The sequence below is a fragment of the Haliotis rubra genome, unplaced genomic scaffold (assembly GCF_003918875.1).
Source record: "Haliotis rubra isolate DU_JTF1 unplaced genomic scaffold, ASM391887v1 Scf441, whole genome shotgun sequence".
NCBI lineage: Eukaryota > Metazoa > Mollusca > Gastropoda > Lepetellida > Haliotidae > Haliotis > Haliotis rubra.
The window spans coordinates 112,068-231,790 of record NW_025767126.1 but is presented as its reverse complement, the minus strand read 5'-3'; the positions used below and the strand labels follow the sequence as shown (position 1 = coordinate 231,790).

At 39.8% G+C, this 119,723-nt stretch overlaps 4 protein-coding genes and 1 long non-coding RNA gene across 6 annotated transcripts; 3 read left to right on the top strand and 2 right to left on the bottom strand.

Annotated features, from left to right (window-relative positions):
- Positions 1-886: 886 nt before the first annotated feature.
- Positions 887-19,516, bottom strand: LOC124289459 (mannan endo-1,4-beta-mannosidase-like). Its single transcript, XM_046726074.1, has 11 exons — positions 19,423-19,516; positions 19,009-19,060; positions 17,154-17,288; positions 15,698-15,793; positions 14,344-14,598; positions 6,923-7,108; positions 5,496-5,701; positions 4,501-4,721; positions 2,546-2,699; positions 2,090-2,161; positions 887-1,358 (listed from the first exon to the last, which is right to left on the bottom strand). Exons 1-11 carry the CDS (start codon positions 19,423-19,425, stop codon positions 1,107-1,109), a joined length of 1,632 nt encoding a protein of 543 aa, XP_046582030.1. The 5' UTR covers positions 19,426-19,516; the 3' UTR covers positions 887-1,106.
- A 3,854-nt stretch (positions 19,517-23,370) lies between these two features.
- Positions 23,371-35,819, top strand: LOC124289460 (mannan endo-1,4-beta-mannosidase-like). Its single transcript, XM_046726075.1, has 11 exons — positions 23,371-23,462; positions 23,729-23,780; positions 24,762-24,896; positions 25,863-25,958; positions 26,503-26,772; positions 31,186-31,371; positions 31,766-31,971; positions 32,541-32,761; positions 33,730-33,883; positions 34,663-34,734; positions 35,443-35,819. Exons 1-11 carry the CDS (start codon positions 23,460-23,462, stop codon positions 35,692-35,694), a joined length of 1,647 nt encoding a protein of 548 aa, XP_046582031.1. The 5' UTR covers positions 23,371-23,459; the 3' UTR covers positions 35,695-35,819.
- A 7,423-nt stretch (positions 35,820-43,242) lies between these two features.
- LOC124289433 lies at positions 43,243-44,319 on the top strand. The gene has a single exon (XM_046726050.1). It carries the CDS (start codon positions 43,243-43,245, stop codon positions 44,317-44,319), a length of 1,077 nt encoding a protein of 358 aa, XP_046582006.1.
- A 4,356-nt stretch (positions 44,320-48,675) lies between these two features.
- LOC124289461 (mannan endo-1,4-beta-mannosidase-like) lies at positions 48,676-63,791 on the top strand. Of its 2 annotated transcripts, none has more exons than XM_046726076.1 (11): positions 48,676-48,774; positions 49,152-49,203; positions 49,852-49,986; positions 50,505-50,600; positions 51,022-51,276; positions 51,930-52,115; positions 52,307-52,510; positions 52,725-52,944; positions 54,372-54,519; positions 54,779-54,850; positions 55,809-56,065. In XM_046726076.1, the coding sequence occupies exons 1-11, from the start codon at positions 48,763-48,765 to the stop codon at positions 56,058-56,060; spliced, it is 1,632 nt and encodes a 543-aa protein (XP_046582032.1). In that variant the 5' UTR covers positions 48,676-48,762; the 3' UTR covers positions 56,061-56,065. The 2 variants fall into 2 exon arrangements, with proteins under 2 accessions (XP_046582032.1, XP_046582033.1); XM_046726077.1 differs by lacking the exons at positions 51,930-52,115; positions 52,307-52,510; positions 52,725-52,944; ... (1 more) ...; positions 54,779-54,850; positions 55,809-56,065 and adding exons at positions 60,151-60,336; positions 60,547-60,750; positions 61,036-61,255; ... (1 more) ...; positions 62,654-62,725; positions 63,535-63,791 and having other exon boundaries at positions 48,677-48,774.
- Positions 63,792-92,642: 28,851 nt separating this feature from the next.
- LOC124289445 lies at positions 92,643-95,336 on the bottom strand. Its single transcript, XR_006901692.1, has 2 exons — positions 95,226-95,336; positions 92,643-93,005 (listed from the first exon to the last, which is right to left on the bottom strand). It is a non-coding gene; the product is annotated as an uncharacterized LOC124289445 (long non-coding RNA).
- Positions 95,337-119,723: the final 24,387 nt, after the last annotated feature.

Here is a 119,723-nt window from a genome sequence, read left to right as displayed (position 1 = left end):
CTTTACATTGTGCCCATGTGGGGATTCGAACCTGGGTCTTCGGCGTGACGAGCCAACGCTTTAACCATTAGGCTAAAAAAAAAAAAACCACCCCTAGAAAGAACTTAAGTTGTGAGGTGAGGTGAAATGGGGGTTTAACATCGTACTTAAGAATATTTCGCTCATATGACGACGTGCATGCATGTGTATGTGTGGCAGTTGTACCAGCCCAGACTTAATCTGATTTTATAGTGCTAGCTCACTGAGATACCATGCCGCAGTTAAGCATGAAACCCCACTCAGACACATTATACTGACTCCGAGCCGATCAGTCCTTGTACCAATTTATGCCGAGCGCCAGGCAGGGACCAACAAGCACCATATTTAAATGTCTATTGGTATGACGTGGGCGGGGATCGAACCCGTGACCTTCCGCTCTCCGGGTGGATGTTCTAACCGCTACACCACGGGGGCGTTCGACTTAAGTTGTGAACAGTAATTACAGCGTACAGAGGTCAACTTTATATAGAAAGTAACACATCCATGATGCGTTCTTCATGTGGAAGCGACTTCCTTCATTTACAGCCTGCTAGAGAAAAAGTTGGGGGAAGTTTGGTAGCCTACAGTAGTGGTAACAGCGTTCGCTCGTCGCCCCAGGTTCGATTTCCCACATGGCTACAATGTGTTGAGCCCATTTCTGGTGTTCCCTACCATGATATTGCTTGAAAGTTGCTAAAAGCGGTGTAAATCCACACTCACTCAATCAATATCGGCTGTTGATCACTGGATTGTCTGGTCCAGACTCAATTATTTACAGACCGCCGCCATATAGCTGGAATATTGCTGAGTGCGACGTAAAACTAAACTCGCTCGCTCAATCAATACCGATTAAAAATGTAATCACAGATGTAAATTCATATTTATTAATATGTTTGACAGAATTTATAATGTTCAAACAGAATTAGTAAACTTTAAAAACACCCAAATCATCATTATCTATATTGTATGATGATTTAGTAATTCTCATTGAGAAAGACATTATCCATAACAATATTCCAAAGTCTATTTTTGAAAAGCCTGTGACCTATTGCATATAATCGTGCAAATTAAGTTGGATTCGATGCTGATCACAACGTGAGTGGAATCTGGCCTCCCTTCGTCTGGTCGTCCTTGCCCTTCAGTGACAGGAGTCCTCGCATCTGTGTGGCTGGTGAGTCTGAGTTCGATCCTTCAGCACGTATATGCCAGGTCCATCCTCCAGCGTAGCCAGTGGTATACAGGTGTTTGAACTGGTCAACGATGTCCATCCCTGCCCCGGACACCTGGTTAAACTCGGCGACCACCAACGGCTTCTTAAGTCCGTAGTCAGCGAAGACGTGCTGAAAGATACGTTGCTATTATAATTTGACCTTCTGCCAACAAGGTGTTCATATCTGTGTATACAACTGCCGACCCAATTGCATTTATCGATGACACCTGGTTAAACTAGGCGACTGACGATAATCGTAGATTTAAGATATCTTTGTGGAAAAGGCCCGTGTGTGTCATGATACCATAATGCAATATGCCCGCCGAATATATATTTCAGGATTTGTCTTAATATATGTCCAACATCCAGGGCCCACCTGCACAAAGCGACCATAGCGCAACAACTATCTTAAGTTCATGTTAGAGTATGGCAGTAGCGATAAGATCGCCTTGTGCAGGTGGACCCTGGGCCCCGTTCCTCAAAGCAATCGTAGCGCTAAGGTGATCGCAACTCCCATACTTTAACACAGACTTGCGACAACAAGTCCACTTTTACCGATGGCGTCACAAGTGGGTTTTTCAATGACTTCACACCCAACTTTGCGTGTTAAAAGCAGTCAATTTGGCATCACATGAAATGAAAGTTCGAGCAACTTAGGATTATCTAATTGATGCCCAGGGCCCCGTTCCTCAAAGCGATCGTAGCGCTACGACTGTCGTAAGTCTGTGTTAAAGTATGGGAGTTACGATCATCTTAGCGCTACGATCGCTTTGAGGAACAGGGCCCAGCAGTATAGTCATGTACATAATGTCTGTGGATAAGACAAGATGAAATGTCAGTTTCAACGTCAAGGGGACTCACCTTGAAGGGGGAAAACACACTATATTTCCCCTGCCAGGCGTAGGTATGGCTCGAATAAAACGTCAGCGTGCCCTGAAACCATAACACAGTTGTAAACATGCACAAAAATATAAAAACCAAAAACATTTTTACATTTTCTTCAAAGTTACAAAATATATACCATTGTTTCTTTTACCAGCCAACATTATGGAAACCTCGAATGATGACATGTGAACACTAGAGCAATGTGGTCGCTTTGAACCCGTTAAAGTGTGCATCTACGCACTAGATCTCTTTGTGTGAATATTACAAGCATATACTATACATGTGTTGAGACGCATTCAAGAACACTCCCTAAACATCTGTCAAGGATTCTTTGTTATAGACTACGTGGCCGTAAGTCAATAAAAACACATCCATCAAAAAGTATTTTTGCAACTTCAGAGGGCGATATGAGCGTAATATTTCTGAAAGTACCATCTTTTTGCCGCCAGCCTTTACAAGGCACTCGTCTTTGTACATATTGAAGCCTCCCCATTTATCAACGTTGGACCTCGCCTCCCACGACCCAGCCGTGACGAGCGCCTGGGGGTCAACCTGTCTGATAGCGTCCGCCTGCCAGTTTATGAATCTGAAGAACAAAAACGTAAGTTGAGATTTGACTAGGAACTGATTTCAGTCTTAATTGCGTTTATGGATCTATAAACGTAAAGACCGATACTGGTTCACACAAATTGTGTACATCTTACATATGTTATATTTGGGATTACACTTTCTTAGCAAAGTACAGATTCTATTACTTGTGTAGTCATTGTGTACATCTGTTTTACGTTTATAATTCTGCACTGAAAGTGAATGATTGAGTTTGGTTTTACGCCGCTTTTAGCAATATTCCAGCAATATCACTGCGGGGGACACCAGAAATGGGCTTCACACATTGTACCCATGTGGGGAATGGAACCCGGGTCTTCGGCGTGACAAGCAAACGCTTTAACAACTAGGCTACCCCACCGCCCCCTGTACGGAAAGAAAAATTAAAAATTAATATAAATTCTTGACCAAGTAAGTTCGTGTAAGTTGTACGCCAATGAAATATAACCCTGGGGCCAGAGGTCATATGTCAATCTCATACAGTGACTGTTGCACTACGACGACCACGACAACGTTATCAGCATTTAAAAATAGTAGTTCATGCTCCCCGACGACCACGACAACATTATCAGTATTTAACAATAGACAGACAGACAGACAGACAGACAGGTTTATTGGGTAATGTTGGCCCACGGCCCATAATACATACATTTGGCAAAAGTAAATACATACCGAGTAGAGCAGTATTGATACATTTTACATTTATTCGTTCATTCTACGGCGAACTTGTGAAAGAAATTTACTCAATGACTTTAAAATATGTATATTGTCCGATGACATCAATCGGATGAAGGTTTCAATTGCCGGTGGTTGAGTCAGATGTATTGAAAAACAATCAGATCTTTGTTTGCAATATTTTGGACATATTAATAAAATATGGAGTTCATCTTCAATGTAATCAAGGCCCGCAGCATGACAAGAGACAGAGACGTTCATTATACGGGGTGTTTGTATGACGGCCACATTCCACTGCGAGTCTGAAGTTACAGCACCGAAACTGAGTAATGATTTTACGTTGATTTGGTAGCAATTCACTGGTTAAATATGGTATTGAGTGAAGCAGTCATAAAATCTCTGTTTAAACATTTCCATGAATGTGGATGTACAGCTAGTCAGTCTCACAGTCCCTGAACCACATTTTTTTCCCTACTGCTAAGCCCTCTCTGCAGTGCTAAAGCGCTAAATAAAGCAAGTCTAGATTCCTCAGGTTCTGAATCTCTGGTCTACCCGGGGCTCCTTTTCAATTTAAATGGGCTTGTTTGTTACTATCAAACTTATATATATTCAGAGACTAAGCATTTGTCTAATGTACAGCCTATGTCTTGAGATATCAATAAGAAACCAAATCCATATTGAAATAATATCAACCTAGTATGAGAAGCCCATGTTTTTTTACCATTATCATCCAGAGTTTTCATCATTTGATATGCCTGATAAGGAAGTCTGTTTCGTGGAAGCTGCATTAACACTAGAAGCTTCATGTCTGTCACTGTGTGCAAGTCCTGGGTGCGGGTGTACAAAGCAAACACGTACCCGTGAAGATCTGGGTTACAATTGATCTTCAGTTGCCCATGCTTGTAAGAGCCGACTAACGGGATCGGGTGGTCAGGCTCGCTGACTTGGTTGCCACATGTCATCGTATCCCAATTGCGTAAATCGATGTTCATACTGCTGACCACTGGAATATCTGGTGCAGACTCGATTATTTACAGACCGCTGCTATATAGCTGGGATATTGCTGAGTGCGGCGTAAAACTAACTCACTCACTTAGTATACGTACTTCAGAAACTGCTGCGCCGTGTACAGCTTGCCCGCCCAACCTGCCCCGGAGTTCAGCAGGAAGTTTGTATCAAAACAGGGTTCCGCGTTGGCCAGGTTTGGTTTGACTTCTCCCTCAAACTCGTTGATGATGTCCCAGCCTCCCATTGAGGGCTCGTCCTTCACCGCCTTCACCCACGGGATCAGGGCATTGTCTATGTACGACTGCAGCTTAGCTTCGTCCTGAAAACGTGAATGATAGGGTCTAACTATTTGTGCAGTATCACAGTTCTATGAACTTGGCAAAGTATTGTGGGAGAAGTGACGCATTTATCTGGACTAGGCAGCAGCCATTCGAAGTGTATGCTTTGGACACGTGTCTGAAAGAAAAGGGCACATGATGTGTTTTTAAAAAAACAGCCCTAGGCATGTGTGACTCTGTTGCAGTAGAATAGGGACAATATCAAATAACTATTCCATCATCAACTTTGGAGGCTCCTACAAAGACGACAGTGAGGCTGACAGACCAATGATTACTCACGGGCTAAACATGGATATTTTGAACCTATACCCTTGACGGAATTTTCATAAAAGGAGGGTGGGGTGGTGGGGTGGGGAGGGATCCACGGAAGCCCTTACACCCAGGATCCAGGTAAACCATTGTATACAGTATATCTCTTGTTGAACCCCTTTCCTACCATTCCTGCCTCTCGGAATAACTGAATGAGAGTTTTATCCTTTAGCAATATCCCAGCAATATCACGGCTGGGGACACCAGAAATGGGCTTCACACATCGTACTCATGTGGGGAATCGAACCCGGGTCTTCGGCGTGACGAGCGGAGCAAGTCAAAACTATTGCCAATATTAGGTGTCTTCCTGTGGTTTTCTTTACGGGTGATTGTATTCATTGTATCACAAATCCTTTTTTTTGTCAAGTACATTATCTGTTTGTTCATCAAAAGAGATGATAAATGGAGTGAAAGACAAAATAATGACGTATATAGGTCCAAATTACTTTGATTAACCCGTCAATGTGGATGTGGTCATTCTGCGCCTGGGCCCCGTTCCACAGACAGAAGAAGACAAGGATGTTGTACTCCAGGGCCTTCCGCAGGTACTTCTTGATGTCGCTGATGAAGGTGCCCTTCTGATCCAGGCTCACGACCATGCCAGATGAGTCGAAATGGGGAGAGACTGCTCCCTCATCGTGCACCCACACACCTAGATGAACATGTATGTATGAACATGTGATATTAAAGGAAGCCTTCATTCCTTTCTTTCTTCAACTGTTAATATTCTCTGAAACGACTGTGGGAGCAAATGCGCGAAACTATGATTAGTAAAGAACATCCTGATATGAAGTTTTTTTAATCCCTTCTGGAAACGCCAGCATGTGGACATATTTGCTTGTTTGTTGTTTAACGCCACACTCAGCAATATTCCAGCTATATGGTGGCGGTCTGAAAATAATCGAGTCTTGACCAGACAATCCAGTAATTGACACCACGAGCATCTATCTACGCAGCTGAGATACGATGACATGCATAAACCAAGTCGGCCACCCGGTCGCCTCTTACGACAAGCATGGGTTGCTGAAGACCAGTCCTAACCGGATCTTCACAGTTGTAATGAAAGAAAAATAAAATGACCCTTTTACATCCTAAGAACAGAAATTGGTCCTATATGGACCTAAAAGTAGACTAGATGTCTGCGGAGATTTCAAAGCCGGGATTGGGAACTTGTGTGATAAATCATTTTTTACCATCAACTCAGAAAGCACTCCTTGCGAACAACTCTGATCTATTTAAATTGAAATCGTCCTATCTCGTCAATGTAGAATAATGGCTGATAACTATATGTTGTCATCAACAGATACACCACGGTATGATGTCCACTGTGCTACTGACCATGCACCTTCTACTGACTGCATACCCGTGAAGATCCGGGATAGAATTGATCTTCAGTAACCCATGCTGGTCGTAAGAGACGACTAACAGGATCGGGTGGTCAGGCTTGCTGACTTGGTTGACATATGTCGTCGTATCCCAATTGCGTAGATCGAAGCTCATGTTGTTGATCACTGGATATTTTGGTCCAAATAAACTCACTCACTCACTCACCTGGCTGCTTCACATTTCACCTTGTGCAAGTGAAATGAAGAAGAAGAAATGATACAATTCAAACTGTAAAGACCTGAAGACCACGTAATAAATCATCTCGAATTATACAAACAGGTATCAACAATGCCGAAGAACAAGAAAAAACTATCCACTGGTTTCGAGTCTCAGATGGGTGCAATGTGTCCAGCTTCGATATTGCTGCAGTAACGGTAAGTCCTGACACCAGAAAACCTGAACGCAGTCATATCTACCCAATTCTTGTTGTTCAAGACCAAAAAAATAATGTTACAAATTCCTTATGTGTAGATTGTGTGATACATACGAATAGAATTGCCGCCATTGTCGGCAACCATCTTCAGGTACTTTTCAAAATCTAGGTGTCTGTATTCGTAGTTGTTGTCTCCGAAGTCGTGCCCGTTGGATACCCAAGCCTGGTTGACGCCGGATAGAAAAACCTTCTTGCCGTTTTGTTCAAAGTGAGTGCCCTTCACGATCAACCGTGTCCCCTCTGGAAAACAAGGTAAAGAGTTATCTACCAGTATGAGGTCACAGAAAACAACGTGAAGAGTTATCTAACAGTATGAGGTCACGGAAAACAAAGTGAAGAGTTATCTAACAGTATGGGGTCATGGAAAACAAAGTGAAGAGTTATCTAACAGTATGGAGTCACGGAAAACAACGCGAAGAATTATCTAACAGTATGGGGCCATGGAAAAGAACGTGAAGAGTTATCTAACAGTATGGAGTCACGGAAAACAACGTGAAGAGTTATCTAACAGTATGGGGTCACAGAAAACAACGTGAAGAGTTATCTAACAGTATTGGGTCACAGAAAACAACGTGAAGAATTATCTAACAGTATGGGGTCACGGAAAACAACGTGAAGAGTCATCTAACAGTATGAAGTCACGGAAAACAACGTGAAGAGTTATCTAACAGTATGGGGTCACGGAAAACAACGGGAAGAAGTATTTAATAGTGTAGGGTCACAGAAAACAACGTGAAGAGTTTTCTACCAGTATGGGATCACGGAAAACAACGGGAAGAGTTATCTACCAGTATGAGGTCACGGAAAACAACGTGAAGAATTATCTAACAGTATGGGGTCACGGAAAACAACGTGAAGAGTTATCTAACAGTATGGGGTCACGGAAAACAACGTGAAGAATTATCTAACAGTATGGGGTCACGGAAAACAACGTGAAGAGTTATCTAACTGTATGGAGTCACGGAAAACAACGTGAAGAGTTATCTAACTGTATGGGATCACGGAAAACAACGTGAAGAGTTTTCTACCAGTATGGGATCACGGAAAACAACGTGAAGAGTTATCTAACAGTATGGGGTCACGGAAAACAACGTGAAGAGTTATCTAACAGTATGAGGTCACGGAAAACAACGTGAAGAGTTATCTAACAGTATGGGGTCACGGAAAACAACGTGAAGAGTTATCTAACAGTATGGGGTCACGGAAAACAACGTGAAGAGTTATCTAACAGTATGGGGTCACGGAAAACAACGTGAAGAGTTATCTAACAGTATGGGGTCACGGAAAACAACGTGAAGAGTTATCTAACAGTATGGGGTCATGGAAAACAACGTGAAGAGTTATCTAACAGTATGGGGTCACGGAAAACAACGGAAGAAGAGTTATCTAACAACGTATGGGGTCTACAGTATGGGGTCATGGAAACAACGTGAAGAGTTATCTAACAGTATAGGGTCACGCTAAAAGAACGTGAAGAGTTATCTAACAGTATGGAGTCACGGAAAACAACGGAAGAGTTATCTAACAGTATGAGGTCACGAAAAGTTATCTAACAGTATCGGGTCACGGAAAACAATAAGTTATCTACCAGCATGAGGTCACGGAAAACAACGTGAAGAAGTCATCTAACAGTATGAAGTCACGGAAAACAACGTGAAGAGTTATCTATCAGTAATAGGTCACGGAAAACAACGAAGAGTTATTTAACAGTGTACCCAGGGTCACGGAAAACAACGGGAAGAGTTTATCTACCAGTATGGATCATCACGAGAAAACAACGGGAAGAATTTATTAACAGTATGAGGTCACGGAAAACAACGTGAAGAGTTATCTAACAGTATCGGGTCACGGAAAAACAACGTGAAGAGTCACCAACAGTATCGGGTCACGGAAAAACAACGTGAAGAGTTATCTAACAGTATGGGGTCACTGAAAACAACGGAAGAAATATCTAACAGTATGGGTCACTAACGTGAAGAGTTATCCAACTGTATGGGGTCACGGAAAACAACGTGAAGAGTTATCTAACTGTATGGGATCACGGAAAACAACGTGAAGAGTATGGGATCACGGAAAACAACGTGAAGAGTTATCTAACAGTATGGGGTCACGGAAAACAACGTGAAGAGTTATCTAACAGTATGGGGTCACGGAAAACAACGTGAAGAGTTATCTAACAGTATGGGGTCACGGAAAACAACGTGAAGAGTTATCTAACTGTATGGGATCACGGAAAACAACGTGAAGAGTTTTCTACCAGTATGGGATCACGGAAAACAACGTGAAGAGTTATCTAACAGTATGGGGTCACGGAAAACAACGTGAAGAGTTATCTAACAGTATGGAGTCACGGAAAACAACGTGAAGAGTTATCTAACAGTATGGGGTCACGGAAAACAACGTGAAGAGTTATCTAACAGTATGGGGTCACGGACAACAACGTGAAGAGTTATCTAACAGTATGGGGTCACGGAAAACAACGTGAAGAGTTATCTAACAGTATGGGGTCACGGAAAACAACGTGAAGAGTTATCTAACAGTATGGGGTCACGGAAAACAACGTGAAGAGTTATCTAACAGTATGGGGTCACGGAAAACAACGTGAAGAGTTATCTACCAGTATGGGGTCACGGAAAACAACGTGAAGAGTTATCTAACAGTATGGGGTCACGGAAAACAACGTGAAGAGTTATCTAACAGTATGGAGTCACGGAAAACAACTTTGTAGAGTTATCTAACAGTATGGGGTCACGGAAAACAACGTGAAGAGTTATCTAACAGTATGGGGTCACGGACAACAACGTGAAGAGTTATCTAACAGTATGGGGTCACGGAAAACAACGTGAAGAGTTATCTAACAGTATGGGGTCACGGAAAACAACGTGAAGAGTTATCTAACAGTATGTGGTCACGGAAAACAACGTGAAGAGTTATCTAACAGTATGGGGTCACGGACAACAACGTGAAGAGTTATCTAACAGTATGGGGTCACGGAAAACAACGTGAAGAGTTATCTAACAGTATGGGGTCACGGAAAACAACGTGAAGAGTTATCTAACAGTATGTGGTCACGGACAACAACGTGAAGAGTTATCTAACAGTATGGGGTCACGGAAAACAACGTGAAGAGTTATCTAACAGTATGGGGTCACGGAAAACAACGTGAAGAGTTATCTAACAGTATGGGGTCACGGACAACAACGTGAAGAGTTATCTAACAGTATGGGGTCACGGACAACAACGTGAAGAGTTATCTAACAGTATGGGGTCACGGAAAACAACGTGAAGAGTTATCTAACAGTATGGGGTCACGGAAAACAACGTGGTTATCTAACAGTATGTGGTCACGGAAAACAACGGGATAGGTTATCTAACAGTATGGGGTCACGGACAACAACGTGAAGAGTTATCTTACAGTATGGGGTCATGGAAAACAACGTGAAGAGTTATCTAACAGTATGGGGTCACGGAAAACAACGGGAAGAGTTATCTAACAGTATGGGGTCACGGAAAACAACGTGAAGAGTTATCTAACAGTATGGGGTCACGGAAAACAACGTGAAGAGTTATCTTACAGTATGGGGTCACGGAAAACAACGTGAAGAATTATCTAACAGTATGGGGTCACGGAAAACAACGTGAAGAGTTATCTAACAGTATGGGGTCACGGAAAACAACGTGAAGAGTTATCTAACAGTATGGGGTCACGGAAAACAACGTGAAGAGTTATCTAACAGTATGGGGTCATGGAAAACAACATGAAGAGTTATCTAACAGTATGGGGTCACGGAAAACAACGGGAAGAGTTATGTAACAGTATGGGGTCACGGAAAACAACGTGAAGAGTTATCTAACAGTATGGGGTCACGGAAAACAACGTGAAGAGTTATCTAACAGTATGGGGTCACGGAAAACAACGTGAAGAATTATCTAACAGTATGGGGTCACGGAAAACAACGTGAAGAGTTATCTAACAGTATGGGGTCATGGAAAACAACGTGAAGAGTTATCTAACAGTATGAGGTCACGGAAAACAACGTGAAGAGTTATCTAACAGTATCGGTTCATGGAAAACAACTTGAAGAGTTATCTAATAGTATGGGGTCACGGAAAACAACGTGAAGAGTTATCTAACAGTATGAGGTCACGGAAAACAACGGGAAGAAGTATTTAATAGTGTAGGGTCACAGAAAACAACGTGAAGAGTTTTCTACCAGTATGGGATCACGGAAAACAACGTGAAAAGTTATCTAACAGTATGGGGTCACGGAAAACAACGTGAAGTGTTATCTAACAGTATGTGGTCACGGGACACAACGTGAAGAGTTATCTAACAGTATGGGGTCACGGAAAACAACGTGAAGTGTTATCTAACAGTATGTGGTCACGGGACACAACGTGAAGAGGTATTTAATAGTATGGGGTCACGGAAAATAACGTGAAGAGTTATCTAAGAGTATGGAGTCATGGAAAACAACGGGAAGAAGTATTTAATAGTGTAGGTTCGTGAAAAACAAACTCACTCCTTTGAAAACAACTATCATACACATGTACCAGATACTCGCGTGAGTGCTGAACCTTTATCACTTTTCGTGCTTTCCATTCACATCAAGCCAACGCTTCGTGACCGAATTTTGTTCGAGGCAGCGTTTAACCAAACTCACTCCTTGAACACAAATTCCATTTACATGTACTAAATATTAGATAAGAACTATTTATCTATTTATTTTTTTCAATCAATTTTTTTTTATTTTCATGAAAAAGTAAAGTCTTCCATCATAAGTTGGATGTAATGTCATATCTGATATATCATAAGTATATAGTATTACATCCCATATGTCATGTTGTAAATAGCATCATATATGAACATATCATATTGTTTATAGCACCACATCTGATATATCAAGCTGTATATTGTGTCACATCCAACATATCATGTTGTATATTGCATACACATTCAACATATTTTGTTGTATACGGCGCCACATCTGACATACCATGTTGTATATAGCGCCACATCTGACATATCATACTGTATATAGTGCAACACCCGACATAGCATATTGTATATAGCGTCACGGCCAATCTATCGTGTTGTACATAGTGTATTATCTGATATACATTGTAAATATGTCTTATCTAACATATGTTGTATATAGTGCCACAATTATTCTGACATGTCATGCTGTGTCTTGTGTCACATCCAATGTGTTGTGTTATATATTGCGCAACATCCGGCTTATTGTGTTGTATATTGTGTCTTATATCCAACCTATAATATGTGTTCCCCAAAGTTACACCAGTGCCATTAACTAACTAGTCAATATATAACTAAAACAAAGATAATTTTTCAAAAGGGGAAACAGATCAAGATTTTACAAAAGAAGCGGTTGCTTCATACACAGGTCAGGTTTGAATACTGGGAATAATGGATGCCATTTATTAGCAAATTTCTTCATTTTATTCTTCCTTTTGGCAATGAAGCTTTCAACAGAAAAAAATATCTTTTAAAGTCTTTATAAAGTTATCGCATTTTTGAATGTTGTTTTTCAAAGAAGAGACATAGATCTGTCTTTTTGCTGAAATGATTATATGATTAAGTAATGGGTTTTTACTTAAGGAGCCAAAATACACCACATATTTTGTCAAATTGACTTTTTGTATCAAATAAGTGTTAATCCAAATTTGAAGATCCTTCCAAAACTTCTTAGTTTCACTACATTCCCAGTAAACATGGCACAAGTTTTCACCTTCATCTTAACAAAAGCTGCATGAGGCGCTCTGGATAAGGTTCATTTTTAAAAGTTCCTTTTTGGTATAGATAATACCGTGTAAAAATTTATATTGGAACTCTAAGAGTTTTACATCATTAATGTCTTGTCTGTAAGACTTAAAAATCATTGGCCAATCAAAGTCAGTATCTTCAAACACATTCTCCCATTTATGACTCATATGACGGTTATTATTGTTAAATAACAATATATCATAAAATAATCTTGATCCTTGTAATGATTTCATAAAATTCTTTTGATAGGAGTTAAGATTCATGTCATAGTTATTTATACACCTGTGATTTGTTATTGTATTCTTCCATGATTCAGGTATATTATTTAGAACATATCTATGATCTAATTCTGTCCCTTTTATTGCATATTTACTTTTTAAAGATTCAAAAAGACATCAAACCTCTTCATCACACATGTCTTTGATGGTTAATAGTCCTTTATTTGCCCAATGACTGATATAATGATTTTGGTATTTAAAATTATGATTAAACCACAATGGCTGTGCTAAAATTTCATCAATGTTGTTTTCCTCTATGGTAATGTTAGTACAATACATGTTCCATGCTCTTAAAACATCTTTCCAATATGGATTATTAATATCAGCAATATTATAGAAATTAGCACCAAATTTCATGATATCATGTAACGGAAAATTGCATGGATTACATATTGATGATTTTCTTAAATAAAGTCTCAAAGTGGATAGTTTCAAGGCATTGATAAAAGGTTTTATGTCGATAATTCTTAAACCCCCATGTATATAATCTTTTTCAAGGTACTTCTCTTAATTTTGTCAGTTTTGTCAGTCCAGATGAATTTGAAAAATATTTTATCAAGGGAGGTAACAAAATCTTGGGGTGGGTTTGGTAAAGTATTGAAAATATGAACTAATTTTGACATAGCTAGTGTCTTGATAACAGTGATTTTGCCGATTAATGTTAAATGTCTTTTTCTCCACACTGCCAATAATCTGTTAATTTCCTCTAGTTTTTTCTTTGTATTGATGATCCATAGATCCTTCAGTTCAGCATTAAGTATAATTCCCAGAACAACAAATTCATTTTTTCGCCATTCAATATTCAAATCCTGACATAGTTTATCACTACAACCTGCTTTAGATCCAATCCAGATAGCTTTAGTCTTATCAATATTTATTTTTAGTCCTGACATCATATAGAAAGTATTAATTGCATCAACAGCAGAATATAGACATTTTTCTGTACCATCTAAAATCAACTCAGTATCATCTGCATATTGTCCTAATTTATACTCTGTATCATCAATTACTATACCTTTGATATTTTCATTTTAAATAAAATTAATAAACCTGGGATGTCTCTTCTTTTTGTCTCAAACATAATGTCATAGAGTAATCTTGTGTTTTCGCTTATATTTCTACCAGGTATAAAACCAGTCTGATTTTCATGTATAAGAGAGTACAGGGCTGTTTTAAAACGATTAGAAATACAAGTACTTACTATTTTATACAGTGAATTCAATAAAGTTATTGGTCTCCAGTTTTTTAAAAGGGTTCTGTTTTTATCTGGCTTGGGTATACATGTAATAACATCTCTTTTCATTGTGAAAGACATTTGATTCTTACTAATAAATATTAGATAAGAACTATTGGTTACGTGTATATTAATATAATAATTAAAGAGATTCCATTCACATGACGTCTTCACGTACTTCGAGCTGGAGCCTTCCCTAAATTAGGTACTGCCATAAGAACGGGTTGTGACGTCACTGGTTGGTTGGTGTGTCCTGTGTTCGGGTTTGGTGTGTTCTGATTTCCTGTGTTGGGGTTCTGGCTTCCACCGATGGAACACAGCGCCACTGCTTTCGTCTCGGGGGCATCACATTTCTCCGCCATCCACTCGCCAACGTTGGAGTACTGACTGACGATGGCGGCACACACAGCCCCGGCCTCAGTGGAGGGGCTTCCTGAAATTGATGAAAAATGGAGAAATGAGTTACAGGTGTTTTTCTTTCTAAATAAGGGTCTAATGATTTGTCCAGGGGACTTAGATACCCCGTTCGTGTATAGACATCTGCGTGGATCCGATAATCATTATTCCGATATGATTCTTTGCTGTTTAGGTTTCTTACCATTCCGTGATCGACATTTTCTCCAAATTGGATACCTATGATCGTCATCACTTAGATTTTCCTTTCCTATTTAGATGACACGCCATATTATAGGTACTTTACGAATAAATGTTAACACCAACACCTCGGTTTTTACTAAGTTTACATGAAAAATCAATGTTAAAAAACTCGTTACACCCCTGTGCTAGATTCCACGGACTATGGTAGTTAATCGCCAAGGCGACTTTAACTGACAGTAATTAACAATGACGTTCAACCAGTCACAAGGATACGATTCCATTGCAGAGGGGGACGTCGTTCAACGAACGTTTCTTTTTTTCCAAAAGGCAGAACATACGCCGAAAGTGCACGTGATAGTTTTTGCGTTTTTTGCAATACTACTCACACAAAACGATACACAGATACACAGGAATAAAAAAAGCCCACAAAGACCAACGTCCTACAGTGATCCTTGACATATGACGGAGAGTGAGTGAGTTTAGTTTTACGCCGCTTTAGCAATATTCCAGTAATGGTGGAGACACCAGAAATGGGCTTCACACATTGTACCCATGTAGGGAATCGAACCCGGCTCTTCAACGTGACGAGCGAACGCTTTAACCACTAGGCTACCCCAACGCCCCGACTTACCAGAGAACGATAGCTGAAAAGTGTCAAGTATGCCAAGGAGTATGCATGGACGTTTAAGGAATACGTACAAAATGAAGACAGTTGACTTCAAATTTTAATTTTATATTCTTTCAATACGACCCTAACATTTCGGTGTAGATGGCAGTAAAACTTTGAAAGGTCGCATTTGGAGACAACGGAAGTTAAAATCGATTAGTGAACTCTGTATTAATGAACACTGCAGCTTGTGACGTCAGTCAAACATATATCGTGGAGACAAAGGTATGATGTAAGCAAAAGAATGTATGAAGGGTGAATTTGTTACCGCCATGCCACATTGTGTAGTCCACTGTGGTGCCATCGGTCCACTTCCAGCCTTGTCCATCATGCTTCAGACCAATCCAGCAGTTGTGTGGGGAACCTGGCATATTATAATAGCAGATCATGGATTTGTTTGTTTGTTTTTTGACGTTGCAATATTCTTACCATTTGACGCCGGTTTGCAAATAATCGAGTCTGGAACAGACAATCCGATGATTGACATCGTGAGCGTCAATATAGGCAACTTGGCTGCAATAACGTACTTGAACCACGTTAGTGAGTCTGACCACCTAATCCCGTTTGTCACCATTGACCACAAGATTGGGCTGCTGAAGAAGAATTCTAGCCCAGGTTTTCAAGGGGGTAGTGAAGTACGGAGGTAAAGTACCCATTACGTGGGGTAGTAAACAGGGCTGATGTACATTGATAACAATGTGTTCTTATATTTCTCCACCAATACTTATGAGCCCGCCAGTATTCCAGGCCAGAAGAAGTCTATTACCTGAGAACCAGACAGTTACAATGTGTGACCTGGTTGATTGTGTGTCCTCGTAACCCGAGGGTCTGTAAAGGTGCTCATGTATCAACCTTTGACTTCATGACCAAGGTTCGATTATACTCAAACCCGAGTAATATAGCGAGGATACTGCTGACATTGCTTTTATACAAATTGTTTCACATTTTCGGTTCGTGATGTCAGGTAGGGCAGGGCTGACGCTTTTGCAGACACTTGTCAGCGTTGATTCTCAGTGACCCATTGAGACAATATTCACCGTTATTGTATGCCTACTGGAATTTGATTTCCCGGATAATAGAGACTGATTGATCTTATTTAATGTTAATACTTTCCAGCCTCCATTACACCACAGAGTAAAGTCGGCGTGATACAACCAACTAGATGTGAGGTGAGGTGAAATTTGGTTTAACGTTGTGCTTGAGAATATTTCGCTCATATGACGACGTGCATGCGTGTGTATGTGTGTGCAGCTGCTTGTACTAGCCCAGACTTAAGCTGGTTTTATAATGCTAGCCCACTGAGTTACCATGCCGCATCGAAGCATGAATACCCCACTCAGACACATTATACTGACTCCGAGCCGACCAGTCCTTGTTGTACCCATTAATCCCGAGCGCCAGGCAGGGACCAACAAGTACCATATTTTAACGTCTTTTGGTATGACGCGGTCGGGGATCGAAACCGCGACCTTCCGCTCTCCCGGCGGACGCTCTAACCACTACACCACGGAGGCGGTCACAACCAACTAGAACAGAACAGAACTCACTGACCAAAGGCGGATCCGGAAAGTGGTGGGGGAGGGAAAAGAAGATGTCCCTGAGGATCATTTTCCCCTTACCTTTGGACTTCATGATATATGTGCACCCCCCCACTTCTCAAAAATCCTGCATCCGCCCCTGCTGTCTACTATATCTACAACCATGCAACAAGATCTTGAACTTACCAGAACCTCTGCATATGTCCTTCAACCTGTCGTTATGGTTTCGGTCATGAATGGACGCAAGATGGCCACCTTTTGCAACACATTCCTTCTCGGCTTCTGAGAAGCTCACCGGCTTATCAACCATTTCAAGCTGCTCTGAAATACAGTGATATGGGATTGGGGTGGAGTGAGCGAGTATTGCTTGACGCCGCATCAGATATTGGGTTTTATAGTGGAGAACCTTTAAGAGTCTTCTTCAACCAGAAAAATACTTGTCTGTGATAACATCAAAATAACTTGGACGTCTATTTATTCAATTTAGACTTGGATTCTTAGATCTCATGATAAATGAAGGAAGAAAAATGTCCATTGAAAGATCGAAGAGGTTGTGCCCATTATGTCATTTTGCTATTGTAAATGAAATTCATTTTACTTTTGTATGTCCATTTTACTGTGATCTAAGAAACAAGTATACATCTGAAGGATATCCGTCAAATTATCCTGTATCTGCTTTTATTTCTCTTCTCTCTTCAAAGGACGAAGGTGTTATATTAAAACTAGCTCTATACATGTATGTTAAAAATGCAATTTCTCTAAGAAACAAGCTGTTAAAGATCAGTGTATATCCGAACATGTAAAACCTACTTATATGTAATTCTTTTGTATATGGACCGGAGGCCTTACATGCAATAACTATTTGATTGAATGATAGACTAACAATGAAATGCACGCAGTGCCAGAACGAGGCTCATGGCTACCCTTCCCACAGTCTATGTGGTGATGAGGACAACCATATTGATATCACAACAGTGAGGCACTGTTTAAGTTGGACATGAGTCAGCCAAATGTCAAGTTGCAGACACTTTCTTCAATACTATCTCGATCTCTATAAGTAATATCTGTTTCACGAAATATCTTTACGACTGAAAGGATCTTATCTACATCTTATTGTGTTACGATCACAAACAGATATTTACTCGGCTTGATGTCGCCGGACTAATGTCATTCTTCTCTCATTTCATTTTACGTACGCATCTTCTCTCCCCCTAACTCATGGTTGTCTTACATAACATAACACAGTATACATAACACAACAAAGCATTGTCCTACCTGTTACCAAATAACACAACAATGCATTGATCGAATTATTGCCACATAACACAACAAAGCATTGTCCTACCTGTTACCAAATAACACAACAATGCATTGATCGAAATATTGCCACATAACACAACAAAACATTGTCCTACCTGTTGCCACATAACACAATAAAGCATTGTCCTACCTGTTACCAAATAACACAACAATGCATTGATCGAATTGTTGCCACATAACACAACAAAGAATTGTCCTACCTGTTGCCACATAACACAACAAAACATTGTCCTAGCTGTTGCCACATAGTACAACAATGCATTGTCCTACCTGTTACCAAATAACACAACAAAACATTGACATAACTGTTGCCACATGACCAAGCATTTCTTTACTTATAGCCGCATAGCACAACAAAGCCTTGTCATAAGTGTTGCCACATAACACAGAAAAGCATTGTTCTACTTATTATCAAATAACACAAAAATGCATCGTCCTACCTGTTGCCACATAGTACTACAAAACATTGCTCTACATGTTGCCACATAACACAACACGGCATTGTCACAAGTGTTGCCACATAACACAACAAAATACTGTCCTACGTGTTGTCACATAACACCACAAATCAACTGTCGTACCTGTTGCCACATAACACAACAAATCATTGTCCTACCTGTTGTCACATAACACCACAAATCATTGTCCTACCTCTTGCCACATAACACAACAAAATACTGTCCTACCTGTTGCCACATAACACAACAAATCAATGTCCTACCTGTTGCCACATAACACAACAAAGCAGCACACAGCGTGATGATTGACCACATCTGAAAACAACCCATCCGAACTATTGAACAATACGCACAACATTATTTTCGATGCAGTCAAATGTATAACATCCTATTATAAAACACTATTATCATCCGTATAAGGCAGGCTTTGTTTACAAGGCATACAGGACATGTTTACACTTGACATGTCATCATTGATGTTCAGTGAAACATTCAGATAATTTTCACCTCTATATTGTCTTTCTCTACTGACAAAATCAGTTCCGGCAGATTATCCAGCCTGAGTATTTTCAAAGGTTATATTTACCGATCTCTATATGTGGACAGTTTGCCAGTATTGTATAAGAAGAAACATATCTCAAGTACAACGGTTTGAAACGGTCTAACACAATCCTCACCATTGTTTTCACCTGGAATGTCTGCGATGTTGGTGCCCAAGCTACAGATATAGGTGGGAGTGACCTCAATCTGTTATCTTCCACATATTTGTACTGTCCATTCGGTACTGGTATGCAGAGATATGTTGTCAGGTTACATAGCTTCTTCAGGCAGCTGATAATTACCCATAGGCTCTTTTACATGCATACATTTACTCCTGTAAGTATATTTACTTGTGGAGTAAATTAACTCACAGGAGTAAAAGTATATTTACTTTCTGTTCACTTGGATATTTAACCAATAGGAGTTAATCTTATTTGTTTTGAAGAGCATGAAACACAATAATGATGAAATAATAGTCCCTTTGAAGATATGATGCAAAAAGTATATTTACAGGAGCAAATCAAAGTGTCATTTACAAGAACAATTTGCTCCTGGATTAAAATACTCCAGGAGTAAATATACTTTTACTCTGGAGCAGGTGTAAATTTACTTCAGGAATACAAATACCTACTTGAGTAAATTCGTTTTGTGACGCTTACATGGTCAATTTACTTACTATAAGTAAATTTACTTACATAAGCAAATATACTCCTGTAAGTAAATATGTGCATGTAAAAGCAGCTTTAAAACCCTTTTCATGGCAAATAATTGATAATTGGGGCCTTAAATTAATTTAGGGCCTTTTTAAGGTAACATTTTAAATTTCAGGTTTTGTCAACCAGGTGCGAACTCTGTTATGCTGAACCCAGATTCCATTCCCGTAATTCTTACGATCGCAAACCGCCCTTGACTTTCATATTTGTTAAAAGTGTCATTATCAACGAGATATCTGGGAAAACCAACATCGGTTGGCTATATCAAATGCCGTGGACGTTTTTATAGATAAGGATCTAAAATAGCAGGGTTTGGCCTTGGCATTACGATAAGTGTGAAGACGGCTCATGGTTAGTTTAAGGTTGTCAAGGCTTGTAGTCCAAAGGACTCCCAACAAAGAAGTTTGGTAATTTCGCAATAATGTTTCTTAACACGGCAACATTGTACGAAACAAATATTTTACACACACGTAAAGTTTCTAGACTGAATTGTTGATCACAAATGCAGATAGTACTTCAACTGGTGTGTGCAAACTCGTGTTTCAAATGGCAGTGGATCTGTAATCACCAGGTCTTTGAAAACGACGATAAACGCTAGAACAGAGGTCTGTCCCATATGTCTGTCCTCCTCCTTCTAATTTGTATCTATATTAATTTGATAACATCATTCTCTGGAAAGGCTTATGTGTGTTCAGTACCCGGCACATACCTCCCTTCCAAAGGGGAAGTGGTTGTCATGGAAACTCAGCTTTATTAAACATTGAAATTATATGTCCACATTTGAAATGTATAATGTAGATGAACAAAGAATCATGAACTGGCTCTGTGGTTTCGGAGAAGGAAAATCAAAATTACCAAATTGTATGGGAGCGACAACTCTAGTTTTGAAGGTGACTTAAGTCACTTCTTATATGAAACGAATCTCAGGCCCTTTCTTAAATATTCCAGACTCACACCAGTTCAATGTTGGTTTGTTATCTATTTAAAAGAGGCGCATGGGCCAGCTATTCATCAATATTTCCAGGCAATACTTTAGCCACTTTCCATAAAAGATTTCCGCTGAAAGGAGACTCGACTGTACAGTTTTGACTTCATAATTAGCATGTATTCCCGTATCAGTAAACATATGTAAAGGCTTGTCAATTGTTTGTTAATTGGGCATATGATACTTGAATAGGAAATTGCTTCGGACATCATTGTTGTGACAGATTCGAAAATATCATCCACAAGCCCATCATAAAATCTTTTGAAAAAATTTACAAAGTCATGACCCCATAGATCCATGCTCATGATGTTGACCATTGGATTGTCTTGTCAGGACTCGATTACATACAGATCGCTGTCATATAGCGTAGTGCGGAGTTAAACAATAAACAAAAGTGGCGAAACTGAAGGCTGGAATTGCTAGACTCATCGGGAAGGTTGAAGTCATAACTATAATATCCCCCAACCATGAACAGCTCCAGGCAGTCAGATCCAGCCCCTCGCCTTCATTTCTCACCTGGAAGGGGGAGCTATAAGCACCCATTTGGCGCCTTGAAACAAGGTTCTCATAAGCTCATCCACTGCTCTTTGAGGGCTGCTCTTTGAGATGAAGGAAAATTCATGGGAAAGGCTAAGGGAACAACTTCACAAAAAATACGTTTCCTTGAGCAATCTGGTGTTGTCTTCAACACCTTTCTGGCACCTCTTGCACCACTACTGAAACCAAGCTGTACTGGCTTTCGCAGCTAGTCTGCCACATCAAGCTGAACACTCCATATGAAGAGGACACTCCAGCATCAACCTCACCTTGCACCGACGGCTTTTATGTAAGCAGTAGTCTAATGGTGATAACACCAGCTTGACTCACGTAGATCATGGTGATTCTAACGAGGTTGCTTCTAACGATAAGAAGGATCGTCGTATCTCACTGGACAGCTGCTGCCCACCTCAGACTGAGCTGCCCAACAGGTAAGTAAGGAATTTCCCCACCATAATCCGCCTGCTATTCTTTACGCATGGGGCTTATTTTACGTCTCTGAACAGTGCTATCTTAGGGCTGTGAGCTATGCAGTGGACAAAACAACAAAGGATGAAGTAAGAAGCACAAGAACGCAGCTTTCAGGTTTGGCTTGCAGACGACAAACCGTAAGAGGATCTCTACGAGATTAGCGAGGTGCACGGTTCTGCAGTTGTCCACAAAGAAAAGGTTGAACCGCTGCACTAAACATGTGACTTTGGTACTTTGGATGACAGAATGGTTTCAATTCTTTCAGTTTATTCAACTAATGACAACGCGGACTGGATCCAGTCTGAAAGACACTATACCCAATCTTATTTGTTTTAACCGAATTCGTATGTGCTGTCTTCGATATATTGAGCCATATTTGAATACCTGATGAATGGGACTATTGGCCATCAGAGAATTATTATTCGTTCTGGAACAAGTTCGATATGCTACGCCTTGGGAAAATAAGACAGATGGAGAGCTATTGGTATGCTTCTGTCTGGTACCTCGCTGCGTGACGTTCTCGTCGATTCAACTCCATAGAACGCCATTTGGCACTTATGATGACGTTTTCAGCATAACAGTCAAGTCATAGACCGCCCTCGCAGTGGCAGCTTACCAGTAAAGACCCCATGTCAAGACCGATAGATTCGAGCCACTCGCCTCCGACGCAGGTTCCAGACGCCAACCTTTACAGTCCATACCAGTGTGAGTGAGTTAAGTTTTATTCCAGCAATAACACTGCGGGGGCACCAGAAATGGGCTTCACACATTGTACCCATGTGGGGAATCGAACCCGGGTCTTCGGCGTGACGAGCAAACGCTTTAACCACTATGCTACCCAACCGCCCCTCAGCCCATACCACACTTGGCAACAGGGTTGTATCTGCGACAACAGTTGATGATGTCTACGCCTCTACGGCACCCGTGCAAGACGACGCGACAACACCGACATCAACGTCGAGGTCATCAAAGTAGTGGACAGGTGGAGTAGATTAAACCTGCAATGGAGAGCACCTGAATGGAGACGAGTTCACCTATAAACCACGTTTCCTTCTTCACTGACGCGACTGCAGGGCACGTGTCTACAGGTGCATAAGTGAACGTTACACCAAACCATGTGAACTGGAAAGGGATCATTAATGTTATTTATAACCGTGGATCGGTTTTGAACATGGGAAACATCCCACAATGCACTATTGACTATAATTAAAGTACAATCTGACTTATTTTTTAAGAACCTGGTTAAACTTCAGGACAGTCTAGTTCTGCTATGTCCACGCCGTATGGGCAGATTAAAGTGTGAAAGATAACAGATTGAGGTCATACCTACGTATATAGATTAGGCACAACCACCACAGACATTCCAGGTGGAACCAATGGTGAGGATACTTTAAACTGCTTCTTAAACGCTTTGCAACTTTTATGCATTTCTTCTGACATTATACTGGCGAACAGTCCAAACTGGCAGATGGTAATATATCAGATTTCAACCTCTGAGACTAGCCAGCTTCAATCAGCCTCGATTACCTGCTGATTGCTTTGGGCGCAAAAGGCAAAATGGCGGTGAAGTTAATATGAATTGTGATGAAACAGAGTGCTCACGAAGCGGGTGAGCATGACCTGCTTAGCTTTCTTGGGTACGAGGAGAGCACAAAGTATTCTTATTCTGCTTTATGTTAGATAGCAGCCGGAAACAATGATCTGCGTATCATTAAATTCCTAATTGTTTTGTTACAGATGTGGTCCGTCATCACACTGTGCGCTGCGCTGCTCTATTTTGTGGCAGCAGGTAAGTTGTTTCAATAGTTTAATGAAGATGTTCAAGTAAAGTTCAACGGGCGATAAGTGACCCTTTTCATCACACTGGATATTCATAAGTTTAGGAAAACATTCAAAATCAAAATGACCTGCATCAACACTAAACGAACTGGTAAAGGTCAATGTGTGACAAGAGGCTCCATTTAGTATTGACTTAGACCCAGTTCCATAGAGTACTGACTTAGACCCAGTTCCAAAAAGTATTGACTTAGACCCAGTTCAATAGAGTATTGACTTAGACCCAGTTCAGTATAGAGTATTGACTTAGACCCAGTTCCATAGAGTATTGACTTAGACCCAGTTCCATAGAGTATTGACTTAGACCCAGTTCCATAGAGTATTGACTTAGACCCAGTTCCATAGAATATTGACTTAGACCCAGTTCCATAGAGTATTGACTTAGACCCAGTTCCATAGAGTATTGACTTAGACCCAGTTCCATAGAGTATTGACTTAGACCCAGTTCCATAGAGTATTGACTTAGACCCAGTTCCATAGATTGACTTAGACCCAGTTGAGAGTAGACCCATACTTAGACCCAGTTCCATAGAGTACTTAGACCCAGTTCCATAGACTACTTAGACCCAGCTCCATAGAGTATTGACTTAGACCCAGTTCTATAGAGTATTGACTTAGACCCAGTTCCATACAGTTACTTAGACATACTTAGACCCAATTCCATAGAGTATTGACTTAGACCCAGTTCCATACAGTATACTTAGACCCAGCTCCATAGAGTATTGACTTAGACCCAGTTCAGAGAATTAGTATTGAAAAGCACTTACGTCTCAGTTTGACCCTTGGCTTAGACAGATCCTGTTAGGATACTACTTAACTAGTTTTGAATCAATATGGTTGTTCCCATCATTAAGAGTAGCGGTTAGCCTCGCTGATTTTAATGTTTGTTTATCACTCTCCACCACAATCCCATACTATAATCACTATATTTCAGAGCAGCTTGAAATTATCGATAAGCCGGTGAGCTTCCCAGAAGCCGAGAAGGCATGTGTTGCGAAAGGTGGCCATCTTGCTTCCATTCATGACCGAAACCATAACGACAGGTTGAAGGACATATGCAGAGGTTCTGGTAAGTTCAAGATCTTGTTGCATGGTTGTAGATATTTGAGTGAGTGAGTGAGTTTTGTTCTATTCCAGCTATGGCCCTACCTTTCCATGAGTAATTGAACCTGGTAAATATGAATGAAGATCTTAAACACTCAAATACAAGGAATATTATTTCATTGGATCAGTGAAAATCAAGGATATCAATACATTTTCGCGAAAATGTTGTGGTGTACTAGGACATCACCAAAGGCTGATATCACCAACCAGCAATATGAAACATTTGTTTGGCATTCATTTGTGCAAAAATTATGTCAACAATATTCTCGCTGTATTACACGGGGATGCTTGCAATGGCGTCTCAGTTATGAAGTCAAGGTAGATTCACAAGCATCTTCCAGACTAACGCTTGGGTGACAACGACACACAATCAACCATGTCACACATTGAAACTGCCTGTGCTCAGACGACTACCAGGGGCCACTTGAACCTTGTATGTCCTGGAATACTAGAGTATCTCCCCACACTCAGGCCACGTCACAAACATAAGTGGTACCTCGCACCATTACTTTGCTCACCCCGCGAAGACTTTGGCTAGCACATACTTTAAAACTGACTGAGTTTGGTTTTACGCCGCTGTTAGCAATATTCCAGCAACATCACGGCGGGGGTAACCAGAAATGGGCTTCACACATTGTACCCATGTGGGGATTCGAACCCGGGTCTTCGGCGTGACGAGGCAACGCTTTAACCACTAGGGATACCCTACCGCCCACATACTTTAACAGCCCAGACTAGGGACGTCAGAAGAGGCGCCAATCGGAATCATTTAGTCAGGCTCACTCATGATGAATATCATAGTATCCCATTTGGGTAGACTGATCCTCTTGATGGCAACACTGGATTGGATAAAATTCTACAGTTATAATATTGCTGAATGTTTAAATTATACCTACAAACAAATCCATACTTTGCTAATATAATATCCCAGGTTCCCCGCACAACTGTTGGATTGGTCTGAAGAATGATGGACAAGACTGGAAGTGGACCGATGGCACCTCTCTGGACTACACAATGTGGCATGCCGGTAACCAATTTACCCTTCGTAAATTCTTCGTATAGATATTTTTGATTGACGTTTTAAAAGCTGCAGTATTAATGAAATGGATGGATTTTAAATTCTTTAATGTTTTCAAAGCACGTACATGTACCGACAACCACACCTAAAGTTTAAATATTTATTGCATGGATAAAGGTTTCGAAATGCTGAAATCAAATTGTCTTCGTTCTGGTGTTCCTAAATGATATGTACTCATTGAACGTTTTAGCTAATTTCCGAATCTCGCAGTTCTAGACAATATTGCATTTATATAAATATGGAAGGATGGCCTTAAGTAATGTAGATCTTAGATATTTAACAGCTTCAGAGCACGGCATGTCAACAGACACAAGGAACCAAGAATTCTTTTCAGAACATATATGGGATTCGAACCACGATCATGAGCTTCTGGTACAATGAGAGGCGCATGTCTGTACACACGGCCGCGCCATCCGTTTCCCCTGGAAGAATCATCGGGGTTTCGGTGTTAGAGGCAAAAACATCCTCTGATTATTTTTTCTCTCGATTTCAGGAAATCCCACGACTGTGACCGGGTCGTTATGTGCAGCCATTGTCCGTCAATACTCCGACGTTGGCGAGTGGATATCAGAAAGTTGTGACGCCCCCGACACAAAAGCGGTGGCACTGTGTTCCATTGGTGGAAGCCAGAACCCCAACACAGGAAATCAGAACACACCAAACCCGAACACAGGACACACCAACCAACCAGTCACAGCACAACCAGTGACGTCAAAACCCGTTACCATGGCAGTACCTGATTTAGGGAAAGCTCCAGCTCGAAGTACGTGAGGACGTCATATGTCATTTAATTATTATATTAATATACACGTAACCAATAGTTATTACCCAATATATAGTACATGTAAATGGTATTTATCTTCCAAGGAGTGGGTTTGGTTTAATGCTGCCTTGAACAAATTTCGGTCAGGAAACGCCGGCTTGATGAGGGAGGAAAGCCGAAAGCGATGAAGGTTCATCATTCACGTGGGGTAGTGGGGTAGTCTATTGGTTAAAGCGTCCGCTCGTCACGCTGAAGACCTGTGTTCGACTCCCCACATGGGTACAATGTGTGAAGTCCATTTCTGATGTCCCACGCCGTGATATTGCTGAAATATTGCTAAAAGCAGCGTAAAACCATACTCACTCATAAAACACTGCGTCTCGTCCATTCAACTCCATAGGACACCATTTGGCACTTATGGTCACGTTTTGAGCATAACAGTCAAGTCATATACTGTCCCCGTGATGGCCGCCCACTAGAAATGACCCCACGTCATGCATTTAAAGCCAGTCACCTCAGATACAGGTTCCAGCCGCCAACCTTTGCAGCCCATGCCAGTGTGAGTTTAGTTTTACGCCGCTTATAGCTATATTCCAGCAATATCACGGCTTTGGGGACACCAGAAATGGGCTTCACACATTGTACACATTAAGACTGGCGACTTTGACAAACGTGTCCCCACCCCTATATTTCAGGTAAAGAGTGTTTTTCTTATGTGTTCTCACATTCAGTTGTTGATTTCAAAGAGGAAATACTCAAAAGATCAGTCAACATTTCAGACACCTCTTGTTTCATGAAGTTAGAGTCACGTGACATCAAAACATGTGATGAGCCCAGGAAACGGAAACAGGAATGATGTGTGAACAGATGCCAGCAAGTCAACTGCATGTTATGATAATACAGTGAAACTTGGATAAAAATGGATTTGGCTTATAATATCGAGGTGGCTTTGTCACATTTATTATGCGTTATCCCACACATTCCCCATTATCTGTGTATGATAACTCTTCCCGTTGTTTTCTGTGACCCCATACTGTTAGATAACTCGCCACGTTGTTTTCCGTGACCTCATACTGGTAGATAATAAGTCGTCACCTTGTTTTCCATGACCTCATACTGGTAGATAACTCTTCACGTTGTTTTCCGTGACCACATACTGTTAGATAACTCTTCACCTTGTTTTCCGTGACTCCATACTGTTAGATAATAACTCGTCACGTTGTTTTCCGTGACCTCATACTGGTAGATAATAGGTCGTCACGTTGTTTTCCATGACCTCATACTGGTAGATAACTCTTCACCTTGTTTTCCGTGACTCCATACTGTTAGATAATAACTCGTCACGTTGTTTCCCGTGACCTCATACTGTTAGATAACTCTTCACGTTGTTTTCCGTGACCACATACTGTTAGATAACTCTTCACCTTGTTTTCCGTGACTCCATACTGTTAGATAATAACTCGTCACGTTGTTTTCCGTGACCTCATACTGGTAGATAACTCTTCACGTTGTTTTCCGTGACCACATACTGTTAGATAACTCTTCACGTTGTTTTCCGTGACCACATACTGTTAGATAACTCTTCACCTTGTTTTCCGTGACTCCATACTGTTAGATAATAACTCGTCACGTTGTTTTCTGTGACCTCATACTGGTAGATAACTCTTCACGTTGTTTTCCGTGACCACATACTGTTAGATAACTCTTCACGTTGTTTTCCGTGACCTCATACTGGTAGATAACTCTTCCCGTTGTTTTCCGTGACCCCATACTGTTAGATAATTCTTCACGTTGTTTTCTGTGACCCCATACTGTTAGATAACTCTTCACGTTGTTTCCCATGACCTCATACGGTTAGATAACTCTTCACCTTGTTTCCCATGACCCTATACTGTTAGATAACTCTTCACGTTGTTTCCCATGACCCCATACTGTTAGATAACTCTTCACGTTGTTTCCCATGACCTCATACTGTTAGATAACTCTTCCCGTTGTTTTCCGTGACCCCATACTGTTAGATAACTCTTCCCGTTGTTTTCCGTGACCCCATACTGTTAGATAACTCTTCACGTTGTTTTCCATGACCCCATGCTGTTAGATAACTCTTCCCGTTGTTTTCCGTGACCCCATACTGTTAGATAACTCTTCACGTTGTTTTCCATGACCCCATGCTGTTAGATAACTCTTCCCGTTGTTTTCCGTGACCCCATACTGTTAGATAACTCTTCCCGTTGTTTTCCGTGACCCCATACTGTTAGATAACTCTTCACCTTGTTTTCCGTGACTCCATACTGTTAGATAATAACTCGTCACGTTGTTTTCCGTGACCCCATACTGTTAGATAACTCTTCCCGTTGTTTTCCGTGACCCCATACTGTTAGATAACTCTTCACCTTGTTTTCCGTGACTCCATACTGTTAGATAATAACTCGTCACGTTGTTTCCCGTGACCTCATACTGGTAGATAACTCTTCACGTTGTTTTCCGTGACCACATACTGTTAGATAACTCTTCACGTTGTTTTCCGTGACTCCATACTGTTAGATAATAACTCGTCACGTTGTTTTCCGTGACCTCATACTGGTAGATAACTCTTCACGTTGTTTTCCGTGACCACATACTGTTAGATAACTCTTCACGTTGTTTTCCGTGACCCTATACTGTTAGATAACTCTTCACGTTGTTTCCCATGACCTCATACGGTTAGATAACTCTTCACCTTGTTTCCCATGACCCTATACTGTTAGATAACTCTTCACGTTGTTTCCCATGACCCCATACTGTTAGATAACTCTTCACGTTGTTTCCCATGACCTCATACGGTTAGATAACTCTTCACCTTGTTTCCCATGACCCTATACTGTTAGATAACTCTTCACGTTGTTTCCCATGACCCCATACTGTTAGATAACTCTTCACGTTGTTTCCCATGACCCTATACTGTTAGATAACTCTTCACGTTGTTTTCCATGACCCCATGCTGTTACATAACTCTTCACGTTGTTTTCCGTGACCCCATACTGTTAGATAACTCTTCACCTTGTTTTCCGTGACCCCATACTGTTAGATAACTCTTCACGTTGTTTTCCATGACCCCATACTGTTAGATAACTCTTCACGTTGTTTTCCATGACCCCATACTGTTAAATAACTTCACGTTGTTTTCCGTGACCCCATACTGTTAGATAACTCTTCACCTTGTTTTCCGTGACCCCATACTGTTAGATAACTCTTCACGTTGTTTTCCGTGACTCCATACTGTTAGATAACTCTTCACGTTGTTTTCTGTGACCCCATACTGTTAGATAACTCTTCACGTTGTTTCCCATGACCCCATACTGTTAGATAACTCTTCACCTTGTTTTCCGTGACTCCATACTGTTAGATAACCCTTCCCGTTGTTTTCCGTGACCCCATACTGTTAGATAACTCTTCCCGTTGTTTTCCGTGACCTCATACTGTTAGATAACTCTTCACGTTGTTTTCCGTGACCTCATACTGTTAGATAACTCTTCACCTTGTTTCCCATGACCCTATACTGGTAGATAACTCTTCCCGTTGTTTTCCGTGACCCCATACTGTTAGATAACTCTTCACGTTGTTTCCCATGACCTCATACGGTTAGATAACTCTTCACCTTGTTTTCCGTGACTCCATACTGTTAGATAATAACTCGTCACGTTGTTTTCCGTGACCTCATACTGGTAGATAACTCTTCCCGTTGTTTTCCGTGACCCCATACTGTTAGATAACTCTTCACGTTGTTTCCCATGACCTCATACGGTTAGATAACTCTTCACCTTGTTTTCCGTGACTTCATACTGTTAGATAACTCTTCACGTTGTTTTCCATGACCTCATACTGGTAGATAACTCTTCCCGTTGTTTCCCATGACCCCATACTGTTAGATAACACTTCACGTTGTTTTCCGTGACCTCATACTGTTAGATAACCCTTCCCGTTGTTTTCCGTGACCTCATACGGTTAGATAACTCTTCACGTTGTTTTCTGTGACCTCATACTGTTAGATAATAACTCGTCACGTTGTTTTCCGTGACCTTATACTGTTAAATAATTCTTCACGTTGTTTTCCGTGACATCATACTGTTAGATATTTCTTCACGTTGTTTTCCGTGACCTCATACTGTTATATAATAACTCGTCACGTTGTTTTCCATGACTCCATACTGTTAAATAATTCTTCACGTTGTTTTCCGTGACCTCATACTGTTAGATAATAACTCGTCACGTTGTTTTCCGTGACTTCATACTGTTAGATAATAACTCGTTACGTTGTTTTCCGTGACGTCATACTGTTAAATAATTCTTCACCTTGTTTTCCGTGACCTCATAAGGTTAGATAACTCTTCACGTTGTTTTCCGTGACCCCATATTCTTCACGTTGTTTTCCAGAGGGAACACGGTTGACCGTGAAGGGGACTGACTTTGAACAAAACGGCAAGAAGGTTTTTCTGTCCGGCGTCAACCAGGCCTGGATAGCCTACGGCTATGACTTCGGAGACAACAACTACGAATACAGGCACCTAGAGTTTGAAAAGTACCTGAAGTTGGTAGCTGACAATGGCGGCAATTCTATTCGTATGTATCACACAACGTACAATACAGGGATATTTAACATTTTGGGATATTTTCTTTGTTTGGGTCTGTGGAAATTGGGTAGACATGACTGAGTTATTTTGAACAGTACGTATCGTATCAATACTCGGCAATCGGCAATATCAATACTCGGCAATCGGCAATATGGTGGACATACATGTATGTTTTCATAAATAGGCAAGCCCGATGTTAAAGGATATAAAATGATTATAGTTCTACCGGTGTGGTGAGTTCTATAAGTATAACAAACTGACCAATTTAGCAGGCATGTTTGTCGACCCCCCCTCTTGCAGCATCTATTATCATTAACTATGGTTAAACCAACTAAACATAGTAGGCCTTTAGAGTTACCGTAGTTCACTGTATGTTCCACCAGGTGTGTGGGTGCACATCGAGGGAGCTGTCACTCCCCATTTTGACGCATCTGGCATGGTCGTGAGCCTGGATCAGAAGGGCACCTTCATCAGCGACATCAAGAAGTACCTGCGGAAGGCCCTGGAGTACAACATCCTCATCTTCTTCTGTCTGTGGAACGGGGCTCTCGCACAGAACGACCACTTCAAGCTGGACGGGCTGATCAAAGTAACACATTTATCTTGAGCCAGTTAACAGTTAACACATGCACCCCAGTTAACAGTTAACACGTGCACAGTCCAGTTATCAGATATGCACAGTCCAGTTATCAGATCTTACCGTGACGATCCGGTTTAGAATTCTTCTGCTTGTCGCAACAGCTGACTAAGCAAAGGTACAAACTGACGGAAAGAGAATATAATCTCGTGTATAGCAAAATGCTAAACATTCATTATTTTCAGGTGTTATTTCATCAAACGTTTGCTTTATGGTCCACAAGATGCATTATGTATTCTACATTATCTTGCCAACTGGGCGGTGGGGTACCCTAGTGGTTAAAGCGTTCGCTCGTCACGCTGAAGGTTGGTTGAGTTGTGCTTTACGTCACATGTCGTCACACTGAAGACCCGGGCTCGATTCCCCACGTGGGTACATTGTGTGGAGCCCATTTCTGGTGTCCACCGCCGTGATATTGCTGGAATATTGCTAAAAAGCGGCGTAAAACTAAACTCACTCACACTTGCCAATTATTAATTTGACAGTGATAATTACCAAAACCCCATAATTAACACTTCCAGGACGAAGCTAAGCTGCAGTCGTACATAGACAATGCCCTGATCCCGTGGGTGAAGGCGGTGAAGGACGAGCCCTCAATGGGAGGCTGGGACATCATCAACGAGATGGAGGGAGAAATCAAGCCAAACCTGGCCAACGCGGAACCCTGTTTTGATACAAAGTTCCTGCTGAATTCCGGGGCAGGTTGGGCGGGCCAGAAGTACACGGCCGAGGAGTTTCTGAAGTACGTACACCCGGACAAGCTTGCCCCAAAGTGACAGGAGTAGAGCTAAGTCTACAATGAAGAAGTCGTAGGGCAACGATATGCAGGATGAGACAGGATATAATTTCACAAAGCAGTCTCAGTAACTTCTTTGAGAGGCATTTAGAAGTTGGGGCAGTAAGGAAGGATAGCAATATATGGATGAACAACTTCTATATTGCTGTGAGAGCGAGGTTTCGGTGTAGGTTGTAACACCGTTATCAAGCAAGTGAGTAAAACTGCGTAATTTCGGTAGGGCAACCGTCGCTTTGTGAAACGGGTCTCTGGTTTCGAACAATTGACTCGCCTTTGCAGGTGTTTGTGACGGGTGTCGCCTTTTCGCGTACACTGGATTCATTACTATCTGATAGTGATACATAGACACGTGTTTCTAATATAGTCGGAATTTAATGGACCCTGCTTTAATGGAGGTTTCGGATAATTATAGAATGATTTGTGTCGCTTTTGTTGTCAAAACAGAAGACTGTTCCACTCACTGTAACAACCGAGGATTTTCAGTTCGTTCGAAAAGGTTAACTGACTTACAACGGACCGGGTGCTCACTCTTCCACTTCTGTTTTGCTTGATGTTGAACACATTCAGTAATATTTCAGCTATACGCAGGGCCTGCATACAAGCTAGTCAAGTTCCGTCAGTCAGTAGGATGTGTGGGGGCGGTGGGGTAGCGTAGTGGTTAAAGCGTTGGCTCGTCACGCCGAAGGCCCGGGTTCGATTCCCCACATGGGTACAATGTGTGAAGCCCATTTCCAGTGTTCCCCGCCGTGATATTGCTGGAATATTGCTAAAAGCGGCGTAAAACTATACTCAGTCAGTCAGTAGCGGATGTATGCAAAGTGTATTATGACTTTTTATTACTCCATACGTGCAATAAAATGTAAGTCAGAAATGAGTCAGTTCTTAAAAATCACAATTCACGTTTTGTTCTTCAGATTCATAAACTGGCAGGTGGATGCTATCAGACAGGTTGACCCCCAGGCGCTCGTCACCGCAGGGTCGTGGGAGGCCAGGGACAACGTCGACAAATGGGGAGGCTTCAATTTGTACAAAGACGAGTGCCTTGTAAAGGCTGGCGGCAAAAAGATGGTAATTTCAGAAATATTGCACTGGTATTACGCTTTGTACCTGACAATATCCGTTTGTGCAGATGTGCTCGGCTTGGTGACAAATAACCTCTAACAACGAATCCACTGGCAAACACTGTTTTGGGAGTGTTATAGACAGTGTCTCACACGACAGTGTCGTTTAAGTTACGTGTCTGTTAGATAAAGATCCACGCGTGTCTTTGGGTTGTGTATGCAAGGGCAGGCTATCATTAAGTACAAATGACTTGACTCAAGTTTCGGTCAGGTTAATGTCAAGAAAATTATTTTGGGCATCAACACTCGCATCAGTTTAACCCCTATGTATTACACTACGGAAGCCTAGGAGGGACATTGTCGAGTTGTCGTCTTTACCAAAAGCAAGCAAAAAGTGTGACAATTAACCAAAGCGCGATAATGCTACATCTTTCTCATTTGTCGCTTGTCATAATATTTTTTATTCTATAAAAGGGCGACATTGCGACAACGTGACGATGTCCTTTCTTGGAGATTCCATAGCTATTATATCCTGGCAGCATGTAAACAAACAGAAATATACTCAAGGCATTGGTTGATAGCATGAGGAACGACCTTGAACTCACAGACGCCATATTCTGGTTTTAAGAGCCGCACAGGGTTACACGCAACATCGTTTGTCCTGGAATCCCAGGTTCAACAGTGCGAGAAGGCTGATAAAAAATATTTGTTAGGGGTAACTTAAATGAAGAATACGTAAAACATCCATTCCTTAGTTACATGTTTACATCAGTGTTATGGTTTCAGGGCACGCTGACGTTTTACTCGAGCCATACCTACTCATGGCAAGGGAAATACAGCGAGTTCTCTCCCTTTAAGGTGAGTCCTGTTGACCGGAAACTCTTCATTAGTTACATACATTCACTCTTCCTCGGAATTACAGGATATTGCTAAGATATTTGTACCGGTGTTCGAATTTACATCTAGAACCTCTTGGAAACCATATGCTGTGAATGCAGTCGAGTCCAAAGTCACACAAAGAGAAGTATGCTTTTTGGGTATGATGGTATGGTGGAACTTGGTCGTTACAGGATCCGATGATTGAGGGTTCGAATCACTGATAATGATCCTTTCTCGTACAGGGGCGTATCTACCATTATAAAAAGGCCCGGGCTTACACATGATTGTTGCAAAAAAGGTTGGACAAGCTCTCAATACTATCTAAATATAAAGCTTTGCAAACTACCGGGCTTACACGAAAGAAGGCATCCTACGCGCCTGTCGTAGGTTTCACCAATGGCCTAAACCTTTACGATATGCACTTTAGAATTCTTCCACATTAAACTGAAGCGTCTAGTGTGACTACTTGACTACTACACTAGCCTGTTCCAAAGAGTAATATTAACACAACGATAATCCTATTTAAGACCTACAGTCGTATATAATTTAACCAAGACTTACGACAGTGCAGGTAGCGTTAAGATCACCTGTGGGTCATTACACTGATACATGCAATTACGGCATTGGTGTACGGAGATAGGAACATGTGGTCGTCAGAAGGTCAAATCATAAAGTACTCGATTTCAGCACGTCTTCGCCGACTACGGACTTAAGAAGCCGTTGGTGGTAGCCGAGTTTAACCAGGTGTCCGGGGCAGGGATGGACATCGTTGACCAGTTCAAACACCTGTACACCAGTGGCTACGCTGGAGGATGGACCTGGCACGCGAAGGCTGATGGCGCCAACAGTGACTCAACAGCCAATCAGATGCGAGGACTTCTGTCACTGAAGGGCAAGGTCGACCAGACGGAGGGAGGCCAGATTCCACTCACGTTGTGATCAATCAGTGCCTAGTCCAGCCCTAATGTGTAAACAGTTATAGGCAGTTCAAAAATAATCGTTTGCATATTTGCGTAGACAATGCATATTTCAATGAGATCAACTGAAATAAATATTGAGAGTTTTGTAAGTTTGTTGACCTATAAATTCTGTCACATCTGATATATTTAATGCGACAACAGTTTAAGCCGCGTTTGTACACCATTGAAAGCACGGCTTCTGTCGTCTTAGTCTGCAATATTAAAGCCATAAAACAGCAGGGGAAGTTGATCACGCAAAACTGTGATTGATAGTGAGAGTCTGTTAGTATCAAGATTACGGGTCGCATGGGTGGCTTAGGCATCTGAGGCTACGCGATGCGCCATGGAGAGTAGCGTCCCTTAATCGTGACAGAAGCGTATGATTGTGGGGTCGATTCCCGGTTCGCCCTGATTCTAGGACCACACCTACACCACTTCGGGCTATTTAACTGGTATACTGTTCAAAACGGTGTTAAACGAAATTCTCTCATGCCACGAATAGTACTATTATTCTTCCACAGAAGATTGGCAAAGATTTCAACTCAATATTTTATGTAGTCTAAAAAGCGAAAAAAGAAGCAAAAAACCCAACCAAAACAAAAGAACCCCAAACAAACAAACAAACAAAAACAAACAAAAATTCCCCAACAAAAACAAAACAACTAAAACAAACACAAGTTGGGGACCCTCCATACCCGCACACTCACGTCATCGTTTATCCAAAGGTTCAGTATGTGCACTTTCAGTTAAATGACGTTCACCTGTATGAATCAGCTCTATTACATGCTCATTCTTATACTGCTCTTCTCTGTAACTTGACAAAAACAACAACAAACTATCCCCACAAACTAGTCACGGTGACTCCGAGACCACCAAAGCCAGACAGACAAAGCTGAAAGAGGTGAAGCAAAGGGACACGGCCGTGGTCAGTAAGCTTTGTGAGTTGCTGAGTCACACGCCCTTGGCCATGCAAGGTCCGCGTTAATGAACTGTGTTACTTGACTCACACAGAATATGTCGAAAATATTGTTTTTAAAAACTCAATGAAGCAACGACAACCAGCTGGTCTAAATGGTGAGTCACGTTCGTCATAGATTTAGCACCTTACGCGCAGGTTCTAACCAGGTGCCAAAATAACACAGAACAAGTCATAATGACTCTTCAGGAATTACTGGAACGCTATCATCCCGACAAGTTAAAGATAAGCATGTTTTCTAAAGTACGAAGCAATAGGATTAAATTCAACGCTTTGGGTCAATGTAAACTTTGCACATTTTAGTCACCAAGTTTCCTGTTTGGCGTAGTTTCTGATGCAGACAAAATATTAAGAAATTAGAAGACAGTCGGGTCCGATTAGCTCATATAGTACAGGAAATTATATCGATTCTGAACACACGCAGAGTATAAATTTCAGTAAACAGATATGCCATTAATGAAGTCATTGACAACCTCGGTATATTTGAGGCAAATATTTCTAATGTCATAAAAGAAGTAGTTAAGGAATGTCGATATTAGAATGGGCAAAAGAACAGAACATATACTATCCCAAAAGTAGGGGATATTCCATTTCACATGCATTATCAAGGAAAGTATTATTTATCCTTTGAGAGTAATCATTTTATGTAAAAATATCGCCCAAACACAGCACTGGCATGCCCACAATATGCACGTGATAACTGTGATGATCATGGGGGTTGAACCTGACATTTGCACGATGTTGGATGTGACGTTTCTCGTCATTAACAGAGGAAATTGGAATGTGCAAACATCAATTTGGTTGTTTTAGAACTCTGTTAACAACTTTAAGATATGCGCAGACTTTCTCGAGATGAAAGATTACGTGCCCTTGGCATGCTACAGGTTGGCACAACACAGACCCTTGTGGTACGCAGTTTGAACGACAACGACAGACAACGCTCAGGTACACCAAGGGCGACAACTAGGGCTCAGGATAGATTTATCCGTACTGCAGCCTTAAGAAATCGTGTCATAACAGCCAATCAGATTAGAGATCGACTGCAAACAGGTGCTGGTGTTAGAGTGGGTGACCAGACCATCAGAAATCGACTGCACAGTGGTCAGTTACACGCACGGCGTCCTCGTGTCATCCCCTGCTTGAGAGATGGCCACATTGGGCTAAGACGTCTTTGGTGTTTATCGACGTTGGAACAATGTAATGTTCTCTGATGAGTCCAGATTCGTGTTAGACTCGTTGATAGACGTAACGGGGCGGTGGGGTAGCCTAGTGGTTAAAGCGTTGGCTCGTCACGCCGAAGACCTGGGTTCGAGTCCCCACATAGGCACAATGTGTGAAGTCCATTTCTGGTGTCCCCCGACGTGATATTGCTGGAATATTGCTAAAAGCGGCGTAAAACTATACTCAGTCAGTCAGTCAGTGATAGAGGTAACAGGGTTTGGCGTAGACGTAACGAACGTTTCCACGATGTCAACGTCATAAGGCATGATCATTTTGGAGGTGGGTCTGTAATGGTGTGAGGTGGCATCACTGCGTCTGGAAGAACGGACTTACATGTTGTTACTGGACGTGTCACAGGTCAAGTACTACCAGGACAACATCCTGGCAGCCCACGTTGTGACATTTGCTCCACGCCATGGCCGCCGTTTCATCTTCCAAGATGACAACGCCAGATGTCACAGGGCTAGGATTGTCACTGAATACCTCCAACAGCAGAATATCACCAAACTCAGACTCTTTTATTCTAAAAAAACCCACTCTTGGTGGTACACGATTAAACATTTTCAATATATCTACATAAAGGCAAGATGGCAGAAAGTACAATTATAATTTTACAATATACATGCAACATAGTTACAGTTTATAATATAATCATTTAGTCTTTTTCACACTTTTATCAACTACGTTTAGGCATTTTGCTAAATTTGTGATTGTGCAAGGTTTGGCTTCAGAAATAGGTTTTTATAGGTCATTAGATTAGGGAAAGGTAAGTATTACATGGGAATGTGTTTCTTTCTTTGTTCAATAAAAGCTTGGCATTTAAATAAATAATGAAATTCATCTGCTACAGCAGGTGATTTACAGAGATTGCAGGTTCTATTTTCACGATCAATGCCATGCCAACGGCCAACTTCAACAGGTAGGTTATGGTTAAATGGTTCTGTATTTTAAAATTGGTAAATGTACATAAGCCGACAGGAGGAGATAATTTTCTAAAATCGGGAGATTTTTACTGTATTTGTAACAGAAACCTTTAGGGCTATTTCCTATCTCAACTTTCCAACTTTGGTAAAATTGATCTTTCAGGATTGTTTCTACCTGAGAAGGTAACCACTGTCATGAAACATTTACGGGGTTATGAAATATACTACCCATCAAAAGTTTAGACTCACTTAAAGCACTCACTATATGTTATGTATATATATGTGGTTACATCGAAGATGAATTTCTCCCCAAAACTTGGGGGAACCAACTGCAAACCGTATGCACATGAATTGCATGAGGATCATGCATCAAATTGCTGAAAAGCACGTGCAAATATCGTCCATGTGAACAGCTGCGTTTAGGTGTAAAGTGTTGTTAAGAATTCACCAATTTTCACTGAGTTTCATCATTTATTGAACTCATGACAATAATCTTTTCAACGTTACGAATTTGTTTTACAATACATCAATGTAAAGAGTACCTTTACTGAAAGTAGACTGAAGTAAGCGGCTACATTTACACTAGAGAGTCTAAACTTTTGATGGGTAGTATATATAAGATAGACCACATTTATCAAGTATGCCTTTTATATATCTGGTCCAAATGTCATATTCGTTTTCTCTAGTGCCTTGGATAAGTGTATAATTATAAATCAATTTTGACAGTTTTGGAGTAGTTCCAATAGAATGTAGCTTATACCAGTAACAGATTACCCTTTTAGCGGCTAATATATAAAGGGGAACCCTCCCTAGCTCTCCATATTCCATTTAATTTAGGGTAGAGTTGTGTAAACCAATGGCTAATTTAGGAAGTTTCAAATGAGTCTTCTCAATAACTTGTAAATTTTCATATGCCCATGTTTCGCAACCATAAAGCAAGATCGGTGAAATCATTACATCAAATGCTTTCAGTAAACAATCTATAGGTGTATTAAAGTTTCTTGATTATTTTCAAAAGGCAAAACGTAGCTTTAGAGGCGCTTTCTGAAAGTTGTTTTATTGCTTTATTGAATTTTCTGTTTCTGCTGAAACTCACTTCAAGATAAATGTAATCATCTACAATGTCAATCAAAGTATTTCCATAATGGAAATTTAGCTTAGAGTATTTTGCTGGACAGCTCCCAAATATAAATACCTTTGTTTTATCTAGGTTTACTTCCAGATGCCACATGTTACAATATGTATGGAATGAGTTAAGAGTACGTTGAAGTTCAGGAGCTGTTGCGGCAAAATGGACTGTGTCATCTGCATAAGGTAGTATCGTAAATGAAATACATAGGTTCATATCAATATCTGGGAAGTTACGAAGACTCACAGATGTACATCCATCATTAATAAGGAAATCGTCCAGTTCATTTATGAATAAACAGAACAAAAGAGGGGACAGGTTTTCACCTTGGTGTACGCCAGCGTAGCATGGTAAGTAATCCGACATATTATTGTTTCATAGTACACAAGATTGATATTAATCTGCCATTAATTCCACTGTTGAGTAGCTTGTGCAAGAGCCCAACTCTCCATACATTATCAAACGCTTTCGAAAAGTCAATAAAAGCACAGAACAGTTTTCTTTTACTAGTTTTTAATAATTGGTTTAAACATATACAAAGATGTTAAGGCAGGGGTTCATATATTATTTATTTCAAGAAAAGTGTAAAGTCTGTTATTCAGTATACGTGTGAACAGTTTACCGAAACATCTGAGTATCGTAATTGGTCGGTTTCCTTTCTAGATGGGTCTGAAAAAGCCCGTCAACCATACTTCCGGTAATATTCCCGATGATAAAATCAAATTAAAGTATTCAACATATGTAGCACCAAGTAGATCAAATGAATCTATAAGATAGTCATTTTCAATTTGATCGGTTCCAAAGGCTTTATTGTGTTTAAGATTTTTAATTGCAAAAGCTTTTTCTTCAAATGATATATCTTTATTAAGCATGTAGTCATCGTAGCCTTTCTCGATGATTCGGCGGTCTATTCGGGGTAATCTGAAATCTGTTTCCCATTTATATCTTTAAAATGTTAAAAAAATTATGAATATCAGGTGCATCACAAGATATATTTCTTTTACTCTTTGTAAGCATATTCCAAAACTCTTTAGGCTTATGCTTTTGTTTTTCTCTAATCAATTTACAAAATTCATTTTTATTGCTTGATATGCTTTTATGCTGCTTTAGAACATCGGCGGTACTCAGCTTTATGAAGACTTGTTTTGTAATTAAGAGTATTCAATGGTCAGCCTTACTCAGCTTTCGCCCATCGAGCATGTCTGGGGCATCCCCACCCCACCCCACCACCGGATCCGCTTCTGTGGCACTAGGTCAACTATCACCAATCACCATAACTCTGAGCCATTTACTGGCCCTTCTAAACGTGGTAAAAGTCCTTTGCCAACAAATTGTAAGTGAGCTCGAAACCCAGAGGAAGGTTGATGAACTTCGATAAACCACTGACGTACAATGTTGATAATTACTCCAGTCCACTCTTATATACGTCAAATTTGAAATTTCTTAAGTTCATAACTTATCCTTACCCAGCAATGCGTAGTATAGTCGTTAAGTACATTTTGGAAAACCATGTGTTAACTGAAAATGCTGAACGTCCTAAGTATGCATTGATAAAGAATTCGGAGGTTGAAACAGGCACACCGCCGTTAACAGGTTTTTGCCATATTCCCAGTCAGCTTGAATCAGCTTTGCATAGTGGCTCTGTGTTTGAAATATGACAAAAGTACAATCAATTTGCCGATGGCAGAATATGTAACAGCTGACCTCGATAGTTACTACCGATAAGAGATTAGAATTTGCAGTCGTGTGCGGCGACGATAACACATATTACCAGACTTTAACGCTTTTTCCATCTTTAGGGATGATCAGACTAAATGCCTCTTGCTCCACGTCGAACAATACTTTATCTGTACTTCCATGTAACAGATAACATAGTTCGCATATGGAACCAAATGCGAGTTTTTTAAGTTAGTTGCAGCCCAAATGTTTACAAAATGTTACTGTGGGAACCTTTCATCTAGACTCGGGCCTACCGAACCTACGCTCAAACAAATTGGGAGCCTTCCCATGGGCCAACTGATCGAAGAATGTTCTAAACTGAGGACTATATACTTCCTTTCAAAAGACTCTCTAGTGTAAATATAGCCACTTACTTCTTACTACTCCAAAACTGTCAAAATTGATTTATAATTATGCACTTATCCAAGGCACTAGAGAAAACGAATATGATATCTGGACCAGATATATAAAAGGCATACTTGATAAATGTGGTCTATCTTATATATACTACCCATCAAAAGTTTAGACTCACTAATGTAAATATAGCCACTTACTTCAGGCACCTGTTCTAAACTAAATTTTGCAAAATATTCCCTACTGTTTAAAGTTACTGTTTACACATGAACTGACGTAACGTTGAAAAGATTATTGTCATGAGTTCAATAAATGATAAAAAATCAGTGAAAATTGGCGAACTTTTAACAAAACTTTACACCAAAACGCAGCTGTTCATATGCACGATATTTGCACATGCTTTTCGGCAATTCGATGCATGATCCTCGTGCAATTTATGTGCATAAGGTTTGCAGTTGGTTCACCAATATCTGGAGTTATTCTCTCCACATGCATGTCCAGTTGAGTGAACACAATAAATTCACAAAAACTGCACCCAGTAACCATCAACTGACCTTGTACTTGTGCGTAGTGATGGTGAGATCTTTTCAAAGAAATTACACCATTTTCCTTTTTAAGGAAAACGTCTAAAGCTTCACAAGCATTGTCAATGGTCATGTTGCGTGCTGAGTAGGGACATTTGATCTCAACAATCCCACTTTCACCATTGTCACAAACCTTGCCATCAGGTGTTGCTCCCAAAAATGAAAACTCATTGTTTACAACAAACCCGCATTCATGAAAATGTCTGTCTGGATATTTCTGATGGTACCTTGCCTTAGCATCTTTTTCATGTTTCTTCCCATTATTCTAGTGATTGTGCTTGTATATTTCTTCTAGTGAAAATAGAGTTCAAGAAGCCATGATTTGGTCTTTTTTTCTGGACAAAACCTTTCCAAAACTTGATGCAGTTAGACGTTTCCCGCGTTCATCAAACCAGAGTTCATTTGACTGACTCTGTGTTTTCATTTCAAGAGATTTGGGATCCTTACAGATTGTATCTTCATCATTTAGATGAGCAAATTCCTGGGGAAGCTTCACTGGTGGTGGCAAGATAACACTGGTGTTCCCACATATGTGTGTAGTTGGTGTTGCATTCTTGATATGTTTGATCTGAAATTATAAATAAATCATTTCAAATATTTTGTCGTTTCAGGGATATCAGCAATGGACATACTAGCTCTGGCAGCAGAAAAACATGATTTGAAGCAACAATTACAAGACAAGTCAAGAGAAATAAGAGAGTTGAACATCAGAGTGGCATCATATGAGAAGACAATTCAGGAATTACAGAGAGAGCTTCAACAATCATCATTATTTTCCATAAATGTTGTGATCACCAGGGGTAAAAAAGTCAAAAACTTATTCAAACACTATACAGGTGTTACATATGTGAGATTTCTCACACTACTAACATTTCTGCTACCCCAAGGAGAGGACATTGATTATTCATCAGGGAGAAAAGACATCAAGAGACTTAAACCTCAGGATGCATTATTGCTTACTCTCTGTCGATTAAGGCATGGGTTTGGACTTAAAGACATTGCAGTTCGCTTTGGACTAAGTCCTCAGTCAGCAGGTATCATTTTAAACACATGGCTTGATCTGTTATATTTCAAGCTAGGGCAGATTCAAATATGGCCACACAGGGATGATATAATACAACATATGCCTGAAACATATCGTAGAGACTATCCAACAACATTAATTATCATTGATGGGACAGAAGTCAAAACACAGACCCCATGTGCTGTAAGTTTGCAAAGTCAAGTCTACAGTGATTACAAGTCCTCTTCTACTCTTAAGGGTTTGATTGGATGTGATCCAAATGGAAGCTTAATGTTTGTTTCAGAACTATTTACTGGTTCAATATCTGATAAAGCAATCACTGAACAGTCTGGGTTTTATGATGTCATTAAGTCAATGAAAGAAATTGGACACATTAATGAAGGTGATGGCATCATGGTTGACAAAGGTTTTTCTATCAAGAATGAAGTTGAAAAAGTAGGTTTGAAGCTGAATATACCTCCAAAAGGAAAGACAGGAAAACAATTCAACATGGGAGAAAATTCATGTACAGAAATAGTGGCAAAGCACAGAGTTCACATTGAGAGACTTATTAACAAGGTGAAACAATATAAATTATTGTCAAATTGTATTCCAACATCTCTATTCTCAAGGATAAACAAGATTTGGTCTGTTTGTTGCCACCTGACATTATTTCAGGATGTTTTTGTTAAGTAATGGTGCATATCTAAGTTGTTCAATGAGGTCAAGCTACTACTGTATACAGCAACTCGTAATAAAACTAAATTTCAAACTCTTCTGAAATGTTTTTAAGTTAGTTGCACCTCTTTGACATAGATATCTAGATATATACCTGATAAGATAGTGCAGAACCAATTGGCACATCTCCCATAGGAGTTTGCACCGAAGGCAAATCATGTTGTGCTGTTCTATGCAGGAGTGGTGTGCCCTGTAGAGTTTGAAGACTTGCCATATCAACCCTTGGTAGCCTGAAATACACAGACATACATACAGATCATATACAAAAAAATCATCTTACAGTTGTGTTTGTAATATGAATTGCACTTAACATTAAAAATGCAGATTTTCTATCATGAATAGAGAATTCCTTCATTCTGTTACATAAGGGCAGTTATCATTCTTAACTTGTAATCAAGTAAAAATGTACAAATGTTTCATGGATATCTTGAATTATCAATTTTAGCAAAATGTCTGATGAAATAATAAAACTATTCTTGTAATTCATGTCGGTGTGGCATTGTATTGGCTTCCGCTTGCGTTGCTCAGTTGGTCTAGCAACCACAACCTGGCTGATAGGCACTGGCAAGATTTTGTCTCCCCTTGGCTTGTTCCATTGTTGTGGCATGGATGTGGAACTCAAATCAGATGGAATTTCTTTGAAGTTGTGGAGCTTGAATCCCTGCAATGTCTTGATCAGATATAGACTTCCCCTAATCTAGATGAAAACACAAAGAACTAATTTATTTAGCAGATTATGAGTAGATTTTATAGTTTACCTTGTTTACTTGATACTCAGTAGACTGGTTCTAAAAAATAGATAATGCCGTGATCATACAAATGTTCTAACCTAATATTTAAGATTTTCTTCAAGCATGGATTTATTGGGAAAATTTAGGACCAAAATTGTGGTATATGTGCATTAATTCACTTTGACAATTTTATTATTAGAAATGACTAAAAACTTCATAAACAACATTTGATTTAGGGCCTCTCACAATAATTAAAACCAAACGGTATTTTGACATTGACAAGTTTGGCCTCTACGTTCTAGACCCTTTCAAGATTGGCTGCACTATGCATCACAATAAATTAGAATCGTACGCACACATTTTCGTAACAGGTATAAAATCATCTCCGAAAATAGCAACTTACCCAGCTTTACAAGAGCAATAAGCATTTTTGATTCGGATCACATCAAGGTCAAGTGACAGTCGACGAGGCGAGTTGTTTTTTCTGAGTGATGGCCAACACTTGTCACCTCATGAATGTAGCCTTGCTGGTAATAATTAAGTCCCTTTTGCATGCTCTTAGTCGATATTTGATCAGCAATCGGTAAAAAGGACACAGAAAAGTTTTCAGGAATGCATGCGAGACAATTGCTTTGCTCGGCGGCGGCCATTTTTGTTAGAAAGCGTGGGTATCCAAGGGGGCGGGGCATAGCGAAGATGCGCGGATCCATGAATAGAACACCCTTGGGACGAGATTCAAAGAAAACTGAATGATCTCCACCCAAGGCGACAACTGCGGCTGGACTCGATCAAGCATTTCGCAGAGTATGGACCCAAGTGCCTATGGCCTTCATCAACCGGCTAATTCATTCCATGTACAGACGATGCAACGCTTTCATCAATGCCCATGGAGGCCATACACGATACTGACTTTGGGGTACCTTAATGGTACCATTTTTGGTGATTGTGTTTGTGTGAACCCTAAATGTGATTCCCGAACATGTGTTAACCATAATGGTCAAGTTTGAACTCAATCCTCCGTTTTGATTGTTAATTAGAGTTGATTAAAGTGTGTGCTTTAAGAAACCGCCATCGGTGCGACATTTCTTTTGTGGTTCAGTATATTTCACATTTAGATCTATATACAAAGGTTCAGAGAGACAAGAACTCTCCACAAGGTTGTTTGACAAAAGGGATGATTTCAATTTTCCAACAGTCACCTTTCATGTCGAGCAATGTTCCAACAGGTCTTTACATTTCACAACTTTTGAGGTACAACGGAGCATCCTCTAATTGCCAAAATTCAAAGAACGGCACTGGACTCTTGCTCACATGTTGTTAGATCAAGCTTACAACATTCAAGGCCCCAGTAAAGCTTTCAACAGGTTTTGGGCATTTGGAGGACATTGCCAAAGTTGTTGATTTGTTGTATGTCTGATTAATGCCCTGCCAATGTCGCTAATCTTGTGGCCAAAGGGATCATTTGGGAGGTGGGGACGTCATCATCTGGAGTGGGAGGACTGCATAAAGGACGCCAATGGATTGTGGATGAGAAAGACTTGAATGGAATGAGGAAAAGAGACGAGATTTTGCAAATGACCTCAACTATTTCATATTTAGATCTATAGACAAAGGCTCAGAGAGACAAAGAACTCCCCACAAGGTTGTATGACAAAAGGGATGACTTCAAAGAACGTCACTGAACTCTTGCTCAGAAGTTGGCTGATTGTCTGATATCTATTACACAGGAGACGTCATGCCGTTCCTCACATCATTACAATTAGCCTTGGAGAGAAGATGTGAACCTCTTTCTCCGATTTCCTCTTCGTTGTCGAACAACCATAAGCTGATGATCGATATGGATGGACATTTCAGTTTCATGACAAACACATGCGGTTGATTTAGATTTAGATTTTAAAAGATCTTATAAAAGTGTCATCAACATGACTGAAGTATTTGCCAGGAAATTGTCTGAATTTTGTTTGTCTGAAACTTGGTAGGTATCGTAAACAACCAGTAATATTTACATAGATTTTATTAAAGTGTTATTCGTTACCGAAAATCTGTAAATTACGTTCTCTAAGTCAATATTCGCAAGAAGGTGAACAATATATCCATTGTTTGTTAAACAATAACACAGTATTAATATGATCCTAACGGTGTAAATTTTCCTCGTTAGAAAGGATGATATTCTAAAAAGCGAATGTGAAATTATTTATGACGTGTCAAGAATATTTTATAGTCAGAAAAAGCTTTGAAACTGAAACCTTATGATATAATAAAACAAAGTGTTATTTATCCTTAGGACTGGATACATATGAATTCATTTCCTTTTTGCTTGTTTCATATGGTTTTCATGTTCAAGGTCTGTAATCGATGTTGATACATTGTAGTCAGGTGAGTAAGTGAGTGAGTTTAGTTTTACGCCGCACTCAGCAATATTCCAGCTATATGGCGGCGGTCTGTAAATAATCGAGTCTGGACCAGACAATCCAGTGATCAACAGCATGCGCTGTCGATCTGCGCAATTGGGAACCGATGACATGTGTCAACCAAGCCAGTGAGCCTGACCACCCGATCCCGTTAGACGCCTCTTACGACAAGCATGGGTTACTGAAGGTTCATTCTAACCCGGACCTTCACGGGTTTGTAGTCAGGTACATTACAAAGATAAATTTGGGTAAACACATTTGACAAGCAAGATGAGTTTATACTGAAACCTCCCACTTTTGATATTTTGAAACTTTGACAAACAAGTGTTGTTCTCACTGTGAACATGATTTCATTCAATAAAAATGACATAAGTATTTGGTAGTTACTTTATGTCACATGGTGCACATGTTCTGAGAATGTCTCTGCATATTCCAGGTGCGCTGTTCTTATCTGTTTTATCATTGACATACCTTGAAACATTTGTCTGTGCATGTAATAACATTTCATTGGCGGCGGTAAAACTTTAACACTGATTATATTTGTATGTCACAATAACTTTTGCCTTTCAGTTTACATAGTGCATAATTGTTTTATATCAATTACGTGTAAAAGTATGAGTACACGAGAGGATCTTGTTTATCGCCGCGTGTAGACATAGTCACGCCATTTGAACATGATTTAACGTGACATGATTAAAATATGGAACTCACAGCAAATTGTGGTACCTTAAACGACTTGACCTTTCTTCATGCCCCTTGGGAAGGCTGTAGCCACATTTCTGTCAGTGTGTTGTTCAATGTAGAACTAGACTCTGCGCATGACGGATATTGGTCGTGTTTAACAACAAAGCTGAGTTTTTGAATATGCATTGTTATAACTCTACATGGCATTAGTTATCGATCGCCTGGTGTCATCACTGATTTTTACATTTTCACGTCTCCTTCGCTATTTCCATCAAATGGAATCAGTTTTCGAGGATAGCAAATATCTGATTTTCTTTTGCGTTGACGGTTTCTGTTATATATTTAAGGAATCAGTGTTTGTCACTATTTAATACCGTTGATGAGATTTGAACATATGAACACATCCCATAATTCATAACAATCGCCCTCTTAAATAATTCTAAAATCTAAATTGTTTTTTAGGGGACCTGCTTACTTCACGCCAGTTTAGAACGGATGAACTAAAAGATAACAGATTGAGGTCACACCGGCGTATATAAAATATAATTTAGGCACAATCACCACAGACATTCCAGATGGAACCAATGGTGAGGATAATTTAAACCATTTCTTTATGCGTTTCTACTGACATTATACTGGAGAACCATCCAAACTGACAGATGGTAATATGTCAGATTTCAAGCTCTGAGGCTAGTCAGCCAAAATTAGATTCAATAACCTGCAGTTGCTGATTGGTTTGCGAGCAAAAAGCAAAATAGCGGTAAAAAGATGTATGAATGGATCACTGAAAGTCAATTATGAACAGGGTGCTCGGGAAACGGGTGAGCATGACCTGGCTTACTGATTAACAAAGCTTTCTTATGTAGGAAGAGCGCACAAAGTATTCTTATTCTGCCTTATGTTTGATAGCAGCCGGAAACAATGATCTGCGTATCGTTAAACATTTCTAATTGTTTTGTTTCAGATGTGGTCCGTCATCACACTGTGCGCTTCGCTGCTCTGTTATGTGGCAGCAGGTAAGTCGTTGCTATAGTTTAATGAAGATAAGTGACCCTTTTCGGCACACGGGATATCGACCAGGACCCAGTTCCCCACAATACTGACTTGGACCCCGATCCACAAAGTCTTGACCTGGACCCAGTTCCACAAAGTATTGACCTGGACCCCGTTCCACAAAGTATTGACCTGGACCAAGTTCCACAAAGTATTGACCTGGACCCCGTTCCACAAAGTATTGACCTGGACCCAGTTCCACAAAGTATTGACCAGGACCCAGTTCACCACAGTGTTGACCTGGACCCAGTTCGAAAAAGTATTGACCAGGAACCAGTTCAACAACGTATTGACCTGGATCCAGTTCCACAAAGTATTGACCTAGATCCAGTTCCACAAAGTATTGACCAGGACCCAGTTCACCACAGTGTTGACCAGGACCCAGTTCCATAAAGTATTGACCAGGACCCAGTTCCACAAAGTATTGACAATATTATATAGCGTTGACTACAGTTATATCCATCTTAACTACTGCCTCACTGTTGTGATATTCAAGTGGTTGTCCTCGTTACCACGCAGGTTGTTAGAAGAGAAGCGGGACGGTTACGGACTGGAACTTTGAATGTTTGTCCATTCCACCACTCCAATGACGTTATCAATTTGTATTTCAGAGCAACTTGAACTGATTGATACGCCAGTGAGCTTCTCAGAAGCCGAGAAGGAATGTGTTGCGAAAGGTGGCCATCTTGCATCCATCCACGACCGAAACCATAACGACAGACTGAAGGACAAATGCAGAGGTTCTGGTAAGTTTAATATCTTGTTGCATGGTTGTATACATATGAGTCACTTCTATGAGTTGCATTCCAGCAATCAAACCGACTTCAATTTGAGTAATAGAGGTTGGTATATATTACCATAAAATTATTAAATTGGATCATTGAAAATCAACGATGACAATAAGTGTTCGAGAAAAGGGAAAGCATGTTCTGCCCTACTCAGACAAAAGAAGTTTGACATCACGAACCAGCATTTGTTTGGCATACATTTGTGTAAACGCTTTGTCAGCAATATTATCACCGCATCATACAGGGTTGTATGTAATGATAGTCTCGGTTATGAAGCTCGGGGATGATACATGGACATCTTCTCACACTCGAGTTACAAGGACAAAAGTCATTGTAACTGCATGGTCCACACCCGGCTACCATTGGTCAGTGGATTGCCTGTTCGTGACTGAATTCTATAGGTGCAATAATGCTGAATGCAGCGTTAAGAGTCCAACCATCAAACAAATCCATACTTTGCTATTATAACATACCAGGTACTCAGCACAACTGCTGGATTGGTCTGAAGAATGATGGACAAGGCTGGAAGTGGACCGATGGCACCACAGTGGACTACACATTCTGGCATGCCGGTAACCAATTTACTTCTCCAAGATATCATATCTTTGAGTGACGTTTTAAAAGCAGAATTAATGAAGACAGGGTTTACTGATTGATTTCAATGTATATATTCTTCTCAAAGCACGCAAAGGAACCGGCATCCACTAAGTCGTATTGAAAGAATAAGGTATCGAGTGTTAAAATTCTATCACGACATGTCTCTTATTATGGAAGGAAAGTCTTAACGTGATGTAGACCGTAGGTGTTTACAAACATAAGGAACCAAGAATTCTATTCAGTACAAATATGGTATTCGAGCCACGATCATCAGCTTCTGGCACACTGAGAGGCGCATGTCTGTACACACGGTCGAGCCATCCCCGGAAACATCATCAGGGTTTTTTTTCTGTTTGAGGGGCACAATCCTGTGATTAGCTGTTCTCTCAATTTCAGGAAATCCCACTACCGAGGCCGGGGCAGTATGTGCTGCCCTCATTCGCCAATACAGCGACCGTGGCGAGTGGATATCAGAACAATGTGACGCCCCCGACACAAAAGCAGTGGCAATCTGTTCTATTGGTGGAAGCCAGAACCCCAACACAGGACACACCAGCCAGCCAGTCACATCACAACCACTGACGCCAAACCCAGGGACGTCAAAACCTGTAACCATGGCAGTAACTGATATAGGGAAGGTTGCAGCTCGAAGTACGTGAGGACGTGAGATGATTGAAACTTCTATAATCCAGACATTTAACTAATGTCTTTTTTTAATATATTGATGTACATTTTACCTGTATCATTTTTGTCCAAGATGGATATGGTGCATGTAAATGATATTTGTTTTGGTCTTACGCTTTCCTTGAAGAAAACTATATCACCGGGATTGATTTTGAAGGAAAGCCCCAGGTGATGCAGTTCTTAGACGTTTGCCACTGAAGTGGAGACGTGAAACCCATCAGCATGGCTGATTTAACGAATCGTTAAACATTACCAAGTCCAGTTTGAGATTTACACTTAATGTTTTGTTTTTGGGAACGCCTGGGGCCTTGTGGAGTCATTGTCGACTTAGACAAACGTGCCCCACCTATGCATTTCAGATTTATTTCACATAAAGAGTGTCATCGTTATTAATTATTCAGTTCTCTGTTGTTTTAAAGACGATATACTCAAGGGGTCAGTCAACCTTTCATACACATTTTGTTTCATTGATGTTGTAGTCTCGTGACATCAAAACTAGGAATCATATGATGTGACGAACAGATGCCAACAATACAAGGTTAACACAGTGAACCTAAATTTACAGTGACGTCATTTACATTAGAAATTCGCCTTCACTGACACACATATTTTGTTCCAAGATGGAGGCCGTTTAAAGATTCAAGGAACGCACTTTGAAAAAGATGGACAGCGTGTATTTTTGTCTGGCGTTAATCTGGCTTGGATAGCGTACGGGTACGACTTCGGGGACGGACAATACCAAAAAAGACGTGCCCGGTTCGAAAACTATCTCAAGCTTGTGAGCGACAACGGTGGAAACTCAATCAGTGAGCAATTATTTCTTGTTTGTTTTAGGTGTATGTCCTAAACGCCATCATTTCATTTTCATTACCTAGCATGAAAATCACACATAAGGTAGTATATCGAAATTATCACACCAAATAATACAAGCTTTGAGCAATACTTGTCATGCCTCACTGTAAAGTTCAGTTGTTGATGAAAGAATCATATATTCTAGGAGTGTGGGTTCACATCGAGGGCGCCACATCACCCCACTTCGACAGCAATGGAAACGTTTTGAGTCTCGATCAAAAGGGAACATTCCTGAGTGACATGCATGAGTTCCTGGAGTCGGCCAGAAAGTACAACGTCCTCGTCTTCTTCTGTCTTTGGAATGCTGCTGTCAAACAGAATCACGCCAATATGGACGGACTAATAAAGGGTACACTCTCAATGTTGGCTCTTCGGATGTCCTTCTGCTAGCCAAGTTTCGAAATACAATGTGACTTTCGTTTCCATTGCCATACAGGCCGATAAACACGGATCCCAACCTTCAGAGTTGATAACCCAGCATGGTACAGAATAATCAACCATCATGTTATATCTTTATGCTTCAAAATATACTTAATCTTCTTTTTAATTCCTATTTTCATCAGACATGACCAAGCTACAGAGTTACCTCGACAATGCCCTGATCCCATGGGTGAAGGCGGTGAAGGACGAACCTGCCATGGGAGGCTGGGACATCATTAACGAGATGGAAGGGGAGATGAAGAAGAACATGGCCAGTACAGACCCGTGTTACGACACTACCATACTTGCCCACAAAGGAACCGGTTGGGCAGGCCAGCTTTACTCGCCACAAGAGTTTCAAAGGTTAGTGAAACTAGATATTTTGAACATATGATCTTGCTCAGCATCCCAAATATAACATATGTTGTATTGTTCAGTCTTGTCTATATATATGTCATCTTGGAAATGAGATTAAATTTCACACATATTTTCAGGTATGCCTGTTAAAGTCTCTGAACATCTTGGACACGAATGAAGCACCAACCTTGCAAGTTTACTATGATGTCATCGTGATTTGTCCAGGACGTTCATACTTTGTTTTCAGTATGCTCCCAGGACAGCCATATTTAACACTTAATTTGCTTAAAACAAATGACATTGGTACCTCGGTGGTATTAAGCAGAGGTCAATGTTTGTTTGCTGCTTTTGAAGGCTGATCCTCAATACACCTTCACTTTTAAAAAACGCTTGGCCTCTTATGATCTGAATCTTCTGATGGCATTTAGATGTGATACACATCAAGGGGGAAATTTTATGGAAGTCAAATTCTGTAATATGAGGAAGTATATTCATATTCCTTCATCAGGTAAAGGAACGCTAGGGAACAGGTAACTATATATGTACAAATGAAAACAAAAAAAATGATAAGATAAGCACTGATAGGTAATGGACAAAGGGGGGCTGAAACAATTGGACTTTTGCACAACAGTCATACTTCATAATTAGGATATTGGTTTTATATGTTTCTACAAAATCACTAAATTCTCCATTGTATAACTGAATTTGTTCTGGTCCATTGATCACTTGATTGTCTGGTTTGTTCTCACTCTGTTGCTGCATGGCAAGACTCATGCAATACGTATGTACTTCTTTTAGAAATGATGGTGTTTATGGTAGGATCGGACATGCGTACCCCTTTTCACTAACACCAGTTGTTATCAATAATTTCTACTGGCCCATTCATGCAATTTTCAGAGGGGTTTTGCCCATCAAAATCGAATTTGTTTCTGAAGGCGTCCACACTAGTTATTCTTTTGTATTGACGCTTTCTATATGCATTTGTCTTACGATGATAGCTAATGGTTTATTGCATTGATATTCAAATGTTTAAAACATTTCTATTGCACAAATCTTTTTTTAAACAACAACCAAACACACCCCACATGCTTATGATATAGTAATCGTACCAAGATCTGTGCATGTAGCAGTGATAGTCAGTGGACCAAAGTTCTATTGATTAACTCAATGAGGGGAAACAGTTTATTGTATCTTGGTGTGCTGCAGGAAATGTGGAATGTCATAGTCGTCAGTGTGCTGCATGGTCAGTGCTTAGAAATGGCACTGGTACGCTGCTCTGAAAAATAAGAACTTGAAATCCATCAAGTCAGTACTGGCTCCATTTTGGTGACTGAAGTTATCCGTGTCACCAATCTGTGAACGCCCACAGTACTAAAATGTTTTGCATTTGTCTGAAATTCCATAATATCAAACACTTGGTTTTGCCGTTACAGATTCATTAACCGTCAGATAGCAGCTATTAAATCAGCAGATCCAGAAGCTCTTGTGACTGTCGGCTCTGGTTCTGACATGAGTAACAAGCTGGGTAGCCAGAACTACTACAGCGATACCTGCCTCATCAAATCAGGCGGCCAAAGAATGGTAAGTGGGTGTCTCAATACGAACTCACTGTTGTTAGTGTTTAGGATGGACTGCAGTGTAGAGGAGGGTCCACCAGGATGTCTAATAGCAATAAGTTGTAATTATGAACCATTGGAAAGTCCATCTTGTTATTTGCATACTGTCGTCTATAGTACATCTCTAAGATTGTTTTGTTATTCTGAAGATGATCTTCCTGTCACTTGCAGAGTGATACTGACATGTTCAATGTGCTTTTTTAATTCTCGATTTTCCTTTTCAGGGGACGCTAAGTTTCTACTCTGTTCATTCGTATGACTGGCAGGGCAAGTTCCCCTCCGACTCGCCTTTTCTGGTAAAATGGAACACTGGGTTAAGGGACCAATATAATATTTTTATTCCCCGGATTTGTCTTAGACAGAATATGTTTTTATGTCACCGTGTTTAGACATATATATTCTTCTGTGAAATGAGGAGTTTCTTTCCCTTTCCAAATAGATATGGGAAGTCCAGCGTATATTTCCCTCACCGTAATCCCTGAAGCATGCTTTCTTTTATATGATCGGTCAAGAGTGGATAAAGTTTTTTAAGAAAATAAAGACAATATATTCTATAATTATTGCCCATTCTTATATGAATGTTATATACACACCATGAAGACAAGATATATGTCATTCCATATCCGTTATCGGTTCGGACGTTAAATCACCTGTAATAATGTCTCGCAGTGTTATCTATTACGACCAAATCCCCCTCCCATGTTTCCGTGACATGGTTAAATCATAAAGTACAGAAAGCGTACGCTTCGACAGTCGGTCAATATCAAAATGGCAATGTCATACAATTGTAACCGAGATGAAATTTGGTCTAGCTTAAAAACTCAACCTTCGGCAAATAATGTTGGATCTAAAACAAGTCGGTAGAGAAGTCCACGATAAACAAAGCTAACTGACTCAGCCAATAGATCTAGTCTGAAATCACAAATATCCAGAGATAGTCTTTTTCCGAATAAGGCAAAGCAAATGAGCAATAAATTCAGTCTGAACTGAAGCAGGAGGATGTTAAGCATTGAATCCTATTCTGGTTACACGGGACAGGAGATGAGGCGTCGGGAAGCTGAGAGGGTCGAGAGTCTTGTTTTTGCGACCCATGGTATATTTCCTGTTGTACAAATACAAATAATATCAAAACTGATGTCAAAGGTATCTCTTGTATTTCTCGTCCGTTGCTGAATGAATACTGACAGCTAATACAATTCCCCAAATAAGGTACCCATTCACAGAATCACAATTCTTTGTCCATATAATTCTCAGCACTCGGCGTCTGAATATGGGGCGGACCGACCAATCATCATCGGAGAGTTCAGCCAGGTCAAAGGGGCTGGGATGAAGATAGAAGACATGTTCCAGTGGGCATATGATAAAGGGTATGCCGGAGCATGGAGCTGGCAGGCTCTGGCTACTGGAGGTGGATCTGACACCATCGATACCCAGACGAAGGCTCTCCTCTACATGAGGAACAAAGACGATCAGAGCAAAGGGGGTTTGGTCGCAATAAAGTTGTAATTGCTTTTGGAGTTTGTTGATATGTGATACTGCAACATATGGATTGACCATCACGACCATATCATGCTGGTGGGAGTTTTGTTGGTATGGTACATTTTACAAAGACGATTTGTGCCCTGAATTCCAGCATGGTGAAATGCTCAAGTTTCATACAGTTTCACCGATAAAATAGTGATTCTATAGAAGCTTACGGATCCAGTATAAACGTGGAATTAAAGGTAGAATTATACCCTGAATGTCACAACCACTTGGTACACTACGAATCGATCATGAAATAAGTATGTTCTGTTAGGCTGGCGACACTATTTGCTTTGCATTAACAGGAGAAGTCAATAAATAACATGACCAAGGCGCACATTGCTACAAATGTCGGTTATATTCGTGTTGTAACTAACCTGATACAATGTTCAGGACAGACCAGGAAGACATCAGACAGACCAAGAATAGGCAGACCTAAGGTAAACTACATCCAATGGGGACAGGCACATGCGTACTTTGCATCACCTGAATCGATTCCTGAAATTGACGTCATCAGTTACAAATACCTTGGGGCATATGATTAGAGTTGCTAGGCGACTCAAGACTCAAGGAATTTGGGCTCATAGACCTTACAGAGGACAGTTATTGACTGTGCAGCATATATCATATCATATTCTGATATGAAACTATGGTAAGGTTTCTTTTTGATTTAGTTAATAATAGTTAACACAAGTTGGCAGCCCCACAAATGTGCATCAAGTAAAACTGTCAATGTATCGGCACATCCACCTACAGTTGTATGTATCCATGGCAACAAGCAGGAAGTAGGTTACAGGTCTCCATGATGTCCTTGACATGTATCTTTAAGGACGGTTGAGGTGTTCCTTCCACAAAATGTTCAACAGCTGGTATAACAAGTAAAAAACACATTGAGATAATTATCTGACCATGTGCTATATAAGAAACTTATCTATTTGAACCAGTCTGACCGCGCGCCGTTTCAGTGCCCAAACACATCCACACAATGACGGTAGGTGTATATATATATTGTGTAGTTGGATAAATATTTAGTCAGACTAACTGCTGTTCATATGTTTTGTCTTAAATGAATATCCGACAAAATAGTATTTTGTTAACACTGAAACAAATTAATAGCATCTATTTCTTCACAAGATATATCCCACTTGAGCAATATGGTTGAGAAATTTGGTTGAGTAAACCCTATTCCTCTCACCTCTACAAGCAGAAAACAATACCAATTTCGACAATATTTTGGCCTATATTATATATATACTACCCACATAAAGAAACTGTGCACACAGAAAATGCCTTCATAATTGGAATACAACACTGCAAAGACGAAATGATATAGACACTTTATAAGCTGAAGTATCGGACCACAAGAAAATGTCAAAAGAACATGAACAATATCCGTAACGATGACGTCAGATGTTCAAAATCGAGTAGGGGGTCACACGACGAAGTCACAAAATCAATAACGGGTATGACCACCATGTGCGTGAAGCACAGCAGTGCATCGAAGACGCATAGAGGCTACCAAATGAACATTGAAGGCCTGGGGAATGGTCTGGGGCGTGGTCACTGCTGTCTGGAACCTGTATTTGAGATGAGTCACCCGAATCCACCTGTCTTGTCTTGGCATCGTTACGTCGAGAACGCCCAGAACGTGGGTGGTCGGCGACGTCATTACTGTTTCGATAACGCCTGACCCATGCAGATATCGTGTTACGATGGCATTGGAAATGTGCTGCCACCTGTTGTTGGCTCATTCCTGCTCGAACCATTCCAATGGCTTCATGACGTTGAGCAGATGTTAATCTTGGCATGATGTGCATGTGACTTCTCATGTGGATTTGTGAACTTTTGAATGACCAAAGATCAAGCTTTCGACAGTGACATCAATTTCTGAGTTTCACATGTTGTGTGCAGCTGTACGGGCTGCACGTGCAGTAACACATTGCAAGGCCATAGGCCACTGTCAATGATGTCACGTCGCCTGGCACGTGCATGAGCGTTTGATTGTCTCCAATACTTGCTATGTTCACAAATGTATTTATGTATAAATACGCTGTGTGCCTATATTTATATTTTCTGTGTGCACAGTTTTTTTATGTGGCCAGTATATATTGGGGCATATGCACTCACTTTAGCTTCCTATTGATGCAAGAAAAGATTTATTATCCCTTACGACTTGGCTGAAATCGATAATTGAAACTTAGAGGCGAACAGCTTCCAAACAGAGAACACTTATGAAATGTCAACAACTGGTCCGTACACCGAAAACTGTCGCACGCGGTGTTATTGGTGTTTGCCGGTTTCAGTCACAATTTGTGCGTAGAATATTCCTAATTACAAAGAGCGCTCCAAGGGACATAAGTCTCTGGGGTTCGCTGAAATAATGTTCGGCCGGTAGAGGGCGCGAGAGTCGATTAAATGCCACATTGCATTAATCCATTCGAACTTTTTAATTGAATATTGTAATCTAAATGCGTAATTTTTAAAATTAATTAAAATAAATTTGTATATGGTAGCTTCCGTGAGGGCTGATAGTATTATTGAGAGAAATGCATAATGTATTTTTAGAGAAGTGTGGTGTAGTGCCTTTAAGAACATAAATATCGATATATAAAGTATATTTGAATGATCATTATATACATATACATATATTTTAAGTACATTAATCTATATTCATAGGAACTATTTTTTCCTCCGCAGCCGCAGCTCAACACGTGTGCTGTATTACTACTTGCTGTATTTGTAAACTCTTATGGTAGGTGAAGACATGCTGGAGAACGATTAATCTCTCTTCTCTTAATTTGTAACATAAAACATCTTATTAATCAATTTACTACCTTAATCAATTTGTAGATGTACCTACTCTATAAAAGTTTCAATGTTGAATTTCTCATCAACTATTTACCATTTGATACATATGGAGTCTAACTGATAACTTATTCTCAGAAATCGGTTGTCTACCTTTCCAACGCGAGATATTGCTGATATGGATGCCTGTTTCAGACACGACCGTGGGACTTGTTAACAGAACGCGTGCGACTGGGTTCACTGTTGCAGCAAGAAGTTTGTATTTAAAGAGATGACATAATTTTTTGTCTGATTTAATAAGTTTTTCAAACATCGGAATTTGTGGAGAAAATGTTGCTTCACGATCAACGGTATTTGTTACTGAGTTATGATCCTTCATATCCACAAACACATCAATAAGGTTGTCCCTTTTTTTCCTCTGATTCCCATCTCCCCAAACCTCTGAATTTTCGTACCTGATTTTCCCCTTAACGTTGCGGGAATGTATGCCCGTATGAGTTATAAAATATACTCTTCCTTTGCACACTGATTAAAAAACAAGTACACTTGATCTCTCTTCTACATTTATTAACAAATTGGTGACTCGATCTACATCATAAATTAATTTCATAATGAATTACAAAGTGATCTAAATTTTGAAATTTCACAATACAAGTTACACAATTTGTAAAAAAATATTATATTTTCATTAATTTGTATTTTTTTTTCGCCCGTCCGCTATTTTGCTGGTTGAGGCAGGAGATCAAGATTACAATACATTAAATACCTTTATAATCTGTATCTTGAAAAATCAGTGATGTTAGAGGGTGGTTATTGTGATGTTACCCATGTACAATTACCATTGCTCAAAAGCCACTTTGCCAAACAAAACGTCTACATATAAACTTTACCTATCCAATAAAATCACATATTACCACTATGTTTCAAGCGATATCTATGGTTAAAAATTGCTTTGAACTAAATTATCAGTGACTTTAGTTCCTTCAGAAATTCGTCTACTTGGGTTGTTGTTTAACGCCGCACTCAGCAATATTCCAGCTATATGGCGGCGGTCTGTAAATAGAATCTGGACCAGACAATCGATCAACAGCATGAGCATCGATCTACGCAATTGAGAGACGATGACATGTGTCCACGAGGTCAGCGAGCCTGATCACCCAATCCCGTAAGTCGCCTCTTACGACATACATTGGTTACTGAAGATGAATTCTAATCCGGATCTTCACGGGTCGGGTGTTGAGTACAAACACACATGTTTTGTTCATAGATGGAGGCCGTTTGAAGATTCAAGGAAAGCACTTTGTAAAAGACGGACAGCGTGTATTTTTGTCAGGCGTTAATCTGGCTTGGATAGCGTACGGATACGACTTCGGGGACGGCCAATACCAGCAAAGACGTGATAGGTTCGAACACTATCTCAAGCTTGTGAGCGACAACGGTGGAAACTCAATTAGTGAGCATTAAGTTCTAGTTTGTCTTTATCTGGACGTCCTCAAACGCCATCGTCTCATTTTTGTAGAGTTACCTGTCCGAGAAGACACACAAAAGTAAGCGTGCCATTTAAAAAAACTACATTATCACACCAAATAATAGAAACTTTGAGCAATATTTTCATACCTCACTGTGAAGTTTTACTGTTGCTGGAAAGATTAATTTATTCTAGGAGTGTGGGTTCACATCGAGGGCGCCACATCACCCCACTTCGACACCAAGGGAAACGTTGTAGGTCTTGATCATAAAGGAACATTCCTGAGTGACATGCATGAGTTCCTGGAGTCGGCCAGAAAGTACAACGTCCTCGTCTTCTTCTGTCTTTGGAATGCTGCTGTCAAACAGAATCACGCCAATATGGACGGACTAATAAAGGGTACACTCACAATGTTGGCTCTTCGGATGTCCTTCTGCTAGCCACGTTTCGAAATACAATGTGACTTTCGATTCCATTGCCATACAGGCCGATAAACACGGATCCCTTAAAGTTTTGATGTATCTGTTGCACTCGATGAAAATGTCTATACCTAATCTGTGAATGTGGATGGATCCTCACCTTCAGAGTTGATAACCCAGCATGGTACAGAACAAACAACCATCATGTCATATCTTTGTGTTTTAAAATATACTTAATCTTCTTTTTAATTCCTATTTTCATCAGACATGACTAAGCTACAGAGTTACCTCGACAATGCCCTGATCCCGTGGGTGAAGGCGGTGAAGGACAAACCTGCCATGGGAGGCTGGGACATCATTAACGAGATGGAAGGGGAGATGAAGAAGAACATGGCCAGTACAGACCCGTGTTACGACACGACCATACTTGCCCACTCAGGAACCGGTTGGGCAGGCCAGCTTTACTCGCCACAAGAGTTTCAAAGGTTAGTGGAGCTAAATATTTTGAACATAAGATCTTGTTCAGTTATATGAATTTACTGAACATCCAAAATATAACATATGTTGTATTGTTCAGTCTTATCAATATATATGTCGTCTTCTAATTTGACACATATTTTCAGGTAGGCCTGTTAATGTCTCCGGACATCTTAGAAATCTATCGACGAATGATGTGTTTTTCGTTTGCTGTGATGGCATCCTGATTCGTCCAGGATGTTCCTATTTTGTTTTCAGTATCCTGCCATTGTTGACAACCCATTTATGACACTGATATGATTAATGTCACAAAATAAATGACATTTGTACCTAGGTGGTATGCAGCAGAGCTCAGTGTTTGTTTGCTGCATTTTGAATGCTGATCCTCAACACACCTTCACTTATAAAAGCACTTTGTCTCTTCTGATCAGTCTTCGGATGGCATGTAGATGATAATAATAATAATGAGAATATTTATAACGCACCTTTTCCACGCTAGATATCCTGCTCAAGGACCATTATAACCCCGGATAACGAATGCTGCCTATTAGGCGCTATCTAGAGTGAGAGAGTGAGTTAAGATTTAACGTCACATCGGCAATATCTCAGTCATATCGTGATGAAAACAATTTATAGATGAAAAAGTGAAAACATTTTGAAGATTAAAACCTGTCGACGATGGACAGAAAAAATACCAGAGAATCACAGATATGAATATAAAGCTAGCAAGCAAAGCTACAAATTTCCAATTAAAGAAGACAATACAGTATAAAACACGGGCTACAGATCGCCAACGACCGCTATCTAGAAGGCTAATAGTCTCACTCACACACTACTTTGAAAACTAAAGAGCCTACAATTCATAGAGTCAGTACTGGTTCCAGCTATAGCACTGGTGACTGAAATGAACTGTTTCTCCAATCTGTAAACATCCACCGCACCAGATACATCTTTATGTATTTGTCTAAATGACATTTTTGTCATTGCAGATTTATTAACCGTCAGATAGCAGCTATTAAATCAGCAGACCCAGGAGCTCTTGTGACTGTCGGCTCTGGTTCTGACATGAGTAACAAGCTGGGTAGCCAAAACTACTACAGCGATAACTGCCTCATCAAATCAGGCGGCCAAAGAATGGTAAGTGGGTGTCTCAATACGAACTCACTGTTCGAGTGTCTTCTACAGTACATTTCTGAGGTTGTTTAGTTGTTCTGAAGATAATCTTGATATCACTGGCAGAGCGATACGGACGTATTTAATCTGTTTGTTTATTCAAATTTACATATGAGTGTCTTCTACGGTACATATCTACGGTTGTTTAGTTGTTCTGAAGATGATCTTGATATCACTGGCAGAGCGATACGGACCTATTTAATCTGATTGTTTATTCACAATTTTCTTTACAGGGAACGATGAGCTTCTACGCTGTTCATAGCTATGACTGGCAGGGCAAGTTCGCCTCCGACTCACCATTTCTGGTAAATGGGAACAATGGGTTAATGGGTCGATGAGTTAATATTGTTAGGCTCTAGATTTGTCTAACACAAATTGTTTTCAGTTTTCAGTTCAAGACATGGGTTTTGGCTATACATGGTTATATAGACAATTATATGGACAGGATATATGTCATTCGTTATCCACCATTGTGTCCTCTGTACGGTCGTTAATCCTTACACAATTACCTGCTATAATGCCTCGCGGTGTTATTCAGTAAGGCTATATTCGTTTTCCCCTCTCACTTATGCTTCGTTGCCATAGTCATAACATTAAGCACAGAAAGCACACACTTCAACAATCGGTCAATATCAAAATGGAAATGTCATTCAATTATAACTGAAAATTCTACCTTTAGTAAATATTGATGGATCTGAAGCCAGGTCGGTAGATAAGCCCATGGTAAACACAGCTTATCATCTAAGTGGTTCAGCCAATAGATTCAATCTGAAAACACATATGTCCAGAGATAGTTCTGAAGAAATGTGGAAATAATGAGTAATAAATTCATGAACTAAATAATCGAGATGTATTGAGTCATATTCTGCTTACACAGGACAGGAAATAAAGCGTCTGGATGCTGAGAGGGTCGAACGTTTGTCTCTATATGTGACCCATGGTTTATTCCCTGTAGTACAAATGATATCCGAGCTGATGTCAAAGGTCCCTCTTGTATTTCTCGTCCGTTGCTGTACGAATCCCGACAACAAATAAAGTATCCAAAATACGGTACCAAAACACAGATTCACTTTTCCAAGCAGAAAAATATAATTCCCAGTTGTATAATTCTCAGCACTCAGCGTCTGAATATGGGGCGGACCGACCAATCATTATCGGAGAGTTCAGCCAGGTCAAAGGGGCTGGGATGAAGATAGAAGACATGTTCCAGTGGGCATATGATAAAGGGTATGCCGGAGCATGGAGCTGGCAGGCTCTGGCTACTGGAGATGGATCTGACACCATCGATACCCAGATGAAGGCTCTCCGCTACATGAGGAACAAGAACGATCAGAGCAAAGGCGGCTTGGTGGCAATAAAGTTGTAATTGCTTTTAGAGTTTTGTTGGAATGTGATACTGTAACATATGGACTCACCATTGGATATGTTCGGGAGCTGGGGAGGGGTCGGGGTAGGGATGGGAGGGAGTTTTCTTGTCATGCACGAGGTGCCCACCTGTGTACCACTTAATCTTTATTTCGAAATGAAGCTGAAACGTATTTAATAATATCGATACAAGTTAAACAAACGGGCTTAAATTAGGTTTAAACGTTTCGAGATTTTGAAAAACATAACAAAAAAACGTTTTATTGTCAGTCCCAGTTTCATTAGTTACATTGAGGTGAAGGTTATTTGTTAAGGATGCTTTATCCACCAAGTAAAGATGGTGTGTTTTTTCATTGCCTTTGTGATATACTCATGCCAATAATGGTTGTCACCCACCTCCCCCCACCCCACCCCCCTCTCCAATTAAAAACATTGAAGGGGGTGACAACCATTATTGGCATGAGTATATGATCTGATTGATGTGAAAGTATAAATACATTCACTATCAGTGTTATAAATACACGTGTTACTATTTTGGTACGACAATTTATGTATTTTACTCATTGTTCAAAATGGACAGAAGTTCGAGGCAAATGTAAATGTCTATACGTTTCATGTCAAAGTTATCTGACATGACATTTACAGTGCACACTGTCTTCTGCTTACGTTTACTCTAGTAAAAAATGCTGTCGATACTACAATGAAACATTCAACTAATTTAAAATTTACATTACATACCAAAAGAGTAAGCATTCCTGCTATATCGGTAGCACAATTATCAGTGAAACCTAAGTGCATGTGAAGTCCTTGCATGCTGACAAACGATAGTCATGATTGGTAAAATTCTCCCATGTTCTTGCTTGAATGACTTATCCATACCTTTGAGATTAATCCTTGTCTGAAGAACCCATGGAGCTTATGAAATGTTGGAGAAGTAAACGACATATATATGCTTTCTAATATACTCAGCAGCAAAAAAACGTCAGTACGAATTCAAAATTAGATAGGCACTGTAATCAAATCATTACAGAAATGGACATAATAAGCGGATCAAAAACATTTTTTGTGTACAATATCTTGACACATCAATGAATAACTCAGCACAATTTCAAGACATTATATGAACGTGTGCAGTCCATTCAGACCCTTGACTTCAGTATCTAGTGTGACCACCACAAGAGGAAATAACTGCAGCACAGCGTCTATGCATGGAATACACCAATCGATTGATATTCTTGTTCTGCCATGTGCAGTTGATACGCAGTACCGACTCTCATCTGTGAACAGAACAGTTCTCCATTGCCTGTATCGTCAGTTTTGGTGTTGTAGGGCAAACTGTTCACGCCGATGATGAGGGGTGAGGATAGGTCCACGGTAAGGTCTACGGTAATGCAGGTTCCGCTGTTAAGACGTCGGCGTACTGTATCAGTACTGATTGGTCTTCCGTGTGTTCCAACTGTCTGGCGTGCTGTTTCGGATGCCTGCATGAAGGGATCCTGTACATGCTGTCGCACAACATGGCGGTCTTGTCTTGTGGTCACCCTTGGTCTGCCAGTACGAGGCGATCATTTGTGGTGTTGGTGGCCCGGAAACGTTGCTGCAGCCTGTAGATGGTCTGAACGCTGACCTGGAAGTGACTGGCAACAGCTTGTGCATTGTGACCAGCTTCAAGTCTTCCTAGCGCCTTGTTCCTCTGAGCTGTCTTGAGTCGAGGCATCATGCTGACGTTGTAACGTGAATGTTTCAACCAGGTTTTGGGGGTGCATTTTACAGGACTGGTCCTTGTGAACAGCACGTGCAGCATAAGCTGCATGAGAAACATGGAGAACACCGCACCATCTCCGAGATCAGGTTGCGGTTTTGAGACCATTTCCTGGGTTCCATTCTGAGTTTGGGAAGGAATGTCTTTGCTCAGGTAAAGTTGGAGATATCATCAAAAATATACAATCAAAACATTAAATGAGTTTACATTTATCCGTTTCTGCGAAGGAAAATTCCAAAGTGACGTTTCTTTTGATGCTTAGTATATTTAACTAAAGTTGTTAAAAGACTCGTAAAGAGAATCAGATGAGAAAGTAGCAGAGCACAGTCAGTACCCACCCACACATGCTTGTATACTGCTCGTCTGAATATTTTCGCCCGCAATTTGACGAAGATGCTATCATTCAAAAACTCACATATTCACATATTTGGATATTTCTCAATCAAGCCTTTTTTAGTCTAAAAAACAACTGACTGAATCTATTATAGATTGCAATATAATTATTCATGAACTTACCAATAAATTTTTGATTCTTTTGAAGCTTGCGGATATCAAGTATAAACGTGGAATTTAATGTAGAAATATACCCTGAATGTGCCTCTTGCCACACTACCGATCGATGACGAAATAAGTATGCTCGATTAGGCTGGCGGCACTGTTTGCTTTACATTAACACGAGTATTCTATAGTGATTCTGTCGGTGACCTGTATTTCTCCACACAGGTCGCTTCATCGACTCCGCTAATGCGTGTATTACTTGAGCTTAAAACATTAATGATGTTATGTTTGTATTGCCAGGGAAATATAATCTCAATCTAATCTAATCAGATACTGTGTACAGCCAACTCATGTTCTGCTGAAACTGTCAAGAACATTTTGAGCATTGGTGAACGGAGCCAAAGGAAATGCTCATACTATTTATGATCCTACACACACTCTGCTTCACGGGTAAGTCATTGTAAAGGTTGATATGCGACGATTTCGGCGATATTGGCCATATTGATGTATGACACTGAGAACTGATCGTTTGTACGCTCTGATTTCAAAGTTTACATCCAGATGACAAACTTCCAATGCACATTCCGACGTTTGTATATTTTGTTATAGAGAATATGATATTAGACAGCAGTGCGAAAGAATGACCAGTCTTGCCTATCCTGAATCCGTTTGGCGTAAATGGCAATATAAGTTTGAACATTGCATGTATGGACCGCTGAAATTCAGTTCGGATGCCAGGTGCGCGCGAGAGGGGTAGACATATCATGCCCTACATTTAGCACTTGCACACAATTTTACGAAAGCTTAATGCTGCCACGTTTGTAGCATACATTTTTTCTGCGAAAGTTCTTGCTGCTTGGATGTTTTTATCTCGTTGCTTCAACTATTTTTTCGTAGTTTCCATTATTTTCTAGCTGCGTCGATTAATTTCTCGTTGTTTCGAGTATTTTCTGGTTCCTTCAACTTACTTTAAAAAAACAACAACGACAAAATAATCGAAGCAACGACGAAATAATCGAAGTAATGAAATATAATTGAAATAACGAGTACATACTCGAAATCTCAAGTTTTGAAAGAAACTTGAAGTAACGAGACAATATTCGAAGCAAAGAGAAAGTACTCGAAGCAACGAGAAAATAATCCAAGTAACGAGAAACTATTCCCAAGCACCGACAAAATAGTCGAAGCAACGAAAACTTTCGCTGAAAAAATATTTTACGCTACAAAAGCATTAGGCTTTCGTACAATTTGTCTAAAAGGGAACTTAAACATACCAGTTTCTTGCAACATATTGCAATCTCGAAATAACACGACTGTTCATACGGTGGTGATGTCTAAATACACTTTTTTTTTTAATACATTAAAGAAATGTCTCACACAGCAATTTCAAGTACACACTTTTCTGCCATCGCATGGTATGTTATTATTATTTGAAAGTCTGCAATGTGATTTGAAGACCATAAGCATTTATTCAAATAATGCAAGAAGCAAAGATATTGATCTTTGATACGTTCATTGTGGAATAGAATCCGTCTGTAATGACACACAACCTTTCCAGGGTTATCTCACGAGCGTCCAGACAGTCACGTATTATTCCACGTGTGACCGATCGCCACATCTGCAGCCTATGGTGCTGACAAATTATGCACTGAGAGAGGTGAAGTGAAATTGGGTTTAACGTCGTGCTTGAGAATATTTCGCTCATATGACGACGTGCATGCGTGTGTATGCGGCTGCTTGTACTAGCCCAGACTGAAGCTTGTTTTTTCAGTGCTAGTCCACTGAGATATCATGTCGCAGTGAAGCATGAATACCCCACTCAGACACATTATACTGACTCCGAGCCGACCAGTCCTTGTTGTACCCATTAATGCCGAGCGTCAGGCAGGGACCCGATCAGGGATCGAACCCGCGACCTTCCGCTCTCCGGGAGGACGCTCTAACCACTACACCACGGAGGCGGTCATAAACTCTTTGTAACTCTCCCATGCTGAACCACATTGATAACAGATGTAGACGCATGATTTTCATGTAGATATGAAAAACCCCATAAATGTTCTTGGAATGGTAATATTGAGTTACAATTTTCAAAATAGAAAACATGTTAGGTTTCTTTATTCCGATTGTCGCGGAAAGAATTACTCACACCATTACTCCTTCACCAATAAAAGTTGATTTCCATGTTGCGTTTTCACAAAACATGTAGTATTGCAGCGTTAAGTGTAGAAGTTGTTTGGTTGAGTAATAATTAAGACGGTAACTGAGATTAGGACAAAACCAGAGCATCTTAAACAGTGGTCCCAACATAGAGCCTTTTGCTCTACAATCGTCAGTAAGTGCGCCCGATCTCGTGATCAGATGCCAGGATGTGGATTTCAGAATAAATCTACACAAGTTTAATCGGCAACCAAATGTTTTATCCACTATACTATACAGTACGGTTCAGAGTTATGTTGCGATAATATAACAAAGTGATACTATAATTTGTGTGTAATATTGGACCGAGTCTTCTGCACGTCTTTGCACAATATGCGATATACTATTTCTTCCCTTAGAAGGAAGACTGCTTAATGCGGACGCAATATCGAAGGAATTATCGACGGAACATTCGACACCTACAATCTTCATTGCTGATGTCATAAGATCCTTCAACTGGACATCAGTGAGCATCTTGTACGACACCTCGTCAGGTAACATCTTTAAGTGTGAAAGTGAAAATCAAAGCTTCATCTCTTGATTAAAAGGACAAGTTTGACAGAAATTGGCATGTTTAAATGTAGTGTTTTCCTGTGTCATTTGACTTGCATTAACCACTCGAAATTCAAAACATTCACTATTGGGCGGGGTAGTTTTGTGGTTTCAATCGTCACGCCGAAAATCCGGGTTCCATTCACCAGGTGGGGATAATGTGTAACGCGCATATCTGTTGCCCATGCCATAATATTGCTGCAATATTGCTCAAAGCGGCGTAAAACCATTCTCACTCACTCATATCAATGAAGGTGAGGTGAGGTGAAATTGGGTTTAACGTCGTGCTTGAAAATATTTCGCTCATATGACGACGTGCATGCGTGTGCATGTGTATGTGCGGCTGCTTGTACTATCCCAGACTGAAGCTTGTTTTATAGTGCTAGCCCACTGAGAATACCATGCCGCAGTGAAGCATGAATACCCGACTCCGAGCCGACCAGTCCTTGTTGTACACATTAATGCCGAGCGCCAGGCAGGGACAAGTACCATATTTTAACGTCTTTTGGTATGACGCGGTCGGGGATCGAACCCACGACCTTCCGTTCTCCGGGCGGATGCTCTAACCACTACACCACGGAGGCGGTCCATATCAATGGAATGTTTATACCTATGTATGTCCTGTGCAGAGCAGACCGCCCGGAAGTCTAAATCCAAAAGACTATTCGGAGGTACATGTCACGATTGTTTTATTGTTATATGAGGGGTTCCTTGATGCAAACGTTTGTTTCTTGCATTCTACTTAACCGAACATTCGCACAATATAGCTATATAAGACATTTGTCGAAATATTTCAGCTGTACAGATTAATAAGGATGCCTATCATCATAAAATATTGAATCGTTATTGCTGACAATTGTTTCTTGATTATGTGATGTAGATGTTTTGGTTCGTGTGTTGCATTTGTTTTTGCAGAAGGCTGCAAAGTCCAAATGTTGATCTACACATATTCCTGTAATTTAAGCACCTTCAGTTTCAACGTTGCTGTCTGTGATGACGTCAAAGACACCTTCCTGTAAAATAATCGACTACAACATTGACACAACGGACCTCAGTTCCATCCTGAAGACTCTGCACTTGCTGATGTTCCCATCTATCAACATTGTACTGCTTTGTAGTCCTCGAGATGTTACAGGTGTTCTCAGAATGGTACGTACGACCTTTAATGGCTAATCAAATCAATCATCTGGGTTCTGTTACCCGTGTAGATCCGGGTTAGAATTGGTCTTCAGTAACCCATGCTTGTCGTAAGCGACTAACGGGATCGGGTGGTCAGGCTCGCTGACTTGGTTGTCACATGTCTAATCCCAGTTGCGTAGATCAATGCTGATGCTGTTGATCACTGGATTGTCTGATCCAGACTCGATTATTTACAGACCGCCGCCATATAGCTGGAGTATTGCTGAGTGCGGCGTAAAACTAAACTCACTCACTCCTGGTTCTGTTCTATGGGTTCTGTGTAGTATACCACACCCATCACATATGTAGAATGATACTGCTTTTCCTCAGGCAAATGATTATGACAGCACTTCAAACAGAACAAGTGACTACAGACGCCTCTCCAAGTGGATAGTCCTTGCAGATAGACGTACTTTGCATGATATACCGCTACTAGTTCCTCGTTTAGAGAATATCCTGTTCGTATCACCACGTTCACAGCTGAGAAGGGCAAGTACCTAAGCATCTGTTATTCATGAATCTTTTATTACAAATGAAATAGAATAAATCCAACACATTTTAATGGGCCATCTGGTCAAGTTGCAAGTGGCCTAGGAAATGTATATCTGGTCGGATAGTTACCCGCCCTGGAATTATATCATGTCCATCAAATTCGAGAAAAAGTACAACTTCACACTGAGTTTTGTATCCCAATTCATCATCGTCTCTGTGTTGGTTCTAGTTGAATCAATATCACTAAAAATACCCCAATAGGATTTAAATGAATTCCATGTTTACAGACTTTAACAAACTGCCTTGAGAGGCAATTGAAAAGTTGTAAGGATTAAGGAAAACCATCACTTACTTGATAATGGTGTTAGTACCACACCGGAACGTCGCATTCATTGCAAATATAGAAGTTGACTATCCATACAGTCTGCTTTTCCCTTTGCAAACTGACCAAATAAATCCTCTGACCGTCAATGTACATGACGAATCAAAAGCAATATTTCTTCAAACCTCCGATCATTAAAAGTATCAGACATCATCAATTCGGGTATTTGTTTCTTTTAAAACATTTGAAATACCGTTAACATTGTATGCCACATGTACTTGTGTTGACAATACAAAGGTCCGACAAGACAATCAATGTTATTATCCATAGTCACCATAGACCATGTGGATAAAACGTGCTTATAGCTAAAATGGATAGAATTATCATTAAAACGCTCGCATGTTATCAGAAATGAGCGGGATACTGTAACTTGATAATGCCCCCAAATTGCTTGACGACGGGCCATTATCATGCCCGTTGTTAGGTGACGTCATAAGGAGCTCAGCTCTTGATGTTGAATCACCTACGGCTCGATTGAACTTGGGTTCAATATTGACGATATTTTTGACTCACATTCGTCACATGTACCTGTGCGATTATGCACTTTCTTGCCGGTGCCAACCTTAACAATTGCACCATTAATTAGAGCATGGAACAATGAAAACATCCACTGAAACTCTAACATTTTTGAGCATGGAGAAAATGGCAGCTGGTAGTATGGGCAAAGGTCAAGGTCGAATGTCGTCACTCTCAATAGTGACCTCATCTGTTTTGTTCTATGACCTTTCTATATTTGTAAAATGTGTGTCAGTAACCTCCGTCTTTTGATGTTAGCAGTAAATGCTTCAAAACCGATACAGTTGTTTGTTTTTTATTTTCTTTAAAATTCTATCCATTTTAGCTGTAATAACGGTAACGCTATTTTTCCGGGCATTATCATTTGCAGAAGCCCTCGTGTTTTTCAACTGCCCTCCTTCGTCGGGAGTTAATGAAAGACCTTGGGCTTGTGCATATGATAATGCCCGGAAAAATTGCGTTACCCTTATAACAGAATGACCTTAAACCTGTCATAGGAAACTGACGGTGTTGCTGTGTCCACACTGCATGGGACTGGGACTGCAGGAAGTCTTGTTCCGGTTACCTCATTTCGGATGATGGAAGCCTTCCCAAACATGAAGTACGGCTTGAACAACAGAACACTCCTGGTATCAACGATAAAAGGGGTGAGTTCTTGTTACAGGTAACTGGCACAATGCAGCAATAAAAGCGAAGGGAAATTACCGAGGCTGGACAATTCCAACTTTATAATGACCATCTGTTTATGACTCACTGTATAATCGTGATTAGGTCTTCGCGAAAAGGTCTATCCCACTCGAAGCGCCAGTCACAAACTTCAAACAATATTCAAGCTATTTAAACGTGATTTGTTTATATGTCGATATTCTATCGGGCATGCTTTTTGACACGGATATTTCAAATTGAAATTCTTCCACAAGTCGACCCTGTTGAGTCCCATCCGTGATTCCAACCCATACTCTCAGAGGCATCCATCTAACCCGCTCAGCCATCCCGGTTGGGACTCAACATAACATAGTTGTAGAATTAGTAGGTTACTGAGAAAGTGTAATCCGAAATATAACAAATGTTACATTTGACCTCTTTCTAAATGGCATTGAATATTCATAATACTTGTATTTATTGGCTTTTCTTCTTTTTGTTTGAAATCGCAACAAAATTACAATGAAGATCTTCTACGAGGTAATGATGAATGTTGTCAATGCTATGGCTCAGCAACTGAACTTCAGGTACGTAGGAACAAGACGTTAAAATATGGTACTTGTTGGTCCCTGCCTGGCGCTCGGCATTATTGGGTACAACAAGGACTGGTCGGCTCGGAGTCAGTATAATGTGTCTGAGTGGGGTATTCATGCTTCACTGCGACATGATATCTCAGTGGGCTAGCACTATAAAACCAGCTTCAGTCTTGGCTAGTACAAGCAGCCGCACATACACATACTCACGCATGCACGTCGCAATATGAGCGAAATATTCTCAAGCACGACGTTAAACCCAATTTCACCTCACCTCACCTCAGGTACGTAGGGATCTTTAAAGCATGTCATTTGGGTATAACGCCCCTATTGTCAGTATTTCTGGAAATATAATATATTACTACACTTTTACATTACTTTATCCTGCTCCATACTGCTCATGACCAGTCACTTTGATCCATCAATCAATGGTATACATGCCTAAGGCTTATATCATATTCGAGTAAAGAACTTCTTGAAGCTATCATTTCACCCTTCTAGCATCCAGCTCATAGGACCAGCAGATGGAGCATGGGGTGACAATGAAAATGGTACTTGGACTGGCCTAATAGGACAATTACACAAAAGGGTAATAAATGAAATATAATAATTTGATTGTAATTTGATTGTATTTACGTGTGTTTGTGCGTGCGTGCGTGCGTGCGTGCATGTGAATGTGTGAGTGGCTATTTACCGCATTCACTTACAGTTAAGATTGAAGCCATCTTATGCTGCAGCAAAACTATGTGTATCAATAGATGCTTGATAGATTCTGGTCCAAATTATGTTCCTAAGGCCGATTATACCAGAGAAATGATATTTAAAAACATACAGTTGATACTGAGGATGATCTATCACACACACACACACACACACACACACACACACACACACACACACACACACACACACACACACACACACACACACACACACACACACACACACACACACACACACACACACACACACACATATATTTGTATAGCGCCGATATCCAGTACAACTGCTCAAAGGCGCTTTGTTTTCCCTCGATCATTGGATGTCCATCACAACGGCATATCGTATTTTCAATCTCAACTCCCTGGGACAATGTTTACTACAACGTTAATATTCACGCATATATACATAGACGTGCTCTTGCTAGGTTTAGATCGGGGTCTCATCAACTACGAATAGAAACTGGCAGGTATATTACGGCGTTTGTACATCCCTTTACAATTTATGAATATCCATCAATCCATAAATTTAAAACGCTTCTGAAATCATCAGATGCAAGCATCTTAAAACATTTATGTTTATATAATTATATCAAGCTATGCCACTGAGAGTGTTCATTATAATATACCTTCTCTCTGTGTAAATCTTAACGTTTAACAAGGGCCTGTGGCCTGTAATACTTTTTCTGAAATAAGCCAGTTCGATTAAGAAAATATGTCTAAACCCAAAACACACATTTGACATGAGTGAATCTGAAGATCAGGTAATGGTTTAGTGGTTTTAGTGTCGATAAAGGTGGTTTAAGCACATCGAATATACGACCTGCCTTTCGACATCTTCCTATTTTTGAAGACATGATCAGTGGCTATGTTAAATTTCAAATAACGTGTGTTTTAGGAGGTTGACATGGTTGCAGCAACTTTGACGATTTCTGATGACCGGGCAGCCGTAATGGATTACTTGCTACCCCCATTTCTCACCAACTCCATACGTGTCATGTACAGAGAACCTGACGTCGACCAGCACACATGGCTCTTGCTGCTGAAACCATTCAACGAAACGGTGTTCCTGGTTTACGGGGTCTGCGTGCTTTGTGTTCTCTTAATTTATGGAGTAATAGAATTGCAACAAAGACGCGAGACTCCAGGAGATATTGAACACAGGAAAACAGAAGTGGTGTCCAACACGTCATGGTTTATTCTTGGATCATTACTCAAACAAGGTATTGTCCGCCTACTGATGTATTGATGTATACACATGAACATTAATTAAGCACTACCTGAATCAAAGAGCAGTTACCGAAATTTTGGTCCAAACCGGCGATCAGCATAGGGAATGCACATTGGTAAAAAACACTGTATCAAAAATCGGTCTGATATGTGATATGTGATATGAATGCAATACCGTTCCAAATGACATGGAACCCAACTGTCTGATTCACTCTTGATCTGCATATCTAGATGAATACTTTGCTGAATATTTACAGGTAGTAGCCACACATTCAAGGGCGTATCTGCCAAGTTTTTAACATTTTTCTGGTGGATCTTTCTCCTTGTCATCACTTCTGTCTACGCTGCAAAACTCGTTGCCTTCCTGTCTGTGAAGAAGTCCGAACCTCCACCATTCACCAACCTCCAGGCACTTTCTGAAAGACTTGACTACACTATAGGATTCCCAGTTGAAGGTTTCTTTCGAACATATTTCCAGGTACACAATTGTCAAGTAATTTACGCCAGGGTGATGCTTTTCCCGATGCTTCAAACGGCTGTGCATAGTATTTTTCAGTGTTTCCAATCCGGTGAAAAATAAGTTTTCTTAACATTATTTTCAACGGAAAATTGTGCACTTATGTGAAAAAAAGATACCCTTGCACACTCATTCAAAACAACTTGTAAGAGGAGGAAGTCTAACAGTGTACATTGTAGGGATAATAGATTTGCTACAGAATGACATTTTATGGAATAATACTTAACCATATATTACACTCGCGTATCCTTACCTCGTATATATAAGGGAAGTGCACGAAATCATATTTTAAATGCACGATTTCATTTTGTATACTCACTGATTATTTTATTCACTGATTCAGCAAACTGAAAATGCTTAATATTCCATTCGTGAATGAAACGTTTGTTTACCGAAGCCATTTGCAATCATCACCCATTGGTGTGCACACAAAATGTGGCGTAACCTTGTTTCGTGGATTACGTAGTCGGTTACAATATATCACTATGTACGACAGCCCATTGCAGTAAGTATTGACACCTAGGAAAGCAGACGACGAGATGTGAGAAGGTTGGTGCTAACGGAATCTTTTTTACTTGACATTTTGTAAAAATATAATTGGGTATTAGTGACAATAGTGATCTTGGGCTATTTATCTCAGTGCTGGACAATTAGATTTAGTGTAGTGTATTTTCTTACATTTCAGGAATTATGTATAATTACTGAAAATTTCAGTAAATATACATAATTCCTGAGTGAATCAGACATTATACATAATTACTGAAATTTTTAGTAATTATACATATTTACTGATTATACATATTTCCTGTAACATATATACAGTCACACTGAAATGTGAATAAGGATACCAGATGGAAGAAATATATTGTAGTGGTTTCATAGTGGCTGACAGCATTCAGGTCTCCTAAAACGGAGCCTATATTTTCGCTCTCTACCCCTTAGTGACATACAGAGCAAATAGTAGATGAAATAAGCGATACTTTAAAGCGGTCTGTTCAATACTTAGTAACATTCATTACAAACTGTAACTACACCATCTCCTTTTCTGTTGACAGAAACGCTACTTTTGGTTGTGAATATAGTCAAACAAAGTTGTGTCGAATTTTGAAGTGTGGAACCTATGTTGTCTCGAAGTAAACTCTGGACCGCTGACTATTCCTTATTTAGTCATTATTTTACGGTTGCATCGGATACCTCTAGGTATTTACACGTGTCGCCCCAACATATTCGCCCTCATGTGAGCCTAAATGGCTACCCGTGATGGTCCGGGCTAGAATGAACCTTCAGTAACTCATGCTTGTCCTAAGGACGACTAACGGGATCGGGTGGTCAGGCTCGCTGACTTGGGTGACACTTGTCATCGGTCCCCAATTGCGCAGATCGATGCTAATGCTGTTGATCACTGGATTGTCTGGTCCAGACTCGATTATTTACAGACCGCCGCCATATAGCTGGAATATTGCTGAGTGCGGCGTAAAACTAAACTCACTCACTCACTTCAAATTCTACGATGTTTAACATCTGCAGGTTTTCATGTTCAATATATTTTCAGCATGTCAAAATGTCAATTTCAGATTTCAAAGAGGAATGACATGAAACAAATTTGGACAAGAGTCCAAAAGCAAAATGATCCGCGAACTCTGTCGAGTGACTATGGCTTCCACGTCAGTGAAATGAACAAAGGGAAGTACGCTGCCATAGTGGCCACCATGATCTCGGGTGCCTACTTGGCCAAGGATTGCAAACTAACCTACCTTAAGGAGAGGTTACAGTATGAACAGATCGCTTTTGGACTCCCTACAAACTCACCACTGAAGCCTGAGTTGGAACGTGTGTATGTGTCTGTAGAATCACCTTTCTGTCAGTAGTCATTCCAGTCCGGACTGGCTTCCCAGCCAATGCAGCCATATAGGGCCTGTAAGTCTCGCGAGACGCTACTTCCGGTACTAAGCTGGTTTCCGACTCTCTTTGCGCCCGAAATATGCGAGACGGGGCCCAGCTTACTCACGGTACCAGATTTCCGGTGACAAGCGTATATTCAAGAACCAGTTCTGGTTCCAAATTGCGCGACCGCCAAATATGACTTTACTAGACCGGATCAAGTGTACAACCATTCTTGGCTGCCACGTCTGTTGACAGTGGTAACAGTTAGCTAATTTGGGGATGGTTAGATAGGAATTTTTTTTTGGGTCAAACTTTAGCTTGGTTTAAATATTGGAAGAAATTTTTGAATTCTGTAAAATCAGGTTTTTACAACATTAACTATACATTAGTGATATTTGTAATCCAAGAGCTTACAGGTTCTGGATAATCCTCAGCACTTGGAAACAACTGTTCACTTGCACAACAAAATCTAAAAGCAGGTCTAGTGAGCTCCAAAGGTTGTTAAATAGTGATCTTTTAGGAAGTTGTCATATTTTCAATAGGCCTATAACTATACTATCCCCAAAAAGAAACGCATAGGCTAGAAATCTGTTGCGAAAATGCTGTATTTTCAAACATGTATAAGTCGTCCACAAATAGACTTTAGTACATGATTTTTTACATCGGTAAAGAAAAAGGAAATGTCTATACAACCAAGTGGATCATTTTAGATAACGGAGACGTTGAGCGACATGGTGACGACGAAGCACGGTCCCGACGTCGGGGCTCCTGGCTCTCAGTCCAATCTCTCTCAACCTGTTCCGTACAGTTTGACCGGATATCCTCCGAAGTTCAGGCACCCTGGCTGTGCTGTGCTTTCACCCGTGGCAGTACGAACACGCAAATGTAGTACCCGGATGTACCGATCTTGGGCTGCAGTGGTGACTCGAGCTCTGCCTGTACGGGGACGGTCATTTGTTATACCTGTTTGGTTGTAACGAGCTGCAAGCCGTGATATCGTGCTCAGACTAACATTCAGACGCCTGGCAACAGAAGATTGGTAATCTCCAGCGTGCATTCTTTCAATGGCGATGTTCCGTGTCGCAGAGACGTAGATTAGTGATTATACCTTGAAACTCCTTCAAAACGAAGGATATCCGAAAGTAATCTGGATTTTTATAGCCAGACAGTGCATGCTCTTTGCTGCACAATTTCAACTTGAAGATGATTTCGGTTGCCTTGTGGCGATGCCTTTTTAATCCTTGTAAGAAATCTCATCAAAATCAACATTTTCAGGTAAATTCGATTTTTGTCTTGTGCAATTGTGTAAAATCATGTTATCAACACTTTTGATGCATATTTTGACGATTGTTTGAACACAAAAGGTAATTAATACATTTTTAAAAATACAAAAAGCCTATGCGTTTCTTTTTTTGGATAGTATAATTCATTTGACAGATATCACTCAAAATGAGATAATCATGCTTACTCAAAATACTTATATACTTTTAAGAGTGGGTATGAAGCTCATTTCTGGTGTTCCCCGCTGTGATCTTGCTGGAATATTGCTAAAACTGGCGTAAAACTAAACTCACTCACTATTTTAAGAGGACTATTGATACTTCTATTTTGGCCAGGATGCACCAGCTGGTGGATACTGGGTTGACAGACAAATGGATGCAAGAAACCGGTTGGCAGGCCGACAAACGTAGATGTCAATCCGAGAATCGGGCAACCCCAGCGACGCTTGTCGACCTTGGTGGAGCTCTGGCAGCAGTAGCAGCGTGTGTGGGACTGGCTCTTCTAACCTTGGCTGTAGAATGTATCTATCATCTATACCCTAGGATAATGGAGTGAAGTTTGCAGAGTACAAATCGAACCATAGTCACATAGTCAATGTGTTGTATAAGCTGAGAACAGTTGTGCAAAAGAAACTAGCGACATGATATATTTGTGTGGTCTTGTATGTATGTTCCCATTTTATGTATGTGCGTTAAACGCATAGGCACCTTTTTGTAGCAATACATTAATAAATTATACTTACTCGGATTATATATGATCTTTTCAGCCATTTTGGTAATAGAGGTGAGGTGAGGTGAGGTGAAACTGAGTTTAACGTCGTGCTTGAGAATATTTCGCTCATATGACGATTTTGGTAATAGAGATCCGGTGAAATCAATGTAATTCTGGAAGAGCCAGACTACCTGTCAAACGCACGTAGTTATTCTTTGAGCAAAGTCGCACGACTAGCTTGGTGTCAAACTCGACATCACTCCAATTTGACGTCATGTGGGAGAGTCCACTAGTCGAACGAATGTTGATTTCTTTTGCTCATGACTGATGGCCTCAGAAATACTGCTTCTAGACAATGTCTTGGCGCATGTACCGTTTCTAAAGAGGGTTGTTGTACCACATTTCGATGACAACTCTCAGAATACAACGTCAGTCTTCATGGACGAGAATGCTAGGCCACATCGTGCACGCGACGTTGGTGATTCCAGCAACTCTACCTCTGCCCAATCAGTCTTGGAGACGTGATAATCTAGAATTCACAATAACCGAAAATGCCCGGATCGTCGTGAATTCAGGAAGTGTGACTAACGCGTGACCAGGAACAAACTGGAAACACGAACAGTAAACAATACAAGACGTACTTGTGTTTGTACTGCGGATTCAAACAAAGACACTCATCAAAGACTAAAAAGACTAAATTCATGGAAGCGCTTTTTTATCCACTCGGTAAATACTCTAACTTTCTTCTCTTGTAAATCATGAGTGAGTGAGTGAGTTTGGTTTTACGCCGCTTTTAGCAATATTCCAGCAACATCACGGCGGGGGACACCAGAAATGGGCTTCACACAATGTACCCATGTGGGGATTCGAACACGGGTCTTCAGCGTGACGAGCCAACGCTTTAACCACTAGGCTACCCCACCGCCCCTGTAAATCATGAAAATAATGCCTAACTGTGTAAGCCTTGACCAGTTGGTATATATTCAACACTTTTTAGGCTATAATCATGATAATGTATACTACTACTTATCCAATATATATTGGTTCTTTGCTATACCGTGGATAAAAAAAGTGTATCAGTGTATTGTATGACACAAGCTAGATGTTCTGTTAATCCGTGACCCCACAGTTTTAGATATACGCCTTAAAGCTAACGCCATGGATAAGAAGTTTTATTCCCTCGATTGTATTATTTTGCTAGCATTATACCACGATCACACTAGTGCAAAAGTCGCCCCATACTGTTAAATACAGACCAAAGGCAACGTGCTACACTAGTCCGATGTTCAGTTGATGCAGGGTAACTAAAACGCTCCATACATTCGTAAAGAATCCTGTCGTTGGGAAATTATTCTTTTGTTTCATGATTTAACTTGTGTTATTTCAGCGTTTCAGCGAGTGTAAAGTTGCCTCATATTGGTTAATATTAATCTTGAAGTACCGTGTTACACAAGCCAGTTCATGATATATCCTCTTATATCTTTTCAAGATATAGAGTAAAGTAAAGAAGTACTACTAGTATCTTTTTGGGGTCACGATTTCAGTCTGTATATATCATGGTACCAACGGTGCGTATAGGTTGTCTCATGCTGCGTACTATATACATCACCAAACTAATGGTGTAGCCAAGATGGATTATTTCATTTCTTTCCTGACTCAGTTTGTATTATATCATGGCGTCAACAGTGTGTAAAGATATTTCATGCTGCGTACTATATACATCATCAAACCAATGGTGTAGTCAAGAAGTGTTATCTCCCTAATCTTCATGACTCAGTTTGTATTACATCACGGTACCAACAGTGTGTAAAGGTACTTCATACTGCGTAGTATATACATCATCAAACTAATGGTGTAGTCAAGAAGTATTATCTCCCCTGTTTCATGACTCAGTTTGTATTATATCATGGCGTCAACAGTGTGTAAAGATATTTCATGCTGCGTACTATATACATCATCAAACCAATGGTGTAGTCAAGAAGTGTTATCTCCCTAATCTTCATGACTCAGTTTGTATTACATCACGGTACCAACAGTGTGTAAAGGTACTTCATACTGCGTAGTATATACATCATCAAACTAATGGTGTAGTCAAGAAGTATTATCTTCCCTGTTTCATGACTCAGTTTGTATTACACCATGGTACCAACATATTTCATACTGCGTAGTATAGGCATCACCAAACTAATGGTGTAGTCAAGAAGTATTATCTCCCTTGTTTCATGACTCAGTTTATATTATATCATGGTACCAACAGTGTGTAAAGGTATTTCATACTGCGTAGTATATACATCATCAAACTAATGGTGTAGTCAAGAAGTATTATCTTCCCTGTTTCATGACTCAGTTTGTATTACACCATGGTACCAACATATTTCATACTGCGTAGTATAGACATCACCAAACTAATGGTGTAGTCAAGAAGTATTATCTCCCTTGTTTCATGACTCAGTTTATATTATATCATGGTACCAACAGTGTGTAAAGGTATTTCATACTACGTAGAATGAGCATCAACAAACTAATGGGTTGTTGCACAGTTAATAGAGGCTGTAATCAAAACCAAAACTGGATGCAGGAGCGCGAGTAACATCTCAATATGGAGGAAATCGCCCACCACCTTTTTTCAGTTCTATTGTTTATGTTTTTGTTATACCTTTTTACAACTACATAAAAACACCAGGACACCAGGGTACTTGAAAAAACAATTATATTGTAATATGTTAAACTACAATAATAAGCCTCTTAAAGTTGTAAAATGGGATCCGGAATTGACATAGTATCTGCTCATTGCAGATGCCTAGCTGACAAAATGAAACTTAAGTAAGTGATGAGACTGTACAGAAAAAGAATTTTCTCAATAATATGTCTCCAGGACATCCATATATCTAAGGATGATGTTAATTCCATGAGGAATGCATGGGGCATAAACAAAATTATCGCTCCTTACACATAAAATAACAAAGTAGAAATAGAATTCCATCGTGATAAAGTCGACGAACATGGAACCTTTATCATAGCTGACTGCACGATTGATAACATAAGGACAACAATCGCTAATATATACTAGCCACATAAAGAAACTGTGCATTGTCAAAATATTATCCCAGTTGATAAGTACGATAACAATGTCAAAGGTACATATAAACTTGAGACCATAACAAGTCGGGAGAATTTCAATTGAAAAGTCAATCACAATGACGTTACGAGTCCACAAGGGGGACAGGGGACAAACGACCATGTCACAAGCTCAATAACGGGTATGTCCACCATCGGCATTGAGAACAGCAGTGCATCGACGACGCATAGAGCCTATCAACCGTTCAAGGAAGGCTTGTGGGATGTCACGCCAGATTCTCTCAAGTTCTGTTGCAAGGTCAAGGACGTTATCTGGCGGATGAGGAAGACGGCGTAGACGTCGATCCATCTCGTCCCAAACATGCTCTATCGGGGAGAGATCCGGTGAATTTGCAGGCCAAAGCAGTAAGTTAACGTTGTGGTGTTGCAAGAAATCCATAGCAACCCTTGCCGTATGAGGGCGGGCATTGTCCTGTTGGAATGTTAACCCAGGGCCATGACGTTGCAGAAAAGGAATTGCCACAGGTCGAAGAATCTGATCCCTGTTACCCACACCAGTTAAGTTGCCCTGAACAATCACCAAAGGAGTTCTTTGACGTGCTGTTATTCCACCCCAAATCATCACGGAACCACCACCAAAGCGATTCCTCTCCAAGACACAGGCCTGTGCATAACGTTCTCCCACGCGTCTATAGGCACGTTGACGTCCATCACTATGGGAAATGTTAAACCAGGACTCTTCTGTAAAAACAACATTTCTCCACCAAAACAAGGGTCTGCGGACATGATTTCGGCACCACATTCGGCGATCTTGTCGATGACGTTGTGTCAGTATAGACCGTATGGCGGGACGTCGTGGTCTGATCCCGTGATGACGTAAACGTTGTCGAACTGTGTTGGGGTGGATACGGCGAAGTCCTGGGATGGTTCGGGCAGTCATCACTGCAGTCTGAAACCTGTGGCGAAGATGGGTCACCCTTATCCATCTGTCCTGTCTTGGCGTTGTTACACGTGGACGTCCAGAACGTGGCCGATCGATGACGTCATTTGTGTTCTGGTAGCGTCTCACCAGTGCAGAAATGGTGTTCCGGTGGCAGTGGAAATGTGCAGCCACTTGTCGTTGAGACATTTCCCCACGGACCATCCCAATGGCCTCATGACGTTGTGCAGACGTGAGCCTTGGCATGCTATGCGTTTCAATAGCCGTTTAATTTTTTTGAACGATCGCAAGGGCAGGGGTTGAGCTTTCCAAAGTGACAGTATTGTATGGCATTCATTTGCTCTGTTTCTCTTTCCCGTAATGCACGTGCAACAACGTATTGCACGTCTCAAGGACGAACCCACTGACGTCACGGAACGTGGCACGTGCATGCATGTTGGATACATGTCACTAATCTCTGAGTTTGAATCCTTATGTGTCTACACAGGTTTGATAAATTTAGATTTTAAGTTTTTGTATGCACAGTTTCTTTATGTGCCTAGTATGGACCTAATCACGATGACGTAAAATGCTACGAAAACTTGTTTACTGACATAGATAACTTTGAAAAGTATTCCTTTATCTTATGTGGAGACTGGAACTTTATACTTGATCCTAACCTGGACCTAGAAAACTATAAGAATATCAATAACCCCAAAGTACGGAAGTATATCTTAGGAAAAATATATAAATATAATCGAATTGATGCTTGGTGGCAAATGAATGATAATACAAGAAAATATACATTGTGGCGGAAACACCCTAGACAACAGGCTCGTCTTGATTTTTTTCTTAGTATCAGAAAATCTTTTTAATTTGACCTTGGAGTCGAATATTATCCCTGGATATAAATCTGACCACTCCGCCATCACACTATCACTCTCAAATAACCTTAGTAAAAAAAGGGGAAAAGGATATTGGAAATTCAATACCTCAGTGTTATACCATAAGGAATTTGTGTCTAATATTCAGAAGATCTTACAAGAAACAAAAATTGAATACGCAGATGATGATCAAATCGACGATAACATTTGATGTTAAGTTAAAAATATCTGACGGCTTATTCCTAGAGACATTGCTTATGAAAATACGAGGCTACTGTATATCTTTTTCATCATTTATAAAAAAAGAGAAATGTAACAAACTCCAGAACCTAAAAAACAAAGTAACCGAACTTGAAGATGACATTAGATAAGAATATCAAAATATAAATGAAAAGACACTTGGAGACCTCTCTAGACTTAAAATAGAATTTTAAAATATGAAAGAAGAAGAAACTAGGGGACAACTTATAAGAACACGACTTAGGTGGTATGCAGAAGGAGGAAAACCTTCAAATTATTTTTGCAATTTGGAGAACAGAGATTATACAAATAAACTAATCAATAAAGGGATAAATAGTAATAACTGCATAATAACTGATCGAAAAGAAATAAGAAATGAACTAAAACCTTTTTATGAGACACTTTATGCAGAGCAATCTGAAACCGATCATGAGATGGTTGAAAACATACTGGAAACAATAGATACTCCAGAAATATAAGATGACTTATTTGATAGACTGGAAGAACCAATTACACTTAAAGAAACAGATACTGAGGTAAAAAGCATGAAAAATAATAAGAGTCCAGGAATTGATGGATTTCCAGTAGAATTCTTTAAGTTTTTTGGGAACAATATAGGAAATTGGATTTTTAAGTTTATTTTAGAAGCGTTTGTGGAAGAAAAGCTATCGGATACTGTAAACAGAGGTAATTAACTTGCTTGCCAAAAGGTAATAAAGACAGAAAATACTTAAAAAACTGGCGCCCCATCTCGCTATTAAACACTCTTTACAAGATCTTAAGTACGTGTATCACCAACAGATTAAAAAAACACACTCCAGTATCTCATTGATGGAAATCAAACAGGATTTATACCTGGGCGATGTATTACCGGTAATATACTGAACATCATTGAAAACGCACCACTTATAAAAGTTCATATTTAATAAAAGCACGTGTAAGGAATTGATATCTTTTGACTACATAATAACAGATGGACTACTGACAAAAACAACAACACAGAAAAGACGCTCATTCATTCAAATGTTCCACAGTCAGAAAGGATCAAACACACGTGGGGTCAAATCGAAAAGTCAATATCGCGTGTGACCGCCACTTGCATTGACACATGCAGTTCAACGTCTCCTCATTGAGTCAATAAGCGTCCGAATAGAGTTCTTGAGCAAGGCATTCCACTTCTGCAGTAGTGTAGCCTCAAGTTTCCGGATGTTTCGCATCTGACTTTGACAAATTTCGTCCCACAAGTGCTCCATGGGGGATACATGTGGCGACTGTGCTGGCCAATGAATAACCTGGATGTGTTGCTGGGCCAGATACTGCATGGAAAGTCTTGTTGTGTGTGTCCGTGCGTTGTCTTGTTGAAAAGTATGGACATCTTGGTGGTGATTGAAGACAGATACGAGGTGATCCGAAAAATCTGCTCACGGTAATAAAGGGCATTAACTCTCCCTTGACAGACATGAAGGCAGTCCTGTGATTGTAATTTATTCCACCCCAGACCATGACACTCTCACCACCCAAATGTCTGTCTGAACCACACACTCATCAGCATAAACGCCAAACACGTAATCGGCCGTCAGCATTACATAGATGAAGACGTGACTCGTCAGTGACTACCACACCATGCCATTGTTGTAACCTTTACTGAAAATGCCTGCTAGCCCATTGTATACGCTCATTACGGTGTCTGTCAGTCAGAATTGGTCCAACGAAAGGACGTCGAGCATGGAGCCCTGTAGCGCGTAGACGGCGTCGCATGGAGTCAACCCCCACGTTAACCTTGAACTAGTACAGCAGTCCTGGCAGTCGACAGTGTTCAATCACTGATATGGACAAGGTCAATATGGTGATCCTGATGGAGCGTCGTAACATGCTGTTGCCAAGGTCATTGAAGGTCACGGGTGCTGCCTGTCTACGGATGTCGTCTATGAAGCCTAACGATGGTGGAGTGGCCAAATCCAAGTTGTCGAGCAATATCCCTGCTGCTGGTGCCAACCTTAATCATGACTAGTGTACGTTCTCTTTCGTGAGGTGTTAACCTCGGCATCTCTGTCCTCGTTTCACAATCGTTAGTGAAGGAATGAGAATCTGTTCTCATACACCTGCTTTTAATGTCACAGTCAGTGTGATTTCAGAATGAAATTCGCGCTTTTTTCATGGCGTGGCTGCATGTTGATGCATTTTGGAATTAAGAGTCATACCGTCGACAGGAACTTGTTTTTAAAGCATTTTTTTCAGCTGGACATGCCCTTCGACTTCATGTTAGTTATATTCATTGATCATTGTCATGCTGAAATCCATATTGATGAAAATATGGACAATTTTAGACTGGTGCGTTTTCAATGATGTTCAGTATATTAGAAACTTGTATGACATAATATATGAGCTGAAAAAAGGATAGACCGGGCCTGTTAATTCTAGGAGATTTTGAAAAAGCGATTGATACTGTGTCAAAACAATTTATATTCAAAGTGTTAAAGAAATTCGGTTTTGGGCCACAAATTATAAAATGGATTAGGATCCTCACTAACAACGCCAACTCATGTATAATTAAAATGGCCACCTGTCCTCTTTCTTTCAAAACGGCTGGGGAGGACGATCCAGTGTCCCCATATCTCTTTCTTTCTGTTGCAGAGGTACTCGGACTTGATCAAAAAATAATGTCCACATAAAAGGAATAGAAATAAATAATAATGAACCTAAATTAGATCAATACGCTGACGATACAGAACTTTTCCTTGATGGATCTGAGAATAGCTTGAAGAGTGCTCTAGATACACTGGACACTTTTTACCAAATTTCTGGACTTAAGGTGAATATTGAGAAGACCAAAGCAATATGGCTAGGATCCAAGGCAGACTCTAATGTAACACTATGTGAAGATAGAAAATAAATTGGATAAAATCCGACTTTGAAGTATTGGGAATTACTTTAAATTCACAGTTGGAGAATCTCTGGGTCATAAATACTAGGAAAAGACTAGAAACAATACATAAACTACTGGCAAACTGGAGGAGAAGAAAGTTGACCTTAATAGGTAAAATCACTGTAATAAAATCATTGATACTATCCACATTAGTTCATATATTCTCAGCCTTACCAAATCCACTAAAAGAATTTGTTAACAACCTCAATAAGATCCTGTTCAACTTTATTTGGGATGGTAAGCAGGATAAAATCAAGAGATCTACTCTAATAAGAGACTATGAGGATGGAGGATTAAGGATGATGGACATTAATAATTTTATCTCAGCACTAAAAATATCATTTCTGCGACGATATATAAAAAAAGAGACAAGGCTCCTGAACTTTCCGTTCTCAGCTTTATTCTTGGTATGTGCTAATATCGAGAAAAACATTCTGACAGATAATCCTTTCTGGAAAGACATTTTTTCAGCTTGGAAACACTATTACTTGCAAAATCATAGCACTCCGTACGATATCCAGAATATCCTTAACGAACCTTTATGGCTTAACCATCAGAGACAAAAACCCAAACTTTTTTTTATAAAAGCTGGTTTAAACAAGGAATCACAGCTATAAGGGATATATGTGGTAACGAAGGCTTTCTTTCATTTGACATAATTAAAAAGACCTACAACATTAAAGGCACGTTCCTTGACTTTGAAAGTTTAATCAATAATATTCCTGCAGAATGGAGAGTGAAAATAAAAAATAACAATATACGAATCTATAACCTAAGCTTATCTAATCCTTTAATGGACTTGCTCTCTGAATCTGAAGGATGCAGAATGTACTACGACAACCTTCACAAAAACGTTGATCCACCTCATTCTTGACTAAAATGGTACCATGAGTTTTATACTGCTATGAATTGGAAACTTTTATATACGCAAACACGAACCTGCACCAAGGACAGTAAATTGTGTGACTTTCAATATAATTTTTTACAAAGAGCAATATACACAAGAAAAGAACTACTAAAGATGAAATTAATAGACAAAAATATATGCTGTTTTCGTGAAGTAGCAAATGAAGATATTCATCATGTTTATTATGAATGTACACACGTTAATAGTTTCTGGAAGCAGGTAGCCGAATTTATGAACAGAAGATGCACTAGCAGATGTGAACTACCAAAAGAAGTTGTCTTTTTTGGTCTACCTAGATGTTTTGCATTACAAAATCACTTGATTCTGATTGCGAAAAAATTCATTCACAATAACAGTATTAACTAAAAAAAAGCTTTGCTTTGACTCGTTTGTAAATATAGTTAAGGACATAATGAAAATTGAAAAATACATTGCAAATATGAATCTGAAAGCCAACACTTTCAGTAAGAAATGGCAACCTTTGATAAGTATGGATGTACCATCTTCCATTAACTGAACTAATGATACACACTCAAATTACTCTCTTCACTAATATCATTATTATTAGTAATACTATGTGATATTTACCAGAACGTGATTTCTGTACCATGTACTGGGTAATAGTATTATTGCATGATCTTTTGATAAACACTGGTACACCAACTGCCGCTGATTGTCTTTTGACCTTTTTCTCTTGCATTTGAAAAATACTATAAATTCATCAGTTTAACCATTAATAATTAACCTTTGAAACTACTGATTATTTATTACCATTTCTTGTCATGTGTGATATTTTGGCAATGTGACAAACTCTTCTCTTTGTATCTATACAGTAACATGAATGTACCTCGTAATGGCACAACGGTTTCAATTCTCCTAGAAATTGATATATCACTACCTGACACCTGAATTTGTATTGCTCGTTAATGCTTTCTCCTCTGTACTGGAAAAGCATTTTAACAGGAATACCTATATGCACAATTGTAATAATACTGGAACTATAACTTGCTATCAACCTATGTCAGTTTGCTTTTTGTTAAAGCAAACATTACACCCTGTCCATCAGTACAGCTACCTTGTATGAAATGCATAGCTGCCTTGTATGAATTGTATGAACTTATATGCCATTGTATGAACACGTTCTTTATTAAAGCAAACATTACACTCTGCCTATTAGTATAACTAGCCGGTATGAACCGTATCAACTTGTATGCTACTGTGCAAACAGGTAACTATATACAGTGTTTGCTTTATATACTACTGTATGAGCATGTTCTTTATTAAAATAAACACTACACCTGTCCATCACTATAATTACCTTTTAGGAAATGTATGAATTTGTCAGCTACTGTACGAACACGTAATTATATACAACATAGTGTTTTATATATTTCTGTACAAACCCTGGTGTACTGAAATAAAAAGTGTATAAAAAACAACAACAAGAGATCCTCCGCCACAAAATTATGATGTCTTGCAACAAGCCCGCCATCAAGGATAGGAACGCAATACCCCAACGTCAAATTCAACGTCTGACAGTCAATGAGGAGAAGGGTCAGGAATGTTATTGTAGCTGGCGGACGTAACACCAGATATTGACCAAGTGCTTGGTTGTTCATATTGAGTTGATTCTTAAGGATAGTTTGCCAGAATCTGGAAAATGTAGCACTATTTAACTTATACTACCATAGTTTTTCAGCACCACTAAATGAGTCTTTTCTGCGTTTAGATTTGACATGTAATTATTCCTTGAGGGCAAATTTATCCAGTTAAATTCAGGCTTGGAAAAGTTCCTTTGCTGCGGTTAATGATAACCTATTGATGCATGAAAAATATGAGGTGTTGCGATACTTATTTCCATGTGTATATGTGAAAGTTGCCATCTTGAAAAGTGGAATTAGGTTGTCAAAGCACATACAGGATATATTGTTTTCGTAATTATCATATGATTATCATACGTGCGTGTTGCTTGATTAATGTTTGCTTATCATGCAAGTAAACATGAGTCTTTACAGTGAACACACAAATGGTCTTTGTTCATAACCAGACGGGTTTGTGATAATGTCAATAAGACAATTGGTAACGTCACTTACGGGTCATGGGAAATGTCTTTTCTGTATCGAGTATGACCTCCTTTAGCAATCGCTTCGATATAATCAAAACACACAAATGACGAAAATGACTGTCTGAGCATCGAACACACACCAATTTGCCTTGATTAGTGTCGTACTTCATTTTATTTCGAACATTTGTAATATTCGTTTCTTTTGGAATTCAGTATACATAAAGGAGAGATTCTACCAATCTCAATGTTTCGGAGGATGTTCTTAATTTCTTGTTACGATTCAGTTTCCAACTGCTGCCTAGAATGCATATATATACTACTTCAAACAAGTATATTTTCATTATATCTCAGTGACGTGAATGACAAACAGAACACACAGAGTTATTTCAGATACTGTGTCATTTTGTGTGTGGAACAGTTGAGAAACCGAATAATTCTCGCACCTCGAGTGAGTTTTTTTATGAGAAGTAGCATACCATTTCACACAATACTGGTGCCTGACTCTGAGGGTGTGGGTTCGAATCCCGGAATGGACTCAAGCCAAAAAGTACTAGAATTTGTACTTTAGTAAGAAAGTGAAATCCCAAATATAACATATGTTACATTCGACCACTTTCTAAATGGCATTGTGTAATCATAGCTTTCGGCCGTGGGAGCCGTGCCAATTAACACTTATCAGAGGGGTACAGAAAGTCTGCAGTCTAGACTACCAGTTATCCGACTTCCATTTTTGTGGAAGTCGCGGTGGCTGAGCGGGTTAGGCGGCTGACTTTGCGTGTTGGCGAATAGGTACGTGACTCTGAGGGTGTGGGTTCGAATGCCGGATGGGACTCAACCCAAAAAGTACTAGAATTTGGTGCTTTACTAAGAAAGTGAAATCCCAAATATAACATATGTTACATTTGAGCACTTTCAAAATGGCATTGTGTAATCACATGATCAGTTATCGTATCTTAGGGTGTCAATCACTGGATTGTCTGGTCCAGACTCGATAACCGCGTCATGCAGCTGTAGTGCGGCGTCATACAAACACATAGTCATGACGTAGTCAGAAGTGTACAGGGGCGGTGGGGTAGCCTAGTGGTTAAAGCGTTCGCTCGTCACGCCGAAGGTCCGGGTTCGATTTCCCACATAGGTACAATGTGTGAAGCCCATTTCTGGTGTCCCCGCCGTGATATTGCTGAAATATTGCTAAAAGCGGCGTAAATACAAATTCAGTCAGTCAGTCAGTCAGAAGTGTACAATATTTCTTACGGGTGTGGAAAGGGTTTTGACGTTTCTGTGGATACAAGACACAAACATTCTTTAACTCGCACCAAAGTTTATTCCCTTAGGCGTTCATGCATATTCACATTTATACTTCTTTTCTTTAACTTTAAAAATACCACAAAGCAGAAATAAAGACTTGCTAAGTAAATTATTCTTAACAGCAAAACAACATGAAAATTCTAAGTATATTACTTCAAAATTAACAATTACAAATTAAATGAATAAAATGTACAATTAACAAAACCTTCAAATAATATTACTATATTATGCATTTAAAATATATTATAACAGCTAGCACACAATGCTACTTACATTTGTGTTCTTGCCTAACAAACAGCTGATATCTTCAGCATGGAGGCAGTGAAAAGCCATGTGGTCTGACGAACATCACTAACAGTAAGCGGAAGTAATCTAGACCTGACAATCATGATAATACCTTATGGAAACCTAATAACAGTTATAGCCTAGCTAGACTTTTCTGAACTTATGAACTAAATTTTAACGTGAAAAATTAACACATTATTGTAATAATTTTGTACTTTGCAACATACAATTATAACCTTTTGACAAAAAATAACATATTTCTGCATCAGCAGTTGCAATTTGACAAATGGAGTGAGTGAGTGAGTGAGTGAGTTTAGTTTTACTCCACTTTTTGGCACTATTCAAGCAATATCACGGCGGGGGGCACCAGCAATGGTCTTCACACAATGTACCGATGTGGGGAATCGAACCCGGGTCTTCGACGGTTTAACCACTAGGCTACCCCACCGCCCGATTTGATAAATGGAAGCCGGCTGGATTAAAAGCCTTTCAGTAGTAGTGTAACCTACTTAAACATGTAGGCAAGTTTTAACTTAGTTGTAAATATCACCCGAGATATTCAGTGATAGCAAGACAAAGTTATATCAATCTTCAAAACAAGTAAAATAATTCAAAGACATTTGTAACTGAGTTGTAAATATCACCTACGATAGTACATTTATGCAAAATTCTTTATTGACGTAAGGTGTCAGTGCAGATATACGTTGATGACAAAAATGTCGTGTCCTAAGTTTCTTATCGAAACTTCTCTCAACACATTCTACAATTACTACTATGTAGCCACTTACTTCAGGCAACTGTTCTGAACTAGATTTTGCAAATATTCAATACTGTTTAAAGGTACTGTTTACACATGACGGGATGTATTGTAAAACAAATTCGTAACGTTGAAAAGATTATTGTCATGAGTTCAGTAAATGATGAAACTCAGTGAAAATTGGCAAATTCTTAACAAAACTTTACACCAAAACGCAGCTGTTCACATGTACGATATTTGCACAAGCTTTTCAGCAATTTGATGCATGATCCTCATGCAATTCATCTACATAAGGTTTACAGTTGGTTCCCCCAAGTTAGTGGAGAAATTCTTCTTCGATGTAACCACATATATATACATAACATATAGTGAGTGCTTTAAGTGAGTCTAAACTTTTGATGGGTAGTATACATTCTCAAATGTTATGTTTTCCTGTACTTTGGTCAGCATACTCGGCACCACTTCCTAAGTATCCTTTCCATTCCGTGACCTGATGTGATGATGATAGAGACATTCTCCAGCCAGGGTTAGTAGTGCCAGACCCGCACCCGCTGCTGCTGCTGCCACGCTCCCTTCAAAGTATTCAAGTGTCGCTGGCTTTACCAGCTTGTCAGAGCGACATCCACCTTTCTTAGATACTAACCCGTGTTCTTGCATCCATTTCTGTATCAACCCACTATCTATCAGCATTTGCATCCTGAAAGAAAAGTAAATTAGAAATTAAAATCGCAAATCATTGAGTGTGTGAATGTTGTTTTACGTAAGCAAGCATGCAAAATCTGAATTAATCTTTTTGGTGTTTTCAAACAAAACTATTTCAGGTCTTAACTATGTTTTCATGTCCTTTCCTAAAGACAGCTTATGACTGTGGAAACGATTTTGTGGTAAATGAATATTATCATTCCCTATCATCATAATATCAACTAAACATTTTATGATACAAAAGGATATGATAGGATTACAAGCCAACAAATGGTGAATGATATAACGCATTGTGAAAAAAAACCCACATTTTATTACCCATTATTAATAATTTATTTGCTCAGCTACGATGTAAAATATACTCATGCCAATAATGGTTGTCACCCCTTCAATTTTTTATATGGGGTTGTGATGGGGGGGGGGTGACAACCATTATTGGCATGAGTATATTACATTATATCAGACAAAAGACAAAATGTCAAAAGTCAAAAACTTAAAATGGCAGTCCACACATTCAATAATATATACTTCCCATCAAAAGTTTAGATTCACTGGTGTATATAGAGCCACTTACTTCAGGCAACTGTTCTAAATTCAATTTTGCAAAATATTCCATACTGTTTGAAGTTACTGTATACTGATGTATTGTAAAACAATTTCGTAACGTTGAAATGATTATTGTCCTGAGTTAAAACAATGACAAAACTCAGCGAAACTTGGCGAATTCTTAACAAAACCTTACACCAAAAAGCATGCATGATATTTGCATATGCTTTTCAGCAATTTGATGTATAAACCTCGTGCAATTCATCTGCATAATGTTTGCATTTGGTATCCCCCAAGTTAGTGGAGAAATCAATCTTCGATGTAACCACACACACACACACACACACACACACACACACACACACACACACACACACACACACACACACACAACACACACACACACACACACACACACACACACACAACAACAACAAAAACAACAACACACACACAGACAGAGCAACCCATGCTAGCTACAAAAGGCGACTATGCTTGTCGTAAGAGGCGACTAACGGGATCGGGTGGTCAGGCTCGCTGACTTGGTTGACACATGTCATCGATTCCCAATTGCGCAGATCGATGCTCATGCTGTTGATCACTGGGTTGTCTGGTCCAGACTCGATTATTTACAGACCGTCGCCATATAGCTGGAATATTGCTGAGTGCGGCCTAAAACTGTTTACCGATAAATGCAATGAACACGTCACTATCTAATTCTGGAAACCCCAGACAGTGTCTGACAAAGGATTTGACAACATTCAACCTGTATTTATTATGCTAAGGATGGAAACTAGGAAAAATGAGGTTTTTTTCGAAACTACCCCATTTCGGGCCAATAGGAATTCCCATGAGTTGGAATATTTACGTTTGCTCAAAACTCATGTTTTGGTGGTTGTATTTGAATGAAAGTATGTTTATAAGTATCATCACCCAAAATTTAACTAATCTTAACTTAATTCTGATAATTTAGAGCGTTACAAAAATATCTCGCCTACAGGAGAAAAAGTTTGGCCCATGGGCGAGAATATTTACATTTGCTCAATATATATATGTTTTAGAGCATATATGTTGAGCCCAAGTACTAACTTCTCATGCACCAAAAATCAATTCGTGTTGATTACACTCACATATTATTTCTATAAATAAGTTTTTTCCAATATGGTATTCATATAGAAGTTTGGATTCACTTCTTGAATGTAGTTGAGGCAATTTTCAGCTTACTTGGTCAGAACGTTTTTGAGTAACCACAGACGTCTCACCGACAACGGACCATATAATTGTGAATACACAAGGCCTTTTCGAAAGTGGAAACCGCGGTGGTTGAGTGAGTAGGATGGCTGACTTTGTGCCTAACTCTTAGAGTGTTGTTTCAAATCCCGGATGGGTCTAAACCCACAAAAGTACTACAATCTGTACTTTACTGACAAATGTGATCCCAAATTTACCATATGTTATTAAATACAGTTTTGGCCTATAATACACGAATCTGGGACAGGTGATAAGCAATCTGGCACCGTTAGATTATAAATAAACATAATTATCAAAGTCGCACATAACGATCTCAAAACTCCACTTTTTAGTATAATTTCATGACAAAACTGATTTACTCAGGTACCACTCTGACCTGGAATACCTGCAGACAAAAATGTGTTTTATGGACACATACCCTCGTTCCAACTCTGACTTCAGTGGTGAGTTTGCTGGGAGACCAAAAGCTATCTGATCATTAAGTAGCCAGTCCCGGAGATATGCCAGTTTGCAATCCTTGGCCATGTACGCTTCTGTGGCAATGTCAAATACGATTGCGGCATGCTTTCCTTTCTGCATTTCACTGACGTGGTAGCTGTTGTTTGTCGACAGGACTTGTGGATCAGTCAGATTTTGTTTTTGAACTCTTTTCCAAATACGTTTCATGTCATCTCTTGTGGAATTCTGAAATGGAATATTTTCATATGCCTTTCAAGACAGACGATTATTAAACATGAAAGCAAATATGACGTAGCATCTTCTATGGCAGCAACGTCTTCTGTATATATAACCTTATTTTGGTATATTCTTACAGTCGGTTGATAATGGAGAACACATGTACATCTACGTCTTTAAGTGTCAAGTAGGTCTTTTCGCCCAAGCCTGACCTATGGTAGTTTAGGGCACTGAGTCAGGACAAAGCTCTTTTGCCCAACACACTACTTTAACCCTAACTTGACCAAGAACGATCCCAGTTCTATCAGTCGGAATCCTGAGCATTGATGATATTTGCACGACTTATCTTTTGAAATCGGCTGTCTGGTTATAATACCCTAGGTGATTTTTTAAGTCTGTAGTATTTAATTTGCCTAGGGGGTCTTAATCTCCAGAAGACGGATACTCATGGGCCAATCTTGTTTGGTAATTTGTTTAATCCTTCTGTGTATATTCTCCCAGGTTCCTTTGAGCTGCAGGTGGGTCATAGAATATCCAGACAAGCAGTCTGTTAGTCTTCATCCGTTTGGTAATCCAAAAAGTGTGAATGGTAAGCGGGTCATGTTGAATTTGGATCCAAATATCAGTGACATGGATTATGTATAAAATAACAAGCAACTAACCTGCTATCGAACTGATACATTTCACCACATGCTCATACGTCCCTCAATTCAAATAAAAGTATTGTCAAGCATAGGGGATACATGCCTGAATATATTTCTGTACTTCTCGACAAATAATCGGTTCCAAGTTCATTGGATCATAAAGTTGGATCTCAGGAACGTTTTCTGTCAGCTACCTTCTTAAGCTTTACGATCAACAGTCAAGCTCTAGTACTGAATGCTAACGCTAATGGCTTCTTCTTGATGATATTAATGTTCCATGTTGCGAAACTAACATGTGTAGTATTGAGAGACAGCTACAGATATGTCAGTATAAGTAGTCTCAGAAAAACGGTTTCAAATTTTCACTGACCAAATCAGGTTTTCTTCACATTTGTAAATTGAATAATTGTTCTTTCATGTTACACGCATCAAAGTAAATAAGGAAATACAGGTTCGTGTATTACATTTGACAGCAAACTGTACTTTATGTCCTATATTACAAATTTTAAAACGAAATGTTTACGAGCATTTGGTATTTTTAAGTTGTGTCAAATTCTCATTGCTGCAGGGATAAAGACATGCATGGAGGGCATATGCCACATCCTACCGGCTCTGTACGTTTTATATATAGTTCAGTTCGTAAATCTTACTTACACTGGCTCAGGTGTATTCACCACCAGGGGGGGCGGTGGGGTAGCCTAGTGGTTAAAGCGTTGGCTCGTCACGCCGAAGACCCGGGTTCGAATCCTCACATGGGTACAATGTGTGAAGCCCATTTCTGGTGTCCTCCGCCGTGATGTTGCTGGAATATTGCTTAAATCGGCGTAAAACCAAAACTCAGTCAGTCAGTCACCACCAGGGTCTGAGGGAACATCAACCTTCGTTTATATGCCGAGGCTAAAGAAACCAGTTTCAAGTTAAGAAGGGTAAAGTTTACTCTACAATATATCGCTAATCAGAATTCGAATCTTTCTTAAACCAGATTTAAAACTTAGATGAATTTTTTATTTTCCTTTCAGAAGCATGGGCAAGTTTGATAGGTGTTGTTCGTATAGTATTCTAAAAAACAGACAACTTGTTTTCCTACTTTCTGGCTCAGATAATAGATCTGCACTTACAAACAAACACATAAAAGGCAACAGTAACGATCATACGGAATCTAAAACTGCATTTGAACAAACAGTAAACATACACACACACAAAAAAGAAGAAAAACGACAAACAAACAAACTCCCTTACACTGTTTGTGACCAAGTTATCAGGTATGAAAAATGATAAACATGAAAAGTATAACCTCAATTATGGGAACATGACATGCGCATACCTGGAAATATGTTCTTACATAACCTTTAACTGGGCACCCTATAGTGTAGTCAAGTCGTTCAGAGAGTTCCTGGAGATTGGTGAATTGTGGAGGTTCAGACTTCTTCACAGACAGGAAGGCAATGAGCTTTGCAGTGTAGACAGAAGTGAGAACAAGGAGAAAGATCCACCAGAAAAATGTGAGAACTTTACCAGACACACTGGTGAATGTCTTGGTACTACCTGAAAAGAATCAGACAAATATACACCTATTTATCAAGATCAGTTACATCACTCTATGTCATAAAAGCCATAAAATTGAACTAAAACAACAGAGTCGACCAAAGGCTGATCATGACAGTAGGAAGACAATACCTTGTTTTAGCATTGTTCCAAGAATAAACCATAATATGCTTGACATGACTTCTGTTTTCCTATGTACAGTTCCATGTCTTTGGAGTAATTCTGTCACTCCATAAATTAGAAGAACACATGCCACGCATAACCCCAAGACAAGGAACACCATTTGTTGGAAAGGTTTCAACAGCAAGAGCCATCTATACTGGTCGACGTCTCGTTCTCTGTACATAACACGATAATATGTATTGGCAAATGGTGGAAGGAGATAATCCATCACTGCATGTCTGTCATCAGTCATTGATAAAGGTGCTGCAACCATATCCACCTCCTGAAACAGAAGTTCTAACTTAGTACAGTCTTACGCCAAGGAAATGATAAATGTACATTTCTTCCAAAGGTTTGACCAATCCTAGATTTTTTATGGACAAATATTACCGTAGACATCGGAGTATTTCTCTGATCTTTATACCCAAGTTAAGGTATAATAGTTTTTAACTTTCTTTCTAAACTAGTAACGATGTAGCAAAATGTTATGCTATTAGGAGCCAGTAAACATTTTGAGTTCGCCATTACATGAACCCGGCAACAGTGAATACCAAGATACTGTGTGATATTAAAATCTTAGAAAAAAGTTCGAATGTGTCTTGGGCCTTGGTATCTGTACTTCAGTTTAAACAGAATGCAATGGCAGTTGTCATTTCTATACATGACCCGACCTGGCGAATGTACGACATTGATAGTGTAACTGCTGTGCTTTTTCCAGATTGTTTATGAAGATATTCTTTCTCAATGAGCAAATGTGGTTCAGAATCTTAACATTATTTAGACAAGACAATATATATGGTAAATGTAATGTTGATCGACCAGTTTCGCGAATGCAATCTATTTTTCTTTTTGCTGCAGTCAAAGATGATTCCACTTTTAGGCTACATAGACACATCCCCACACACATACACACACATATACACACTCTTTCACACCCATACACACACAGGGGCGGTGGGGTAGCCTTGTGGTTGTCTCATCACGTCGAAGACCCGGGTGTTATTCCACGTATGGGTACAATGTGTGAAGACATTTCTGGTGTCCCCCGCCATGATATTGATGGAAACACACGCACGCAAGCACGCACGTACACACCACACGATCAGATGATATGGTTACCCTTTTCTGTAACTGTCCTATTAGGCCATTCCAAGTACCATTCTTTTCAGTTCCCCATTCCAGATCAATCGGGCCTATGACCTGGAAGCTGAAATGGATGCATTGATACAAATATTATCCCGTCAAAAATATGCTCTTTATGCGTATATGATTAAACATTAGACAAAGAAGCTGTCGGGTATAACTTTAGTTGCTGCTGCACCGAAGTCATACTAAAGAATTTATCATTAGAAAGATGGTAACAAATCTGAATGTATGCTGTGGTGTAGTAATTTAAAGTAATTAAGCACTCATATCACAAACGTTAAATATCCGTATGGACTGATAACCTGAAAAATCAAGGATGTGGAACTTGATCACTTCTCCCAGATTAGCTCAAGTTGCCTGATATTACAGAAGTACCGATGTCAAAGAAAAGTGTCTTGATCTTAACAACTTGACATACCTGAAGTTCAGCCGGTGAGCCATTGCATCGAGCACAACCATTGGCATCCCAGAAAAGGTCAACTTTTAGATTGTCATGAAATTTCAAGGAAAGAAGAAAAATACTGATGGTTGATAGGCAATATATATAATCACACCTTTCCAGTGTTATGCACACTAGATTAAGATGTATCACGAGTACACTTAATTATGATTTATATAGATTAAATGTAAAAAATGACGCATCATGTCAATGTGGCCATAGATGTGAGAATGTTTTACATTACTTCCTTGAATGTCCACTGTATACTATTCAAAGACATAAACTGTCAAAATCTTTAGAACATATTGTCAAAAATAGAACACTGATTGATGTTAATCTTATCTTATATGGCAATGCAGGTCTCTCAATCACTGAAAACCAGAATGTTTTCAAATATGTACATATCTATATCTCTCAAACAAAACGCTTTCTCAGTTAACATCTGTTGTACATATCCTAGCCTATGTCTGTCACTTGTGTACTTTGTTGTAAGATGAATTGTGTAATTTATCCGGAGAGGGCTTTTCTAAGTTGGATAACTTGTGCCCAATCCATTTCTTGAATGAATAAAATATGTTTACAACAAAACACCTTTTAACTAATGAGAATACAAACCATATGCAACTGTAAACATTACAGCCATGATTTGAGAGGACAACAACTGTTTGGTGTGAAAACATTGTGCATCTCCACTCGGCGTAAGAAGGCTAATCAATGAATCAGGTCTGAGACCACTGGTAAGCATGTCCTACCCTAATTGTAGGACCTCCCCTCCCACAATTGATGAAAACCCTAACACTGAACAGGAAGCACAAGAGACCTAAGAAAAGGTTCCATTTGCTCCACATTTAAATATATGCAGACAGGTTCAGATTGACAACAAACAATCCTTACAATGACTGGACAAGAGCGTCTGAGCTGTCAACTTTTGCTGAGTATCAGGCAATATTCCACATCCCGCCAATTCTATGGAATTTATATAATTTTTATGTATATACTTTTACAGCAGGATCTTTGCCACATCTGTAAGAAATCTCTGCTAAAAGCAAGTTTTGAAATTTTGAAATCTCCCCCACTTGTCCACCATTACACTTTTTGAAAGCTTTACTGAGGCCTTGAATGTTGTAACCTTAATCGAACAACTTCTGAGCAAGAGACTATGGCGATTTTTAATATTTTGGCAAAGAAAGCATGCTCGATTGTGCCTCAAAAGTTGTGAAATGTAAGCACCATAGGCTGGATCTCTTGCAATATTGCTCGACATGAAAAGAAAGTTGACTATTTGGAAGTTGAAATCATCGCTCTTGTCATACCCTGTGGGGACCTTTTTTGTCACCATGTATTTTTATACATAAATCTAAATATGAAACAGCTGAAGCGGTCTCACTTGTATCCCGAATTTCAAATGCAGGTGGGTAAATCAGTGGAAGGGAAATGGCTATTTGATGGTTATTCAACGATAGTAGATCATTGATATACCTCAAGCTGATTTTCTGATTCATATGCACAAAGAAACAAATCCGTAAGGAGGGTAGCAAAATTGGTGCCCATGGAAAATGCGTCCTTCTTGTCGAAAAGCATTACCCCCAAATTTTACAATGATGTAATCAATGAGGAAATCCAGCATTTCACATTATGTTTTCTCAGTAAACTTCAAATGACATTTGGTTGTATTTTTGACAAATTGTCCTGAACCTCTGAAGATAGATATGTAGGCATACATATGTATCTTTGTCCACAACGTTTATTTACAAATGCCTCATGGATCAAGGAATGAGGTTTTTCCTTAAGTTCGTCATGTAGGATTGTGGTGTATAACGTTTTCTCGTTAGTTTTTTCTCATTGTTTAATTTTTTTTCCAAAACTTTAAATTACAAGTATTTTCTCGTTACTTCAACTTTTTGAAGGAATATTGAGAAAAATACTCGAAGAAACGTAAAAATAATCAAAGTAACTAGAAAAATTAGAAATAATGAGAAAATACTGCCCAGCACCGACAAAGTAATGGAAGCAACGAGAAATGTCGCGAAAAATATATGTTATGATATAAAAGTGGTAGCATTATGCTTTCGTAGTATTGAGCCAGTTACATACGAAAAATTATTCATCAATTTCTTGTTGCAAAGACAAGCAACGTACCAAGGTACCGATGTTCCAAGAACTCACCCCTTCTATCGTCGACACCAGGAGTGTTCTGTTGTTCAAGCCGTACTTCATGTTTGGGAAGGCTTCCATCATCCGAAATGAGGTAACATGAACAAGACTTCCTGCAGTCCCAGTCCCATGCAATGTGGACACTGCCACCGAGTCCTTCTCAATGGGAATAAATAGACCAAAAACATTTTAGAGTTAGAGAATTGAAGTTTTACACATTAATGAAATTTATCACGATGTAAAATGACTTCGAAAAAAACCCGTTTCTTATTTTTTAAAGAAAGAATTATGGCCCATGTTCTTTGGTTTTGTGGCATACCGTTTGAACTTGGCAAATGTTGTCTCCTGGACTATTGAAGTTAGAGAACTGAAATGAGACACACTGATGTTACTGGTCACGATCTAAAATAATGCTTCTTTACTTATGTTTTGGCCATATGGCCTTTTCATTATGCTTTTCAACATACTGCAAAACGTGTGAAATTGGGACAAAATCTCCAGAAACTACTGAAGTTACATGAATGAAACTTTGGATATTGGGTTAATCTATGCGATACCTGTGAACCCTGAGTTTGGATATTGGGCTAATCTAAGCGATACATGTGAACCCTGAGTTTGGTAATTGGGCTAATCTAAGCGGTACCTATGAACCCTGACTTTGGTAACTGGGCTAATCTAAGCGATACCTGTGAACCCTGAGTTTGGATATTGGGCTAATCTAAGCGATACATGTGAAGCCTGAGGTTGGTAATTGGGCTAATTTAAGCGTTGCCTATGAAGCCTGACTTTGGTAATTGGGCGAATCTAAACGATACCTGTGAACCCTGAGTTTGGATATTGGGCTAATCTAAGCGATACATGTGAAGCCTGAGTTTGGAAAATGGGCTAATCTAAGCGATGCCTGTGAAGCCTGTGTATGAAAATTCGAAATTTGAAAATGATTTTTTTCATACTTTTACACAGTTACCGCCTGTTATCCATAGTATTTAACATAACTCAAAAACCGGGTTAGAACAGGTCTTCATTAATTCATGATTGTTGTAACAGGCGACTAACGGGATCGTATATGCTTATCAATAGTAATGTACTTGCCTTTCTCAGTTGTGAAGGCGGTGATACAAAAAGGACATTTTCTAAATGTAGCGCCAGAAGTGGGATGTCATCCAATACGCGATTATCGGCCAGGACTATCCACTTGGAGTTGTGTCTATAGTCAGTGGTCCTGTTTGATGTGCTGTCATAGGTATTTGCCTGTAAAGAAAAATATATATTATATTAGATATTATGCATGTAGCATTTGTGCGAGTTTTCAGCTTATATTTTAGCTAAAGGAGAAAGAAGGGCTGTTGGGTAGCCTAACTGTTAAAACGTTCGCTCGTGACGTAGAAGACCCTGGATTAATTTCCCACATGGAGGAGCTCACTTCAGGTGTCCACCTCCTTGATATTGCTGGAATATTGCTCAAAGCGAAGTAAAACTATACTCACTCATTCAGTTGAAAGATATTTTCTCTACTCATTTATTTTCCAGCGTAATGCAGTCGTCTTCTAACAAACTGAAAGGCCCCTCAAATGAGCCTGGCAAGTTTTTTAAGTCTTGATGATGTTTAGATCAATATCAGTCAGGTACGTCAATATACCACTAAGAAGACGTTAGGTTAAAAATAGTTCCCAGGTATTGTTGATATTGACATAACATAGGAAGGAATATATTGCCACATTTTAGTCGAGAGGCTCGCAAATACAGCTTAATGTATAATACGTGAAATATCCATATGCGAGGCTTCATGTTGAGTGTAGTAATTACCCAGTACATCATTATCATCCGAGGGATGGGTTTCATACATTGGAAACTGTATGTGGAAAACAGGTGACCACAATCGTAGCAACGAAATATTTGACTGGAATATCATTAATGCCGTGCTTACCATTTTGAGAACAGCTATAGCATTGGCAGGATTGCAGAGCAGTACTATGTTGACAGAAGGAAACGTGACGAAGTGCACTGTTTTCAGAATGTGATTTACGTCTGTTGTGTCAATATTGAAATCCAGGATTTTACAGGAAGGTGTCCTTGACGCCATGTCAGAATATGACCTTGAAACTGTATGTTCTGAAAGTATAGAGTATAGAATGTGTTGAATTACATTGAATCATCTTTACATGTGAACTTTTGTACTCAAGAATCTTCAATAATTATATTGTGATAGCATGTGGTGAATAATGAAAAAATAGACAGCATTTTGAATAAAATTGTCACTCAGGTTTCAATAATGATTAGTACCCTGACAGATACATACTTGTGACATACCAATGGATATATAGAAGACTAAAATATTCTCTCCGATTCTGCAATATAACGAGATACAGATATAAGGATTACAAGAAATAAGATCAATGAAACCATCCATTGGTTAATGGCGAATGAAACAACATTCCAGTATGATTACACCATGCCATTTAGAAAGTGGTCAAATGCAACATATGTTATACATGTATTTGGGATTACACTTTCGTAGTAAAGTACAAATTCTAGTACTTTTTTGGTTGAGTCCCATCGGATTCGAACCCACACCCTCAGAGTCAGGCACCTATTCGCCAGCACACTAGTACATTACAGCAGTTTCAAGGTGCTGCAGTATATTTCTCTGTACCTACTGTTTATCATCTTTTAATTCATTAAGGAACAGTTAAAGATGTTACCTGACGAGATGTCATACAAGATGCTCACTGATGTCCAGTTGAAGGATCTAATGAAGTCAGCGATGAAGGTGGTAGGTGTCGCTGTTTCCGGTGAAAGTTCATTGGTTATCGAATCCACAAGCAGTTCTCCTTCTAAGTTAGAAAATAACCATACGTGTTAACTACAGTCAAATCCCGATGGGTCGAATGCCGGTGTCTCGAATATTATGCATAACTCGAAGTACCTGTCGGTCCCGACCATTCCCTGTTATAGTTGTCATCATTTGAATACCGGTTACACGAATTCGTCTCATAAATACACACGATGACTCGAGAAGGAGATTTGGTCCCATGAGATTCAAACAACAGCAATCTTGTATACATAAGCCGAAGTCAGTCATTGAGAAGGTGATTGGTATAGCAAACTGATCCAATTAACAAACCAGCGCGGCTCACACCTTTCCGCCATTGACGGGTGAGTTCAAAAGGCAGATTAGTGATTTTACGGAAATCACTGTGCTAATCAGACTGGACTTGATAAGGTGCCCCTATTAGTGATAGGGAAATCATTAGATAAACAAATGCTTAGGAGGAGGAATTAGGACTGGATCATCTTTTTTTCCACCCTCATAGACATACCTATGTCTCGAATACATTGATAAGTCGATTTTATTACTTGGTCCCCAGCGATTCGACTCATCGGGATTTGACTGTATTTTGAATGTAAATTGCATTTTAATATCACTATTGCCGTCATGTACTGATTCATGTCCATTTCATGCTTATATGCACGTTATATTTATCGATGTAGTTCACCAGACGAGAGTAAATATGAACTCACGCTTCCAACTAAAAATAATATTATAATAATATAGGTCATTTGTAAAATTTCGCTCAAATGCGATTATTATTACCCCGGATAACCCAAGCTGGCTGTGAGGCGTTAGAAGGTTAATAGTCACATGACTTCTCCCACCGGGTACTCATTTTCGGCTGGGTGAACAGAGGCACTTTTTAACAAACTCTGTTTCCTAAGGTGAGACCACATGTGTCACAGGTGCTTCGTTGTAGGGCAGGACTGGAGCCCTAGAAACTCTCAGGAGTCAAGCTGCGAACCCGGGAAGATCCCGGTTAGAACTGGTCTTCAGCACCCAAGCTTGTCGTAAGAGGCGACCAACGGGTTCGGCTGGTCAGGCTCGCTGACTTGGTTGAGTGCAGCATAAAACTAAACGCACTCAATATACTTGAAGAATTCATGAATTATGATCTTACTTGGACACATGAAATTTGTCACAACTCATTGACGTGCGCCCTTATGTTACATCCAACCCTTCCGGGTTAATTATTGCCAATCATTTGCATTTTCAAATAATGTTACCATTGGGCCAGAAACATTTAAATGGATCGGAATGTCTGGCATAAGACGTTAGCTTTTACCAAACTATCTGTGAAAAAACGATGCACATGCATTTGATGTTGGTCATGGATGGATTATAAATTTGAAGAGTTTCAGAAATCATGATTACCACGAGTTCACATTCTGAAGAGAAACTTAGGAATAAAACAAGACATCACTATCAACTAATATGTTGATCTGAAGTGCATGCATCTTTTGAACTATCCAATGACACTCTTCTTGATGTGCATGTCCTGGCTAGGGTTTCACCACATGGTCGTGGACCTCAAACCAGTTTGTCCCAAGCGTGTTGAATTTTGAAACCATTGGGGTTCAGTCCTGGTCATGGCAACGTGGTAATAGATGTATTCTGATGGTGTAGCCCACCAATGGTCGATGTGTAATGGCTTTTCTGTCCATTTTGGTACCCCATGCCATCAGTTGACTAGCATCATACCTGTCATAATCGCGAAATATATTGACGTCAGCGTTATCATAACGTCACGTCTTTAAACCTGACCAATGCATCGGCTCCCACTGTTCTTGTTGGCAGCAATGGGGCGATACGTCGGTCTAACTGCAACGTGACTGAGTCAGTCCTTGTTGTGGATCTAGGGTGTCGTGATCGGTGTTTGTTTTAGGAATTCTTCCTTCTGGAATCTATTCACATTCAGCAGATCACCGACAAATTAAGCATATAGCAAAGATTGACTTCCTATGTTATGTTGCAGAGTTCGTAGTGTCAGTTAGATACCAAGTGATGACCAGTTGTTGGTACAGGGTCTGTTTTAGTCAGTTATGTGAGACCATAATTCAATAACAAATGTTCACTGTCAATAAAGGCTTAACAATCCTGGTTTCACCCTCTACACGCGGAGATACCGTCACCTAACGTAATCATGGGGTGTATTCAGACATTATCCGTATGGACTCGTTAAGTTCTCTTCCTCTTTAATAAGCGCATAACACTCATTACTATCACTAGTTTTATTTTTCATGCATCAAATATACTGTATATATACACCGTCGCTGGCGACATGCAACTTTTAACTAAAATGTGATGTTTTACATATCGTAAGAATATATTTTTATGTATTATGGAAATGGTAATGGAAAATTATCGCAGAATACCCAATGTATCTTTTATTTCCAAACTAACTTTTGTTCAGAAGTTCAATATTTTTTGCATTTACAATCATGCGACAACGCAATAGAGTAAATGTGCATGTTGAGTGAGAATGAAAGATCAACTATGGAATGGCTTAACGTACTTTCTCATCTTGGAAGCAAACTTATTCTTGAATAGGAAAGTGTGAAAATAGGAATATGGCATCCTCAAAACACCGATGATCAAATATAAATCAATGAAGCTGGGATCTCCAAATATATACGTTAAGTTTGGTAGATTAAACACATCAACCTAGTAAACTGACTTACCTGTTAAACAGACAGTGGGTAATATGGCAAGGAGTATGAACATTTTCAACCACGTGTGAAAAGTGTTTTGGCGGGTTGAGAAGACAACCAGTATGCCGTACATGATCTACATTGCGTCCGGTTCATAAAACATCGAAATTCTACCCAAAGGCTATAATGCTTCCATTACACAATCTGTTATCTTTATGCTACCCTCATTGTAAAGCAAATAACGTCGCCAGCCTATTCAAACACGATTGTGTAATGATCGATCGAGGTTTCATGGAAGTGAGTTTCAGTTACAATAGTGCATCCTTATAATGCGCACATATCCACAGTCGTAAGCATGCTTTTGGCGCTAACACATTATTACCCCTGATAACCCAAGAATAAAGCTGCCTGTGAGGCGCTAGAAGGTCATAGTCACCTAACTTATCAACCCGGGTACCCATTTTCTGTTGGGTGAACAAAAGCAATTTTGAACAAACTCACTTTCCTAAGGGGAGACTACATGTGTCACATGTGCTTCGCTGTGGGGCAGGGATGAAGTGCTAGAAACCCTCAGAAGTCAAGCTATCACACACGGTCACCCATCCAATGACTATGCGAGCCCAACGTTGCTTAACTTCAACTGATTTGTGACCCGAGCTCTATCCACAGGACCACACACCACCACCAGTTAAATAATGAACCTGTAAGCTTCAAGCAATTAATATTCAACATTCGCGAAAGATTCGTGTGTAATATTATTTCAAGCAAAAGTACCTCCTAATTTCATTGGGCATTACATAGTTGGTACCGACAATCAAACACGGCCTAAGTCAAGGGAAAATGTAAAATAATTTAATTTGTCCACCCTTTTAACTTCACGCCCTCACTGACATACATTCTCTAAATACCACGGCTTTTGTTTGCAAGAAAGAGCCTAAGAAATATAATGGTATTACAACTTGTTGTAGACTTCGTTTCTTGAATACTGAAAATAAGAACTATTCAAAAACTGACACATGTATGGTTCTTGAATTTCTGATTGATACTATCTTTGTTAAATATGGGGACAGAACGTTTACACAAGTGGTACGTATCGAACTGAGACTTTACTCTGCTCAGCCAGGCGCGTAGCAAGCCTATTTTTTCGTGTAAGCCCGATAGGTTCGAAAGCTTTATATTTAGATAGCATTGAGGGCTTGTCCAACCTTTTTAGCAACAATTCTGTGTGAGCCCGGGCTTTGTTTCATAATGGTAGCCGCGCCCCTGTCAGCTTGTATATATCTGGCAAGTTTCTTGATGCAGGCTAATCTTTCCAATTTTAATTAAATCTGTGAAGGGATATGTTGCCGGACAGTTAAGAAATCAAGGAGCTCAAACCTAGAGCACCTACTTCAATATATATATTGACTGTGTGCTTTATAATGTAAATGTGGGGCGTGGAGGAAGCCTAGTGGTTAAAGCGCTCGCTTGTCAAGACGAAGACCCGGGTTCGATTCCCCACATGGGTACAATGTGTGAAACCCATTTCTGGCGTCCCCCGCCGTGATCTTGCTGGAATATTGCTAAAAGCGACGTAAAACCAAACTCACGAATGTAGATGTTATTAAAATTGCGCGCAAAGTCATGTTTTCTTACAAGCGCGATTTGCAGTCAACCTTTCACCTTGATGTTTGTGCTGGCGGATTGGAGATTTTGGCTATGAACCCAGTAGCACTTATCAATTATACTGAAGCAGTTGCAAGTGAAATCCTTCGACTCATTAACAATTCCCCAACCCCTCTTCCAGCCACAAAACGAACATATTTTACTTACTATTTTTCCTCAGATCCTTTGTTAAAGTTTTAACAAAATCAGTAAATTTACATTCACAATTTTTAAATGTGATCAGATCTCAGTTCCACCGTTAGCCTCGCTGGTTTGCTGACCTGCCACCGACGCTGTGGACTATCAGACAATGACAAAATACGACAAGTGTTAGTGTTAGGGCAGGACATCTGGTTTCATCATTGCGTTTCGGACATCCCTTCATTTTACTTTGAGACGGGGTATTGTAGGATGTTGACAGGTGTCCAGTCTGCACTTAGCACGTAGGTAAGCTTCAGGACAGGTAAAACATGAATCTAATTGTCCTTATGTTGTTCGACCAGATTTCTTGAAACTACCCATTCCCGAAACTTCTCGAACGATCGAGCTTAGTGATCAAAACGTTCGCCAAAGACCTGAGTTTGATTCCCCACATGGGTACAATGTGTGAAGTCCATTTCTGGTATCCCCCGCCGTGATATTGCTGGAATATTGCTGGAACTCACTCACTCACTCACTCAAATCTGATTTTTTATGATGTTAACGTGTAAGCGAGTGAAGAAATTAACAGGTTGTTTAACAGACAAGCCGTATTCTGAGAGTTGATTCAAACTGTTGTAAAACGTGTGATGGAATGGACTCGATCACCATTAGCCGTCTCTTGTTAGCTGGTCCCGGAATGTTTGGAATAGACAGAATACATGTATATAGTTTCGGTCTCCAGTTATTTCCTCGGAAAATTGAAAATTGATCACACATTTACTTATGTTCGCAGAACCTGGGGCAAGGTTAAATCCAAACCCTAACGTTCGACCCCTTTCCCCTTTAACTGCATTGACAAGCTGTCATGTTCCAGCCTGCCATGGTGCTCAGTTATTGATATTTATGTGATTTCTTGAGTGAGTGAGTTTAGTTTCACTCCGATTTAAGCAATATTCCAGCAATATCACGACGTGGGACACGAGAAGTATTGTTTACACATTATGCCCATGTGGGGAATCGAACTCGGGTCTTCGGCGTTACGAGCGAACGCTTTAACCACTAGACTACCCTACCGCCCGCCCGTGATTTCATGAATCTTGCAAATAACTGTACTTGTTAACTTCATACTATCGTAGTTAGCAGACAAAAATAATGATCCTCATAAAATTGATGTTTGGATAGATCCCATTGCTAGTGAGTGAGTGAGTTTAGTTTTACGTCGCACTCAGCAATATTCCAGCTATATGGCGGCGATCTGTAAATAATCGAGTCTGGACCAGATAATCCAGTGATCAACAGCATGAACATCGATCTGCGCAATTGGGAACCGATGACATGTGTCAACCAAACCAGCGAGCCTGACCACCTGATCCCGTTAGTCGCCTCTTACGACAAGCATGGGTTACTTAAGGTACATTCTAACCCGGACCTTCACGGGCAAAATCCCGTTGCTATGGTTAATGATAACATATTGATACTATGAAAAATATAGTAGGTTGCGATACTTTTTCCTCGTGTACGTGGTGAGAATACAACGCAACAACATTCACACAATTTTACATTAACATTTTAGAGAGATTACCTTTCACTCATAATTTATACCTTGGAATAACTGTATGTATGTTAAATGCAAATTCAGAGCAGCAAGCTGCTAGATAAGACTGTTGACTATGGAATGTAATCGTTTTCAATGCTATTTAATGCATTAGGTGTGGACGACAGTGGCAAACACATTTTGATAGCTGAGGCTAGATTCTGACATTCTATGTTGGAGAAAGAAATACAATTAAAAACAAACACTAAATTACGTTTTTACACAATTTGAAGATAAACCCCTGAGAAGAGGTCCTGCTGTATGGAGGCTCAATGTGTGTGTAGCATTTGCGACAGTCGTGAAATTGATGCTGAGTATCATGTTATTTTTATGTAAAATTATATGTTGTTACGAAATAAGTATTTACCAAATATTGTTTGTCCTTATAAATGAAAACACGACATTGTAATTTTTTAAAATATAAGCAGCAAGCTAAGATCAAATCTGTTGCCGAATACTTTAAATATGTTAACGCACGGCTTTGCAATGATGTTAGCTGATTTTGCGAGCTTTTATGTACGCTTCATAAAACTACAGGCGTTTTGTCTCAAACTGGAAGCCGAAGTTTTTGCGCTTTTGACTACTGGTCTATCTGATACCCTTAATAAACAAACAGAACCTCTAGATCGTGTCTGGATCCGATCAGAGAACTTCTGTCTCAGGTTATATTTATGAGCAAGGTTACCAACGGTCTATTTGACAAACGCTTCACCCCCTGTATCACAAGCCAACCGATTGTAAGCTTGAAAAGTATGGAAATGCACATCGCAATAAATATGCCAACAAAGTATTTTCCAAACAGCCGCTGGTGACGAGTGATACAAGACATGTGACAACAAACCAAACTAATACACCATGCTACTTTGTTGTGAAGGTGGTGATACGACAAGGACATGTTCTAAACCCACGGCCAATAGCAAGATGTCATGCAGTGTACATTTGACGGCAAAGACTATTCACTTTGAGAGGTGTCTGTAGTCCCTAGTTCTTTTCAAAGTGCTGCCATATTTATTTGTCTGGAAAGAGAGAGTATAACTTTATGTCAGTACAATTTTTCAGATATTTTTGAAAGGCATACCTGTCCGTTGGAATTACCGCCACCCAACCGTGGCCATCCTTTATTCATTCCACAATGTGTTTGTTATGTGACACTGAATCAAATACGTTGTCAAAGTAATTTTAAAGCTAATTTGGAATGGAAATGACTAGTCTCATTTACTCGTAAACATCCGTGTTAGAATTGATCTTCAGTATTCAATGCTTGTCTTATGACGTGACTAAAGGGATCGGTGGTCAAGTTCGCTGATTTTATTAACACATGTCCCAGTTATGTAGACCGATGGTCATGATGTCAATCACTGGATTACTTACGGACAATCACCATACAGCTGGAATATTACTAAGTTGTTCACGACCAAAGGAACAAAATGTTTTCTGATTATTCTATGTCGTGTTAAAATTAATGTGCGGCATTTAGATGAAAACATAATCGGCCCACAATATAATATTTGGAGACTACTACCTTTCTTATCAATGGCAAGCATATGACTATGTATTTTAATTGTATCAAATGGCTTCTTCGAGGCATGCATAGTGTTCAAAGCTGTACCTATATAGGAGCGTCAAGAGGCGATCATCGATAAGGAACCATAGGAGATCTGCCAGCTTCCAACGCTGAAACTATGTGGGTATATATTTAACAGATTATTCATTGGTTGTGGTGTGGTCGTTTTTGTTATTTTCCTTGTGTACATACCGAAACCTGTGTTAACCTATGAGTTCATATTTTGAAAACACAACTCAACATGCCTAACAGAGGAACAATGTGTTCCTAACCTTTGGAAGACTTCTTTGAGTGGCATTTTAGAAGTTGGGAAGTACAATATAGAACAAACTTTATGGAAGAGTCTGACAAAAGGAAGAATACACCAATAAGTCTTTTAGTTCTTATTTTCAGTATTGTTATGATGCCACGTCTCGCTCTGGAAATACACATATTTAGTACATTTCAATAGAAATACCTTTCACTACCATGTCTACTCATCCTCATCCTTCTACTGCTGCTTCTCCTCCTACTGCTACATCAACCGAATAAACAATCGCTGAATCGACAAGTATAAAGGAACTCTTGCCCAGTTTTAGATTTACAAGACTGATGACTGATAGAAAACAGCGTTGTTTCGTGTACACAATTCTGTGCTACTTCAAGCTGTTGATACCAAGGAAGGGGCAATTATTTTGGATCTGTCAGCATCATTTGGAACAATACTTCCGAAACATCGTGTTTAACAAATGAAGAAGCTGATATATAAAAATCTTTGACTAAAGATTCATTATGGTAACGCGTGTACTTCCCAAAATTTACGTTGGAGCTAATTTATGGTATGTTATATTGATTATAGAGTGATTGTCTGTATACATGTTCCCTCAATTTATCCAGTCTGTCGGTAGCAATGATATGTATCCACCTTCGTCAATCATGAGCTCAGCATCGAGGCATGTTGATATTTCCCATGTATGTTGGCATCCTACACGTGTTTATAGAGGAGCTACGCGGTGTGATTATATTTTGCTAAATGGTGAGGTGAATGACTAGGTTCGCTGTTTAGGATGATGTATGGGGTATTTTATCAGTGATACAGATACGATGGCACCATTCCAAACATATTCAGGCTATGGTTGCATTTCAATCTGACCCCAAGACGGGTTTGTGACCACCAAGCAGCCCATATGTGATCATCGATTCTACATTTAGTTAGATAAACATCATCTAGAATAACGTATGCCATCAGATTAAATATATGAAATATATCAGTAAATATATGGATAAAGACTTTGTCAAACGCTTAGTCCATTCATTGTCCTTGTTTTGCCCCTTTAAGTCCAATTCCATTCAGTGCAACAACAAGTACAATGTGATGTCATCGTGATATCAAGCAATTCGTGATTGAACCATCGACCCTCACAAACGTGCCAAGGCTAGTCAGTCACTCACCTGAAAATACATGGAAGCGTATGGTACAAGTCTTACTAGGAAGCTGACTCATTTTTGTCAGAGATGTCCTCCACATGTCTACCATAAAACATAAATCCCTTTGTAAGCTTTAGTGAGGCTTTACTGAGGCCTCTAATGTTGTAACCTTGATCGAACAACCGAGGAACAGTCGCATGACTCATAAAAAGAGCATGTACCTCAAAAGGCTGTTCGAAATAAGGGAATGTTGAAGTCTTCCCTTTCGTCATGCAGCCTTCTGGATATTTTTTGACTCTCTGAATTTGTATACATAGATCAGATTATGAATCACATTAAGCTGTCTCTCGGTTCTTCATTATTTCATGTCAAGGTAGGATCAGCTGAAAGCATTTGGCTATTTGATTGTTACTGAAAAATAACAGATCATCAATACACCGGAAACTTAAATCAAACTCGTAGGTCAAATTATCTTATTAGAATGTTGCCCGCCCGAGCAGATATTCCGACTTATATACATAAAGAAAGCGATCCGCAAGGTTTGGTTGTTATTTAACGCGACACTCAGTAATATTCCAGCTATATGGCGGCGGTTTGTAAATAATCGAGGCTGGACCAGACAATCCAGCGATCAACAACATGAGCAATTGGCATGCGATGACATGTGTCAACCAAGTCAGCGAGCCTGACAACCCGATCCCGTTAGTCGCCTCTTACGACAAACATGGGTTGAAATTCTAGCCCGGATCTTCACGGGTCATATCCGCAAAAAGGGGCCCTATCTTGGTATTTAGCTATCTTGCTGTCTTGGCGTCCAGAGATCGTTGTATCGAGGTATCTTGGTATCTTGACATCTGGGTACTTGCTCATTGCCAAGAAATCCAAACTTATTACTATTGAATGATAAAATTATTGCTGTTATGTTTCAAGTGCAACTTTCTTCGGTGACACATTTAGGATATCAATGAGGTAGTTCAGCATTTCTGTTTTCTCAGTAAACCTCAGATGACATTTATTACATAGTTACACAATGAACGAATTATATAAACCCGCTCCTCCGTGAAACTCAAAGTTGCTATGACACCGTCAGTATATAATAAGCATGAATTTCCTATCCGTTCAAGATAACCATTTTACAAATAATTCATATTGACTTGCACAATTAAACTGTTGATTTGTAAACTTATTTAATATTAGAATAATGTTAATCCCACAACATTGACACTGATTTCTCTTACGTACAGATTTGGGGGTACGTTTTTTCAACACGTAATCGACACGTTACACCTTTGCTCTATAAGATAAAACAATATGGCAAATGTAAGTAATTTTTCATTTCTACTAATTTTGATTAGCTCATACTCTGTCATTCATAAACTTGTCTGTAAGAGGCAATATGTGTTGGTTCCAGTTAACGCTGTGTCCTCGTGTAATGGTAGAGGCATTCTGCTCCCAGGGTTAAGAGTGCTAGTCCTGCACCTCCTGCAGCAGCTACTATGCCTCCGCCAACGTTGGCAAGTGTCACTGTCCTCGCCGTCTTCTCAGAGATACACTGAGATCTGTTTGACCTGCCGTTCGTTTCACGAATCCATTTATCTGTAAGTCCTGAATCAGTCAGAATCTGCATCCTAGCCAAGAAAAAAAATATGCATTTAATAACAGTCATAAATTTTCTTATATGTCCGAAACATGGAACCAATTACTCGTCAGATATTATTGAAGCAGAATAGTTGAGGGCACCTGAGCCACTGAGCCACAGAATAGGAGTCGATTGCAAATGCAGTCAGCCATGATAAATGAGTACCCTATAGAAAGATTACCTGTAGTCTGTTTTATTCATTGCCATGAAATGTGGTGGCTTTGTAAAATTAAAGTGTATAGTAGATAAGGTAACTGTAGATATACAAACTTGGATGAAATTTAACATTTTGGCCTGATTCTTAGTTTTTAATGTTAATATGAAGCAATTGTGGAGAGTGATGGACGAGCCACATGGAACCACTTCAATACCGATGGTGCCAAAACAACCAACCACGTTAAAGGCTGGCACAGCAAGATGAGTAAAATGGGACCATCACATCCAAATTTGTTCAAATTCTTAAACATTTTGCAAAATGAACAAAGTAAAAAAGAGCTTGTAAATAAATATTACCTCAGATTGATATTGTTCTTTTTCATATATCATGTCAGTGGAGTTGCAGTTTACATATACACACATTTACCTAACCCAAAAGATGTTCGATGGAACAGTCTATAGCAAGAAATTCACTGATCTGTAGCCCCTAATCCATTGAAACAACATTCAGGGTGGTGGCAAACCGAGACTAAACCACAGAATATAACAACATAACTTGTATGCACACTACTCCTATCGATATTGTTATGTTGTTTACACATCTTACTAACTGTTACAATTCTATACCTAATGCTTATGAAATATTTCGTTCAAGGTATGTACGGGTGTGTAGAGGTCGTTGGTCTCTCAACTCTAAGATTTGGGTGAGGGATCCTTATGGTAGCCACATCAACCATGGTGAATCCGATTTTGATTCATTTTGCACAAGCCATTTAACATTTAGCAAGACGTTTTTGTGTGAGTGCGTTTTTCAAAAATCAATGTGCACCATGTGTGTGAGTTTAGTTTTACGCCGTACTTTGCCATATTCCAGCTATATGGCGTCGGTCTGTAAATAATCGACAGTCCAGTGACCAACAGCATGAACATCAGTAGAATGCAATTGGGATACGATAACATGTCCACCCGATCCCGTCAGTCGCCTCTTACGACAAGCATGGGTGACCGAGGATCAATTCTAATCTGGATCTGCACGGGTCATCTCAAATGAAAACGATGAACATGTACATATTAGCAATAAAGCACATATTAGTTTCCTATTTGACTATAAACTTGAAACAGATGTCATTATCTTTGTATCTGGGTACAATGGAACTAGGTATCTTGGTATATAGATATATCTTGGTATCTTAGTGTGATCGTGGTATCTCGGTACTTGACATGACTTGAGAGTTCTTTTTCTGATGCTTACTGCCATGAACTAACATTATTGAATAATTATTTGATTGTAGTTTGATTTTAAATGCATCTCTTTACAGTAACATATTTATGCTCACTGTGATCTGTGAGAGCTCCTCAGATCATGTGACTGATGTTGTTCGTGTTGTAATGTGTGAGTAATGGATATATGTATTCATTGTAATTCCAGCGTCCATAACGCAAGACAAATTCCCTTCTTGGCCAATAAAGTATTATTATTATTATTATGTATCGTGTATAAAGCCGCCATCAATCAACTGCTTAGTGACACATACACACGCTCAAAGTCCGGCTTTAAAGTTGAGGATTTAGGAAGACCAAACGTCATCTGTTCATACAGGAACTTCTCGCCGAGCAAGGCAAGGCCGCAGACTTTCGCCATGTAGGACTGTGCTATAAATCCTGGCATGATGGCTGCATATTTGCCACTTTTCATTTGATTTATATGGTAGTCGTAGTCAAGGGAGAAAACTCGTGGATCCGTCATATTTCTTTGTGTTATTCTTTTCCATATCTCAGCAATGTCTTCCCTCTTTGAGTACTGAAAACCAACAGGTACAAATGATACCTTGATGTTAATATACAGAAACGACTAAAACAACATCTGAATTTTTCTTGAAGTCGGAACCTCTTCAATATAAAAAATAACATTAACCATTTCAATATAATATTTTTACATTGACCCAACTGATCTACTAGTATCTGAATAAGGTCGAGTGTCCTTAACAAGAGCAACTTCAATTATTTGGCGTGAAATGTATGACCTATGTGTGACTTCCCAGTAACCATCAGACGTAGGTCCATTGCCGAGATGCCTTCATTGGGCAACCCAAGAAACCTTTGAATGTGGGTTCGAATCCCTTCGGGGCGCCCTTTGAGTTTCTCAGTCAGCTGGCAACATGAGACAACAGCTACGAGGTGAGACACAGGTTTAGATAGTACTTAAAATATACTCTGCAAAAAAAGAAACGCACAGGTGAAAACTCAGGAATGTAAACACTTTATTTTGTTTCCAAATAAAACTTTAACTAATGATCGCACGAACGTAAAATTTCACATGGATGTTGTCAAGAGTCAGCTTTACAACATGCAGCTATCATTTGTCTCTGAAACCATTGCACCGGGCGTACAGATGGCGTGGAGGTCAGTACCTGTTGTGACCACCTCGAGCTTGCAACACAGCTTGGCACCTCCTGTCCATGGACATGATCAGTCTTTGAATCCGTGCTTGGGGGATCCTCCTCCATTCCTCCTGCAAGGCTTGAGACAGTTGTTGCAACGTTTGGGGTTGAGGCTGACGACGTCGAACGCGTTTCCCAAGCTGGTCCCACAAATGCTCTATTGGGTTCAAATCGGGGATTTTGAAGGCCAGGGAAGAACTGTGATGTTCTGATTCGTCAGGTAGTCCATCGTGATGCGAGCCACGTGCGGTCTGGCGTTGTCCTGTTGGAAAACGTGACGTTGAGGGTTGATGACAGGTAAAAGATGACGTTGCAAAATTTCATCCCTGTAACGAATTGCAGTCAGGTTACCACGGACGTGCACCAAGTCACTTCTCCCGTTGTAAGAAATGGCCCCCCATACCATCACACTTCCCCCTCCAAATCTGTCCGCTTCAACTACACAATTACGGGCGTAACGTTCGTTTCTCCGTCTATAGACCCTCGTCCTACCATCGTGTCTTTGAAGTTGGAAACGAGATTCGTCGCTGAACCAAATTCGCTGCCAATGTCTCCAATTCCATCTCTGGACGTTCCTGCACCATCGAACACGTGCCAGGCGATGATGAGGTCGTAGTGTGCACCCTACGTGAGGTCGTCGAGGGCGTATCCCGTGCTGTCTGAGGCGATTTCTGATGGTCTGGGCGGAGACGCGGCGAAGACCTGGGACGTTCTCTGCTGTTTGTGTTGCTGGGACGGCCCGGTTACGTAAATGGAACACCCGGATGTAGCGGTCCTGTGCAGCATTGGTTACCCGTGGTCTACCACTCCGAGGTCGGTCGCGGGTCGAGCCCAGTTGATTGTAGCGCCTCCATAAACGGGAAATTGTTGTGTGATGCACGTTGAAGTGTCTTGCAACTGATGACTGAGATTCGCCAGCCTCAAGACGTCCGATGGCGATGTTCCGGTCAGCTTCGCTAAGTCGTGGCATGTTGAATTCGTCAGTAAACTGGCGTTGAAAGTGAATTGAACACGTTAAACTGCCTTCCTCATATACCCTACACACCCTACTTTCATGATATTTTCAAAAACCATCATCAAACAACAATATTTCATGAAATGGTGTGTTTGAGCGATACTTAATGGATATGAACAAGTATACATTATGTTTGGTTAAAGTAACCGGGTTTTGTTTGCATAGAAATAAAATAAAGTTAATTTTAAATTTCATTATCACCTGTGCGTTTCTTTTTTTTGCAGAGTATATGTTAAACCATATCAAAATGGCAAAGACTGGCAATCTGCTCCTTCATGTATTCTTTTGCCAAAATCAGCTTCAAATTTGCAGCATTTTGTGTTACAAATAGATTAACAAAGGTTAACATTTTAGTATGAACTACCGATTTAAGAAAAGTGAGTGAGTAAGTATGGTTTCACGCCGCTTTTAGCAATATTCCAAGAATGTCACGGCGGGGGACACCAGAAATGGGCTTCACACATTCTACTCATGTGGGGAATCGAACCCGGGTCTTCGGCGTGAAGAGCGAACGCTTTAACTACTAAGCTACCCCACCGTCCCGATTTAAGAAGAAATAAGAAGGAGGTGTAATTATACCTACACCATGCACTTAATTATACCTACACCATTTGATAATACAATGCAAAATGTGATAATAATGTTGCAGCAACAAATCTGTTGCCACTCAAAATACTTATAAAGAAATATTTCTGCTTTAATATCAGATTAGCTATAAGAAATATAAGGACTTAAGATACCATTGTATTATAATAGTATATCTACCTGGACGAATGCTGCAGGAAAGCCTGCCATAGCAAAGCCTATGGTGTAGTCGTGTCTCTGCGAGAGCTCAAGGAGGTTTGTGAATGGCGGCGGTTGGGACTTCTTTACCGATAAAAAGGCGACAAGTTTTGCAGTGTACACCGAAGAGATGACAATAAGGAAAATCCACCAGAAACTTGTAAGAATTTTTGCAGAGACGTGGGAAAATGTATGAGTACTGGCTGTAGTAAGGAAATATAATTGGCATAAGTTCACAGGCATTATACATCGGAAGCCGGTAAAATTGTCAACATTATTTGTT

Bases quoted from the DNA above. Each gene is read 5' to 3' on its own strand.
- LOC124289433 (XM_046726050.1), top strand. From the start codon at position 43,243: ATGGACATACTAGCTCTGGCAGCAGAAAAACATGATTTGAAGCAACAA.
- LOC124289459 (XM_046726074.1), bottom strand. The intron at 4,722-5,495 runs GTAATTTGGACC...TCACGTTTTCAG, and splicing joins ACATTGACGGGTTAATCAAA to GACGAAGCTAAGCTGCAGTC. The intron at 2,700-4,500 runs GTACGTATACTA...TTTGTTCTTCAG, and splicing joins ACGGCGCAGCAGTTTCTGAA to ATTCATAAACTGGCAGGCGG.
- LOC124289461 (XM_046726077.1), top strand. The intron at 62,385-62,653 runs GTAAGTGGGTGT...TTTTCTTTACAG, and splicing joins AATCAGGCGGCCAAAGAATG to GGAACGATGAGCTTCTACGC. The intron at 62,726-63,534 runs GTAAATGGGAAC...TATAATTCTCAG, and splicing joins CCTCCGACTCACCATTTCTG to CACTCAGCGTCTGAATATGG.
- LOC124289460 (XM_046726075.1), top strand. The intron at 31,972-32,540 runs GTAACACATTTA...TAACACTTCCAG, and splicing joins AGCTGGACGGGCTGATCAAA to GACGAAGCTAAGCTGCAGTC. The intron at 32,762-33,729 runs GTACGTACACCC...TTTGTTCTTCAG, and splicing joins ACGGCCGAGGAGTTTCTGAA to ATTCATAAACTGGCAGGTGG.